General features: G+C 40.6%; 1 protein-coding gene across 3 annotated transcripts; it reads left to right on the top strand.

Moving 5' to 3' along the window:
• Positions 1-3,831: 3,831 nt before the first annotated feature.
• On the top strand, positions 3,832-109,437 carry LOC126353991 (uridine-cytidine kinase-like 1). 3 transcript variants are annotated; one of them, XM_050003296.1, is made up of 11 exons: positions 3,832-4,170; positions 5,047-5,180; positions 20,909-21,079; positions 38,183-38,289; positions 38,375-38,545; positions 63,996-64,067; positions 68,665-68,916; positions 87,872-88,081; positions 93,364-93,549; positions 101,974-102,139; positions 108,189-109,437. In XM_050003296.1, the coding sequence occupies exons 1-11, from the start codon at positions 4,148-4,150 to the stop codon at positions 108,338-108,340; spliced, it is 1,644 nt and encodes a 547-aa protein (XP_049859253.1). In that variant the 5' UTR covers positions 3,832-4,147; the 3' UTR covers positions 108,341-109,437. The 3 variants fall into 3 exon arrangements, with proteins under 3 accessions (XP_049859253.1, XP_049859251.1, XP_049859252.1); XM_050003294.1 differs by having other exon boundaries at positions 3,847-4,924; XM_050003295.1 differs by having other exon boundaries at positions 3,851-4,720.
• Positions 109,438-121,896: the final 12,459 nt, after the last annotated feature.

The following is a 121,896-nucleotide window of genomic DNA, read 5'->3' as shown; positions in this document are numbered from 1 at the left end:
ACGTGGTCTACTCACTATTATGGCTACAGCGTTGTGTATAAGCTATTGTACTGTGTTCTTTGTTGACATAGAGGCTCTTCTTTCCAGTGTTTCAAGATTTCTTCTTCAGTCCTAATGTCATGAGAGAATAATTTTTATCCTTCTCACTGACTTCACTATTGTTTAAAATTACATTGAACTGAAGTGAGCCAAATGCAGACCCTTGAGGTACACTGTACGCCATACCCCTTATTTTAGATCTGCATTCATATTCCGATTTTATACATCGCACTTAGTGTCGTGATATCTAGCTGAGACCTCTTTGGGATACTCTGAGATGAGGGTGTATAAATGAAGTAAAAATATAATTACTTTTTATTTAGAACACAAATACATTTAACTTGTTGCAGCAGAAGTAGTTGATGCACCGTATTTATCGGAAGATTTCGTCTTTTTCAGCACTTCTTTTTTTTCTCCTTTTACAAATCTATAAAACATCATGCAAGTCGGCTTGTAGCTAAACTCTCATTGTAAGACTGGTTCCACAGTCCCTGGCTCAAGTTGATTTCTGCAAAAACATTCTTTCCACAGTGGCTTTGTGTGGGGGAATAGAAAACAAAAACGCGTAATTTTAGCAGTTGGCATTTTTGTTCAGGATCTTCGGTTTCATTGTGAAAGCAAATCCACCTTTCTTCCACAAAGTGTTTCGACTCCCATTCGTCTGAGTCACACTTAGTTTCTAAACAGCTCTTCAGATACTTGTATTTCGAAAAACAATTGCCGTTTGAGATCTTCACGCCGCTTTTACCCAGGTAAATAATTGTGCTTTCTAGTCATCCAATCAAATACTTGATATTTATTAAATGAAATAGCCTGTTTCTCTAAGTAATCAAGTACTGTGGTATAGAAAGCTGTCATCTCTCCCTCATCTTTTGAAATCAAAATAATTATTTCTTGGTTAGGGTTCTCATTCTTTAATTTGTTCAAATTCATATTGGTTTGCATGCCAATAAAATTGGTAGTCTACCTTTCATTCAGACTGCCTATAAAATTGGCACTCTTTCTTTCAGTTGGATATCTTTGTGTGTCGCTTAATACATTTCCTATTTCAGTTATCGAGGTTTTGTTCTTCCCCACACTTTTTATTTATTTTTTTCAAGCAGAGCCAAGGTTGAGCACTGAAATATGAAGTAACTGATCGAACTACTGAAAAAATCTGATATTATTTGAAGAGGCCTGTGTTCGATACCAAAAAATTGTTTTAATGAAATCCAAAGCTTGAGTATTCTCTCAGCTGCAGGAATTAACGACAGCCATCTTGTTTTTGAATAAGACAGAAGAGTCTGATATTTGACATCAATGCATTTGCTGCACTCTTCCAGCTTCTCTGTCCTTACCATGTACATTGAAAAATAAGTAAATATTTTCATGATAATTTCAGTGTCGACAATTAAGTCCCCAACGATGCTTGATATAGTATTGGGGGAGAATATGGGCGGGGCAACGAACCATTCTACATATGTTCATAGTTTGTCTTTAATTTGATGGAAGATATTCCACTGGCCGCATTATTGAAGCACTCTGAAATTGGTATATCTACTCTCTCCACAAAAAGCGATTAATTTAGTTAATAAAATTTGCAGTAGTCATAAAGTGTCTGGACAAAACCTTGCAATGGTCTCTAATGTTTTGTTATTCAGCGAATCAAACTTGAACAATTTCTGCTGGATTCAGTTAGTTTCAGTAAAGTGTTGAAGTACTGAACAACAAAAGGAACCATCTTGTCAGCTTTGTGGTTGGATGCGTCGGAGTGTGGTAAGAGAATATTTTGAACAATCGCCGTAGCTTTGTTCCAGGTTGCAGACTGATTTTCGAAGACTTTAGAGTCAGTATACATTGCGGCATTCAGTTTGACAGTACAGTCAAGAGAACTGAGGGATTGATGATTTTTTACAAATTTATTAGCTGTTGATAGTTCTGCAGCAGCAACGAGAAATTCTTCCTGGGTATCTTCTTTAATCATTAATGTAGAAGTAAGCTTTGATTACGACGCTACTGCGACTCTATTTGTGTAACTCTTCGTAGAAATTTGGTGCCTTATGTCTGCCTTACCTCCATGAGTTACCGGGAAGAAACGTCTACAAATCTCACACAACGCTTCCTGATCTGTACGTCCTTTATTGACAAAAGACCACCTTTTTCGTGTGATCGTCCGAAAAGTGGCACTTTCTCTTTCGACGCTTAGACATTTTCGTAAGCTATGATACGCTTATTAAAACAGTCGACAATAACTCTACAGACTTCATGCCCTATATACCCTAAGTAAACACTTCAAACATTACTAACTTGCACTTGTTCGTGGAAATGAGCGTATGGCGTCAGTGGCAGCGAGTTCCCGATCGGGAAGTTAGGCCGCCAAGTCCAGGTCTTATTGAGTGCGACGCCTCATTGGGCGACCTGCGCGTCGACAATATCTCTATTCGAATGGAAACCGTCGGATTTTTGAATTTTTTTTAAATCAATTCCCCATCTGGGGCGAGCTGGCAGCAGCATAGGTGCTGCTCTTCAGCCGAGAGTCCGATTCTTCGTCGCGAAGCTGCTTAAAATAGTTCCATTCCTATACTACTATACTAATACTAGTATTTTCTCGAACGATGGCGCTAGATCTAGAAGGTGTTTACATCGTTGATACAGGACACGCAACATGCAACGCTATCTGTGAGACGACATCGCCAATATAAACTTGTTGACATGAATGAAACTAGGTGAGGCTGCATTCACATGCTGTACTAACAGATGGCATTACCTCGGTACTTGAGCCAAGCTCGTAACAGTATTTTGCAAAATCGGGACAATACTGGGTCTTGTTGGGTTGTCGAAACAAGAAAGTCCATAACGGTGACACTCCTTTCTATCGGGATGGATGACGATCGTAATTTTAATATCATTCCATTTTTCATTAGCCCTTTTAACCATTTGTTGTACAAGGTATACAATATGATATTGCACTGCATGTCCACATTTGCCACAGCTTTCAAGTTTTTAATCATTTGTTGTACAAGGTATACAATATGATATTGCATTGCATGTCCACATTTGCCACAGCTTTCAATATTTCTTCAGTTAGTGCTGAATAGCAGTTTGTGTCGAAAGATTTAGACATATCTAGAAACGTAGCAGACACAGAGTTTCTTATATCTAATTTACCTATAACAGATATTGTCAGGTAATTCCCATTTCTGGAAATCATGTTCTGCTGGAAGCAGAATACTAGGTTTCTCTTGTAATGTAGTAATTCTAGTATGCATGATCATCCATAGTATTTTTGTGAAACCGAAGATTAAAGATACTGGCCTGTAGTTATTTGTGTTACCTTTGTCACCTTGGGGGACTGATGACCTTAGCTGTTTAGTATCCCTTAAACATCCCAACAACCACCACCACCTTTGCACCTGCCTTATTATCGGTACTACTTCCCTTTTTTAAATTTTTTTCTGGAAACGCTCTTTCTCTTATTGAGTAGTACTGTCTTTTCTTACTCCATTAACTGAGTTGCAGCCTTTGTATTGAATGGCAGCTTCCATCGCAGGGTATTGTTTGACATCTGATGACCAGCCCAGGTATGTCTATGATTATACCTACTTGGTGAGTCTGGCCGTTTTTGTGGACAACCCCTGTTATGGTTGGTAATGCATAGCTCTACAACTCCCAAGTAGACATTAAACAAAGCACAAGAAGTAGGTCATGTCTACATGTATATAAGCTCTTCAGTATATAAAATACACTGTGAAGAGACACAGTTGTAAACATGAGCGGTCAAATCGATTTTGGTATTACTATAGATCGATGATCTTTCCTTCCAGTTTTAGTCACTCTGTGTTGGGAAATGAAGTTATGACATGAAATGAGAACGACTATATTTGAAACTGAATATAATAATAATGCACCCCATTAAAGTTTCTTGTAATGTTATAATTGTTTTTTTTTTTGTGTCAGTGACAACGTTAGTACGCTGTTTTATGGCGGATGTCAAATGTGCTCATAATGCAGCTCGACACTGGTGTTGTGCAATGCCCTCTATAAGCAGTTATTCAGATGGATCTTAATCGTCCGAATTTCTTTTCATAAAGTTACTGTGTATTGCCAACGGAAGTCTTTTCGTATATGAATGTGGAACCCCGTTGACATGTGGTGAGATGAGATGGCAGTTTAGTGAACCCTTACTTAAGGTGTACCTTTCTACGTAGGGGAGGGATGAATATACTTAAGATTGTGACATTGTGTACGTTAGAAATTTGAGCTAAACGTAAATCTTGCTTAGTGCAATTTGGTTTTTTTAAAATTTGTGCGGGTGCCATTTGTGGTAGGTGCTGCAACGTAGAGTATGCAAACGAATTATCACATAGGTATCGAAATGATTGGTTGGGGGTCGCAATTAGAAACAAATATCTCGATTTAATTAGTTATCACGAGTCAGAATTTCAACAAAATGTGACCATTCTGTTGGATTCAAAAGCCGAGGGAAAATATATAAGAATCAAATTTTGTATGCTGGTAATAACTTTGTTCCTCTGCGTTCTGCACAAAGCGTAGGCATCTCTTGCATGTCCTTGCTACAGCGTCGCCAACATAGGCCAGAAATATATCTTCTCTGTGGTTGCCAATGACGTTAATTCATAGTTGTAAACATGGCTGCAACTGTGCAAGTGTTTGATCCACCTAGCTCAGCGAGTTCGGAGAGGTAAACGTAAAACCGCGATGTGGAGTCTTTATTTTTCCACCCATTTCATTTTCTTCTAATGTAGCTTGGCAAAATGTTTAGCACGATGACGTCTAAAATTGTATCCCTTATTGTAAACGAAAATCCCGGTCAAGGGATGCAATTGACCACCCGGCAAAACCAATGCAGAACTTGCCGACTACTGCAAAATGTCAAGGATGCTAAGTAAGAGTATGTTAGAATAATTACACTGCAGCAGAAAGTTAGCATTTCTTTTATACATGTCATCGACTGTGTGCCTCTTGATTAGCCGTGGATTCGTAAATCAGTTCTCTTTTTTGTCTTAGTGATGATGGTGAAATTGATACAGTGGATCAGGTGTTCCTGCCAGACGATGCAGAGGAGGAAGAAGAGAGAGGTTGCGATTACTACCCTGTACCGAACACACCACCTCCACAGTCACCCAGGCCACCCTCGACAGGTACGTAATTAATAGCTTCACTAAAGATAAAGGCGCATTAGGGTTACAGTACGCATTAATGTCTGACCCAAATCTTATTGCCTTTATCCTATGGTAGTTAATCGATCTGGAAGCAGATAAAAATTTATAGTTGCGAAATCGGAAATATTGAAACTAGACAGTGCATTGGTGAGACGTGTTTACAACTGTCGGTTAATAACATGATACATCTTTGTATTGTGAATCAGTGTTCAGTTTTATGTCAACACTATAGAAATTTGATCTTGTTGGTGTGTCTGGACAGAAAGCAAGAAGGCCCGTAAGTGATGGTCCCAATGTATCGAGATGGATGGCAACCCTAATTTTAATTTCATTTCTGTGTTAGGTAGGGTATCCTGGTGCAGTATTTCCGTGGTTCTTTCAAATTGCTTGTGGCAAATGCTTGGATAGCTCCTTCTGGTTAGGCCCTAGTGTGGTAGTGTGTCTTGGACTCCTCGTTGTTGTGGTACATCGTTGTGATGTCCTACCAACTGATCCCTTCTTCTGGTCAAGTTGTGCCACAAACTTCTCTTCTCCCCAGTCCGATTCAATACTTCCTCATTAGTTATGTGATCTACCCATGAAATCTTCAGTATTCTTCTGTTGTACCACATTTAAAAAGCTTCTATTCTCTTCTTGTCCAAAGGATTTATCGTCCATGTTTCACTTCCATACATGGCTACACTCCATACAAATACTTTCAGAAATGACTTCCTGACAAGGCTGAATTAGTGGGGTTAATTGAGGAATATACAGAGCCAGTGTCCACAATAGTTTCTGATGTTTTCTTCTTATAGGAGGTTGGGTGAGAGGGGATTTAATCATTTTGTAGTGAACCATAGTTTAGAGTTTAAGAATTATGAAACAGGGGCTTGTACTAATACAATAGAAGGGATGTGGGGGGCGGTTAAGTCAGTTCTTGGGAGGGGGAAGATGCGCTCTTCCAACCTTCAGTCTCATTTAGATGAGTGCTGTTGACGGAAGTGTGTCCCAGAGGGCTATTGTATTGTTTGGGTTTTCTTAAGAGCTGTGGGTAAAATGTATAGGCCGAAAGTTGTTAGTTAGGGTAGGTGGGTGGGAGGCTGTGGCTCAGGATGGGGTGGGTGGTTTATTTTGTTGTATAGTATTTGTTAAGGTGGGGGGGGGGGAGGAGTGGGAGTGGTCTATTTTTTTGTGGAGTATCTATTTTGTTGAAGTTTTTGTGGAGTTGTAGTGTGTGATTGAGATTTTTTATGTTGCATTTGGTTTTTGTTTGTGTTTCTTATTTTGGGGTCAGGAAGAGGGGTTGGGCGGGGGGTTGAGGTGTGGGTGGGTTGGGTTTTTCTTTTGGTTTAGTACTTCATTGGTTTGTGTGTTTGCACGTGTGTGTGTGTGGGGGGGGGGGGGGGGCAGGCAATCTAGTTTGTGGGGCTGGAACTTTCTTGTGGTAAGTTCTCATTTTTTTGTTTTTGGTGTATGTGTTGTGTACTGGGGTATAGGGAAGTGTTTCATTGAAATTTGTGGCTGTGAAAGTTGGTATTGGGAGATGTTTTTGAGTTACGTAGGTCAAGGGTAGTGGTTGATCCTAATTTATGGGATCGGGAGCTGCTGTAGATCTGTGTAGGTCAAGGGAAGTCTTTGTTCGTAATGTTTGGTGGTGCATTTTGATTTTTGTATTGGGAGATGGGATCGGGAGCTGCTGTAGATCTATATAGGTCAAGGGAAGTGTCCGATTCCAGATAATATTGTTTTGTGGTATTTGGTGAGTTTTGTGATGTCGATTTTTTTTTCGTTGTTTTGCGTGGTTTTGTATGGGGGTGGGTGGCTAAATTTGTTTAGATTTAGTTTCTCCCCACCCAAAAACACCCAATTTCCCATGCTTGTCCCGTTAGTCATTAGGCTCTTTGTGAAGTGTGTGTGTGTGTGTGTGTGTGTTTTTCAATGTATTTTCGTCTTTATGATACGTATGCAACGATTTTATATCCGCCACATTGGAATTGTCGTTTATGGTCGTTTCCGCCATATTTGTGACGTCGTGGGTCAAAGTAGATGGGTGGGATCGAACGCTTCCGTATTTACATGTTACTTTTTTTTAGGGAAAAGAAACATTTCGCTTAAGGGGGTTGTGATTGTGCCAACAAACAAACAAAAATTCTGTGTTGTAGGCCACCTTGACTTGCTGAACAGTCTTGTGTGTTTAATTCACACTAAATATTGTTGACGTTTGGACATGGTGTTATGAATATGTAACTAATGAAGGTTTCTTTCTGACGTCTGGTGAAAAATTATCCTCAAAACAAATTTCTTATAATTATTAAGCTACTGCTTTCTATGAGTACAGCCTGTCCCTACATGTTCTTCAAAATTTCTGTCTAATTAAGCTGTTTGTGAGGGACCCAGGCAAATTGTTTTGTAAAAGGAGGAAAATGTGTTTGTGTGTGTGTGTGTTTGTGTGTGTGTTTGTGTGTGTGTTTGTGTGTGTGTTTGTGTGTGTGTTTGTGTGTGTGTTTGTGTGTGTGTTTGTGTGTTTGTGTGTGTGTTTGTGTACACTCACATACTTCATAGTATAATTAAAGAATGGGACAAGTGGACAGCTTAGCAGTAGAAACCATTTTGTCATTTGCCTTAGGTCGTTAGGGAAACCATGGAAAACCTAACTCAAGTTAGGTAGATGGAATTTAGAGCCTCCATCTTGTTTGTTGCAAGGGTAGTTTAAAGCTACATAACCTTATTTACTGCCTTATATATTCTTGCAAAGGAACTGTTTAATAATGAAACAAGCAAATCATTGAGTAAAACTGAAGTGATATCAGGTGTTCTCCAGGGAAGCGTCCTGGGACCTCTACTGTTCCTGATCTATATAAATGACCTAGGTGACAATCTGAGCAGTTCTCTTAGACTGTTCGCAGATGATGCTGTAATTTACCGTCTACTAAGGTCACCCGAAGACCAGTATCAATTGCAAAGCGATTTAGAAAAGATTGCTGTATGGTGTGTCAGGTGGCAGTTGACACTAAATAACGAAAAGTGTGAGATGATCCACATGAGTTCCAAAAGAAATCTGTTAGAATTCGATTACTCGATAAATAGTACAATTCTCAAGGCTGTCAATTCAACTAAGTACCTGGGTGTTAAAATTACGAACAACTTCAGTTGGAAGGACCACATAGATAATATTGTCGGGAAGGCGAGCCAAAGGTTGCGTTTCATTGGCACGACACTTAGAAGATGCAACAAGTCCACTAAAGAGACAGCTTACACTACACTAGTTCGTCCTCTGTTAGAATATTGCTGCGAGGTGTGGGATCCTTACCAGGTGGGATTGACGGAGGACATCGAAAGGGTGCGAAAAAGGGCAGCTCGTTTTGTATTATCACATTATAGGGGAGAGAGTGTGGCAGATATTATACACGAGTTGGGATGGAAGTCATTACAGCATAGACATTTTTCGTCGCAGCGAGACCTTTTTACGAAATTTCAGTCGGCAACTTTCTCTTCCGAATGCGAAAATATTTTGTTGAGCCCAACCTACATAGGTAGGAATGATCATCAAAATAAAATAAGAGAAATCAGAGCTCGAACAGAAAGGTTTAGTTGTTCGTTTTTCCCGCTCGCTGTTCGGTAGTGGAATAGTAGAGAGATAGTATGATTGTGGTTCGATGAACCCTCTGCCAAGCACTTAAATGTGAATTGCAGAGTAGTCATGTAGATGTAGAAGCTAGTGCTACAATCTTAATTTATGATTACTGCACCCAAATATGTACATTAGTTCATAATGTGACACACACACACACACACACACACACACACACACACACACACACACACACCTGATACCAGTATATGGTTTTCTCCCAGATATAAAACAAAGGCTGGAATTGAGACACTTGAATACCTCAGGAGCACAAGACATAAGTCTTAACCATTGTAAAGGGTTTTTATAAAGTGTTATAAAATGGAAGAAAAAAGAAACTGCAAAAGTGTTGTAAAGTGACGGATGTTTTAATGTTATTTACTTGTTACAGGTTTTACCAAACTCTTGCCATGTTCTCTTCCCCACACACTCACCTCTGAAGTGGGCTCAACTCTTTTTGTGAGTAAGAGTGAAGTTAGCCTGGGTCCCAAGTCAGTGCAGTACTTATTCATTTTCTGTGCTGCAGTTTTACTCTGCGACTATATTTTTTTTGTCTTATTATGTAGGACAGATTGCCTGCTGAAAACTTAGCTCGCTCTGGCTGGGTGGTGCTTATGTGCAGTGCCCTCATGTGTAGCAGGCAGCATGATGCTGGATGTTTGGCATCATGAAGTGACCAAAGTTGTCAGCCAGTGGCTGCAAGACCCTGGCAGTTGCTTAAGACAGCTCGTAATTCATTACTGATTGTTATGGCCGTAGGAACTTTCCCTTCTTGACCACCATGGAGGGAAAACGAAACCAAGTAGTTGCAGACTGCTTTTCCTTCAGTTTCTTGTTCACATCCAGAAAGATTGGAATCCTTTCTTTCTTCTAAACTAATGTTGTTTTGTGGAGAATATAGGTAATATATTTGGCAAACATTCTTCCTTTAGCAGATATGAAAGTGGTTCCATCTTAAAATGGGCATTACACGATGATCTGCCACAAATGAAACGGGTCTAGTATGAAACCATCTGGTGGTAGGATGTGTAGAACTAAGAGAATTCAGACACATTCTCCATACGCAGAAATACACCAGTTTTAAACTCCTGTGAATCCATGCGTGTGCTCTAGATTGTGATAATGTGTGCACAGGGAGAAAGGAGTATTCCAAGTTGTTTATGGTTAGCTATCATTGTTGTAATCTGTGGCCAGTGGCTAACTTTAGGTTTTCATGTTGGAGGTTTTGTGCATTTTTCATGGACTAAATCCTCATAGGAGCAGTAATTAAGCAAAAGCAAAAATTTTATCAGTGGACTTTCTTTTATACAACCCGCCAGGTTAGCCGAGAGTGCTAATGCACTGCTTCCTGGACTCGGGTGGGCGTGCCGGCCCCGGATCGAATCCACCCAGAGGATTACTGACTAGGGCCAGTGTGGATGTGATTTTTAGGTGGTTTTCTGCATCCCCTAGGTGAATACCAGGCTGGTCCCCACGTTCCGTCTCAGTTAAGACTCGCAGACATTTGGTACACGTTCGCACTACTTCGTGGTGTACACTAGACGCAGACAGTTGGGGTTCACTAATTCTTTCCATGGGGGGAGTGGGGGGGGGGGGGTCAGGGTGGCAGCAGCAGCAATGGCATCCGGCCACCCCTTCAAACTAACCATGCCAAATTCGATTGTAACAACCCTGACCCTGTCCCAATTGCGGGACAAAGGTGTCAGTGAAATATTATTTTCTTTTATACAGGTTGTTCACAAAAATGGAATGCAAGCATAGTGTTCTCTGATTCAGGCATTCAGCGAGGCAAGGTATCTATATGATCTTTGACATGCTGTATCATGTATGATTTAGATGTGTATATGTAGTGCTGTAATTGATCAAAGGTCAAGCTTGATTTGGTAGCATTTTTGGCTTTATTTCTTCAAGCTAGATACGAGAAATTTCAACAGTCAGCAAGAGTACCTAATCACAAAATGAATAAACAAATGAGTTTGATTCTAACTTCTGACTAGACGAAGTTACTTATTACATTATTTTGCCACTTTAGAGAATACCTTCCTGTATGACAGATAGTGGCTTGTCAAAATGAGCCACACCCATTCTCATGAATTTCTGAAATTCCTACAGATCTTCAAGCCTCAGTTCCTTTATTAACAGGGAATAAATGCCACTGCCTTTGCCCCTTCTTCCCAGCAAGGGCTAAAACCGGCAATGTCTGGCTTTTAATCCTCCTCCCCTCCTCCCCTCCTCTTCTAATCCTACTGACCTATGAGGGCAATAAGTCCAAAAATAACTGCATCCTCCATGTTCAGAAAGTGGTATAAATGTAAATTTAGGTAAATATATGCTTGTGCTACCAAGTATCACATTATAAAATAAATAGTTGAGCCCATAATTCAAAACACTAATAATGTAGTTTTTGATATTTACACAAAAGAACAATAATTACTGAATAAATAATATAATAGTAAAAACAACGAAATCAACGAAATAGTAGAAATTATGAAGACACTCAAAAACAATAGAGCCCCAGGAGAAGATGGAATTATTGCAGAACTATGGAAACTAAATGATGAAAGATTAACAGGAAAAATTCGCAAAATCATATTAAACATTTTGGAAACAGAACAGATCTCTTCTGAATGGAAATGCGTTCTCATCCATCCACTCCACAAAAAAGGGGACAAAACTGAACCAAATAATTACAGGGGTATCTCACTCGTACGGGTCACATATAAAATCCTATCAAAAGTTCTCATGAATAGATTAGAACAAGAAGCTGACCCACAAATGGGAGAATACCAGGCTGGTTTTCACAAGGGTCAATCATGCATAGAGCAGATCTGGAATCTGAAAATGATTCTCCACATGAGAAACACCCGAAACACAGTGGTTACTTTTGTAGATTTTAAAAAGGCGTACGACTCATTAGACAGTGTAGAGCTCTGCAAGATGCTGGAAGAGTTCATTATTGACAGAAAGACGAGCAATCACTCGGGAAACATTAACTAACACAGTCTCCAAGGTTAAATTTATGGGGATATCTCGGAACCATTTGAAATCCAAACTGGAGTGCGACAGGGTGACGGACTTTCACCATTACTCTTTAATAACATTCTTGAAAAAATTATCAGGACATGGGAAAAAGAAGTCAAAGGAATCCAAATTGGCATTAGAAAAGATAATAGATTCAATGTGAAGTGTTTAGCTTTTGCGGATGACCTTGCAATCCTCACAAATAATAGAAAAGAAGCCACTAATGCCATAGAGAAGTTATAAGAAATTGCACAAAGAACTGGCCTGCAAATCTCATATGAGAAAACCCAGTACATAGAAAGAGTGCCACAAGACAAATTGCCTATTGTGACAACCCATGGGAAAATCGTACAAGTACCACATTTTAAGTACCTGGTAGAAATCATCCAGCCATCAGGGATCAACGTAAAGGCCAATGAGGAAAGAATATAAAAAAACTACAGAAAGCATATAAACTCGCGTGGAACTATTATAAGAAAAAGTCCATATCCATTAAGGCAAAATTGAGGCACTACAACACTGTCGTACTTCCGGAGGCACTGTATGCATCTGAAACAACACAAATAGGTGGGCAAACTAAAATCAAAGAAATAGAGAAACAAGAAAGAAAAATTCTCAGGAAAATTTTTGGCCCGATAAAAGAGCAAGGAACCTGGAAGAAGAGACCAACATCAGAATTATATAAATACACAGACAAGATTACGGATACAATAAGGAAAAGAAGAATGCAGTTCTACGGACATATCCACAGGATGAATGAAAACAGAATTTCAAAGCGAATTCTTGGTCATAAACTCGGGCAGGGGGAAAACAAAATTGATAAAAGAAGTTGAAAAGGACCTCAGACAAGCACACATAACAGTAAACGATGCAGAAAATAGAACTGAATTCAGGAACATCGTCAGAAAACATAAATTTGACACCACAACACAGAAGAGACCAGGATGCAAATGGACAGCGGAGCGAAAGAAACAACACAGTGAACACATGAAGAAAATTTGGGCTCAGAAAAAACATAAACATTCATCATAAAGGAATTAAAGTTCAAATGCTCTCTTAAATGGGAATAATCGAAAATAATAATCCCCATGGAGGCCCGGGAAAAGAATAGGCCTCCAGTATGTTCTGCCAGTCGTAAAAGGCGACGAAAAGAACAAATCACTAATAGGGCTAACTCCCCTTTTAGTGTGGTCAGTTGGTTCAGGACACAACTAAAGAAGCCTCGGACAAGCGCCGTCGTGGTCGAGGACGACGCTTGAACCCATGCCCGCCCACAATGGTAACGACACTGCTAGCCAACTGGAAAATGATTTAAATCCAAATAGGTGTTTTGCAGGATATGCTTCCTGCAACCACCCTAGAAGGAAAACAGACAGAGGATGAGATGGTCAGATGAAGTTAAGCGACACCTCATGTTCTGTTATTACCAAGCAACAAACCTAGGAACCAACACAACTGGATACAGATCACAAGTATACACAACATTTATTACCAGGTACCCAGAATTAAAATTTTTAACAGAACGACTAGCTGATGAGATCCGTGTAATAATCAAAAGTAACAGGATACCCCAGTCAGAATTAGAAAACATCAAACAACAAGTACAACAAATACTGGAACAAAATAATGTGCAATCCGAAGAAGAAGAAGAAAATACAGTAATGGGCCCAAACATCCCAGAGCAAACAAACAAAGAACAACACGCATCAATTAAACAATCAGAGGAAAATGAAATCTTAAGACTGCCACCAGAACAAGTACAAATAGAACACGAAGTGACACATGTTAGATATAGAAGGAAAAATTTCAGCTGACATATATAGAATACAAAGACACAAATACAGACATTAGACCATTCTTGCATAGACCGCCAAATAACTCAAGTCAAAACAACAATAAAAACTATCAACACAATCATAGACAACAAAATAAATGAAAACACAACTATGGAAGAGTTGCAACTACTGGTTTATGTAGGAGCACTCACTACACTAAATATACACATCAGGCAGAGAGCAGAACCAACCAACACACAGAAGAAACCTACAAAACCAGCATGGCAACACAGGCTACAGATCAGAATAGAAAAACTGAGAAAAGACATTGGACAGCTAACACAATTTATAAGAAATGAAATATCCGACAAAAAACGAAAAAGGTTGGGTAAAATCTTACAAGAAGCGCTAGAGCAATTAGATGATAAGAAGCAGAAATTACAAGCATTGGCCAAACGACTTAGAAGATACAACAAAAGTGAAAATAGAAGGAAACAAAACCAAACATTCAACACACACATTAAAATAGACAATCCAACAAACATAGCAGACATGGAACACTTCTGGAGCAACATATGGTCAAACCTGGTACAACATAACAGGCATGCACGGTGGATAGAAGCAGAAACACACACATACAATATGATACCACAAATGCCTGAAGTGATAATTTTGCAACATGAAGTCACCAAAGCAATTACTTCTACTCACAATTGGAAAGCCCCTGGAAAAGATAAAGTAGCAAATTTCTGGCTAAAGAAGTTCATCTCAACACATTCACATCTAACTAAATTATTTAAGTTACATTGCAGACCCATACACATTCCCTGATACACTTACACATGGAATAACTTATATGAAACCTAAAGATCAAGCAGACACAGCAAACCCAGCTAAATACTGCCCCATAACATGCCTACCAACAATATACAAAATGTTAACTTCAGTCATTACACAGAAATTAATGACGCATACAACACAGAATAAAATTATAAATGAAGAACAAAAAGGCTGTTGCAAAGGAGCACGAGGATGTAAAGAGCAACTGATAATAGATGCAGAGGTAACATATCAAGCTAAAACTAAACAAAGGTCGCTACACTCTGCATACATTGATTACCGAAAAGCTTTTGATAGTGTACCCCACTCATGGTTACTACAAATATTGGAAATATACAAAGTAGATCCTAAATTGATACAGTTCCTAAACATAGTAATGAAAAATTGGAAAACCACACTTAAGATCCAAACAAATTAAAGTAATATCACATCACAGCCAATACAGATTAAGGGTGGAATATACCAAGGAGACTCATTAAGTCCTTTCTGGTTCTGCCTTGCTCTGAACCCACTATCCAAAATGCTAAATAATACTAATTATGGATATGATATTACTGGAACATACCAGCACAAAATCACACATTTTCTATACATGGATGATCTAAAACTACTGGCAGCAACAAATTAACATCTCAACCAATTACTAAAGATAACAGAAGTATTCATCAATGGTATCCTGTAAATATGACTTTTGGAACAGACAAATATAAGAAAAATAGCATAGTCAAGGGAAAATACACTAAACAAGAAGATTACATATTGGATAACCACAGCGACTGCATAGAAGCGATGGAAAATACAGATGCCTATAAATATCTAGGATACAGACAAAAAATAGGAATAGATAATACAAATATTAAAGAAGAACTAAAAGAAAAATATAGACAAAGACTAACATAAATACTGAAAACAGAATTGACAGTGAGAAACAAAAAGCTATAAATACTTATGCTATACCAATATTGACCTACTCATTTGGAGTAGTGAAATGGAGTAACACAGACCTAGAAGCACTCAACACTTACACGATCACAATGCCACAAATATAGAATAAATCACATACATTCAGCAACAGAAAGATTCACATTAAGCAGAAAGGAAGGAGGAAGGGGATTTATGGACATAGAAACCTACATTATGGACAGGTAGACAATTTAAGAAAATTCTTTCTAGAACGAGCAGAAACTAGCAAAATACACAAAGCAATCACTCATGTAAATACATCGGCTACACCACTGCAATTTCATAACCACTTCTACAACCCTTTAGATCACATAACATCAACAGATACGAAGAAAGTAAATTGGAAAAAGAAAACACTACATGGAAAGCACCCATATCATCTAACACAGCCACACATCAATCAAGACGCATCCAACACATGGCTAAGAAAAGGCAATATATACAGTGAGACGGAAGGATTCATGATTGCAGTACAGGATCAAACAATAAACACCAGATATTACAGCAAGCATATTATTAAAGATCCCAATACCACAACAGATAAATGCAGACTTTGCAAACAACAAATAGAAACAGTAGACCACATCAGAAGTGGATGTACAATACTAGCAAATACAAAATACCCCAGAAGACATGACAATGTAGCAAAAATAATACATCAACAGCTTGCCTTTCAACATAAATTTATAAAACAACACGTTCCCACATACAAGTATGCACCACAAAATGTACTGGAAAATGATTAATACAAATTACACTGGAACAGAACCATTATAACAGATAAACAACACCACATAACAAACCTGACATCATACCACTAAAAAGAAGAAATTAACACAACTAATCGAAATATCCATAGCCAATACAACAAATATTCAAAAGAAAACAGGAGAAAAAATTGAAAAATACATCTAACTGGCTGAGGAAGTCAAGGATATGTGGCATCAGGATAAAGTTGAGATTATACCTATTATACTATCAACACAGGAGTCATACCACACAATATCCACCAGTACATCAATGCAATACTGCTACATCCAAACTTATATATACAACTACAGAAATCCGTAATTATTGATACATGTTCAATTACCCGAAAGTTCCTAAATGCAATATAAGCTATACCGTACAGTTAAAAGGAAGTCACGCTTGATCAAGGTCCGCGTCACTTTCCACTTTTGACCAGACATAACATCTGAGATGATGATGATGATGAAAAAGGTGGAAACTGCTTGGTGCACAGTCTGGATTTATGATGGGTCAACATTGCTGCCAAGGCTGGACATAACATTTTGTTTGCTCCATATACCACCAGGATTGTATGGTGGTTCAGTGCCCAATTTTGACATTTTTTGCCTCCCCAAGAATCTCACAGTCCCACGAACTTCAAGTTTGGAGTGCATTTCCAATTGCTGCTGCACAATTTCAATCAACTCTAATGCACTGTTCATATATACTGCAGCAGAACTCTCTGCAGGAAACCGGAACATGTACTCTCTTCTGACAATGCGCCAGTGTTGTGCAATCATCTTAGTATGGGATGACATGTGTGACTTACTTTCAGAAGTCCCTACATACTTACAAGCTTCGGAGGACTTTCTAATATCTGCTGTTAACAATTTGTTTTTGTGGTACAGTGCTGCTGATAAACTCTCGCCAAAAGATATTTTGTTACTTTTTATTGTTGAGACTTTATTTAGAATTTCTGTAAATGGCATTGACACTACAGCTAGGTGATCTCATGATTAATTTCTCCAGAGTGTCAAGTCCTGTTAATTAAATAGCTGATACTGATTTAAATTGTGTTCCTTATGTTATATAACTACACATTCATCCCTCCTTCGAGGAAGCCTTGTGGTAAGTTTGCCCCAAAGTGCTCAGGGACAAAAACTACAGTAAAATCCAAAGATTGAGGTTCAACTTCAAATTGCTGTATTTAACTTCGGGTCTGTTGGACCTATCTCCTTAATTATGCGGTATAATGTCACACACACATAGGCATAAAGAGAACAGAATGCAAACAATATTTCTTTGCACCTATATTATTTTTATGGAATGAGTGGTCTGGTGACATACTAATCTATATATAGATATCATCAACCTGCAATCAAACTGTTGCATTTCCACCTATAAGTAACACTGGACATCTCACAAACTTAACATACTTTCATCAAAACATACTATGAACAAAAATAATTAAGGGTTAACCATATCTTCTATATAGATATTGTAGGCTTCAATTAACCTTGAGCTGGTGTTCCTTTATACAAAGTAAGCCAACCACAAATAACATTGTCTTGTACCATTCCATTGTTGCTTTAAAACTGCAAGTCCATACCTATGCATTCATTATTGCTTCAGCTAACCCAGTGCTAAGTTGTGCTGTTGTATGTCCATGTGAGCAGCAGTAATATAAAATAAAACAGCATGCTGTTGTTGTTGTGGTCTTCAGTCCTGAGACTGGTTTGATGCAGCTCTTCATGCTAATCTATCCTGTGCAAGCTTCATCATCTCCCAGTACCTACTGCAGCCTACATCCTTCTCAATCTGCTTAGTGTACTCATCTCTTGGTCTCCCTCTATGATTTTTACCCTCCATGCGGCCCTCCAGTACTAAATTTGTGATCCCGTGAAGCCTCAGAACATGTCCTACCAACCAATCCCTTCTTCTGGTCAAGTTGGGCCACAAACTTCTCTTCTTCCAATCCTATTCAATACCTCCTCATTAGTTATGTGATCTACCCATCTAATCTTCAGCATTCTTCTGTAGCACCACATTTCGAAAGCTTCTATTCTCTCCTTGTCCAAACTATTTATTGTCCATTTTTCACTTCCATACATGGCTACACTCCATACAAATACTTTCAGAAATGACTTCCTGACACTTAAACCTATACTCGATGTTAACAAATTTCTCTTCTTCAGAAACGCTTTCCTTGCCATTGCCAGTCTACATTTTATATCGTCTCTACTTCGACCATCATCAGTTATTTTGCTACCCAAATAGCAAAACTCCTTTACTACTTTAAGTGTCTCATTTCCTAATCTAATTCCCTCAGCATCACCAGACTTAATTCGACTAAATTCCATTGTCCTCGCTTTGCTTTTGTTGATGTTAATCATCTTATATCTTCCTTCTGTCTCTGACAGAATTACAATGTCATCGGCGAACCTCAAAGTTTTTATTTCTTCTCCATGGGTGCTAGGTGAGGAAAAAATGTACCATCTGTGCAAGAAAATGACCCATATTCCAAGCCAGCAGCACCTTTTTCACAATGTGTCAATTGTATTAGAGACAATCTGACACATGGTTGGCTATAATCTGAAGCAACTGCGCTGTTTAATGCTTAGTGTGTGTGATCACTGTGGAGTAAGACTTGTACATGGCATCGGAGAGGTATAATGAAAGTTTCTTTTACTAGTTTTTAATTAAACAGTGATTCATCTCCTTAATGAAAGTTTATTTTATTGTTTTTAAACTGTGATTTTGCTCATTCATATTTACCTTGCTAACATGAAGACAGCTGTTTAAATGTGTAAAAGTGTGCTATGTGCCTGCTTGTGTTACAAAAATCGGTGTGCAACAACTGCAGCCGTACTGTCAATAAATGCTGAAGATGCTGCTGTTAATCATGTACAGGGAACGTCTATGGATAGCAACACTAAGATGAAAGCACAGGAAATTGTAGTTGCTTTGTTTTTCTTGTGTTGCTGTGGTTTTTGTGAGATGCCCAGATTTTTAAGCACCAAATGGCATTGAAAGTCAAAGAATCTGAGAGTCTTAGGTGTGCAATACCATATTAATGTGGAAATCTTATTGTTCGTAAAGTAGAAGTTTTGAAAAATTTCTTGTAAGCTACTCGAAACAGTTTAGCACTACAAGCATATTTGTGACACATGTGGGTGTTGATTCAAGAGGTGCAGGATATAAAAGTACAACCTTTAAAAAAACTTCAGTGTAAAATTTGTCATCATTATTCTGGCTGCAATGTTACTGGGGTGATCGTGTTAAAGCTTGCCACAATCTGATGGTAGCCCTTGTGTAGTCACCCAGTAGGTGAGGAATGTTTGTGTAAAAATGTGCTGCAAGCATCAACATGCCCTAAGCACGCCAAATCAGATTCATGTTGGCAGGTACTGCAATCCAATCCAATCCAGTCCATTCCATTCCTTTCAGTTGATTCTGCCTGCTGGAGGAATCTGTTGAGAGATAGAGATGATGTGCTCTGCACTATTTTGAAAGAAGGATACACTGCCAAAATGTTGCAATAGGTTGGAAGATTGTCCCAATACTGCACAGCTCTCAAATTACCCTTAGTTGTTAAGAGGTGTCCAATGTCCACATATAATACAGGACGAAAAATTGGTTGACTGACCTTCCTGCCAAGAGCCTCAGACCAAATGTCATAAGATGTGCAGTGGTACTTGGTAGACTAAACACCATTCTATGAAGATCACCAAGCAGCAGACAGGTCCTGCACTCATCAGAGAAAAACTGATGTAGTTGATCCAGATTTCATTCCATGTATTCCCTCAGCCATTTTCTTCATGCACTTTGTTTGTGGCATGTGCCCAGAGGCCAAAATGATGTAGTGGAGACTGTTGCTTAATGTTTGGGTAAATACATTCCTGCCATTTGCCTTCAGAAAGGCAGTGTGCAGTTGTATAAAGTTCTACTTGGGGCACCTGTGGGCCTTAATTTGTAGGTAGCAATCATCAGCTGGTGTTGTTGACTGGGAGAGACCGCTAAAAGGCAGATTTACAGTGTTTTGTCTCACAGGATACTGGTAGAGTGTTTGAGTGATATTGTTGCGGTATAAGGGGAATTTCCCATGCTGACAATCCTTCTTATCATAATGTTACAGTGCGCACACAATCTAAGCTCATAGTGGTCCTTAGAGACATCTGGACAGACTGATGGTACATGAGGTGCATGATCTCTCACACAGTTGGAGAGACAGCACATACTGCTGAACTGCACTATGAGTACTGGTTCACTTTCACCTCCTTCCACAGTTGTCTGTATGTAGTGATTTGCTGTGGTCAACAGTGCTGAGAGAGAATTTCTGATCAGTAAAACACGAACTACACAAGTTGTGGAGGGTGCAAAACTTCCTACCAGTTTATTGTGATGATTATCTTATCAAAGAGGACAGCTTTCACTTTTTTTATATAAATATGGTAACTATGGAAATTTTATCAAAGTTGTGAAACTGACATTCAGTTGATGTTTGCAAATTTAACTGTTGAATATGAAAACTGTTGGATTTGGCAAGTTGCATGAGCTTTGTTGAAGTGAATTACCATTTACTATCTGGTGTAACCAATTTCTTGTTTGATATTTACATATGAAAATTAGGGTACATCTTATCCAGTTGCTGTCACTTATTTTTTCCTACTCTTTTAATTTAGTTCATACCTTCCTGGTTGTAAAACCAATCAGAACTGTAATGTAAAATATTACACATTATTACTTTACTTTCTTCTTGTTTGTTTTAGGCTCCCAGAAGTCGCCACGTTCAAAGCGGCAAAGAACTACTTCACTGTCTCAGTCGTCAAAGAAAACGGCATCTGAATCAATACTTCGCAGTCATAGGCGCACTATTTACACTGCAGGCCGGCCACCGTGGTACAACTCAGCTGGTCAGCAAGTAGAACCCTTTGTGATTGGTAAGAAATGATGATTGTTAGCACTTTGATTGTTTTGTGTGAATACATTTTAACAAGTACACTATCTGACAAAAAGTGTGTGGACACCTGTCAGTGGACATTAATATGGGATGTGTCTACATTTTGCATTTATGGTGGTTCAGATTCTGCTGGGGACATTTCCAATGAGGGGTCTGAATGTCTGTGGAGGAATGGTAGCTTATCCTTCCTCAAGAACCGAAAGCAGAAAAGATAATGATGTTGGATGCTGGGGCCTGGTATGAAGTAAACATTCGAACTCATCCCAGCAGTGTTCCACTGGGATCAGGTCAGGACTCAGAGCGGGCACACCATTTCAAAAAAGTTGTCCACAAACAATTAGCTCTCTTATGCTGCTTCAACAGTGTACATAGTCACACTAATACCGTCGTCATCTCTGAACTGTACCTCTAATGTATGTGGTAAACAATGTTGTAAAACATGTTCATATCCTTCCAGATACTGTATTTTCTTAAGTACAGTAAGAGAACCGTGCTCTAACTGAAAGAAACATCCCCTTACTGTAACACCACCACCTCCATATCACACGCAGCAGGTATGCTCTCCAGGCTTTTGTCAAACCCAAACCCTTTCATCAGATTGCCTCAGTGTATACTATGCTACATCACGCCAAGTCACTCATTTCCATCATCCACTGTGTAGTGCTGTTTACACATCTCAAGCATCACTTTGTGTTGGCTACAGAAACTTGTAGTTGGAGGGACTGCGCGAACATTGTACCCCATTCTTTTCTAACTCCCTATGTTACACAGTGACTGTGCTAGCTAGTCTACTGCTGCCACTTCGGTGGCACGAGCGATTCCTTCCACTGATTTCATGTGTTTTTAAATTTTTTATAACCATCCTTCACAATGCTCAATTGTGCCTGTCTGTCATTACACAGGGTGTGTACGACCCGGGACAAATAGGAGATCCAGGAAAAACATGGGGAATTTTTTCATCCGGGAGAAAACTGGGAAAAATCCAGGAATTTTTTAGAAATTTGGAAATTCTTCATTGCTTTAGTTTTCAGTTAAATTTTTGTAATTTTGACTGGTAAGAACTGTTACTCTAACATAGGATATTACTGTATCCTGCTATTGCAGAATAATACTGCAGCATTAAAACATCGAGAGAAAAAAATGAAAATTAAATTGCAAAGGAAATGCACCATATAAAATAACACAGTGCTCGTACAAGCGTCTGCCAACAGCAAAATGTGTCAAAGGCTTTCAGAAAACTATGCAATGCTTCATAACAACAGATTACCTTCGATGAGTGTTTACGTCACAACTGTTTACATTAGATTCATTTAATCAGTTACAAGCGGGCTCATGGACACGCGCAGTTGAGTCGCGTATGAGTAGTACCTTCTCCCGCTACTGTGTACAGAAATGTGGCTGTTGGCTGTGTAAGCAGCAGTAGCAGCAACCAGTCACATGGTGCCCGGAAAAATTGTAGTGGTGCGCCCAAGCTGCCAGATTCACACGTGTGCAGCAGGCCGGATCTAGTGGGGAGAGAGGGCAAACCAGGGTATCTGAACTGGGTGGCAATCTCAGGAGGAGGGGGCAAATTCATATTCTTGAGAAGGGGGGCGGGGAACCTTGTTTCACAAAGCACCTAGAATCCAGCGCAAGTCGGTCTATCTATTATTCATATGATTTTGAAATACACTCCTGCTGGTTTTTGAACACATTCTAAGTTGATTTCTGAATGAATTATAAGTTGCTTTTGGAATGTGTGCATAGTGTACGTGATGTCTCTGCCAGGGTAATCCTCATCACATCTAGAAACAAATTTTCCTGTAGACAAAACGGGATGTGGCTATAGAGCGGAGTAAAGCTGAACCAGTGAATGCCAAGTGCTGCTTGTTTGTGTGGTTGATTGTTTGGAATGTTCAGCATTGCTATAATTACTAGCGAAATCATAGATTTCGACTGCCAGAGTGGAAATAAACGACTAACAGGAGTAACAGGTAAAAAAGATTATGTATTATTGTCTCGGTGTAACCAAGAAAGTGAAATTCTGATAGAAATTTTTTGGTCAGATCACTACATGATACAGGGCCAGTTATAGTCCCTGGTTGCCAGCCGGTCAAGTTCCATTCTGGGAGTAGTGCGGAAAACGCATTGTACGAACATGTAATAACGCCTGACCGGAGAATAATCACTGGATAACTAAACTGGTGATTGTGGCAGGGTTAGTGAAGTTAACTGGAGAATGAGTTTTGACAGTGGTAGCAATAGTCACAGAATTAGTGATAAGACTGTTTGTTAGAATGAGGAAGGAGAAGAAACGGGGACATCACACAAATTATGGAAGAATATGACAATTCCTAATTTATACAAAAATTTCATTCTACTACTTTCAAGTCTCGTGCATGAGAAACTAGAGCGTATGAATGAAATGTGAAACTATTTCCTAACGTAAAGCTTTTAGCTTGTAGTAAACCAAATAGGTATTTCATATTGGTACTTCATGAATTATATTCTGATGTATTATAAAAATGATCATTATTGCCAAAACAGTCTCGCGTATTTGGTGTGTTACAATTGCTGAAATATTAGAAATGTCTATTTTGTTTTCTCCAGCACAGTGTGACAAAATAGACGTAATGAGACCGAGAAACCCCTCCAGTGTTGGGTACTATTTGTATTAACAGCTTTTTTTCAGTATTAGACAACGGCATTTCTATTTTTCATATAGTAAAATGTTTGACAAACTTTGATAAGGTAATAATCCTTTCGCAGAAAGGAAAGCAGACCATGTAAAGCTGTAGCAAGATTAGAGAGAAAAATCGCTAGGACCTAAGGATTGAAGAAATGTGTACTGTCTTGCCAGTCTCTTGTCTTTACTGGTTTTAGGTGTCCTAGATTTAATTTTATGTCACACAGAAGTGCAAGTTATTAAGTAATAGGCAATGAAGAGTTCAGTTTTTCTGAAGAGTTCTTGTTCTCCTGGTTACAAATAATCTTATCCAGTATTAATTGCGAGGGCTTTTTAACAAAAAAAAGGGGGTCAGGATGTCAAACCGGCTGACTGGGAGCAGGAGAGGCACTACAGGACATTTTGATTTCCACTGTCCTGAAATAGTTTGATGGCATCCATTACAAAGTATACATGTTTGAGCTCCACAGAGCAAAATACAGTGGTGTGCAGTATAACAATGTTGTTTGAAGATGCATGGCACCTCACTGCACACTTAAGACCAAATAACGTGTCTTAAATTTCCTCAAAGATATATCTTTTATGTATCAGACTCTTCAGAAAGATGTGTGCTACAAAATGAACTAATTCTTGAAAAGATTTTTTTATGTTCTGATGTGCAGAGCAGTCTGAGTTATAGTTGGGGGGGGGGAGTGTAGTCTCAGTGACATGTTTTTTACATTTAGTGAATTTTCTGTTTCCTCTTCGTTAACTGCTCTCACGTCAAATGAAAACAAGACAGATTTCTATGGCTGGGAGCTATCAAGTGAATTAAAATACATTCACATAATTATGGAAGGGTAAAATATGTTGTTAGTTTCAGATTTTATTTCCATCTTTCTGACAGTCAAGCATTAATCGCATTGCAGAACAATGAAGTTAGTTTTGTCGGTTTGATAAATAAATTTGGCTTTTATTAAGCTTTCCTGGTCAATTTATTCCACACTATTGGCTAGTTTCAACTCTTTGCTGCATTTCAGGTGCACGTTTTCATCTTCTAGCACGTATGGTATTATGCCATAATAAAGAACCAAGTACTGGTACTCCAAGAAAATTTGTCCCGAAAACCATACTGAAAAGCTTCATATCTGGTTGAGGTCTACATCATTGAGAATGTGGACATACGAATGTGCACTGTAAGGCGAACTATGTATTTTAGTATGGTTCATGAAATTCTGACACTCTTGGAGTATCCTCTAATGTCTTATTCCTTTTATAACTTAATGTAAGATCTTTTAATGTTTTACACGTATGAACATATGGGCTTCCTGCGTCACTGTAGCTGCGCAAGCATGGTGACACCTATTATCTGGAGCTCTCTGACAACTGCTGAAATGAATCTATTTCTAACAGGTCACGGGAAAATATTGCAAATTGTTGTTCGGAAAGCGTTATTTTCAAAGTAAATTTCCTTTTACGCAAGATCAACTTAAATCGTAGTGTTTGGTCTCTTTTAAAAATCAACTCTTTGATGACGAGCCATTTAGAAGAATTTCGAGCCCAGATGATCAGAGATTTACGTCGGTATTAAAAATTTGCTGGCGTATTTATGTGATGTATCTTAAAGTGTAATATGCGTTAAACAGATCAACATTATAAGTGAAAGCTTAGCTTCTCTTGTAGCTTATTAATCTTAGAGACAAATATTATATGCGAAAGCTTTGCTTTCTTATAGCAACACTGTGTATATTAATTTAAACCATTAACTTATCCTGTTGGTGGATTTTGAATTTATACTTTCTTAATACGAAAATATTCAGTGTACATGTTGCTGCACATCAAAGATCTTTCCAAAATGTGTTTCTTCCCCCTGATTATCATTTTCTAAAGTGCCAAGAAATTCTACGCTGCTGTATTTAACCATATCCTATCAAAGGATAAGTTTTACAGTTCTGAGGGAAAGTATACTGTCACTTAACATGGCAAAAGTGTATTTTCATGTGGGAGAAAATGTATTTTTAACTGGGAGAGCCAGGAAAAATCTGGGAATTTTTTCTCCTTGTGCATGTATTCACCCTGTTACAAGAGGTGTCCATAATCATAATTTGTTGTGACTGTTTCTTTGTGTTTCGCTTCAGACACAACAGTCAGCATGGGCAGCCTTGATGGATTTGTTACTCAGGCGACATTCAGTAACTAGTCCATGTTCAAAGTCAGTGAGCTCACCTGATCTACCCATTCTGTTGTTAATGCTTCTCTACTGACAATATTTGAAAACTGATATTTGTTTTGACCACTGTATTTACTTTATACTACCTTGTGTGTTCCAACATTACACCACTCTCTAAGGCAGTACAAGAGAAACAAATAAAGGGTATGGTGGAAAAAAAAGATTGGTACAGTTACCATAAAAATGGAAGAAGCAAGTGCTCAGTGAAAAACGTTAATATAATGCACAAAATGCCCATTGTAAAAAAGAGGTAGAACTCCCCAAAATATGTATAACACATTCTTAGGCAAAATGAATTCGTCTAACATGGATACAAGGTATCCAATCTATGTTGTTTGATGACATTTGAGTGCAAACTGACTGACTGTAAAAATTGAAGTATTAGGTATAGATATCTTCCAGATGGCAGTACAATATGGTGTTAATGAAAACTGTTTTGAAATGTAGAAGTACTGATACAGTTGGTTAATAAAACATCGTTTTGACTAACAAATAATGTTATATTGTCTGTTATATCACCCTGTTTATTATTTAACAAATACCCATCTGGTTAAAGGAGACTGGCAAAAAATATCACTGCAAGATTGCTTCAATGTTTAGTGTGTAGCTGTTGCTACAATAAGTTATTAGAGTCCAACAGATGGCGACTTGATATGGTATTTCCTGACATAACTTTTGTTTATAGTAATTTTGTGTTTGGTTAATTAGTGCCAAAAAATGTAACCTTTCTGTAGCTTTTCATCTTTTTTATTCATTATATGTTCTCAGTTTAGGTACTGCACAGTTTTATTGTATAACGCTTCTATGTATTCATAATATTTGCTTTCGTGAGAAGATACTTAAGCTGCTCCCGAGTTCCTGTGTACTTTGTCTATCAGGTGACAGATAGCAGTTTATTCTTACATATCAGTGATCAGTCATAATTCTGTAATGTTTTTGAAAGCACTTAAGTCATTACAGTGGTTTAATAGTTCACTTATCACACAGTGAGCATGTTTTTGGTATTGTACCTGTTGGAACAACCGCATTTTTGGGGTTAGATTCTCATAAGACAGTGACTAGATTATATATTATGTGATATGAACATTATTTTGGAAATATTAAAAATAAATTAAAAAAAAACAACACCTTCCATTGTGCAACATACTAGCCACAGCTTATTGTCGCTATATTTTATCTGTTGTATCCTACTTTTATGTACTGTTACCTTGGCTTTTTGTATTGCTACTTCTATTTCAAGAGAAATACAACATAATTGGATTGATAAAAAAACTTGCTCAACAAGCAGTGGCAGAGGAAAACACAAACAAAGGCTAGAGAAATGTGTAAGCTTTCTGAGCCAGTGGTCCCTTCTTCTGGTGGAAGGATTGAAGAGGAAGGAAAAGGGATGAAGGAAAAGGACTGGAGAGGTTTACGAAGTGAGGGGAGTTCAGAAAAGTCACCCAGAATCTCAGGTCAGGGACGGGATGAGGAGGAGACACTAACTGTTGGGAACTGCACTGGACGAGAGTTCAAAAACCTGATAGTTTAAATGTGAAAGATACAGTAATAAGCAAGACAGAGTTTCAGCCTGTTCCACCATACATGCCATCTGGATTCTTCCCGTAGACAAGAGTTTCTCAGAACTCCACAGATGGCGAAATGGCATTACAACATGTTCTTGGTTCTCACCACCCACCTGACCATAATTTATGTTAATTATTTTCATTAATTTCCTCAGTCCAGCATTTCTTCTCAATAACTAGTTCTTTCTTCAATCACTTTTAGTTTTCTCTCATTTATTTCCTGACCTGTGTCTGTTTTCTCCCATCCCACACCTCTACCACATACACCGATGGGGGGAAAAAAGTCCCAACACGAAGGAGGAGTGGTGCAACATAAGTGAAAGTTGTTAGGCATGTTTCTACATTTGAAAGATGATGATATTCAGATTTTGTACCTGTCTCATACCGGTGGCACTAGTAGTGCAACTACGAAGAAGTCGATAAAGTTCACTTTATAAATACAGGCTTTAAACGGTTGTGAGCGTAAGGTACCTTAGAGGCACAGTGTGCTGATGTCAGTCAGGAATGTCTTTAAGATGATGAATATGCCATTAACATCAACTCACTAAGTTTGACTGAGGTCCTGTAACAGAGCTGTGAGAAGCTGGATGTTCATTTCACAAACTTATTGCAGAGACTTGGCAGGATTTAGCCACTATACATGATTGTTGGCAGCAGTGGTCATGGGAAGATATGGTTCCCCCCAGGGGGCTTGCCACTCTTGGGCAGGTTCGTGCTCGGCTACCATGAGGCCCCAGCCTTTTGAGAATCTTTTCCCTCCTGTGCTGCATATCTGTCCTCTTGCTATTCTTTTTCCCCCTCCCTTGGGAACAGGTCTGGTGTGTTATAGGGAATGTTCCGCATTGTCCGTCACTGACATAAGGACAATCTCACCATTGTTTTTGTTCCTTTTTCCTCTCCTTGTTTACCTTCTCCTATCCTTCCTCCACTTCGGTGTTTGAGGTTCCTCTTTTTCTTTTCCTCGCTGTGCGCTCCTGAACGCTGGCCCATGCGTCTGACATGTAACAGGTGACTGGGTAATGAGTAATTCCCAGTCCCAGGTCGACACGTAGGGTTCACACATACCCCTGGTACAGGCCAGCCCAAGGCAGGGGTGATTGCCTGAGCAACTACCTTCTCAAATTTCCAATTGGTCCTTCTGTCGGGTGTCTGGGAGGTGTGAACTATCACCTAAGGCGGGTGTGCCCCCTTGTGAAGGGGGCTTCCAGTTGGAAGAATTGCACCATCGGAGATGCTGGCAGTCATGGAGATTTTCTTGCAATGAGCCAATCGTCTTCACAATCGGTGTCTACGGCACATAAACAGATTGAGGCTAATGGTTCAAAGACCCTTCCAGCTGCATCACAGTTCCTTGTGGTTTCACGTGTTGAAGATGGTCAGTCCTTCGCAATGGTAAATCCATCTATTATTAAGAAAGGTCTTGGTGCAATTGCCAGCCTTGTGAAATCCTGATCTTATTTACAGAATAGCACTTTGTTTTTGGAGAATACTTCTGATTCTCAAGCACAACTGCTTTCTGCTTTGTTTCTCCATGGCTATCCTGTTTGTGTCAAGGCCCATAGAACTTTGAATTCTTCTCGTGATGGTATTTACACTAGGCTGCTTGGCGGTCTAACTGAGGCCAAAATCCAAACATACCTCTCTGATCAGGGTGTCGGTGCCATCCATCGAGTGATGGAAAATGTAGATTCCTCCTTAGTGCCCACACACCACTCTTTTTCTCACTATTGATAGAGTGGTGCTTCTGTCAAAGATCAAAGCAGGCTATGTCTGACTGTACATTCTGACCCTGGTGCACTGCTACCCATGTCATAATTTCAACCAAACTCGAATGTCTTGTTGAAACACGGCAAAATGTGTAACCTGTGGTAGGGATGCACCCGAGGGCAATTGTCTGCCTCCTCCTCCGTGCTGTGTCAACTGCAATGGTGATCATGTTGCCTCCTCGAGATCGTCCAGTGTATCTTGATGTGCGGGATGTCCAGGAGATTTGGTCACTCACAAGTTCTTGGCTAGTCGCAAACCCTGCGTTCTACCATCTGGCACTTACAGTGCTGTTCTTGCTACATCTCACTCCACAAAGGACATGGCAACACAGACATGTGACCTCAAATTAAGCTCTGAGATTATGAAACTGCCCAGTGTCAAGGTAGCATCACTATCCCTTTGTCCAGCTGTGCAACAAGCCATAAAACTTTTGTCTCAAGGGGTGAAGTCACCAGCCACACAACTGGCAGGCCAGAAAGGATGGGAGTAGTACTCTCATGAAGACTTCCTACGTCCCACCAGCCAATCAACACCCGAGTCTTCCTCTGCTAACCAGAAAGGCTTGAGGAAGTCAAACAAAGGCAAACAGTCTTCTCCTTTGCTGACCCAAAGATCCTCTTTAGCAGCGTCGCCACGTGACACCTTCGCCTGGCCAGCCTCTATCTTGCTGATGTACGCCACCAACCGTTTTTTTTTTTTTTTTTTTTTTTTTTTTTTTTTTTTTTTTTTGTAGGAGTCCGCAGACCAACAGCACAAAAATCTGATGCTTCTGTGGGCCTCATGGAGCAGGATCCTCCTCCCCCTGTGCCCTCTGGCAGTGAGTCTTCACAGGCTGGCACTCGGAAGCTTCCGCGGTGACACCCCTTGAATTTTTTCCTGACCATGGGTTGTCTACTCTGGAGAGCAAGAGCAAAAGCACATTCTCAGAGAAAGTTCTAAAGCACATTCTCAGAGAAAGTTCTCAGTTTCATATGAATAAAAACTACGAACCACAATCTCTGATCCCCCTGTGGGACCGGGGGTCAGAATAGGCCCAAGGTATTCCTGCCTGTCCTAGGAGGTGACCAAAAGGAGTCTCACTTGTTTCGGCCTGTATGTGATGGTCGCCTATCGGGTTTGGCCTCAGTTTTTCTCAATTCTCCTGAAGATCGAGCCAATTGGGAAAGGGTGCCTTACATGGTGCATTGTGTTCATTATGTGCTGAGACCTCTTGCATCCTTCCTTGATGAGGATCTGCACTTTGGCTCACTCTCCAGCTGCTGGGCAAGGTCACCCCCCCTGGCTACGTTTTCATCTGTCCATTGTGCATTAATGTTTTCTGTGTTGACAATGATAATGGACCTGTTTGCTTGGTTACACCTGATGTCCAGTATGTTAGCCAGTCTGTTGTGGTGGGGCTGCCACGTACCCTGTTGGTTGTAGCTGCCTGAACACACAGGGATCGCTCTGAAGATGCCTGTGCCATTAACTCCCCACGTATGTCAAGGAGTAGATGCTTGTTGCCCTGGGGCATCGGTACTCTCGGCAATGGCCATTATGCCAGGTGGCCTTTGCTGTGGCTGGGTGGTGCCCATGGGGAAGGCCCCTGGTCGGAGTGGGTGGCATCAGGGCGGATGACGCACGATGAAGCATACCACATCATCACTTGCTGGTGATCACACTAGCAGTCTCTAAGTGTTCAAAGTCGCAGTACAACGCAAGGAAGTAGGACACTAAATCATTCCCCTTCCTGGCACACCATGGGAGGAACGCCAGTATAAGGATGGCAGCAAACCTTTTTGTGCCGGTACCTCATATGTATGAGAGCTAGTGGGTGCTCCTTTGTTTCAATGAAGCCTCAGTTTTTTCTTGAGCATTTAGAGGACAAGTTTGGGGAGGTGAAGGGCTTGTTCAAAATGCAGTCAGGGTCAGACTTGATAAAAACGGCATTCTCTGCCCAGTCACTGGCATTACTAGCTTCTGACAGGCTGGGGATGTATCCGTTACCATCATGCTGAATAAGAGCTTTCCACAGGGATCTTTTGCAGTCCGACGGCAAGCTGTGCGTCAACTTAGAGCGCCGAGGTGTTCATTGCGTCAGACACGTCAGTAGGGGTCCGAGGGATAATCAGGTTGCCACCAGTGCCTTCATCTTGGCCGTCAAGGGTGACACATTACCCCAGAAGATCAAGGTGATGGTCTACTGCTGTGGTGTTAAGCCATATATCCCTCAACCAATGTGGTGCTTTGTGCTGGAAGTTCGGCCATATGTCTTCTCACTGCACTTCGAGCATCACATGTTGAGATTGTGGACGCCCATTCCATCCCGATACTCCATGTGCTCCGCCTCCCATCTGTGTGAGAGCATCATTCCCCTTGCTCACCAGACCGCAGGATTTTGTAGCAAGAAAGGAACATCGTGGAATATAAGACCCTGAACTGACTGACCTACACTGAGGCTTAGAGGAAATTTGAGCGTCTACACCCTGTGGCTATGACTTCCTCCTACGCCATCGCTATGAGAACAGTTGTAGCCCCCCTCAGTTCCACGAATTCTAGTCAGCTCTAATAGCCGGAAGGCTACACCTGCCCCCTTGATTATGGGGGCACTTGCCTCCCTGTTTCTCCCGCACCACCTACCTCGGGAGCACTGCCCATGCCAACCATCGGGGACACCAGTCCCCACTTCTCAGCCAGAGAAGCATAAGTTGTCTTTGGCTCCTCTCTCTAGGAAGGGGTTCCTTGGGTCACTCCCTTCTCACTTTCTGCTTGTGGGAAAGATGACGCTCGCCAATGGCTGAAGTGTCCAAAAGCAGCTGGTCGCGGGGACGACTTGGATGGAGTTTTTGTTTGATGCGATGAATGACATGTTACTCTAAATGTAGAAAAATGTAAGTTAATGCAGATGAGTAGGAAAAGCAATCCTGTAATGCTGGAATACCGTTTGAGTGGTGTGCAGCAGGACAGCCATGATTATTGAATATCTAGGGGTAACATTGCAAAAGATTTGAAATGGAATGAGCACGTAAGGATGGTAGTAGGGAAGACTAACGGTTGACAGGTTTATTGGGAGAGTTTTAGGAAAATATAGCTCATCTATAAAGAAGACAGTGTGTAGAACACTAGTGTGACCCATTCTTGTGTGCTGCCAGTATGTTTGTGATCCCTATCAGGCTGGATTGAAGGAAGACATCAAAGCAATTGAGAAGTGTGATGCTACTTGTGTTACTGGTAGATTCAGTTAAAACACTGTTGTTATGGAGATGCTTTGTGAAGTCAAGTAGGGAAAACCTGGAGGGATGGTGGTGATTGAGAAAATTTAGAGAATGAGCATTTGCAGTTGACTGCAAGAAAAATTCTACTGCCACCAACGTACATTTTGTGTAAGGACTGCAAAGACAAGAAAATATAAATTGGACTCGCTTGGAGGCATGTAGACAGTCGTCCTGTCCCTCTCTCCATTTGTGAATGGAAAAGGAATGGAAATGACTAGTAGTAGTGGTACATGGTTCCCTCTTCCATAAACACATAAAGGGTGGTGGCTGCAGCAACAGAGGTCAAATGCAGAAGTGATTACTGTGAACTTATGGGAAATTCTCATCCAATGGTAGCAGTAGATAAGCCTCTGCCAGATGAATTTTTGAAAAAACATTTCCTCCTTCCATTTTTGTTCCCCAGGATGAAGAGTAATGCAAAAAAGTGGAGTGGCTGATGGATTTAATTCAATATGTGCCATGTATTTGGTTGCAGAATTGAGCCCAGGGTCAAAAAGAGGTGAAAACTCCTCACACACTTTGTTGGATTTTTAGTCATAACAATGTGTCTACAAAACGTGTGATTTGCGATGAAGGTAAAAGAAATTGTGCAAAAATAGAAAACCTGCCACTGATACCACCAAATTTACATTTCTGATGATCACATCTCGGGGGTTCTTAGTCTATTTACATTCATTCAACAATTTTGTAGCTTTAACATTAAGACAGTAGTGAAGCAGATATGTCAAAAGTGGCCAGTTTTTGTAGATACGTTGATGTCTCTAAACCCCTGCTGTCAAGATTATCTAAAGGGACCACAAGGGAAATCATGGTTACTAAATCAAGTGGCAAGCCATATGCATGAAAAACATTGAGACAAAAATATTTTTCTGTTGATGTTATTTGCTGTGAGCATGATACTTGTGGTGGAACAAGCATTGGTAAAATTTTCACCAGTGGTGGTTTAAAAATAACTCCACTATCAATTGTTTAATTGATTTTACATTTTCCTCTTGTAATGAATTTACCTATCTTACAACAAAAGTTAAAATATGTAGTCCACTACATCAACAATAAAAAGAAATTAAACCATGATAATCAGAAAATCAGTTCACAGATATAAAGAGTGAGATGTGAGACTTGAAAGATCATAAGGTAGTAGGTAATGTACATTTGCATACACTGTTATTGTTGGCATTTGAAACAAACAGCACAAATGATTAGTGAGTACAGCTGTAAGATATCATTGGTGAGTAGACAGCTAAAGTGAGGAAAATGAATTCTTGGGTAAAGAGCAATTCAGATCTCTCTGGCTGAAATATTTCATTTGTGATCATTCAGGAAACATAGTACACTGGCTTTACGTTTATTTTAATTTTTATGTACTCCCTAAGAAGTCTTCGTGTAACCCCAAGTGTATGAGTGCCCCAAGCTGAATTATCAGTCACAACATTGACATTGGTGTAATTTTTGTATCTTGTTGTGCTGTCTGCCCTTCCATAATGTCCCATATAATTTTAATCTTATCACCTGCATTATAAATTTCTGTTGTAACATGCATATTGCTGGACATTTTAATGATTTTTCCTAAAAAAATTACAGTATTTTTCCAGAATAAAATTAACAAAGGATCTTGACATATTCTGGTCTATATATAAATTTCTCCTTTCTTGTCATGATATTTTAATTCCTGTAGTTGTCCATTTTAATTCCTATAGTTGTCCATGGCTTCCTTGGTTACTTTTTTCATTGTGGACTTTCTAGATAAATTTTAGGAAAGTTATTTTCAAATATTGACACAAATTACTATGGAATATGTTGACTTAGACATTAACATCTATCTTTCTATACATGCCTCATCCTATACTACCTCTTTTAACTTACTGTTATAACATTTTACCTCACCTTCATTAATAAGGCTCCCTGCTTTTATGAACATGCTTCAGAGATGTAAGGTGTACTTTGTTTATTTCTATTAATTGTGCATCATGATCAGATAGTTTATTAACAATTAGGTACAATGTTACCAGTCATGGTCCTGCCATCTTACTGTGTGCGAGTTGTAGGAATCTGAAAACTGATTGAAACAGCCAAATAATTATTTTGCTTCATTTTTCTGTCAGAATTTTGTAAGAATCTACATCAAAATCTTCACAAACTAAATGTTTCTTCTTGTCTGACAGGTAGTTAAATAATGCATCAGGATTTCTCATAAATAGCTGAAAGTTGCCTAGTGATTATCTGATGACTGTTAAAAATAAAATAGAGGTAATTCTGCTGTAACTCAGAAGTACGTGCCTCTAGAAACTGATCTACACAAAAACAGCTTCTTTCAATAATTTTGACCTTCTGCACAACTTTTACATATGTTGCAACTCCTTGTCTTTTCACATTAACTGTACAAGAAAATGATGCTAGTCTATAATACTTGATATTTAACTTCTCTATCCCTGTGGTCACATATTCTGAGGGGCACAGAATATTTTTCACTTCAGAATTTTCAACATATTTTAGACATAAAAGCTGCTCATCTACCTTGTTCTCCAACTCTCTTCCCCCTCACCCAATAAGAACATTGTTCTTATTAAATAAATTAATTTTACTTCTCTCAAAACTTTTATGTGCCTCTTCTGTTTCAGTTTCTTTGAAGGCTATCTGTCTGTAACCTTTCTCTAATCTAAAAATGTGCCCCTTTGACTCCAGTAATCGTAGAGATGTTGCCTTGTGTGCTTGTGGCCCTGTTTCCACTTTGTGCAAGCTGTTCTGTCCTTCTCTCTCCGATTCAGTTCTAGGCCACATTTGTGTATCCCCATCTCTTTGTTCCACAGATGTGGAACTTCTTTAGCCACAGTAATCCACTCAACTCTTTACACAGTTGACAGCTATGTTAATCCTTGGCTAATGATGGTGCTGCTAGACCTTCGCAAACCCAACCCGGGTGTGTGCTGCTGCTGCTGCTGCTGCTGCTGCTGCTCCTGCTCCTATTTCCTTCAGGTCACCTTAAATACCACACTCAGAGTTGCTAGCCAGACTGTTTCCTGTTAATCCAACTATAGGTACCTGATCGTCTCCTTCAAAGTCTGTGCTAGAGGCTGTATGTCCTGTCACTGGGCTATGCTTGGTACTGGGTTTCATGATGACTTGGCCTTTCTCCTTTTCTAGGATTCATAGTGGAGTTTTGTACTCTGATGCGAAAGAATTAAACAAGTTTTTGTCTTAAGTAAAGCAGGACATTGGTAATACCTATCAGTTATAAAAAAAATCAAAAACAGCTCTGTAGCCACTGCTTCTGCAAATAATTTTATTTATATTCAAAACTGTATAGTTTCTGTAAGCCACATGAAAAGCTGAAATGTTCATTGTAGAGGTTGACTGTTGGTAATACAGGGTGATTATAGTCAACTTTCAAAGCACTGTAGAAATAACACCACTGTTCAGAATTACGTCAAATTGCAATGGAATATTATTGGAGAAGGGAAAAACGTACGGCAGAAGGAAAAAAATACTGTGAAAATTGATAATTGATCAGAATACGTAAATGAAAACACCTATCATGTGCACGATCCATTGAAGTTGGTATAAATATGCTGGGTACACAGCCTTTCCTCCTTTCACGTCTGCGGCATTTACCGCGACTGTCTCAATGCGGGATCACGCTGTGCTTGTAAAGCTGTATTACAAGAATGATGACTGTGCACATGTCGCTCTGCAGAAATTCTGGACACTGAAGGGTTTGAAATAAGGTGTTGGTCTGATGGGTCTGGAGAAAATGATGCGGAAATTCGAAAAGATGGGTTCTTTTGGTGTGCAACCTGGTAAAGGGAGGAAACTAATTGATTTGACGTCAGTGGGAGCAGTGGCCACAGCAATGCAGGAGGAGATGAGTGGTGGTCGGAATTACTAGAATTATCAGCTGCCATTTTGCTACAGCCTGGCTGTCCCAATCATCTGATCTTAATCCGTGTGGCTGCTGGCTGTAAGGCTATCTGAAAGATGTTTTGGCAGTGATCTGGTTGCAAACTTAGCTGCATTGAAAGCACACATTGTGCAACACATTCTGAACGTCACCCTGGAAACAGTTTGATCAGTTGTGGGACATGCTTTTTCTTGACTTGGCAACTTGTTCAGTATGCTGTCCGCCATTTTCTGCAACATGTTTTGCATCAGTCACGCAGAAATTAATAATCCAGTTTGAATTTGATTGATGCTTTTTATGTGCTTTGGACCTCCTAGGACAATTTTTCCCATCCGATGTGATATTACCTTGCCTTGGTGGATGAGCTTATGTAACTAGCAGCCTCACACCTGTACACCCATGCACACTGAGTAGTACAGTTTAATTTCAAACGTACACCTTAGCCATTGTTGTATGATTCATTTGTCATTTGTAGTCAACCACTATTAAATTAGGATACTTACAGCACCCTCTATTACAACATTTTGTAACTATTTATTTTTCTTCTGTCATATGTTTTCCCCCGTCTCCAATAATATTCCGTTGCAATTTGACATCATTCTGACCAGTGGTATTATTTCTACAGTGGTTTGAAAGTTTAACTTTAATTATAATCACCCCGTATCTTGTAAACAGGACACTGTATTTACAGATGTAGGTAACTGTTTGGTATGAAAAGTTTAATCAAACAAATATTAATCTACCACTAGGAGATAAACAGCAGTTATTTAAGACAATTCAGGAAGAATAACCTTTTTTAAAGTATTGGTATTCTGTGTAACTTAAAAGGTTAACTTTAGCTGGCAGTGGCACAGTTTGGAACAAATAGTATTAATCAACATAGTGATAATTTATTGTTAATGCAGGATGCGGACCAGAACGTGTGTTATAGAAACAATTTTTTTTTCTTACCTCACTCATAACAAGTCATTGTGCTCAGTGCTGAGTGTCGTGACCCCCTGAATCAAGTGTCTCCATCCCAAATGGTTACCAGCTTCTCATAGGGCCTCCTGAAGAGGTAGACTGGAGATCTTCTTGATTTGATACATCCAACTGCTTGCTTGTTACTCTTCGCCTCAGCCTCTTGTGCTCGATCTTCCCTTCCATGATTATTTTCTCTAGATTTTCTCCATCTCTTCTCGTAATACGGCCAAAGAATTGGATAATTTTTTGGCTGGCACAAAGAAAAGAAAGACACGTAGCGATATTGAGTTGCTCAATAATGGAGACATTTGTTCTTCTTTCGGTCCAGTTTGTGTGCAGCTTTCTGCACCACCACCAAAGCTTAAATGAAGCAATGCACTGCTTGTCTCTGGCCATCTTTCGTAACCATAAAAGATGAAAGAAAACATGAGTGTTTCAGTGAATCAGACTAAAATAGTAATAGTGAATTTCTGGATGCATCTCACCCTTCCCATTTAAGGCATCTACAGTGTATTTTTCTGTGATAGTATAGTTTTTACTCATATTACTTATAAATTTGAAACAGTTCCTTCCATAATTTTTACATAAATCAAATGTTAGAGCTACTTTCTACCCGTTCTAAGAATTTCCACATTTCTACTCATTTGGTCGTAGGCTAAGAGGTGCACTTCCATTTCACTTCAGAAGCTTTTCAGTTTTTTTATTTTTGTCACTTTTACATTATATTTTCTGCATGACTGATTAAAAGCTTCTAATTATTTTCAGGTATTTGTGGTGGGACTGCTTCAGGAAAAACAACTGTGGCAACAAAAATTATAGAGTCATTAGATATTCCTTGGGTCACACTACTTAGCATGGATTCTTTTTATAAAGTAAGTATTGTCAGTTGAAATTTATTTGTGCATTAAAAATGAAAAATTCTTAAACTTTTAAATTAACTTGTTTTATGTTTAATAGGTTTTAAATGAGAAACAGCATGAACAAGCAGCCAGAAATGAATATAATTTTGACCATCCTGATGCGTTTGACTTTGAGCTATTGATAAACACACTGCAACGATTAAAAGTGGGAAAGAAGGTGGAAGTTCCTATTTATAATTTCGTAACACATTCGAGAGAGAATAGAACGGTGAGTAAACTGAAATGAATAACACTATCTCTTTGTATGACAGTGGAGCTCAGAAATATGTAACAGAAAACCATGGTCACATTAGCTTTCAGAGCACTAGCTCGTATTCTATAAAAACTCAAATTACTTCAACAGCTGCTTCACTGCGCAGTCTGTTTGGATACTACCTTCCAGCACAAGTTTCTTTGAATCATCAGATGGGAACTCTTGAAGCACATCTTGTGCTCTCGCACTCCTCCTATCCTAACTTGTCCCCACTGCCTCACTGTACCTTCTCTCTTCTTTCCACACCATTCCTTCATCTGTATCATGCTCTGCCTTCTTCCAGCACCCCCCTTTCGCCCACTCCTCCCCCCTTTGTGGGCATTCTCCCCCCTCTTCTTCCATTCTCTTTCCTCATATTCACTTTTCTCTCTTCCCTCCCCCCTCTTATTCTCCTTCCCCCTCCCCCACCCATCTTCATACATCTCTTTTTGGCTCCCCTCTGTACTTCTTCCATCATATTGTGCAGCTGCTGAGTCACCTGGCATAAGACCTCATTCTTACTCACTACCCCCCTCCTTGCATCCTTCTGTTTCCTCCTCACCTCTGTCAACTTGGGTAGCAGCTTTCAATAACTGATATCAGTAATCAGTCTTTATGGTGTGTGTGTGTGTGTGTGTGTGTGTGTGTGTGTGTGTGTGTGTGTGTCTTTTCATGTTAGAAAGTGTTAAAAAGTGTATGTGGAAGCTATTCTTCTGTTGAGTGTTTCTGTGCTTCATAAATTAATCTGTTACAGGTGAGTGGTTGCCTATCCCTTATTTTACACACCACTAGATAAATGTGTGAGAAGAGTACATAGAATTGGTTTATTCCCCTATAAGCACTTAGTATTTATGGACACAGTTAACATGATGCTATTGACACAAGACCAGTTATGTTTGTGAAATGTCTTTGGGATGCCAGTAATAGCGATAATGATGCTAAAGTGCTAACTTCTCGTATTAAGGTGACAAGCAAAGTGGCAGAAAATTACAAGAATGTCCAATGGAACTGCACCCAATACATTTTCTTTTTAAGTTCACAAATATAATCTGTACTGTAGGATGCTCCAGTTTGAAAGATGTTTTCCATGATCTGACTTTGAAATCTGTATCTGAAACACTTGTTGAAGAACTCGTGAAAGGATAAGTGGATTAAAGGTCAAACGTTTCACAAATGTGTGAACATGTTGATGCAGCAGACTAGTAGGTATATGTAGAAGTTTGATGTATGTAAAGAATATGAAAAGAAGTCACTGATTTTCATTTTCAGTTGAATTTAAATTATAGTACATGGTGGGCATTGGATTTATGCAAAGGTTTGTAGTAATTTTTGGCCTTGATGAAAGCTCTTATCTGAGATTAAGGACCAGGAATTAATCATGAATAAATACTCACCTGCATTATGTATTACTCTGACAGTGCTGGAGGAGCTCCACGTTTTGTGTCTGAAGAAAATTTTTGGTTTGTAGTTGAATCTTTTCAATTCAAGATTGGAAATCATTTACAGTTTTAGAAGCACTTCAAAGTCATTGATTAGGAAAGGTGCAGATGTCCAATACTGTAAGATTAGAAGAATATCAAATAAACATTTAAATTCTTTTGCCATTTTAGCATATCCAGGAAACCCTACCTTAAGCTGCATACAAAGATTTTACAGAGGGGATGAAATTGCACATCAAAAATAATATGAAAAGTACAGATTACTACTCACCAAAAAGAGGAGATGCTGAATTGCAGAGTGCACAACGAAAAGACTGCTATAATTTAAGCATTTTGACCAAATTGCCTTCTTTGGAAATAAACAGACATTCTCACAAACATAACTGATACACATATGACCATCTCTGACTACTGTGGCCAGACTGCAGACTACAGCTGAGCCTGACAGGAACAGCAATCTGGTATGATTGGTGGGGGTCAGTAGTAGCCTGGGGGTGGGGAGTGGGGATAGCAGGGTAGGGGCACAGGAAGGCATAGTGTGTTTTTGGGAGTATGGAGGACTTAGTGTGCTTTTGGGAGCATGCAGACGTGTTGGGGGCAGGCTGGGGCTGTAGAGCTGCTAGGTGCAGTCAGTTGGGAGGTTTGGGGAATGGAAAAAGATAGGAGTAGAAAAGATAAGGACTACTGTGTATTGGCATAATGGAGGATATTGTGTAGCCCTTTAATGGGGGAGGGAAGGAGATAGGCAGATGGACGGGTTATGCGAAAGTGGGATATGTAAGTCTGCAGTCAAAGTGGGATATATTGCAGCAGTTCAAAGAAGCTAGTGTTGGTTGGAAGGATCCAGATGGTGTAAGCTGTGAAGTAGTCATTGAAGTGCGTCAGTGGCCAGTCAAGAAGAGAGACAGCCTGTTAGTTGTCATATTCACTTTAAGCAGCACAGTGGTTGTGACTTAGTTTGTACCTCACATGGTTGCCTTCACAGGTAGCCCTGCCCTTGATGGGATAGGAGATGCCTGTGATTAGACAACAATAGATAGTTGTAAGAGGCTGTACGGAACAGTTCATGCTTGCAGGGATATGAGAAATGAGGCAAGAGGTTGAGCACAGGTTACAGTAGGGATGGATGAAGACGTTGCCTTGGTTTGGTGGACAGCACAATACCACTGTGGGAGGTGTGTTGTAAGGATAGTGGGCAGGGTATTCCTCATTTCAGGACACAACGAGAGGTAGTTGAAACTCTGGCAAAAAATGTGGTTCAGTTGCTCCAGTCATTATTGCTACTGAGTTATGAGAGGAGTGCTCGTTTGTGGCCTGACAGTGGATATGTGGGAGGTGGTAAGTGTTAATGTATGAGTCTGAGAGGACAATTTTGTTCTGTGAAGGCCTCTGTGAGACCTTATAATTGGATAGGGACTGTTTGTCACAACAGATACAGTGACTGCAGATGTCAAGGCTGTATGGAAAGGACTTGATAGTATGGAGTGGATGGTAGCTGTCAAAGTGGAGATATTGGTTGTGGTTGGTAGGTTTCATATGCATGGAGGAACTGATCTAGCCATCTTTTAGAGGTCATCATCGAGGAGTTGGCTTGTTTGGACAAGGACATATAAAGCAAATGGAGAAAAAGTTGTTGTTCTGGAGGAATGTGGATACGGTGTCATTATCTTAATTGGGATGAGGATTTTATTGGTCACGGTGACCGGGAAGGATGTCTTAGGTTTGGAGGCAGTTGGTCAGGTAGCATAGTGTTAAATAGCGGCAACACCATGAGCGTTGAGGATGTTAATGTAGAGGAAGTGGCCTAAACAGTGATGATGGAGTGATTATCTGGTAAAGAAACAGAAAAATGTGGAGGAAATGGTTAGTGTCTCTTGTTTAGGAGGGTATGTTGTGGGTAACACGATGAAGATGTTTGTCAACGAGAGCAGAGATTGTCTCAGTGGAAGAACAGCAACTGGCCACAATGAGGCATCCTGGGTGTTTAGGTTTAAGGAAGCATGTAGAAGTGTGGGGAGTGGTAGGGGTGAGGAGGGAAAATCCAGCAACTAGAGCAGCATGCATAATTCAGAATGGAACTGTGACAGTTTTTGGTATGGCTTCAGTTTTCCATTTCCTGTATGTGATCTGTAAACCTCTTGTATATATCAGCAGCTTATTAAATAAAGATTTGTGAAAGTCCCCTTTTCACGATGTTTGCTGAGATGGACACAGCTGTGCTCCAGCAATCTTCACAGAACTTCATCTCCTTGTGCATGTATGGGTGCTGAAAGTGTGTTAATTGCCTTTTACTTGTGTGATGTACATAATTGAACTTTAAATTTTCTAAATATCAACATAATCTCCTATACTTATTGGGTTGACATATCATCTTAAACATAGCTTGAGCAAAAGCAAGAAAAAAATTTTTTTTAAATAAGCCAGCTTGGCAGTAATTTTTCTTGGCATCCATTGTAACAAAGACCTTTCCTTTTTTCTCATTTTCTTTTAAAACACCTTCAAAACATGATGCCAAGGGACAAGTAACCCCATACTGCAGACAGACTTGTGCAGTTAGAAGTGATAGATTCAAGCTGCCACCCCATCTGCACATATTGTTATAATATCCCCTGCAGAGGGTATTCCAACAAATCTTACATCATGGAGAAGGTTGAAAGTGGGACATTTTAAAAATATCATGTCACACTTCATATTCCTGCTGCTATGACAAAATATGCCATTTAATGCACCTTAAGGAACTACGTACAACTACTTGGAACATGGTGATTTTAACTCTTTGACTGCTGGAGACATAACATCTGCTTGACACAAGGTGTGGTCTACGGTGTAATGTTGCTACCTGGTAATGTTGCTACCTGCGCTAACTGTCTGTTCCGCGCTGCCTCGCTTGCCCTGTGCTGAATACGTCTGGAGTGACTGACTCCGGGCAAAGCACTTTTCCCTCTCGCAACTGATACGGAATAATGCTCTCACTACATAGTATGTTTTACTGGAGATGTATTACTGCACAATCAAACTGAATTGTTAACTTATTTTCCGTCACTAAGAATTATGACAACAGGTTGGCAGCTTTACATCAGATCCCTTTTTGTTCAATCATGGGCCACCTCTTGGGAGTCTAACCCCATGTCTGATAGACTTCATAAATCCAGGAGACTCCCACCAGGTGGTGGTCTTTCCTCTGCCTCTCCAAGTGGGAATCTGCCATCTTCATATTGACCATTTGTAGTTTGCAGGGAGGGGGGGGGGGGGGGGGGAGGGGCTGCTCCATGTTTTGCTGGACTGCCCCTACCTTCTGACTCTTCACACTAAATTTGCCCTCCCACCTTCCTTGTCCCTGGTGTTAGTGGACGGCCACTACATGGTTACTTCTGTTCTCGGTTTTCTTTGTAGAAGAAGATTTAAGCCCTTGAATTGGAGTCCCTCATTTAGTGTTTTGTCTGGTCTTTTGTGCAGTTTTGTTTCACCTTTTCTTGTCTCCTTCCTCTCCTGTTGTCCCCATTGTGTTGCGATCATAGATTTTTGCTTGGTGATTGGGATGGGCCAGTGGCTGTGCTGGTTTCCCAATGCCTAGTGTTTCTGGGGCACCCTCCATCCCTAATTTTTCTTTCCTCCTCCTGGTGCCCCGACATTCCTTTTACCTCTTTGTTTTCCTACTTTCCCTTCCTCTTGACTGGACTGCACTGTTTGTGTTCCCCCTCCCTCGGTTTCTGTCACCTTAGATTATGGAACTGATGACCTCGCTTTTTGGTCTCCCCCCCCCCCCCCCCCCCCCTCCCCAACGAACCATCTCGTACATTGACATCATTTTTATTTGTGTTGAGAGAGCTAGTAGACTGTGTTGTATGTCAAATTTAATATATATATATATATATATATATATATATATATATATATATATATATATATATATATATATAAAATTATCTCACTCATTTCTTGTAACTTGTTGCTCAATATTTTCCATGTGTGTGCCCCATGACTTGCCAGATACATGGTATGCAAGCTTCACTTCATTTAGGTGCAGGTGATCTGAATAATACTAGGTATTTTGTTCTTCAATCGTCTTATCTTTGTGTTCATTCACTTTTCTTTCTTCTGGACCTCCATTCTTCCAATTTATTTGTGCTTCTTTTAATTCTTTTCCTGTATCTATGTTATTACTTATCTCTGGTGTCTTCTTCGTCTCCTAGTGTTCTTTTTTTCACCTCCTTTACTCTACTTGTCATCTGTTTTTTGTTTTCTTCCACACTTTGTAATTGACTCAGTTTATTAGCTCTGGCATCAGGAATGAGATGTACATTGCTATTCCTTCTATTAACAATTTGTAATACATTGTTGGAAGGACTGTCCGAAGTGTTTGACACTCATAATTCTCAAGTCAACTGCAGCACATTTGGTCTAAGGAAAATATTATCTGATACAAAATAGTTCAATTAATCACCCACACTTGACATTTGTATATCTTAAGTATTCTCTGATCCTTTGGAAAGACAATGGAATGTTCTCGAAAATTCAGAAAGGCCACTGTCATACTTGCAGACTATGTTGTTCTTGTTAACGTATCTTCCAGGTTACTCAGAGTTTGTTGTCAAACCAATGCCTATTTCTCTTGCCCTATCATCTTCATTTGTAATAATAACTGAACATCTTCATCTCTCTCGTTCTACTCCACTTCACTGCCTGCCCATTAAAATGTGATTTCATCTCAATTATACATTTGCTTTAAACTATGCTCCTGGAACTCGATCTTGCCTTTGCTTTTAGTCATATCATCTGTTGAGGAACTATACTTTCAAACTAAAGTAAATCCTTGTGTATTTAATCACGGCTATTGTCTGATGTAGACTATGAAGTCTGGTTTCATCAGATTTCATGTCCTGTTCGGAGGTAGGTCATATTAAAAATTTCCTTCATTTCTTTCAACTGCTCTTCCATTAGTGTCTCCACCCTCCCACCGGTCACCCCCCCCCCCCACATTATGTATATGATGATGTAAATAAAATAGAAAGAAACTTCCACATGGGAAAAGTATATTAAAAACAAAGATTCCAAGACTTACCAAGCGGGAAAGCGCCGGTAGATAGGCACAATGAATAAAACGCACACACACAGAATTTCGAGCTTTCGCAACCGGCGGCTGCTTCGTCAGGAAAGAGGGAAGGAAAAGGAAAGATGAAAGGATGTGGGTTTTAAGGGAGAGGGTAAGGAGTCATTCGAATCCCGGGAGCGGAAAGACTTACCTTAGGGGGAAAAAAGGATAGGTATGCGCGCACCCACACCCACACCCACACATTGGTGTATATGTGTGTGTGGGTGTGTGTGTCTGTCCTTTTTTCCCCCTAAGGGAAGTCTTTCCACTCCCGGGATTCGAATGACTCCTTACCCTCTCCCTTAAAACCCACATCCTTTCGTCTTTCCCTCTCCTTCCCTCTTTCCTGATGAAGCAACCGTTGGTTGCAAAAGCTTGAATTTTGTGTGTATGTTTGTGTTTGTTTGTGTGTCTATCAACCTGCCAGCGCTTTCGTTTGGTAGGTCACACAAAACAGTAAACTTGTTTGCTTCCCCTTTTTCCATTATTTGTCATTGAGGCATTCACATTTGAAATGATTATATTCCCTATACCTACTTACTCCAGCATTTGGTGTGGAACTCTACCACTCATGACCAAGAGATTGGTTTATCTGGCAGTCAGTAAGTCTCTAATCTCTAGATAAAGCCATTGCCAGATTTTCTGACAGCTAAGACATTTGTGACGTCAAATACTTTCTCTGTTACTGGATCTTTCAGGTGTACATTATTGTCCTAATGATTCTAAAAATGTGTTGAACATGTTTTTGTGACATGAATATTGAGCTAAATTTTACATTTACATCACTCATATTGGTTAGTTCAAAACCACTTTCAAAGTCTTCATAGTTATTTTACTCTTTTGCAGCATTGACTCCACACACATTCTCATCTTCCCACAGGTACAAGTAAATCTTCATTTTCTAGGTCAGCAAATAACCGGAAGGCACTGTAAAGCTGCTTTACAATTACTACAGTCTGAATGTTATCGAGTGCCTTGGAAGCTTCGAAACAAGCACACATTAAAGTAATCTATATGAAGCATGTTCAGAATGTTTTTAGGAAAAGTGCATTTGAAAAAATTACAGGATGTTGTTGATGCACTTGTTGACTATTTTTCCACATAATCGACACCATTCAGTGCAGTTGATGAGCCATTGCACAAGATTTTTTTAATTCACTGTAAAGAACTCTCCTGCCAGCTCATTTGCCATTTCAGAACCTCTTCAGTATGTGCTAGTCAATTGAAAGTTTAATTCCACTCGTGTGTACATTCAGGGTGGTGAGAAGATTATAATCTGAAGATGCCAAGTCAGGGGAATATGGGGGTGGTTCAAAATATTCCAACCAAATCAGCTCAAGAGTATATTAATGGCTAAAGATGGGTGTTGTCGTGCAACAAGCACACTCCTCTCCTCTCCTCAGCATTCACCTCCTTTAGTTTTGAATTCTCCTTTTTTCCATTTTCTCACAACATTGCGGTCATTAATGGACTCCCCATGAGGAAGAAATTTGAACAAAGTGATGTCATTTCAGTACTCAAAACATTGATGCTTTGATTCTTTTGCCCGAAATTGTGGTTTGGAATTTTTTTGGCATCGGGGGAATTGGTGGGATGCCACGCTCAGATGTCTAATGAGCCACCTAAGTTTAATCTCCAGTTACATTCTGGCTCAGAAAATTGTTGACTTCCAACTCAAGTCACTCAAGGAACTCTTGGTTTTGTGTGTTAGTTGGTTATGTGTTCCATTGATAAATCGCACGGTATGGTAGCCATTATTATGTGGAATGTGTCAAGTGCACAAGAAATGCACATATGAAACAAGATTTTTTAATATGTGTATATTACAATACAGAGTTAAGGATTAATATTTATATTATTTACCCCATTACCCCTCCCATGAACCATGGACCTTGCCGTTGGTGGGGAGGCTTGCATGCCTCAGCGATACAGGTAGCCGTCCGTAGGTTCAACCACAACGGAGGGGTATCTGTTGAGAGGCCAGCCAAACGTGTGGTTCCTGAAGAGGGGCAGCAGCCTTTTCAGTAGTTGCAGGGGCAACAGTCTGGATGATTGATTTGATCTGGCCTTCTAACAATAACCAAAACAGCCTTGCTGTGCTGGTACTGCGAACACCTGAAAGCAAGGGGAAACTACAGCCATAATTTTTTCCTGGGGGCATGCAGCTTTACTGTATGATTAAATGATGATGGCTTCCTCTTGGGTAAAATATTCCGGAGGTAAAATAGTCCCCCATTCGGATCTCCGGGCGGGGACTACTCAAGAGGAAGTCGTTATCAGGAGAAAGAAAACTGGTGTTCTGTGGATGGGAGCAGGGAATGTCAGATCCCTTAATCGAGCAGGTAGGTTAGAAAATTTAAAAAGGGAAATGGATAGTTTAAAGTTAGATATAGTGGGAATTAGTGAAGTTCGGTGGCAGGAGGAACAAGACTTCTGGTCAGGTGACTACAGGGTTATAAACACAAAATCAAATAGAGGTAATGCAGGAGTAGGTATAAGAATTAATACGAAAATAGGAATGCGGGTAAGCTACTAGAAACAGCATAGTGAACGCATTATTGTGGCCAAGATAGATACGAAGCCCACACCTACTACAGTAGTACAAGTTTATATGCCAACTAGCTCTGCAGATGATGAAGAAATTGAAGAAATGTATGATCAAATAAAACAAGTTATTGAGATAGTGAAGGGAGATGAAAATTTAATAGTCGTGGGTGACTGGAATCCCGGCAGTAGGAAAAGGGAGAGAAGGAAACGTAGTAGGTGAATATGGACTGGGGCAAAGAAATGAAAGAGGAAGCCACCTGGTAGAATTTTGCACAGAGCACAACTTAATCATAGGTAACACTTGGTTCAAGATTCATAAAAGAAGGCTGTATACATGGAAGAAGCCTGGAGATACAGACAGGTTTCAGATAGATTATATAATGGTAAGACAGAGATTTAGGAACCAGGTTTTAAATTGTAAGACATTTCCAGGGGCAGATGTGGACTCTGATCACAATCTATTGGTTATGACCTGTAGATTAAAACTGAAGAAACTGCAAAAAGGTGGGAATTTAAGGAGATGGACATGGATAAACTGAAAGAACCAGAGGTTGTACAGAGTTTCAGGGAGAGCATAAGGGAGCAATTGACAGGAATGGGGGAAAGAAATACAGTAGAAGAAGAATGGGTAGCTTTGAGGGGTGAAATAGTGAAGACAGCAGAGGATCAAATAGGTAATAAGACGAGGGCTAGTAGAAATCCTTGGGTAATAGAAGAAATATTGAATTTAATTGATGAAAGGAGAAAATATAAAAATGCAGTAAATAAAGCAGGCAAAAAGGAATACAAACGTCTCAAAAATGAGATCGACAGGAAGTGCAAAATGGCTAAGCAGGGATGGCTAGAGGATAAATGTAAGGATGTAGAGGCTTATCTCACTAGGGGTAAGATAGATACTGCCTACAGGAAAATTAAAGAGACCTTTGGGGATAAGAGAACCACTTGTATGAACATAAAGAGCTCAGATGGAAACCCAGTTTCTAAGCAAAGAAGGGAAAGCAGAAAGGTGGAAGGAGTATATAGAGGGTCTATACAAAGGCGATGGCCTTGAGGACAATATTATGGAAATGGAAGAAGATGTAGATGAAGACGAAATGGGAGATACGATACTGCGTGTAGAGTTTGACAGAGCACTGAAAGACCTGAGTCGAAACAAGGCCCCCGGAGTAGACAACATTCCATTGGAACTACTGACGGCCTTGGGAGAGCCAGTCATGACAAAACTCTACCATCTGGTGAGCAAGATGTATGAAACAGGCGAAATACCCTCATACTTCAAGAAGAATATAATAATTCCAATCCCAAAGAAAGCAGGTGTTGACAGATGTGAAAATTACCGAACTATCAGTTTAATGAGCCACAGCTGCAAAATACTAACACGAATTATTTACAGATGAAAGGAAAAACTAGTAGAAGCCGACCTGGGGTAAGATCAGTTTGGATTGCGTAGAAATGTTGGAACACGTGAGGCAATACTGACCCTACGACTTAACTTAGAAGCTAGATTAAGGAAGGGCAAACATACGTTTCTAGCATTTGTAGACTTAGAGAAAGCTTTTGACAATTTTGACTGGAATACTCATTTTCAAATTCTGAAGGTGGCAGGGGTAAAATATAGGGAGCGAAAGGCTATTTACATTTTGTACAGAAACCAGATGGCAGTTATAAGAGTCGAGGGACATGAAAGGGAAGCAGTGGTTGGGAAGGGAGTGAGACAGGGTTGTAGTCTCTCCCCGATGTTATTCTATCTGTATATTGAGCAAGCAGTAAAGGAAACAAAAGAAAAATTTGGAGTAGGTATTAAAATCCATGGAGAAGAAATAAAAACTTTGAGGCTCGCCGATGACATTGTAATTCTGTCAGAGACAGCAAAGGACTTGGAAGAGCAGTTGAACGGAATGGATAGTGTCTTGATAGGAGAATATAAGATGAACATCAACAAAAGCAAAACGAGGATAATGGAATGTAGTCAAATTAAATCAGGTCATGCTGAGGGAATTAGATAAGGAAATAAAACACTTAAAGTTGTAAATAAGTTTTGCTTTTTGGGAAGCAAAATAACTGATGATGATAGAAATACAGAGGATATGAAATGTAGACTGGCAGTGTTAAAGAAAGTGTTTCTGAAGAAGAGAAATTTGCTAACATTGATTATAGATTTAAGTGTCAGGAAGCCTTTTCTGAAAATATTTGTATGGAGTGTAGCCATGTATGGAAGTGAAACATGGCCGATATATGGTTTAGACAAGAAGAGAATAGAAGCTTTCGAAATGTGGTGCTACAGAAGATTGCTGAAGATTAGATGGGTAGATCACATAACTAATGAGGAAGTATTGAATAGGATTGGGGAGGAGAGAAGTTTGTGGCACAACTTGACCAGAAGAAGGTATCGGTTGGTAGGACATGTTCTGAGGCATCAAGGAATCGCCAATTTAGTATTGGAGGGCAGCGTAGAGGGTAAAAATCGTAGAGGGAGACCAAGAGATGAGTACACTAAGCAGATTCAGACGGATGTGGGTTGCAGTGGGTTCTGGGGGTTTGAAGAAGCTTGCGCAGGACAGAGTAGCATGGAGAGCTGCATCAAACCAGTCTCAGGACTGAAGACCACAACAACACAACCTTAAATGGCACAAAATGCATATACTATATTTATAGATTTATTTATTCCTATTCAAGAATTCATCTGTAGTACAGAAGGAGTTGTCAAGGAGATGCGCTTTCAATTTATTTTTGAAGCTATTACTGCTGTCTGTCAGACATTTTATTTCATTCGGTAATTTGTTGAAAATTTTTATAACAGCATATTTTACCCTTTTCTGTGCCAAAGATAGGTTGAGTGAAGGATAGTGGTAGTCTTTCTTTTTTCTGGTATTAATCATGAATGTCACTGTTGTTTTTAAACTGGTCGATGTTGTTGAGAACAGATTTCATTGGACTGCTGTCAACTGTTTTGGGATTTACATTGTGTACAGTTTTCAGCAGCCCAGTATTTCTGTGAGTGTCTCATATGAGAGAGTCCAGAAGTGTTCTGGACAAATCACAGATATGTTGTGCACTGTCAATCAATGGTCTTCATCAACAGTTTCCTGTTTTTTTCCCCCCACCAAGTCGGCAGTCAAAATGGAAAATCTTCCACTTCTCTGTTAGTCATGAACATTTGTTCTGTCTTCACTAAACTCCCTGCTCCTCTTACACACACTCATTCTGCTGATAGTTTTGATTAGTGAAAAAATTTCATTGAGTGTTATTCCTTCCACATGTGGAAAGTGGATAACACCACTTGCCTCATGGTTCATGGGGTTTGTAATTGAAATCTTTCATCCAATGGAGATTGCTACGTGAGTTTATGTACTACCGTGTTGCTGCTATGCTTGCTGTGGTCAGGGAACCCTGTCTTCTACACAGTTTTGCCAGCCCTCTAAAAACAAAAAATCGCAGTCAGTTACGCTCACAATACTCTTACTTTCTGAACATACCTTGTAACTGTGCAACTGGTTGATGACATGGAGAGTGCAATGTCATGGTTTTCAGTAAGACCTTACTTTTCCAATGGCAAGTCCTTTCAGACATTGTGCAATGTGATGCTGCAAACTGTGGATGCTGCTGTGCTATATCTGTGACTTCAGAAATCTGACCCATTAGTATCTTCTAAAGCCCTCCATCTTTTTCCTACAGTTTCAGCAGCTTTTTATACAGATAGGGCCTGTTTATCATCTTGATTTTTCCAATTCTCTGTTTTTTCCATCAGGATATACTGCTGCAGCTCATTTTGAGGCGATCATTTATCCACCGTCCTCTGGTAACTTTGTTTTTGTTCTTGCATTTGCTGTTTTAAAGTTCTGCAATTCCTTGGCAGTCTCTTATGAATTCTTACTGATTCCCTTAGCTCCAGTTTCTGTTGCAAAATTTTAGCTCCTGATGGCTATCCTTATTCAGTTCCTCTAATTCCTATTTCTTTACAACTTTCTGCTGCTACTCTTCTTGTTTATGTTAGAATATGCCATTATTGCTTCCCTACAAATGTGCTATGTCCTTTGCATCTTATTGTTGTTTATAGTTTCTTTGTTGAGCTTGTTTCTTGGCTGCCCACCCCACTCATTGTGATAATTTTGTGCCCTTCTTCCAGTCTTAGACCAGACATAAATACGAAAAAAATTGTTTTTTCTGGATTTATTGTTATCTGGTTATTTTCACCTTTTTTTAACTCTGCTTTAATCTTCACTGCTTACTAATCTGCACCCTAATTGTCCTTGTGAAGATTTCCTACAAATCTTGGGGAATTGTACAATAGAAAGTTCTAGTCATAATGTGCTACAAGCATTACTGCCTCAATGTACTCCTAGTCATTGTGGTTACTATCCATAGATGTGCCAGTTTCAGGCATAAGTTGTCTGGTGACATTGACTGCTGGTAACATCTGTAATAGTATCACTCTAGATATACCCAGAGTAATTAGGGTATCTTGTTGGTTGGAACTGTAGAGGAAAATACTGTCTCAGTTAATGAAACACACCTGTTTCAAAGCTCCTGTGATCAACTAGCATAAACTGTAAGCTGTGGTGTACATGCATAGTTTCTCATCTCTGTCCCAACTATCTATCTGCTGTGGCTTTACAAGGGAGCGGAGTTGGTGTATGAAAGCAATAGATACCAGTGCCCAGGTTGATCCTGTGTTCTTTGATCTTCAGAAGGGATTCAGAACATTTCCCCAGTGCCACCTAGTGAACAAAATATGTGTATTGAATATCAGACCCATTGTGTGGCTAGATGGAAAGTTTGTAGCAAACAGAACACAGTGTGTTATTCTCAGTGGAGAGAACCTCCACCAGAACAGTGGCCATTCTGAACCAGCCATGTCTTCAGACAGGAATCAAAACTTCAGTGGGAACATTTACAGCCCTACTGTTTTATCTACCCTGGCTACTCTGTGGGAAGAGAGACAAGCCAGATGCTTGGGAGCAAAACAATTTATTCAATACTTTATATGTACTCGAACCGATCTGATACTTTCACTGCAATAAAGCCATAATTTTTTGTGGGGTGTATCGAATAAAAATTTGGAGGAATTGAGTCATTAGGAATATTGTCCTATAGATCACTGTTGATTAAAGCCTTGTCTGCTGCACAACCTACATCTCTTCACACATGTGACGGTCTGGGAGAAAAGATACTAGTGATAATTGCCTGTGGTCCAAGGAATCATATTCAACTGAGAGCTTATGTTCCAGATGAGAAGCTACAGGCTAATTCCGAGTGATGAGGCATACATTTTGTTAGGTGGATTCGAAAAGGTAGATAGACACTTTTATCTTAGCATTTGTCCTACTGTAAAAAGTTAGTCGTGGTGTACTGTTGTGACAAGAAACCTTGGGTCCCACTGCCCTTGAGGTACTTTTGACACGTGTGCGTAGGTCGTATGTCATCTCGTAGCACTGTGGACCCAAAAATGGGTAAGTGCAGACAACCACTTATTGTGAAGAACTACCTTTGTGTGTTAAGATTGCATGGAACAGCACCTCCATGTTCACCAGTTCGCCTAGCCTTAACATTTTTGAGCACCTGTCACCTACTGAGGCTGTAAAAACCTACATCCTGTTGATACGATGTCCAATTATGTGAAAATCACAGCCATCATTCCCACTACCTCAACTTTTATGAAACCAGTTCTCCCAACATCTTCCTCTTTTGAGCTTCCTGTGGCACTGTCTTTTGGAACCACTTCACACCTTGCCAGAGGAGCAACTTCCTCCTCCATTGTATACCAGTAACAGGGCTCCCTCTTGGGATCCCATAAACCCACAGGTCAGAGGCCCAATGCCAGACTATGGCTGAAGAACCTGTCTCACTCTTCGTCCATCCCCACACTCATCTCAAATAGGCCACTGCCAGAATGCTGGCCACCAAAGGCTGCAGAGGAGGAGGAGGAGGAGGAGGAGGAGAAGAAGAAGAAGAATTGGGATAAGGCTACTCAGAGGCACCAGGACACCCCACACCGTTGGATTCTGAAACAATGGTCATTAATGTACTTTCACTGCCACTGGTGGCAGATAGTGATCCTGGTGGACCACTCCTCCTGGTCCCTTTATGCTTAACCCAGACACCAATAACAGGATTATTCAGTGAAACTGTAATGCGTATTACCTTCACCTGCTAGAACTATAACACTTTATTTCCTCCTCTCAGCAATTTGCATTCCTCTACAAGAAATGTCTTCACTGATGACCATTCATCAACACTTTGTGGTTATTGTGCATTCTTTCGGAACCATGCTGGTCCTGAGAGGGCATGTGGATGGAACTGTGCATAGATTCACATAGATGGGGCTTTTAAGTGGATACTGTGTTGGAAGCAACAATGGTGTTAGTGCAGGTGACCTCAGCAGTGTTTGCACACCTCCAGGCAGGCAACTTACTTAACTTCAGTTGACCACCTTAATCCAAAAATACAATAATTTTGTCCCTATTTTCTCCTACATTTGGCTTTCAGTGCATCTACCCCTGTGGGGGCAATATCACTTTCTGGTTGGTGCCTTCTACAAGGATACAGGGTGCTTATAAATGGTGGAAAAATCGTATTTTTTGACTTCATTAAATTCTATGGTCTTTCCTGATTACATTGATATATACATTATAGGGTTTCAAATGGAAAAATTACCTATATATACCAAATTTTAAAGTTACGGTCATGTATGCCACCACACACCCCCCCCCCCCCCCCTTTATTTCTGTTACAGAGACCAGTAGTTCAAAAAGAACTGTGAACTTCCTGTTTCCAGTGATTATACGTGTGATACGTTGTATATGTTGGTCACAGTGCAGGTTTCTAGTGTCTGTAAATGATTATTTTTGCTAGTGTTTTTTTTTTCCTACTGAAGCAGTTTGTTCATGTGTTACTGAATGTATGTTGCCCAAGTGCTACATATATTTGTGGAAGTACATAGCCTTTAGTGTGCAACAAATACAAACTATGCCATGCTTCAAGAAATTCAATAAAAGGAAATTCTGTGGTAACCAGTTCACAAACAAAGCAAGCCATACTTTTGAAAGTAACCCATGTATCATGTCTTCAGGGAAGAAACTCCCACATGGTACGTCTCCTGGAGATTGAAATTTTTGTGTTAACAGTGACGCTGTTTGTAGTTGATTTGTTGTTGTTGTGGGCATCTTATCTTTGATAAAGGAAGTGGCGAAATGTAAACAATGTGATGGTGTAGGCTGTCTGGAAATGACTGAGAAACAAAGTAGCAGGAAGGGTTTAGCATCAAAATTAGCTGTTCTGTGTTGATCCTGCAGTAAATCTACCTCAAAAATGACTTCGAACATTGTGCATAATTCGTATGATGTGAATTTGAAGTCAATTTATGGAGTGCGTGCAATAGAAGAAGGAAAAATGGCTGCTCAAATGTTTTGTGGTTCGATGCACCTTCCTCCTCCTCCTCCTCCTCCTCCTCCTCCTCCTCCTCCTCCTCGCCCCCCCCCCCCCCTCCCCCCTTCCCCCCGCCCGTGCCTTGATGGTTGTGTCTAATGGGAACCAGGGACATTGCTGTTGCACTTGATGGGACATGGCAACATCGATGACATTGATTCTTGAATGGTGCTACTTCTCTGCAGAATGGAAAAGTTGTTGATGTTGAGTGCTTATCTAAGTACTGCCACACCTGCCATGGTAACACTGAAGGACGTATTGAACATAAGTGTTCTAAGAATTATGATTACAGTGGAGGTATGGAGTTTGATGGAGCTCTACAAATATTTCAGTTTATAACGTTAGATATAAGAATTACCTAGGCGATGGGGACTTTAAAGCTTTCAATAAAATTAATGAGATCAATGTTTATGGTGATACCTTGGTAACAAAACTGGAGTGTTGTGGACATGTGCAAAAGAGGATGGGTGCTAGATTGAGGAAGCTACGAAGAGAAATGAAAGGTGAAGCTATGAAGAGAATGATGGAAAATCTGCCTGGCTGAGGCAGATTGACAAACTGAAATAACCTCCTTCGGACTTATTATGGACAGACAAAGAGGAACTGCACCTCTGAATGATGATACAGCATTGAGAAAAGTTGTATGGGCCACCTACTTTCATAAGTTGTTCACAGATTACCACCCTGTTCACGGACTTCACCCTAAAAGAGAAAAAGAAAGTGGTCAAATATACTATCGTAAGCATTTTCTTCCCGAGCCTGTTGTGAATGAAATAAAACCAATTTTTAAAGACCTCAGTGACTCTGTTGTGAATGAAATAAAACCAATTTTTAAAGACCTCAGTGACTCTGTTTTGCTCATAAATGTCTTCATGCAGCCACTCAGAATAAAATAAAAGTTTCAACCACTACACATGGAGAAGATTACCCAAGAATGTTTTTGTAGTACTAAATACATTAAAAGCTGGTGTACTAGTTGCAGTGATATGTTTCAATGATGGAATGATAGGAGGGTTGGAAGTCCTGAGAAATTTAGGCATAAAATGGGGCTCTAATGTGGAAGATAAATTGCTTGCATGTGACAGACAACAGGTGCATGAAGCTGACAGATTTGCTCTTCAACATACTAAAGAAGCAAGAAGTGCTAAAAGGAATGCCAAGAGGAAGCTTGAAGATGAAGAAATTCTGCAGGATGAAGACTATGCTTCAGGAATGTTCCGAGGCACAGTTTAATTGGCCTCATATCTTCATTCACAATTTTGTGAGATATGAGATATGTATTTTTCAGAATTCAGACACAAATATTTCCTAAAGTTTATAAAGCATTGCTCTGATTTTATTTCTGTAACTTGAAATACACTCCTGGAAATTGAAATAAGAACACCGTGAATTCATTGTCCCAGGAAGGGGAAACTTTGACACATTCCTGGGGTCAGATACATCACATGATCATACTGACAGAACCACAGGCACATAGACACAGGCAACAGAGCATGCACAATGTCGGCACCAGTACAGTGTATATCCACCTTTCGCAGCAATGCAGGCTGCTATTCTCCCATGGAGACGATCGTAGAGATGCTGGATGTAGTCCTGTGGAATGGCTTGCCATGCCATTTCCACCTGGTGCCTCAGTTGGACCAGCGTTCGTGCTGGACGTGCAGACCGTGTGAGACAACGCTTCATCCAGTCCCAAACATGCTCAATGGGGGACAGATCCGGAGATCTTGCTGGCCAGGGTAGTTGACTTACACCTTCTAGAGCACGTTGGGTGCCACGGGATACATGCGGACGTGCATTGTCCTGTTGGAACAGAAAGTTCCCTTGCCGGTCTAGGAATGGTAGAACGATGGGTTCGATGACGGTTTGGATGTACCGTGCACTATTCAGTGTCCCCTTGACGATCACCAAAGGTGTACGGCCAGTGTAAGAGATCGCTCCCCACACCATGACGCCGGGTGTTGGCCCTGTGTGCCTCGGTTGTATGCAGTCCTGATTGTGGCGCTCACCTGCACGGCGCCAAACACTCATACGACCATCATTGGCACTAAGGCAGAAGCGACTCTCATCGCTGAAGACGACACGTCTCCATTCGTCCCTCCATTCACGCCTGTTGCGACCACACTGGAGGCGGGCTGCACGATGTTGGGGCGTGAGCGGAAGACGGCCTAATGGTGTGAGGGACCGTAGCCCAGCTTCATGGAGACGGTTGCGAATGGTCCTCGCCGATACCCCAGGAGCAACAGTGTCCCTAATTTGCTGGGAAGTGACGGTGCGGTCCCCTACGGCACTGCGTAGGATCCTATGGTCTTGGCGTGCATCCGTGCGTCGCTGCGGTCCAGTCCCAGGTCGACGGGCACGTGCACCTTCCGCCGACCACTGGCGACAACATCGATGTACTGTGGAGACCTCACGCCCCACGTGTTGAGCAATTCGGCGGTACGTCCACCCGGCCTCCCGCATGCCCAGTATATGCCCTCGCTCAAAGTCCGTCAACTGCACATACGGTTCACGTCCACGCTGTCGCGGCATGCTACCAGTGATAAAGACTGCGATGGAGCTCCGTATGCTACGGCAAACTGGCTGACACTGACGGCGGCGGTGCACAAAAGCTGCGCAGTTAGCGCCATTCGACGGCCAACACCGCGGTTCCTGGTGTGTCCGCTGTGCCGTGCGTGTGATCATTGCTTGTACAGCCCTCTCGCAGTGTCCGGAGCAAGTATGGTGGGTCTGACACACCGGTGTCAATGTGTTCTTTTTTCCATTTCCAGGAGTGTAGTCCATACCTATGTAGTAGACCTATTCTTTATTGCAGAATCAACTAAATTATAGAAAAAATAAAATTTTTACTAGAAAAAAATTATAAAAATTAAAATGTAAGATGTGATTTTTTGTTATTTTAATGTACACTATAGGTGGAATTAAATACGTCAAGTATCTCAGCCATCGTGTCATGCATATCAGGTAAAAATTTGGTCTCTTTCAAATGTATAACATTGGAATAAATGGTACCTCAATTTGAGGAAGCATTTTGGAAAAATGATTGCATCAATTTCTTTGTAAATTATCAACCCTAAGCAGGTTCAAAAATATTCAAAATACTTGTAATTTGTTTAGAAAGTGTGCTGCATTACCTGATATAAACAGAAAATCTGTGAAATATTTGCATTAATAACATATACATTATAAACAGTGCCTGAAAGAAATAGGTGTTGATTTTTGTATAACATTGAGCCAGAAAAGTACCCTGTATCTGTAACTGACTTCTTACTGCCCATAATCTGTATTTCCTGAGGAACATGTGTTCTAGAGCTATTAACCTTGCAGCTGCACCTAACATCGCTATCCTAACTGTGTAGTATTAGATTGGTGTAGATATTCAGCCTTGCAAATCTTGTGATTTACCTCAAGGCCCAGCTATGCTGTGCCCCATTCTTCATTGGCATCGGACTTCTTTCTTCCATGTAGATTTCTGTAAGTGAAGTGGCTAAAAAACAAAACATTGCTTTTCTACTTAATTGAAGTGTAGCACTTAACTTTATGTATTGTCACAAACTTTCATAAAAGATTGCATGTTAAATGGGAACCAACTAATATTACTGTCTCAGGCTTCTTGTTAATGTTCTGTGAATAGTGTGTAACAACAATTGCTTATGTACAGCATATTTGTCTTCCTCTGTGCTGGAAATCTGCCATGGTACCAGATCTCCTGTTTTGTGCTCCATGGATGTTGCAAATGCTTTCCAGCAGGTAGACTCCGTACCTGTTGAGTAATACGTTCCTGTAGTATGTGATTCGATGTTTACAAACTAATTGCGCATTGAAGGCTCTCTTTCCAGGGATCCAGTACTCTTTTCCTCTTATTTTGAAGGTGCACTTGGTGTGATATACCTCTCCTTTCCTCTAAAGTGGTGGGGGTCCTCCCTTCCTTGGTTTCACCTGGACCTGACATAAGATCCCTTCTTTATGGATTACCTACCCTCCTTTTCTTCCTCCTGACCATTTCCTGAAGTATGTGAAGTCTTCTGAAATTTTTGATCTAACAGTGCTGATAAATTTGTCCCCAAACCTCAATGTATATCATGCAAAGATATGGAATCTCTTGTCACTTCTCTGTTCTAAGATGTCTATGCGCATTTGTGTATCTGACATCTGATCTTTTACCAACTTACATTCTGTTTCTGCAAAGTTACGTAAACTATCTAAGTTTGTATGTAAATCTTTAGTACGTTCATGTGTCTCATCCCAAACGAAGTCACATTGTTTCAAGACTTTGGTGTGTGTTTCTTCTCTTTAACATGTTGAGGCTTTGATATAGCTTATGTCCTAAACGCACCTCTAATGCTTCATTAGTCTCTAATCTGAGTTTCTAATTCTTTCTGTTATGTGCTTGTGAGTGTCTTTAATCTGAGTTCCTAATTCTTGTCTGTCTATTTTGGTTTTCCTTGACTTGCTCATCATTGTCCTTAATCTGATTTTCTAAGAGTGAAAACTTTTTGGCCAGTCTTTGTAGTAACATTTCTATATTAACTTCTGTTGGCATTTTCCTGGTTGTCACCGGCATAAACAAACACTTAAATATTACCGTATTACCATATTACTGCACTACACCCACAAAAACAATTTTGAAATGATATATTGGTGTAGCTCAATGTAATCATACTGTATGCTGGCAATGGTCTGGTCATCGATGATTATGTGATGACACAGTGGTTTAGAGCACATGCTGAGGTCGCTGTGGTGCAGACAGCATGATGGTGTCATGATGGTGTAGACTACACTCTGGCAGTGGATCAGTCGTCGATGGCTGCTTGCTGGCTGGATGTCGCTGCTTGTGTGCTCGCTTTTGATGGATCATGTAAGGCTGCATGTGTTGTCAACTTAGATGGATGCTCTTAGCCTAGCATAGATGGCGCTGTTTAAGCTTGCTGTTGCACTTGGAAACACTTCTTCTCTTTGCTGATTTGTTATGGAATTATGTCCTTTCAGTCTGTTATTTGTCACTTTCCACTTACAACCGTATGGTTGCCATGTGGAGTGTTTATTAGTGGCTGATGACTGCTGTATTTAGCTAGTATGGCGATGTTTTGAATGCTTGACTAGTGTTTATTATAGACCTATTACTTTATGCAGCTACACCTAACACTACTGCCTTATCACTCCCTTATTAGATTGGTGTAGATATTCAACCTTGCAACTCTTGTGAGTCACCTCAGAGTCCAGCTATACTGTGTTCCTCGGCATCGAACTTCTTTCTTCTGTGCAGTTCTCTGTAAGTGAAATGGCTAAAAAACAAAACACTGCTTCTCTACTTAAATAAAGTGTAGTTTGGTTCCAATTAACTCTGTATATTGCCACAAACTTTCACAAAAGGTTACATTCTACATGCAAACAAACTAATATTACTGTCTCAAAGACTTGTCGTTAAAATTTTTTAAGCAGTAGATAATAACAATTGCTTATGTAGGTCATATTTGTTGCCCTTGGTGCTGGTAAATCTTCCACGATACTAGGGCTGCTTCATTCATCTGTGCTCCATGGAGTTTATAAATGCTCTCCAGCAGGTAGACTCCACACCTATTGAGTAATACTTTCCTGTAGCGCGTGGCCCAATGCTTACAAACTAATTGTGATCATGCATATCTTTTCTCTGATCTCTATATTTTATGTAAGTGATGCATGCCCTTCTGTGAATGGAATGGATCACTAAAATACTACTACCCACATCAGCGCAGCCCATGATGCCTTTACAGCTATCAATCTAATGATCTCTTACCCAATCTTGTGGCTTCACTGCATTGGTTGCTACCTGACCATCTTCGCAGTCTGACAGTGACCATTTTCGGGTGATCGTGTCACTTCCTTACCATCGCCAGATGGACCAACTAGTGCATTGGTTGCTTCGAACAGCCAACTGGCAATTTTGTGTCTCTGCTGTTACCGGTGTCCCCCTGTCAGATTGTGTCAAGTTGTGCAAGACATCTCCAATGCAGTCATCCATGCCGCTGGAACAGCTGTTCCCCTTTCTACAGGTCCCCTCCGCTGCTGGAAAGTTCTGTGTGGGGACCAAGACCTTGCAATAGCTGTTCAGGATCACCGAACAGCCCTGCAATGTTTTAAGTGCCGTTCTTCACAGACAAACCTTCTCACTTTCAAGTGACTTCATTCTAAGAATTGCTGTCTAATTAAGCACAGTAAGAAATAACACTGGGAATGGTACGTTTCCTCCCTGGAAACGTATGCCTATTCATTGCTGGTGTGGCCCAAGTTCTGTAGTCTCCTGGGCCTCTAACTATCCACAACTGTTGGGGGTCTTCTCCTTCAGAGTGGTCTTTGTGCTGCTTTGTGTGTCATTTCTTGCTGAACATGTTGTGACCCTCTTGGCAACCACATTGCCCCCCCCCCCTTTTCATTGACCACTATGGCAAATCATATAATACATCTTTCACTGACTAGGAATTGTTTCAGGCTCTTGCCTTGTCTCATGGTACGACCTCTAATTTAATTCATAATATAATGATTCAACACCTGAATACAACTCCAAGGTTACACCAATTGAATGTCCTCAACCGTATTTGGCTTGAAAATGTCTTGCTTTCACAGTGCTGAGATAATATCGTTGTCCCAATCCTTAAGCCAGGAAAAAACTCCGCATCTCTCAACAGCTACTTAGCAGTTAGCCTCACCAATGTTGTCTGCAAACTTCTTGAAAGGATGGTTGCCTGCTGACTATGTTGACTTATTGAGTTGAGAGGCCTTTTGTCACCCGATCATTGTGGTTTCTGGGAGTGACAATCCATAGCTGACCATCTAGCTTGGTTGGAAAAAGCAATCCGACAGGCTTTTTCTAAATGTCAACACCTTATTGCTCTCTTTTGACCTACATAACACATATGACTCTGCTTCACACCATCACATTTTACCTACCCTCCAGGACTGATTCTTTCAAGGCTCCCTTTTTTATTCATCAGTTTTTTTAGCCCACTGTTTGTTGTGGATTCAATCTCGTACTTCACTCAGCTCTCGACAGGTCTGAGAGGATTCTGTCTTGAGTCACTCTCTTCATTACCATCAGTGGGCTAGTGTCTCTGTTGGACTGTTGGTAACCCCTGCACTATATCCCAATGATTTTTGCATTTGGTACAACTCCCACTCTTTAACCTCAGCTAAACACCACCTCCAAGGTGCCCTCTGACAGACCTCTGTATGGACCCTTTCCCACGGTTCCCTGCAAAATTGCATGTCATGCATTTCTGGCATTTGACCACCATCCATCTTGACCCAGACTTGTACATGGGTACCCAGCACTTGGAAGGAAAATTGTTGCAGAATCTCACTTTTGGGCCTTCTTTTCAACAAAATGCTCCATTAGTTGCCCCATATTTGTCAGCTAAAGACTAGTTGCCTGTGGAAGCTTAGTACCCTTTTGTTCCACTCTCAAACCTCTCGGGGTGCAGATTGTGCTGCTCTTCTCCTTATTCACCGGGTCCTGGTCTCATCATGGCTTTAGTATGGTTGCCAGGTTTGTGTCTCAGTAGCATCCTCAACTCGGAAGTAGTTAGTCCCACTCCATCTTTGTAGCATGAGACTGACCACTGGTGCTTTCTGGGCTTGTACTATGCATATCATCCTTGCTGAAGCTGGAATCTTCCCTTTCAGTTCCAGTGGCACCAACTGTTAGTCTCCTATTCAGTTGCCATTTGACAATTTCCTGATCATCCAATGTATCTCCTTTTTACATATGTGGTACCTCTGCCAATATCTCCACCTCTCCTCCTGGGAATGTTCTCCCCATGTTTCCTTGTGCAACCCCCCTACCCCTTCTCCCACCAAGGTTGTTGCCGTAGCCATGAATTAGACACTTTATATCAAGGTCTTGAAGTCTGTTGCCCTCAATTATGTTTTGGAATTTGTAACCAACAATTCTTCAGGAATTTCAGTATGCTACCACCAAAAACACATGGATCAAAAACCACGAATGAGACAGGATATGCTTTTACATCCCCTGTTTGTCAGTGACACCGTCAGTTGCCAGAGTCTTGCTGGTTCAGTGAGCACTCTTCAGGCTGTTGGCTGGTGAAAATGTTATTCCCCAGGGGTATCTGCTATTCAAGACCTTCTTGCAGAACTTAGTCATGACTATTCACTTGTCTCCATGGGCACGGAGTCATGTCGGTATTGCAGGGAATGAATTGGCTGACCATTTGAATGGAGGAGTGATTACTCACACCACATGTGCTTTACTGGTACGAGGTGCAGATGGATGGTGCAATAAAAGACCTCTGCTCACTTGGAGATGAAATGGCATGTTGTTGGCTAATGCCCCCTTTAACTAACTCTGTGCTATCAAGGAGACTACTGCTGCATGTGCTCATCCTTCTGTTCCTCCTGGAAGGAATTCATTGACCTATGTCACCTCTACATTGTTCTTATCAGGCTAACCCACAGTTATATTTTACATAATGTTTTACGTAACGGGCCATCTCCACATTGTAGTTGTGGAGCTGTACAGGTAGTAGCTCAAATTCTGGTGGAGTGCCCACTTCTTGTGGCCCTCCATGCAGAGCTTGGCCTTCAGACTACTTAGCCTCAAATACTAACATTCAGTTCATGGTCAGTTGAGCTGGACATCAGTTTTCATGTAAAAGTGTTTTTTATTTTTGGATATAATTTAAGCTAAATCTGGGGCAGTGGTGAGATATTTGGAATAAGGGTGTCTCAAGCTGCATGCTGTGTCTGGGGACCCTCGCCTCCTACCATCTTGACCAGGTGACTCAGCCCTCTATTACTGTTTTAATTGCTTTTCAGTGTGGTTGGTCTCATTTTCTGCTGCACCCAATTTCCTATTTTAAGGGTAACCATTTTGATTTAGCAGTAGAATAGCAATATTCATGTTTTCAATTCTTTTTTGCTTTTTTTGCAGAAAACAATGTATGGTGCAAATGTGATCATATTTGAAGGAATTTTAACATTCTACAATGCAGAAGTTTTGAAGGTTAGTGTTTTGCATTGCTATTGTATTTCATATTTTTTGTTCCGCTTTTGTCATCTGAGAGATTTTGAATAATGCAAATAGTAATAAATTACCATATGAACTATCTGTGCACTTCATTATTTAGTAATTTTGTAGGGTTAAAAGGAGGACAAATTTCTCTTTTATATGTATGTTATGTGAATTTACCACAGAAAAATTTGTAGAATTTTGATGTTGTATGTACTTTTGATGCATTCTGTGTTTTTATGATTGAAGAGACAGATATACCAATACTAAACTGCATTGTGATTTTATGTCATTGCATTGGGGGCATAACAATGGGAATAATTTAACTGGAAGTATGATGTCCGTAATATTACTTATTGTTAGTTCTGTTCAGTTCCTCCTCCCTTCTGTACAGTGGGCAGTTGTGGATGATCTCTAGTTCATGAGGTACATTTGTACTTTTGAATTTTATGCTATTACAGTGAAAGCCCACATTTGCACTTTTCAAGATATGAGAAAAATGGTGTAAAGTGCGGGTAAATGTAAAATGTGTGAAATAATGTTGTATCTATTAAAAGTTACATATAGAATCTCCCTTGCATTTTCGTACTTTATGTAACATATATGTACATAAGAACCAAAATATTTATCAAATACTTGTCTATTATCTAACAATAATTTAGTATCTAATAAAAACCTCCAATGTAACTGGAACTGATAACTGTCTGGCAAGTAGAAACATTTCACTTAATACATCAAAATTTTGGAAAGCCTGCAACTGTCATTCAGTAAGCAGATAATGAAATATTGCATCAGTTGTGTACTTTTTCATGCTTGGCATGACATTTTTTAGAGAATTTGTTCTTGTCAGATGCAAATATTTACATGAGTATTTTATGTGGTGGTTGCTTATGTGTTGTTCTGTGTCATTGTGGTACTGTAATCATTATTTTGAGGTTTTCAGGTGCTATGCCCCTGAATTATATAGAAAACCACATACGCAAAATATCACTCAGTTTGTGAAACATAGTGAAAAAATGCTTAAGTATTTGTACTCGGCAATGATTAAATTTTCAGAATGCATGTTGCTAAGCGTGAAGAAATACGTAACTGGTGCAGTGTTTAAGCCAAAAACATATGTCTCAGAGTGAGCAAATGTGTTGATAGCGCTTAAAGTGGCCAGACAATGAAACACATTAAATATGGTTTAAATAACATATTGTTGTGATCACAATAATTACGAAGGTGCGCAGGCACAATGGAGACAGTTGGAAAATGGTTGAGATTCGTTGTGATACCTCTATTCGAATGTACGTAATTACTCCCATCAGCCACCACCCTGAATAGCACTTGGTGGTGGCGGCAGCAGCAGCAGGAGATAAAGCATGAGTGTTTCGTGTTTTTACCTATTTACCGGTTCAGTTCTGCTGGGTAGAGTGCCGTGGTAACAATTGTAAATACTATTTGATGCCTAGCACCATTCACTGAAATTTTACGTCAGTTACGTAAGTTGTTTTTTCCATGAAAATGTATTCATGAAGTGTAAATTGCGGGAAGATATAAGTGTGGTGACGCAAAATTGGGTGCAAATTAACATTGTGAAGATAGGAAATTGATGGAACTGTAAATGTCATTAGCCACAGGAAAACATTAATTCTATGAATGTAAAAATGGGGTTTTACTGTACTTGAAGGCCTCCTCATATATTTGGTTCTTGACAAATGTAAACTTTCTTATGCAAAATGTGACTTTTTATCTTTCAAAGTAATCCATATATGTTAAAAATGCCATGACACATTCTGGTTTGGATTCAGAGTTAAGCTGTAGGTTCATCTGTGACTGTTAACAGGAAAGCTAGAGTATCCCACATTCTATAGGAGTTAGCTTGCGAAGCAATTTCATAATATCTATGATACATAGCTATTGGATAATCCATTCAGCTGTTTTCTTGATAGGATTTAACTTATTTGCCTGATTCCAAATTATACGACTTCATCTTCACATGTGCTTTTGGCAGTGATCTTGTGCTGAAAGTCTGAAGTACCTAAAGTGATTCAAAAAGTTATTTTTTTTAAACTTCGGTTGCTGTGTGTTTGCCCTTCATATTGGGTACTCACAAAAATGACCAATTTTATGCTTACAGTAGCGTGGTGGTGGTGATTAGTGTTTAACGTCCTGTCGACAACGAGGTCATTAGAGACGGAGCGCAAGCTCGGGTGAGGGAAGGATGGGGAAGGAAAGCAGCCGTGCGCTTTCAAAGGAACCATCCCGGCATTTGCCTGAAACGATTTAGGGAAATCACGGAAAACCTAAATCAGGATGGCTGGAGACGGGATTGAACCGTCGTCCTCTCGAATGCGAGTCCAGTGTGCTAACCACTGCGCCACCTTGCTTGGTTTTATGCTTACAGTAGCGTATTGATTATCCTTGTGATTGCTTTTGGATCACTTTATATACTCACTTTATTGGTTAAGTGTGACTGCCAGAAGTATGTGGAAAGATGAAATTGATCATGTGAATTAAATACCATCAATAAAATTACTGAATGGATTATCTAAAAACGGCATGTTAATGAAATGTCTGAAAACCCCTATGTTTTATCCATGAATGTGAATCTCGCGAAGATAATAGCTCCCTCCCCCCCTCTCCCCCTCCCCATGAAGGCAAAGAGGTGGTAGATTTTTGTGACTGGTTGAATGTTTCACTGTTCGGATTTCCCAATGAAACAATCCTCTGCCCATCCTGCCATCCACATCTGTATACATTGTGTTATTTCACATGTCGTGCCATAATACTGTACCTGAGAGTCACACTATGTGATCAAAAGTATCCAGACACCTGGCTGAAAATGACTTAAAAGTTTGTGCGCCCTCCATCGGTAATGCCGGAATTCAGTATGGTGTTGGCACACCCTTAGCCTTGATGACAGCTTCCACTCTTGCAGGCATACGTTCAGTCAGGTGCTGGAAATTTTCTTGGGGAATGGCAGCCCATTTTTCATGGAGTGCTGCACTGAGGAGAGGTACCGATGAATGTCAGTGAGGCTGGCACGAAGTCGGCGTTCCAAAGCATTCCAAAGGTGTTCTACAAGATTCAGGTCAGGACACTGTGCAGGCCAGTCCATTACACGGATGTTACTGTTGTGTAACCACTGCGCCACAGGCCGTGCATTATGAACAGGTGTTTGTGTTGAAATATACAATCGCCATACCCGAATTGCTCTTCAACAGTGGGAAGCAAGAAGGTGCTTAAAACGTCAATGTAGGCTTGTGCTGTGATAGCACCATGTAAAACAACGAGGAGTGCAAGCCCCCCCTCCATGAAAAACATGACCACACCTTAATACCACCACCACCTTCAAATTTTACTGTTGGCACTACAAATGCTGGCAGATGACATTCACCAGGCATTTTCCATGTCCACACCCTGGCATCGGATCGCCGCATTGTGTACTGTGATTAGTCAGTCCACACTAAATTTTTCCACTGTTCAGTTGTCCAATGTTTATGCTCCTTACACCAAGTGAGTCATCATTTAGCATTTACTGACATGACGTGTGGCTTATAAGCAGCTGCTCAACCATAAAATAGTTTTCTCACTTCCCACGTAACTGTCATAGTACTTGCAATGGATCCTGATGCAGTTTGGAATTCCTGTGTGAGCGTCTGGATAAATGTCTGCCTATTACACATTACGACCCTCTTCAACCGTCAGTGGTCTCTGTCAGTCATCATATGAGGTTGGCTTGTACACTTTTGTGCTTCATGTTTCCACTTCACTATCACATTGGAAACAGTGGATCTAGGGATGTTTAGGAATGTGCAAATCTCACGTACAGAAGCATGACACTAGTGACACCCAATCACCTGACCACATTTGAAGTTCGTGACCTCTGAGGAGGACCCCATTCTGCTCTCTCATGTCTAATGACTACTGAGGTCGCTGATATGGAGTACCTGGTAGTAGGTGGCAGCACAATGCAGCTAATATGAAAAACATGTTTTTGGAGGTGTCCAGATACTTTTGATGCTTTCTGAAGGTAAAATTTGTCACTTCAAAAATGTGGAATAATTCAAAGATATAAGAACTGTGATCAGTGAAACAAACAACTGTCACAAAACAAGCTGTTGTATGGTTTATATTGAATTCAGCTGACTGTTTTTTTTGTTGTTTGGCCTGGTATTAGTTGATGCAGGGCTTGCCTTGTTATTCCTGTGATTACTCATTGCAAGCAAATGTGCTGTGGTGATAAAAAAAAAAAAATGTTGAATGTTTTATTACTAGCTTCTGATTAGCATTTCTTATGACCAAATAATGAATGTTCAACTTGATCAAAACTCTACTTACTTCAACCTGTTCAAAATTTGAGCTACTTCTGATCTACAATAGCATGCAAAACTTTCTTGGCCAGAATTGCTTTTCCATGTCTGCTAGGACCATAATTTACTGTTCATTAAAATGCTAAGAATTTTTAGTTCTTTTAGTGAACATGCTGCTATAAAAAAGACAAAATAAGGAAAGGAACTGTAAAGTATGTCCAAATTCATGAAGTATAATGTATTATCATAGTCTTATGAATTATTGTTCTCATTTAACATGATCTCTTTTACAGTTGCTCGACATGAAAATTTTTGTGGATACTGATGCTGATGTTCGGTTAGCGCGACGATTACGCCGTGATATTTCACAAAGGGGCCGTGACCTTGAAGGTGTTCTTAAGCAGTACTGCAACCTTGTGCAGCCTGCATTCTTCCATTACATAGCACCTTCCATGGTGCATGCAGATATTATTGTTCCTCGTGGTGGTGACAACCAAGTAGCAATTGAGCTCATAGTCCAACATGTCCATACTCAGCTTCAGCTTGTAAGTAGAACATATTTGTGTACTGGTATTCACACTACTACTTACTGTCAAATTTTCTGTTGTTACAATGTTGCAGAAAGGAGTGAGAACCATACCTAAGTACAGTTATTGAAGTTAGGCAGAATGTTCGACTAGCTTTAGTGCACAGATAACTTGTCCTCTTAGTAAGAATTAATTTTCTCTCTGTCTGTGTCTCTGTGCGTGAGTGCATGTGTGATATCAAATCGTAAAAGAAGCAATTGTAAATCAATGCATCGACAATAGTATCACATACGCTCAGGAATTATCTGATTGTGGATGTACATAAACATTAAGGAGACCTTTTACATTTTGAAAACGAATTGCATTGAAGGAAAGGCTGAATTTTGCTAATGTGACAAATCATCACTTTGAAAGTTTTTTAAATATGGGCAACCGTGCAACATTTGAAACTAAGGCTGATGTGAAGACTGTGAAAAGGTTGTGTATGGTGTAACATAAATTGCTGATGCTTACTTTTCACATGCAGGTATCTGTAGAATTGTATTCTGTCAAACAGCAGCAACTGTATTGCACTCAAAGTAACAGTCAAGAAGTTCATGAACTTTTATGCTGGAATCTTACCTAATGGTACAGCTCATTATGCTTCCTATTGTAGCTAATCACAGTAAGGGCCACTCCTCATCATGAGGGTGCCAGATCAAGTTAGTTAAGTGAGCAAAATCTGCTCTGTTGTCAGTGATTGTCGTTTGTCAGCGCTGTGCTAATGAGGAGAGCAGAAACTTTTGAAATGTGCAAGGGAACAACGTGGAAAACCAACACTGAGCATTACTGGCATATGGAGAGCTATGTTACAATAATTCTACAAATTTGTGTGTTGAGAAAATATTGAACTCTTAAAGAGTTGTAGGTACCCACATAGTGGTAGCCCCTGACTAATCAGGGACTACACTATTGCTGCCTGAGCTGGTACCTCCCACAGCACCCTGAGGATTAGGTGCCTGGTTTAATGCCCTTTCTCTTAGTAGATTCAGAAGTTACTCAAATTTTCAGTTATAAATTGGAGTCTTCTCAATTAATAAATAAGATTGTTGCAAGCCTTATGGGCTTTAGAGCAGGAAACAAAACATTAATTGTAGAACTTCAAGGATAAATAAAATAAGGGAATGGCAACAGCAACAACTCGTCTATTGCGCGCAAAATGCAGAAATAGACAATGGAAAATAGTATTCACTGTTGTCTTGCTTAAGGCTACTATGAGTGAGTGGTTTACCTTTCCCTTATTTTTGTATTTTTTCCATCCATTTTATAACTTGAAGAATCAACGTTGATGACAGTAACTGATGGCAATTGTCATTCTTCTTCATTGAGAAAGTGCTAACCCAACTTTTTGGACTATTTTATTTTTTTATGTGAAAGTGGTGTATTTAAAACTAATTTTGGACACCCAAGATTCATATTTTTCATTTATTAATAATTTTCCATTCCAACATGCCACCAAGTGTTGGTACTTAAATGCTTACTGAAACCACCACCAATGTAATGCGAAGCAACTGCTTCATAGCAACACTCATTGGTGCAGTACCCATTCTTATGATTATTGACAATGGCAACTTCTTACAATGTTGTAATTATAATTTCGTATGATTTACAATGGAGATTTAAATAAAACAGAAAGAGACTTCCACATGGGAAAAATATATTAAAAACAAAGATTCCAAGACTTACCAAGCGGGAAAGCGCCGGCAGACAGGCACATTTTCTACTGTAGATTATATGTTGCTACAAATGTTTCTGAACAATGTTTAGTGAAAATTGAAACCACACATGATTGTAAATATGCAGCTAAGAAAGTAAAATTATAGTGTATTGTGTCCCTCACCTAAAGCATGTATCAAAAATTTCTATTTGAAACTCTAGTTCTTCATATTATACTGTCAGTTTGGGGGCTCTGGGACACCTAGCAGTAGCCATCAAACCAGGTGATCATTGCTCCAGCTGGATTGTGCCCATTGGGATAGCATCCATCTGGAGTAGTGTTATCATCATGCATATCTGGCACAGTGGAAAATACGTAGATAATCAGCTAGTGGCCAGAGGCTCTGGAAGTCTTCAGAAAGACCAAAATTTCTTCAGTGCAAATCCATTATCTTTCCTTCATTGGTCACACTATGAGATAAAAGCAAAACTGGATGAACAGCTGAAATGTACACCACTCACTTCCTGGTTTGCACCCGCACAGCAGGCGGCTCATTTCTATCTACTGAGCCAGTGTTTTTTGTTGAGAATATTGAAAATTTGTGTGGATTAATCTCTTCGCTTAACAAATCATGAAATAGTTCTCTTAATTAAAACACTGTATCTTACCTATCCCAGGTGCTGCTCACTTCTAAGAGAATTGGTGGTGCATTTGTTACTGTCACACACTGTCACACCCCATAAGAACCTAAACATACTAAAAGATTTAACTTTTCACTGCACTTAATTCTGCAGATGGATGAAGAACCATGAGAACCCACAGAGATATGCGAGAAACATAGATTCACTCTGGAACGTCCAGTGTCTGTGTCTAGGGGATTAACTCCCTGAGAAAGTTAAGATTGTGGTCTCCCACTGTGAGGTGATGCTGTATTTCCCACTCTCGGTGTGATGCTTCACATGCTAACACATTGGGTGTATGTCTTTTTGTTGTATGTGTGACACAATTTGTGAACACTATGGTCAGCAATGTGACGTAAATGCACTACCACCTGTTCATGTCAGGTGGTGGAAGTGACCACCATCCCCAAGTCCTGAAGCGTGATACCCTAATTATGAAATACTAAAATCCATAAATGTAAGGTCTCTGATTGTCACTTGAATTTTGAAGCTATGAAAAAGTACCATTGTTTCTATCATGCTCGGTGATACTGACTGCTGCAGCTACAATGGTCATGCCAGTGGCAGTACCTAGATGTCAACCTGTGGTAGTCATGCAACTATATTGGACCCTAGGGGAATACACACTCCCCTCTTGTGGTTCCTGCAGCACCAACTTTTGGGACCTCGACTCCTCGCACCTAGTAGAAGTGACATCCTCCTCCAGTTTCTGATGACAGGTTTCCCTTTCAGGAAACCTTTCCCAAGAAATTGATACCATTGACATGATACCAGCTGGGAAGCAGGAGGAGTCACAAACTGCCTGTCTTAGGTCTGCCTACTTCTGTTCAGTTCCTCCTATCGCAGCAGATATATCCTTGCAAGAGTCTGACCATAGTAAGTACTCAAGGAGAAAAAGAAGAAAACTCAGGAGGAGGCTATTCTGGATGCACTAGATCTCCCCCATGCTGCAGGTATCTGAACTGATGTTCCTTGATATTATTCCACCTCCAACGGTGACAAAGAATGATGCTGGGGCATGCATGAAGTGTCATCTTGGACACCTCGCACCTAACCGGGGCAACCTTACATGCTATTTCAATGGGACTGCAGTGGATATCACTGTCATCCCCCAACACTATAACTTATAATGTTTTCTTCCGTGACCTGTGTTGCTGCCAAAAGAAATACATTTCACTGATCGTTCAGTCTCTGAGATTACTGTGTTAACTGTACTGGCACTGGCACTGAGAGTGTGTGGAGAGATCAGTACATTGGTTCACACAGATGTCATCAGTGAATGGATTCCCCTCTGTATCGCATTGAAAGCAATAGCAGTGAAAGCACAAACGACCCCAGCAGATGACAATTGTAGCTTTTATTTACCCCCAGGAAGGGCATTTATTTACCTTGAGATGTCCACCTTGACCCAACAACTCCTACTTTGGGATTTCAGTGCACACCATTCCATGGCGGAGTGCCATATCGCCTGTTAGGGGCCTTCCAGTTGACAAATTTCTTTACAGTCCTGATCTGTCCCTCTGTGGGGGCAACCTCCTTAGTTCTGTGGGGGCAACCTCCTTAGTTCTGTGGGGGCAACCTCCTTAGTCTGCTGGGACATCAAGCTCAATTACTGTACCAGGTTTTCTTCTTCGCAGTGCTATTTTTATTAGTGTGTTAGTTATTGCTAAACACCTCATGACCGCTTTGCATCGGTGTTGGTATCTTCTTCTTGTCCGTCTATCGGACTATCTTTTGAGCGCATAAAAGAAAAGTTGGACATACCCTATTCTTTTCCCCATCCCTGTAGTCCTCAAATAATTATAAACATATATCACTGGAAGCTGCTTCAGGCTATTGACTTGTTGCATAAGGTTCCTGGCCCTGCATTTAGTCATAATCAGATTATCCAACATCTGACTGTTACTCAGCAGCTCTATCTACTGATCTCCAATTATATTTGGCTCAAAGACATTTTCCCTTCACAAAGGAGAGATAGTGTCATTATCTCAATCCTTAAGCTAGACAAAAGTCCAACAACACACACACATTAGCCTCACCAACTTGCTTTACAAACTACTTGAAAGGATGGTAGCAAGAGAGCTATGCTGGGTTCAAGAAACATTACACCTCCCTTCCCCATTATCAGTGTAGTTTTTTAGGAGGGGGGGGGGACGCTCTACATCTAGCAATTTAAAAATGTCGTGATTGCTACCGTGAACTGCTGATACAATCTTTATTTATATAACCAGTTCTGGTCAACTGACAATCAGGTTCTTGTATACTGATCTTAACTATGCCTACATACTGTGGGGCATCATCTCATGAAAATATATTGGCATCTTGCTATGTTGAGAATAATAATCACACAGGATTTTGCTAAATTTCAACAACATCACAGTTTTGATCTACACAAGTCATAGGACACCACTTGGCACAGTCACTTCTTACCTATCCTCCATGACTGGGACGTTTGAGGCTCCCTACAAAATTTTGTTCATCTGTTTTTATCACATCTATTATTTAGTGCCAGAGTTCATATATTGCTCAGCTCCCATGGATCCAGGAGAATGACATTTCTTGAGACTCCATGCTGAATGTAAAGTTTTCTAATTGTTATCAACAAACTAATGATCTTTGTCAGAATAGTAGTTACTCTCGTGCTATATGTGTTTGGTATAGCTTCAAATCTGTAGCGTTTGCTGAACACCACCTTCAAGGAGCCATCCAAAGAGACTGCCTGGACCCTTTCCCATGGCTTCCACTTCTCTTCCAGGAAACCATGAGTTGCACATTTCTGTTGTAGTAACATAGTTCATCCTGACCCAACTTGGCTACCCAAATCTTGGATGTTGTTGCACAGTCCTGATTTATGGTACTTGCCTTCTATAAAAATGTACCATGGCTGCCCCATGTTCCTCGACTAAACACCAGCTGCATGTGAAAGCTCAACTCTTTCTGCTTCCTCGCCCACACATCTCGAAGGGGCTCGTGCTACTGTGCTCCATATTGAATGGAGCCTGGTCCCATCCAGACTGGACTATAGTTGCCAGTTTTATGGCTGAGTGACACCTGTGGCTTTGAAATTTTTGGACCTAATACATGGCTGTGTAATAAGATTGGCTCAGCATCTATTGGACTAGTCCTGTGGACAATGTCCTTGCTGAAGTGAGGATCATATCACTTCATTTCAGATGCTGTCAGCTCATGCTCTTTTATGCAAGTACCATACAACAATTTTGTAATCATCCAACTTAAAAATATTTTTTTGCGCAAGGGCATAGACCCCAATACTAATCCTGTGGTTGGATTAGTTGTTGGAATGTGCCACAAGGCCATCTGCCAAGGACCCCCACCCCTTCCTTTTTCTCTCCTTCATTATGACCCAGACCATGAATTAGGACCAATATATTTCAAGGCTCTAAAAGTTTCAGTTGCCCCCATTGCCTTTTGCATCTTGCTCTGTAAATTCATCTGGAGTATTAGGGTGCTGCTGTCATTTGCAATGATGACCCTAAAACCAATCAATTGGATGGGATATACTTTTCAATCTCCTCCCAGTCAAGAACAACGTTCACTGCTAGGAACATGTGGTGTTTTTATAGCGGGGCTGATTGTCATTAAGAGCCCTCAACCACATACTAATTTGTAGTGACTCAATGAGTAGTCTCCAGGCTGTTAATCAATGTTACAATTGTCATTTCAGCCTGTGATATTTGCAAATAATAATCTTTTTCTGATTTCCGTCTTATTACCTGCTCAACTGTCTTCCTCTGGGTCCGAAGTCATGTGGGTATCTCAGTGAATGAACTGTCCAAACATTTGGCTAGAGAAGAAATTACTCGCCCAAAATTCACTTTGACGATTCCAAGTACAGATTTGCTGGTGCAGAAAAGACCTACACTCATACAGAAATAGAAAATTTGGTGCATAACTGCCCTCTATTAAATACTGCCCTCAGAGGCTCATCATTTGTTTGCTGAGTAAGGATTGGTGACACCGGGTTTCCTGACTTGGGGACTGCTAAGTGCTGCCAGTCTTCTGTTACCATAAGCTCTGTGCATGCATCAGCGACCACTGTATGGTGCGGCAGTGGAACATTGTGTGCCACAGGGAATGGGGATCTTGGCTTGACTGCCTAGATAACAAGGATGGTAAAAACCTTTATAAAAACCCTTCAATCTCAAGGTGTGCTGATGAGATGCATGGCTGTTGAGTTGGAACATTTGTTAGTGGGCAATCTCAGGGGAACCTGCTGCACCTCAGTTGTATAAGGCTTACTCTCAGGCATGCAGGACTCAGTCTGAGTGGACCCTTGTTTCCCTAGCTGCTTGTGGGACTGAGATGGAACCTTCGAAATCATCTCCTCCTCTTCCCAGTGGGCACCGTGTATCGCCTGGGAGAATTCGCACCCAACCCTCCAGACAAATGAGGGAGGCTAGCCCTCTTGGTAACATGCATCTGTTGAATTATAGTAACAGGGCTCAAGGAGTCATAAATCAAATTGTATTTTTGGCTGTGAGAGGAAGGAGGGGACGTTCAAAAAAAGTATATCCATAAAGGCGTGGAAGGACTTGCTGGAACCCTGAAGTCTATTAAGCGGCTGCGAAATGGTTCCCTACTGGTTGAGACTAACAAGGCAAAGCAGGTGCAACTACTTATGAAGACAGAAAAATTTGAGGGAATATGATGTAACTGTTGAACTGCATAACTCCCTTAACTCTAGAAGGGTGTGGTCACATACCGTGACATTGCGGAGATTCACATAGGGGAACTTAAATAGGAATGGGTATTACAGAGGGTAGTGGATGTAGAGCAAAGGATGCATAGGAATAATGGAGAAATTGAGACCACCTTCATTGTGACTTTTAATTGTCCTACGTTGCATGACCACATCACGGCAGGTTTCCTCCGACTTAGGGTTAGGTCTTACGTACTTATCCCTAAGTGGTGCTGCAAATGCCAGAGTTTTGGTCACACAACGCTGAGTTGCGGGGGTGAAGGGACCGGTGAGAAATGTGGAAAGGTAGCCCATGAAGCTGGGATTAACTGTCCATCTCCAGCAGTCTGCGTTAACCGCTCTGGGAGCCGCCCGGTCTGGAGCTGAGACTGCCCTGTTCTTGCAGAGGAATAAAAAATTCAGGACCTAAGTCACCCAGCTGATCTCCTAGGCTGAAGCCAAAAAGGAATATAAGGTGACGAAACTTCCCGTCTTTACCACTTCTTATGCTTCCATGGTGCAGAAGCCTGTTCCTGCCTCAACACAGACATCGTCCAGTGTACCACCATCTATTCCAGGACCTGTGTACTTGGATTTGTGGGGTCACTTCAATCCCTGGTTGCTCCCTCACCACCTAGCTCAGGAGCACTGTCCCCCCCCCAACCATCGGGGACACCAGTCCCCACTTCTCAGCCAGAGAAGCATAAGTCTTCTTTGGCTCCTCTCGCTAGGAAGGGGTCCCTTGGGTCACTACCTTCCCAGGTGTCTTGCTAGTGGGAAAGATGACACCTGCCAGTGGCTGATGTGCCGTAAAGCAGCTGGTTGTAGGGATTACGATCATCCTCAATCCTGGAGACTGAATCAGTGAAGCCCTCGCAGCTAGAGAAACCCAAAGATCAGCGAGAGAAATCGGAAAGAAGACCTCAAAGACCAAGGGAGTTATGGTGGCACACACACCACCCCTACCTACAAGCTCTGCGTCTGAGGATGAGGTGAAGATTCTGGCGTCCATTGAGGACCTAGATCTTGGCAGACCCTCGGACATAATGGATATAGCCTGTTCAGGAGATAAGTCAGTGGCAGCGGGTGAACCTGACTGTTTAATGCCGTCCCAGTCTCACAATCATGTCATCCTCCAGTGGAATTGCGGCAGTTTTTTCCACCACCTGGCTGAGCTACGGCAACTGTTAAGTTTACACCTGCTTTCTACATTGCCCTCCAGGAAACCTGGTTCCCAGCAATGTGAACCCCTGCCCTTCACGGCTACAAGGGATATCACAAGAAATGTAGCAAATATAATAGTGTCAGGTGGAGTTTGCGTTTGAGCTGAACTCGGTATGTAGTGAACCTGTGCGTAGTGAACCTGTGCCCCTTCAAACTCCTCTTGAAGCTGTGGCTGCCAGGATACAGACGACACAGAAAATAACTGTCTGCAACGTTTACCTCCCTCCAGATGGAGTGGTACCCCTGAATGTATTGGCTGCACTGATTGATCAACTCCCTAAACCTCTCCTACATTGAGGAGATTTTAGCTCGAGCTCTGCCTCTTTAATACTCGAGCTGCCACACTTCAGTGTGGCTCATGATAGGTACTCAGCCATTGATTTACCAATTTGCAGCCCAGGACTGCTTCCATCTGTCCACTGGAAAGCACATGACAGCCTGTGTGGTAGTGACCACTTCTCCATCTTCCTGTCACTCCCCTGGCTTCATGCCAATGGATGGCTACCGGGATTTCAACAAGGCAGACTGGGTAGCGTTCATCTCTGCTGTCACCATTTAATTTCCTCCACCTGGTGCCATCGATGTTGTGATTGAGCAGCTCACTACAACGATAATTTCTGTGGCGATCCCTCATTCTCTAGAGTGCCCTGACGAAAGACAGTCTCTTGGTGGTGGCTGCAAGTTGCTAAGGCAATTAAAAAGTGATGGCAAGCTCTACAGCAACATAAGTGGCACCCTTCTGTAGAGCACCTAATAACCTTTAAGTGGCTCTGTGCCCGCGTTCACCTGCTTATAAAACGAAGGAAACAGGAGTGTGGGGAGAGATACATGTTGACCATTGGGTGCCATACTTCACCTCCCCAAGTCTGGACAGAGATCAGATGTCTTTTTGGGTACCAGATCCCAACAAGTGTCTCTGGAGTTAACATCAATGGCGTGCTCTCTACCGACGCAAATACGATTGCTTTGCTAAGCACTGCGCTTGAGCCTCTGCATTGGGGAACTACCCCCCCACCCCCGGCCTTTTGCGCCCTCAAATGGCGGATGGATAGTCCTCTTTCACTAGAAGCCACAGAGAACACCTCATTTACAGAGCGGGAGCTCCTCAGCGCCCTTGCGCATTTCCACAACACAGCCCATGGGCTGTATCGGATCCACAGTCTGATGATTAAACATCTCTTGTCTGACTACAAGTGATATCTCCTCGTTATCTTCAACCAGATCTGGTGCTATAGCATCTTTCCATCGCAATGGTGGGAGAGACCATCATTCCGGTGCTAAAACCCAGTAAAAATCCGTGTGATATGATAGCTATCAGCCCATCAGCCTCACCAACATTCTCTGTAAGCTGCTGGAATGTATGGTGTGTTGGCGGTTGGGTTGGGACTCGAAGTCATGTGGCCTACTGACTCCATGTCAGTGCGGCTTCCGCCAGGATCGCTCTACCACTGATAATCTGGTGTCCCTCGAGTCTGCCATCCGAACAGATGCCAACACCTGGTTGCCATCTTTTTTGACTTGCGTAAAGCATCCGACACGACCTGGTGACATCGTGTTCTTGCCACATTCTATGAGCGAAGTCTCCGGACCCCGCTGTAGATTTTTATCCAAAACTTGCTTTCGCTGCGTACTTTTTGTGTCAAAGTTGGTGCCTTCCATATTTCCCAGTATTCAGGAGAATGGCATCCCGCAGGGCTCCGTATTGAGTGTTTCTCTATTTTTAGTGGCCATTAGCAGCCTAGCAGCAGCTGTAGGGCCGTCGGTCATCGCTTCTCTGTCTGTATGCGGATGACTTCTGCATTTTGTATTGCTCCTCCAGTACTGGAGATGCTGAGTGGCACCTACAGGGAGCTGTCCACAAGGTGCAGTCATGGGCTCTAGCCCGCAGCCTCCAGTTTTCAGCCTCGAAGTCGTGTGTCATGCACTTCTGTAGGAAGTGATGATAAACTCACTGTAGTGAGACATATTAATTCTTAGGACTGGCTTTTGACTCCCCATTGACTTGGCCTCCTCTCCTTCATCTGCTTAAGCGGGAGTGCTGGCAGATCCTCAGTGCTCTCCACTGCCTGAGCAACAGCAACTGGGGTGCAGGTCGCTCTAAGCTGCTGTAGCTCTACAGAACCCTTGTTCAATCCCACCTTGACTATGGGAATCTGGTTTACGGTTCAGCAGCGCCCTCAGTGTTGTGTTTTCTTGACACAGTACAACACTGTGACATTCGCCTAGCGATGGTAGCCTTTAGAAAGAGTCCGGTGACCAGTGTCCTGGTGGAGGCCGGAGTCCCTCCATTGCCAATCTGACGTGTACAACTGCTCGCCAGTTACTTTGCATACATTCGTAGTTCTCCTGAGCATCCGAATTACTGTCTCCTTTTGCCACCTGTGGCAGTTGATTTCTTGCATTGGCGTCCTGGATCAGGGTTCATGATTGCAGTTCGCGTGCGATCCCTTCTCTCCGAACTCTGTTACCATCTCTACTTTAGGTCCCTTCACATACACCTTGGCCGAAGCTTCATCTGGAAGTTTTGCATTGCCCTAAGGACTCCGTTAACCCCACCACTCTCCACTGTCATTTCCTCACAGGGAATCAGTTGTCCTTTGTTGGCTCCGCATTGGCCATACGTGGTGAACGCATGGTCACCTCCTTCGTCACGAGGACCAACCTCAGTGTTACTGTGGCTCCCAGCTGACAGTCGTCCACCTCTTGGTGGACTGCCCACTTTTAGCCGCTCTGTGGCAGACTTTTAACTTTCCCAGCACTCTACCTTTGGTGTTGGATGGCAATGCTTCAACAGCAGCTTCAGTTTTATTTGTGAGGTTGGGTTTTACCATTTGATCTGAGTTTTAGCGCATGTCCTTTGTCCCTCTGTGTCCTCCACCCTAGTGTTTTTAGAATGGAAGTTTTAATGTGTTGCGGAGTGGCTGGCTTCTCCTTTTTATTTTCGTGATCGGCCAGCCATGGTCATCTGCTCTCTTGTTTCAATCCCTGTTTCTTGCATCTATCTGTAGTTTTCTTGTCCTGTTTTGTCCATTGTAGTGTTTGTTGTCCTTCTGTCATTCTTCTGGTTCTTCCTTTCTTCTGTTATTGTGCCGTACTTTGTCTTGTTTTCTTCTTTTCCTTAGGTAATTGTTCTACTGGGAACAAGGGACCAATGACCTCTGTTTGATCCCTTCCCCCTTTTAAACTGAACCAACCCACCACCTCTGACGATTACAACTGTCCATTTTCCATATGGGTGCTGCTGGATTCTGCATTGTTTGGGGCTCAGGACACATCCCCTGGTCAAGACAGGATCCATTACAGTATGCTGTGGCACCTCACAAAGCGAAACAAAGATATCCTCCTCGCAATTTTTAATGCCATTTGGGCGTGAGGTCACTTAACGAACTCGTGGTGTGATGCAGTTTTAATTCCTCTTTTAAAATCTGGGGAAGACTGTACATGCAAAACTAGTTACTGTAGTGTTGTCCTCACTAGCTGCATGGGGAAGACCTTGGAGCAGATGGTCAACTGCCACCTCGCCTGGATCTTAGAATTCAGGCAACTCAGGCTTTCAGTGTGGGTTCAGGAGGTATTGCTCGACCTTTGATAACCTTGCTCTCCTGGAGGCAGCTATACAACATGTTTTCCTATGCTGACATCACCTTCTAGGAATTTTTTTTACATTGAGAAGGCCTGGGATACTACATGGAGGCACCATATTCTGGAGCAGCTTCATGAATGGGGTTTTCGTGGTTGTCATCCCATTTTTATGAAGTCCTTCCTCTCACCACGATATTTGATACTGTCAGTGATGTCCTGTCTGATGCTTTTAGTGGGAGTGCGGTGTTCCTCAAGGTAGTGTCCTGAGTGTGACTGTCTTTGCTGTAGAGCATTAAATCTGCAGTGAAAAGTCCTGTCTGTGTTTTGCTGTTCAAGCCTCACAATGACAGCACACGAGTTACAAGTAACTCTTTAATATTTGGATTAGTGGTTGCAGAAGAGTGGTTTTTAAGTTTTCAACCATGTTCTTTTCAACCATTCTCGTTACATTTTTAAACTGAGTTGAGGATGAGAGACACTGTCCTTACTTTGAAAGACACAGTGAGGTTTCTGGGCCTCATATTTGACTCTAAGCTTATGTGGTTACCACCTGAAAAAAAGGTCACTTTAGGCTTTAAGTATTTTAAAATGTCTTAGCCACAGTACATGGGGAGCAGACAGGACTTGTCTGCTCTGGTTTCACAGGTCATTTGGGCAATATCAGCTCTATTATGAGTGCATGGTGTATGGGTCTGCAAGACCCTCTTATTCAAAGATGTTGGATGTGGTGCACCATGAAGGGATTTGGTTGGCCACTGTGTCATTCAGAACATGTCCCATGGCAAGCCTCTGTGCAGAGACTGGTGAACCGCCACATCACTTCAGGCAATGAATACATATGGTGCACCAGGCGTATAAACACTGTCCACACCATACACACCCACCTACCATACAGTTGCTCGGCCTCCACTGGAAAGGCTTTTTCATAACCAGCAACAAGCAATGAGGCCCTATGTGATTGGTGCACAGGATTGCCTTCTAGAGATGGGTGGGGCTGGTCTCCATGTTTTACATAGAGGTGGGAGCAGATTTCCACCTTGGCTTCTCCGGCACCCAGGCTTACTTTAGACTTGACAAATTTTAAGAAAGATCGTACGTCAGATTTTACATTTCAATCTCCGTTTTTTAATACTGTTAGATATACATCACAGTTTCACAATAGTGTCCACCGATGGCTCCAAGCAAGGAAATTCCTGTGGCTGCTCTTTCGTGTTCCTCGAACATGTCACCAGGATTTGCCTTCACGATAAGCCTACTGTTTTCTCAGCAGAGCTCCAAGCGATCCTGAAGGCACTGGAGCAGATGTTTCATATTCAGGGCAAATGGTTACTCATTTGTTCCAATTCCCTTAGTGTCTTACCATCATTACAGAACTTGTACCCAGCTGAGGAGTTTGTCCGGCTGATATATGACCAACTGTACTTACTCCAACAGCAGAGTAAGCAGGTGTTGTTCAGCTGGGTGCCAGGTCATGTAGGGATGTGGGGAAATGAACAGTTCGATCGGGCTGCCAAGGAGGCCTGCGGAGGACAGGATGTAGCACAGTGTCCTATTCCCTTGCAAGTTGTCATTTCTGCACTACACAGAAAGTACCTGCAGTTGTGAAATGAGGAATGGCTGGCAGTGATGGGGCATTGCCCTCTCACTCTTAGATTTGTACTATGGCAAGGGGATCCCCCGTTTTTTTTATGCTTGTGGTGTGCATATAATATATTTTAATGGAATGCATTTTATATCGTGTTGCAAGGGCAGAAGCAAATATTGGTGGGGATCTGCTCTCTATTTTAGCTGATGATGTGATGAGTGCGAATAAGGCTTTAATGTTTTGTGATATATCTAGACTCTGGCCAAAACTTTCAGGCTGGAGATTGTAGTGTGTTGCAGAGTAGCTGTCTTCTCAATTTTTTTTTATTCTTGTGGTCAGCCAGCTATGTCCATCTGCTATATTGTTTTAGCTCCTTACAGCACTTTCTTCCTATGTCGTCTTTTCCCAGGTCCACAACTCTATTGTGGTATGTGTGTGGTAAGCACGGTGCCCTGAACTAGTGCAGCTCTTTTTCCTATCCAGGCTGCATACCTTCCTTTTGCACATCTGTCTCTGTCCCTGTCCCTTCCCGCCCGTCTTCCCCTTCTCTCTCTCTCTCTCTCTCTCTCTCTCTCTCTCTCTGTCTCTCTCTTTGGGAGTACGTTTTGTGCCTACGTCTGGAGACAGATGCTTGTGACTGTTAGATGTGGTTTCTCTTGTTTTATCTCTCTACTGGAAAGTCTCTATCCTTACTTTGTCCTTCTCTTTTCCGTGATTCTTCTCTTTACCTTTTTCTCCACTGTGGCATTTGAGAATTCTTCTCTTCTTTCCATTTTTTGTTCATCCCTTTTCCTTTTCTTTCCTCCTGTGTGTGTCTGAAGGCTGACCCATGCGTTACCACACATAGCTGGTGGTGGGATAATGTGTAAGTCCCCGCCCGGGGTAGACAAATAGGACACGTATGTACCCCCTGGTAAAGGCCAGGTCCAGGGAGGGGTGATGACCTGAGCTAGTACCTTCCAAATGTGCCGATTGGTCCCTCCATCCATTTCTCAGGTGGTGTCACCTGAGGTGTGGACAGTTACCTAAGTTGGGAGTGCCCTCAGAGAGGGCCCCCACTAGGAAGGAGTGCACCATCGGATATGCTGGTAATCTTGGGGATACTTTCACAATTGTTTCTTCAAATTCTACAACTTCTGCCCACAAGAGAAAGCTAGACGAGTCTCAGCCATGGACAATTCTTCTGTCAGTGCCAAAGTTCCTAGTTGTTTCTTGGTCTGACGAAGGTAAAGACTTCTCCACAGTCAACCCTTTCATTATTTAGAAAGGTGTCAATGCAATTGCTGGTCCTGTAAATTCTTGTTCCTGGTTACGAAATGGCACCTCGTTAAAAACACAGTGCCCTTCAGGCACACAAATTGCTTCGAACTACACTTCTACACACCTTCCCTGTCCGGGTGGAAGTGCACCGTACTTTAAATTCATTGTGCAGGATGGTTTATACGAGATCACTTGGTGGATTATCCTAGAGGATATTCAAAATTACCTGTCTGATCAGGACGTCATGGCCGTTCATAGTCATGAAAAAGTTTGAAAAGAATTGGTACCGATCCACTCTCTCTTCTTGACGTTTGACAGAGTTCAACTTCCATTGAACATTGAAGTGGGATATGATATAATTTCAGTTCGTCTTTTCATTCCCAACCCTACACGTTGCTATCGGTGTCAGCATTTTAATTGTACCAGCAAGTTGTGTTCCAATACAGCCAAATTCGTTACCTGTGGCAGGGATGCCCATGAGGATGACTGTCCACTTCCCTCCCCTTATTGCATCAACTGTATGGGCGGCCACGCTGCTTCCTCTAGAGATTGCTCTATTTTTAAAGATGAATGCACCATTCAAGAAATCAAAGTGAAGGAAAAGGTGTCTACCTTTGCTGCTCGCAAATTATTCACAAGCAGAAAGCCCACTGTGCTCCCACTGGGTAAATGTAGCACTCTCCTTGCCTCTCCCTACCTACTAAGGAAGTAGCCATGCAGACTTGTGATCTCACCCTTAGTGCCACAGTTGTCAGATCGGCCAGCCCAAAAATTGCCTGTTCAACCTCCCCACTATCATCTGCTCACTCTTAGGCTCAACCTTCATCGGCTTGTGCTAAATCATGGGCTCCAAAATCGAACGCCTGGACTTCCAAAAAATAGCTTACTCGTGAAAATTTTTTACATATCCAGACCTCTCAACCATCGACTCCTCCCTCATCTCAACGTCCTGCTTACAAGAAGGCTCATAAGAAACAAAGTTCCTCTCCTTCTCCTCCATGGTGTGTCACTTCTACAGCATCACACAGTGGTAGCCACCCCTGGCTGTCTTTCGTGTCACCGAGACACATCGATGGCGGCCGATCAACCAGCCAATCACTGGTGGTAGGACATGCTCCCGAACAGCCTATGGATCAGGATCTTCTGCCTTTGGCTGAAGGCCATTCCATGCCATCAGCCACCACCTCTCAGTGGTCATTGAGTTGATGGTGGCCGTGGTGAGATTATCTATCGGAATAGCCGTGGAACTTGCTCCAATTGGGGTGAATTGTCGATCCTCTTAAGATCCTTCTCCCCGGTCGTCTTCTGTCTTCAGGAAACAAAGCTACATCCCCACGATTGCTTTGTCTTCCCTCATTTCCAATCAGTCTGTTTTGACCTCCCCTCTGTTGATGGAGCTCCGGCACTTGGGAACTTACGATTCTTCTTCATGATAATATCCATCATCACCTAATCCCCTTAAACAGTTCCTTCCAAGCTGTTGCTGTAAGTCTTTCTCCTTCTGGATACAACTTCTCTCTCTGTACCATATACATTCGTCATCCACAACATTGGCAAGAGCCAATCTCCTTCATCTCCTTGGTCAGCACCTACTCCCCTATTTGCTTGTTGGGGACTTCAACACCCACCAGCAGCTTTGGGGATCTCCACGTCCTTGTCTGAGAGGTCCCCTATTGATTGACATCTTCCACCAAGCAGATCTTGTTTGCCTCAACACTAGGGAACCTAGTTTTTTGTCTGGCTTCATGACAACCTACTCGCATTTGGACCTTCTGGTCAGTGCTGTTCAGCTAGTTCGGTACTTTTAATGGTTAGCTCTTGCTGACAAACACTCGAGTGACGATTTTACATGTGTCCTTAGATTAGAGCCACAACTACCATATATGTGCCCAAGACACTGGCAGTTTGCCCAAGCTGATTGAACACTTTTGTCTTCTCTAGCAACATTTGATGACAGTTAGTTCCCTAGCATAAACGATCAGGTCAATCTTGTTACGGAAATTATTCTTACAGTCACAGAATGTTAAATACCTCGTACCTGCTCTTTGTCCCAGAACCCACCAGTTCCTTGATGGAATGAGGTGTGCCATGACGCAATATCTGAGTAGACGTGTCCATAGTGTTTCCCACCACCATCTTACATTGCCCAATTGTATCTACTATAAGCAGTCACATGTGTGTTGCTGTTGCATCATCCGCGATAGCAAGAAGGCAGCCTGGGACTTCTTTACCAGCTCCTTTAGCACCTTCACTCCCTCGTCTGTAGGTTGGAGTCGAACTCTGTGGTTATCAGGTGCATCTAGTTTCTCCCCTGATCTCTGGGCTTACTGTCACGCTACATACCTTAGTGGATCCAGTTGCAATTTAGAAGTCATTGGGTTAACACTTTGCTGACATTTTGAGATCTTCAACTTGCTCACGAGTCTTTCACCTGCAGAAACAAGCAGCAGAAGTGAGACCTCTTGCTTTCTCCTCTCAAAATTGTCAAAGATATAGTACTGTTTTTTTCCATGCGATAACTCCAACACGCACTCCCTTCCTCTCACTCTTCTGCCCCAGGACGGGATGCCATCCGCATCCAAATGTTGCTGCATTTATCATATCGTAATGTGCAATACCTCCTTCACCTTTATAATCGAATTTGGACCGACAGTACCTTTCCCAGAAGATAGGGAACCTGAAAAGGACAAATGTCTCCCCTCTAGCTATCACCCCATCTCTCTCATGGGTAATGTATGTAAGGTTTTGGAGTGCATGATAAGTTGCTATTTAGGCTGGTGGCTGGAGTCCCAAAACCTTTAAACTCCTGCCCAATGCGTATTCCAAAAGCATCGTTCTGCATTTGACCATCTTGTTGCTCTCTCCACTTATATCATGAACAATTTTCTCAGGAAACGCCAAACGGTAGCTATGTTTTTTGATCTGGAGAGGGCATACGATACCTGTTGGACAGGCATCCACCGCACACTGTTCTATTGGGGCTTTCGAGGTCGGCTAACCCTTTTCAGCCATGAATTTATGATATAGCATACACTTAAGGTGTGGGTGAACGCTACTTTCTCCCATACTTTCACTCAAGAAAACGGGGTGCCCCAGGTTTCCATGGTAAGTGTTGTACTGTTTGCCATTGCCGTAAATCCAATTATGAATTGTCTCCTTCCTGATGTCTCAGGCCCCCTCTTTGTAAAATCATTGACAATCTACTGCAGATCCCAAAGGACCAGTCTTCTTGAATGATGTCTTCAAGGATGTCTCGATCGCCTCGACTCATGGAGCATCGAAACCAGCTTCAGATTTTCTTCCAGTACAACCGTCTGTATAAATTTTTTGCGTTGTAGGCAGTTTTATCCAGCTTGCCTACTTTTAAACCCTCTTGACCTTCCATTCATGGATGCTGCCAAATTCTTGTGACTTATGTTTGACTGAAAACTGTTCTGGTCTTCCCATGTTTCATATCTTTCAGCTCACTGTCTGCAATCCCTCAACACCCTGTGTGTTCTGAGTGGTGCCTCCTGGGAAGCGGACCGAATGGTCCTCCTCTGCATATATCTCTCCGTAGTCTACTAGGAATTGGACTATGGAAGCATAGTCTACTCCTCTACATGGCCATCTATTCTTCGGCGTCTAGACCCTGTCCACCACTATGGATTGTGTTGAGAGTCTGGAGCTTTTAGCACCAGACCTGTGGAGAGCCTTTATGCTGAGACTGCTGAAGCCCCACTGTCCAATTGGCGAGCTGTCCTTTTTGAGTTGTTACGCTAGTCATCTGTCTTCCTAGCCTGCTCATCCAACCCGTGCCCTTTTTTCAATGCCGCCTTGAATTTAGGGTATGCAGGCTGCCCTTCCTCTCTACTACCACCGGGAGGCTGCTTGGGGGGAAATAAATAAAAATGCAGGCTGCCCTTCCTCTCTACTACCACCGGGAGGCTGCTTGGGGGGAAATAAATAAAAATGGTCTGTGATGTTATCATGATGAAATCCTGACCTACATTGTTTTGATTAATTCAGACCATTTTATGTAGGTGATGCAATTTTAACAATGGTCAGTGTACTCTAGCATAAGGAATGTTGCAGCATTGCGCCACAGTGCATTCTCTTCTCCAAGATTAAGGGGAAAATGTGTAGTATGTTGAACAACTCCAACATAGTATATGAGTAAACATTTAGTCTTCCTGCTTGTAGACAAAAAGTTTCTACATTTTGTGATTCAATCTTTTCAAATGTAATTATATTCTAATATGTTTCAGAGAGGATTCAAAGTAAGAGAACAGCTGGCACATTCATACATTGGACAGCCACTTCCAGAATCTGTTTTCTTGCTTCCTTCAACACCACAGGTGAAAGGATTGCATACATTTATTCGTAATAAAGATACACCAAGGGATGAATTTATATTTTATTCAAAGAGGCTCATTCGTCTTGTCATCGAATTTGCATTGTCACTGCTACCATTTAAGGTAAGAAAATGAGAGTTGTGAAATAACATCTTATAATGTGATGTTAAACAGAGGACTTCTGTTTTCACTCTAAATGTGTAAAATTTTATTTTTTTATGTAGTCTATGACATGCAGTCACAAACAATATGAGAGGATTCTTTTACAAGAAGTCTTGTGCTGTGGTGAATATTTCACTTGATATTGGACACATCAGAACAAACTAAGATCTGTTGTTTGTCTAGTTTTCTAGAGCATACATTCTGAGTAACTAGAAAATAATGTGGGAGAAGGTAGCAAAACTTTGTTGATCTATATAATATGTCAACTGGGAATAAGTATAATGGGTTAATTAAACATGCTTATTGGCATGTGTAGAATAAACTGTAAACAAAGAGAAGTTGTGTGTGATATTGTGGTGACTGTTATTGGTGCGTGTGAAGGAAATTGTGTGGGATTTATTTTAACTGGTGAGCATAGTGCTACCTTACACAGGAGGCAAGGAGATAATTACCCACATCACAGAGGGCAAGAATACTTGCCTGTCACTAACTGTTGTGCAAATAGGGGGGTGCGAACACTTAAATCTTTCCATGTGAGCTCTTATTTTGTTATGATGATCATTTTTGCCTACGTAGTGGGATGTAAACAAAATATGTTGATCGAAATTTCGTGAAAAGATCTCATCACAATGAAAGAGACATTGTTTTAATGACTGCCACCCCAATTCATATATCATTTGTTACTCCCCCCCACCATATACACTAATACAAAATGAGCTGTCCTTCTTTGAACTTTTTCAGTGTCCTCCATCAATCAAGGGTCCTATACCATGCAGCAATATTTCAGAAGAGGACAGACAAGCATAATGTAGGTAGTATGTTTAGTAGACCTGTTGCCTCTGTGTTCTGCCAATAAAATTGCCTTAGATTTGTCTTCCCCACAACATTATCTGTGTGATAATTCCAATTGCAGCTCTTCGTAATTGTAATCCGTAGTATCCAGTTGAACTGATAATCTTTAGGTTTGTGTCGTTTATTGTGTAATCAAAATTTAATGGAATCCTTTCAGTAATCATGTGGATGACTTCAAATTTTTCATTATTTAGAGTCATTTGCTGTTTTGTGCACCATATAGATATCTTGTCCAAATCATTTTGCAATTGATTTTGATCTTCTGACGACTTTACTAGACAGTAAATGACAGCATCTCCAAAAAATCTGAGGGCTGCTCATAATGTCTGCTAACTCATTTATATTGATTAGGAGTAGCAGAGGGCCTATAACACTTCCTTGGGAACACCAGATATCATTTCTGTTTTACTCAATGATCTTACATTGGTTTCTATGAACTCTGACCCCTCTGACAGGAAATCGCAAATCTGAGACAGTACTCCATAGAGATGCAATTTGATTAGTTGCTTGTGAGGAACTGTCACAAAGCACCTTGAAATCTAAAAATATGGAGTCAATTTCAGATCTCTTGTCCATAGCACTCATTACATGGTGTAAATAAATAGCTTTCGTTGTGCTTCACAAGAAAGATATTTTCTGAATCTGCATTGACTATTTGTTAATAAATCATTTTCTTCAAGGTAATTCATAATGTTTGAACACAGTATACATATTCCAAAATCCTACTGCAAATTGACATCAGTGATATGGGCCTGTAATTAAATGGATTACCACCATTTCTTTTCTTGAGTGTTCGTATGAGGTGTGTAACTTTCCACTCTTGAAGCATGGATCTTTCATCACTTTAGTTGTTCTCTTGGCAGTTAAGTAAGGAGCTCTTCCATTGCCGTACTCTGAAAGGAACATAATTGGTATAAAATCTGGACCAGAAGACTTACCTTCATTAAGTGATTTCAGTTGCTTCACAACACAAAGGATATCTAGTTCTAAGTTACTTGTGTTGGCAACTGTTTTTAATTTGAATTCTGGAATATTTAGCTATAATGACAAATTATTGGTAATATAATATAAGGAGCCAATAAAAGAATCAACAAACCAAGTGGCAGCAGTGGAACACACACACACACACACACACACACACACACACACACACACACACACACACACACACAAATTGATTTAACTTTTAAAAGCTTTTGGAACCAGTGGCTCCTTCTGTCAAAAGAGTTGAAGGGAAAGGAAGAGAGGTTTAGAGAAAGGGGTACAGTTCAGAAAAGTCACCCAGAACCCTGGGTAAGGGAGACTTATTGGATGGGATGAGAAAGAAAGATGTTGTGTATATACCACAAGCTTCCACCCATACAAAGTAGTGACCACATTTACAAAAATGGTAACAAGAGGAAAAGTTTCCATTTCACAAGAACAACATGTTTTTAAAATTAAACATTGATGATTATTTGATCTCACACTCACAAGACAGCAGCTAAGCAGCAAGATCTAAAAGACAAGTGATAACAAAAAGATAACATGGCTTTTTTGTTTATATGGTAGTTCCTGGAATCTTAATGTGTCTCCGAGAAATCTAAAGTTTCAGTACACTACTTGCAATAAATATTCTTTGTTAAGTGTTTATTACTTTTACCACTAATTAGGGATGTGAAAGCGAAAACTGTTGGGTGGAGGATGTGGGGACAGTAGGAGAGTATGAGTATGAGTATGAGTATGCACGCGTGCACCCTAAATTCTATGTGCACAAAAGTTATTACTCTGTTAAAGCAAATTTACTAGAAAAGCGTTAAATTTGGCCTGGTATAAGTGTTTCGTTTATCTTATAGGCTCCTGAATTATTTGGAAGTTTTCTTGTAGTGTTAGATGGTTTCTATTACTATATATGACAATTTTCTTTTCTGTTCCTGTAGTGGTAGAGTGCAGGGAAAGTTCCCAATTCAAAAGGCAATCACAAAGAACAAACACACACTGCATGCAAACAAACATTAGCTGTGGAAGGATATTTAAACTAATGAAGCATGTAGTTAAGTAGCAACTGCTCTAGTGCCATGTAAACAGTGCCTCATTAAACAACCAATATACAGCCAGTCACCACAGTACTAGTTTGTGCCAATTTTCCATTACATCACTCATTTTGAACATGTACTGTAGGTGAAAGTTAAACAATGTGGCCATAAGCATGCTGACATATTGTGCAAGTCATTCTATCAGAATAGTGACTGTTACGCTACAAAATGTATCCTGATGCACATTTTAATGACCTTTTGGCTGCTAGAATTGTATTATCGTACAGAGAGATAGAAAAAAAAAAAACTGCAAACAAGACAGAAAATAAGGGCATAAGTCAGTTCCATACATCTTATTCATCTGTGTGAGACTTCTACATCTACTAAATTTACATATATACTCCACAAGTCACTGCACAGTGCATAACAAAAGGGTACTTCAAGCAAATTTAGCAAGTTGTCATACTTCAGTTATGTATGGAGAAGGGAAACTGATCGTCTATATGCTCTCATTCCAATGTTCCTGTGGGATACATGAGGGTGGTTTCAAAATTTATTGGAATGGAATAGAAGAGAGTACTTACATCACTGAATTTGTTTTATTTTTCAATGTAGGCTCATTGTAGATTAATGCACTTAGTCCAACGATGTTCCAGTCCCTTGATCCCATCTTGAAAATGAGTTTCCTCCAGGCCTGCAAAGTAGTCGTCAACTCCGTCTATCAATTCTTTGCTTGAAGTTAATCTTCATCCACCATGAAAAATTTTCAGTTTTGGGAAGAGATGGAAGTCTGATGGAGTCATATCAGGTGAATAATGTGGGTGTGGTGGCAACAATTCATACCTTAGTTTGTGTAATTTGCCATGGAGATGGCACATGTGTACAGGCGCACATTGTGTTGATGGAAGATGACCTTTTTCCTAGCTAAACCTGGCCTTTTTTCGTGTATCTTTTGTTGCAATTTTTCCAGGAGGTTAGGATAGTATATTCCAGTAATTTTTTGCCCAGTGGGGAGATAATCTTCAAACAGAACCCTTTGACATCCCAGAACACCAGAACATTGTTGCCATGACCTTTCCAGCCAAAGGCATTGTCTTTGCTTTCTTTGGTGGCGGAGAATCACCATGTTCCCACTACTTTGACTGTTATTTTGTCTCTGGGGTATAGTAGTGTACCAAAGTTTCATCTGTGGTCACTAAGTGGTGCAAAAAATCTTGTTCCTTTCTGCTAAAATGGGCCAAACATTGTTCTGATATGTCAATTCGCATGTGTTTTTGATCCAGCATCAAGAGTCGCAGCACCCATCTTACAGATAATTTTTTTTTTCATTTCTAATTCTTCAGTTAAAATTTGATACCGTTTCAGATGATATCGGGCAAGCCTGAGGAATTTCACACATTTTCAATCAGCGATCCTACATGATCATTTTGTGCACTTTTGTAATGATATCTGGAGTAGCAACACATCTTGGCCGACCACTGCGCAGATCACCATCTAAGCTCTCCTGACCAAATTTAAATTCATTTGTCCACTTGGCAACAGATGAATATGAATGAACAGAGTCCCCAGTGTATTCTGGAAAATTCGCATAAATGTCCTTTGCTTTCATACCTTTCTTTACGAAGTACTTAATCAATACTAGAATCTAGATTCCCCCCATCTTCTCAAATCACTATGTGGGAACAACAGAGCCACATCACCGCCACAGCTCTCTCCCAAGGGCACTGACGTGGCACGTGTTTCCAGGCAACAGACCAATGAATTCAAGTTGAACAACTTGTTGCGCTAATGCTGACCCCTCGTGGTGATTCCAAGAACTTTTCAAAGCACCGTGAGATATATATATATATATATATATATATCATATTTAATCATATTTGCTGGTTATAAACACCCAGAGTGGTGGAACATTACTGAATGTAGTCAGGAGTGTGTTATAGGAACTCTAGTGCTGCTATCTTCAATTTTTCAATGGGTTTTTGTTTCAGGCCCCTTATAATGCTGTTTCATCAAAGACGAACTATAACAACTTGCATTTATACTGAACTTTACCACTTGGGATTTAATCCTTTCTTTTTTTTTAAGGGTGGAGATGCCTGAATGTTCTTTCGGGGACAGTAGTGGAAGAAATTGAAACTAGTGTTCTGCTGCTAGTTAGAAAAAATAGCCAATTGTGATTGGGTATCCCATCACACATTAATTTGCTGCTGATAATATATACATAGGTTTATTAGTTTTAGAATTTTGTATGAATTCTGAGAGCAACTTTAAGTGATTATAGAGAAATATACTCTAAATAGAGGTTGGTGAGTTTAATTGATTTGACTTAATTCAAAATCTGGTAGTGAAATTAAAATTTTACTCTTTGCATTTCAGGAGCATATAGTTGAGACACCACAAGGAACACAATATACTGGTAAAAAGAGTGCTACTGAAAAGATATGTGGAGTATCAATTTTGAGAGCTGGTGAAACGATGGAACAAGCTGTCTGTGATGTTTGTAAAGACATCCGAATAGGAAAAATACTGATCCAGACAAATCTGAACACAGGAGAACCTGAGGTTTGTGTTAAAATTACATGTGTTGGTTTCTTAAAAATATGTTGTTTAATGAAATGCATGTTCTTGGGATAACATTACATCGCATGCTATTATATACACTATGTGATCAAAAGTATCCGGACACCTGGCTGAAAATGACTTAAAAGTTCGTGATGCCCTCCATCGGTAATGCTGGAATTTAGTATGGTGTTCGCTCACTCTTAGCCTTGATGAGAGCTTCCACTCTCACAGGCATATGTTCAATCAGGTGCTGGGAGGTTTCTTGGGGAATGGCAGCCCATTCTTCAGAGAGCTGCACTGAAGAGAGGTATCAATGTCGGTCGCTGATGCCTGGTGTAAAGTCAGCATCCCAAAACATCCCAAAGGTATTCTGTAGGATTCTGGTCAGGACTCTGTGGGATTCTGGTCAGGACTCTGTGGAGGGATGTTATTGTCATATGACAACTCCGCCACAGGCCGTGCATTATGAACAGGTGCTCGATCATGTCGAGAGATGCAATCACCATCCCCGAATTGCTCTTCAACAGTGGTAAGCAAGAAGGTGCATAAAACATCAATGTAGGCCTGTGCTGTGATAGTGTCACACAAAACAACAAGGGGTGCAAGTCCCCTCCATGAAAAACACGACCACACTTTAATACCACCACAGCCTCCGAATTATACTGTTGGCACTACACACATTGCCAGATGACATTCACTGGGCATTCGCCATACCCACACCCTGCCATCGGATCACCACATTGTGTACTGTGATTTGTCACTTCACACAACAGTTTTTCCACTGTTCAATTGTCCAATGTTTACGCTCCTTACACCAAGCGAGGCATCATTTTGCATTTACCAACGTGATGTGTGGCTTACGAGCAACAGCTCGACCATAAAATCAAAGTTCTCTCACCTCCCGCCTAACTAGTCGTAGTACGTGCAATGGATCCTGATGCAGTTTGGAATTCCTGTGTGATGTTCTGGATAGATGTCTGCCTATTATACACTACGCCCCTCTTAAACTGTCAGCGGTCGATCAGTCAACAGATGAGGTCGACCTGTAAGCTTTTGTGCTGTACATGTCCCCCTCACATTTCCACTTCACTATCACATAGGGATGTTTAGGAGTGTGGAAATCTCATGTACAGACGTATGACACAAGTGAAACCAAGTTACCTGATTACGTTTGAAGTCCGTGAGTTCCGCAGTGCGCCCCATCTGCTCTCTCATGATGTCTAATGGCTACTGAGGTCGCTGATATGGAGTACCTGGCAGTAGGTGGCAGCATGATGCAACAAATATGAAAAACTTATGTTTTTGGGGGTGTCTGGATATTTTGCATCACATAGTGTATATTGTTCTTTTTACTTTCATTTGATTCACATCCAAATGCATTTCATAGTGGAACATAGATTGTGAATTTACTGTTGCCATTTGTCATTGCTGGTGGTTTGAACATGTTGCTCATAGTTTCTGTTACCACCTTCTGGACTTCCAAAATGATATTAACACTATGCCATCCGGTGACACCACAGTGGTGTCGTGCGTGAAATAGCCGTAAACCGCCGACTACACAACAGTGGTGTCGTCTGCATAGTATCACGCAGTGGCTGGTGGCAGCACGTTAACATATTTGGCATTTTGTTGGTGTTTTGTTTAGGTAACAATAAGTTACCCACATCAACAATTGTTTTCTTTTTGTAAGTGCTTGTGCCCTTTCATCATGGCAGACGAAAGAGACAATAGGATTATTTATGACGAATGCGCGGACGTCTTGTCTGATGTTCCGGACGACTTGGACAATTGGGAAGAAGACATTGGATATATATATATAAAATAAAAGTGAAGCAGAATCGTAGGAAGATAGTGAAATACATCCAAGAAGAATTTGGCGAACGCTAAGATTGCCAACTGATTCGGCTGAATCAGACTAAGAAGACAGTGCACAGTAGTCAGACTTTGATTTACTGTGAACAATAATAAATTTGAAGGATCCCCAAGTCCAAACATATTTCCCAAAGATACACAGTGTGTCAAGGGTATATTGTATGATTATATATTGGGAACGATCTCATTGAATATATTAGCAACGAAACCAAAAAGTACTACAGTCAAAATTGCAGTAGAAGGAAACTGGATTAAAAAAACGCCAATTTCCCAGTGTTACTGGACCCAAACTTAGAAAATGGTTTGGGTTTTGCTATCCTTGTGCGAACTGGGGGGGGGTGGGGGGGGGGGGGGGGAAACAATGCTTATTGGTCAACGAATCCGTTGATAGACACAGTGATATTTGGCAAAATGATGTCCTGCAACAAATTCATATAGTATCATTTTTACATTTTTCTGACAGCAACAATAAACTGGATAGTGCTGACTTGCTTGTCAAAGTGCAATTCATAATTGATTATTTTTCCAAAAAGTTTAAAGAAACATTTAATTATATTCAAAATATCTCAATTGATGAAGGAATGATACTGTGGCATGGATGGTTAAATTTTAAAGTTCACAATCTGTTGAAAATTGCGAAATATGGAATACTGATTCGGATGCTGTGTGATTAGAGTACGGGATAAATTTCCTCATTCAAGATATATTCTGGCACTGGACAGCCTTCAGCAAAAACGGTGACGGAACTATTAACATCATCTGATGGAAAGTGGCATCACCTCTGCATGGATAATTGTTAAAACAGTGTAGAACTCTTAGAGAAGTTACTTGAAAAGAAAATTAGAGTTTGTGGAATGATACTGCAAAATGTAGGATTTCCGGAAAATTAAAGTGTGCAAAAGTCAATGTGTTTGAAGCTTGTCATCAACAAAAAGGTGAAAAGTGGCCGGTGACAAGACAAGTAATCTGACTTAGCACTGCTGGCGCCAAGCGAATAAATTTGTATGAGATGTTTTTTTGGTGACAAGGCGTTAATAAAAGTTTCCTTTTATTTTTGACAGCCAGTTCCAGACTGTACAGCAGGTGAGGAAACACCTACTTGAAAGCATCAAGTACTTCCTGAATGTGATTTATTGGTGGTCAAGCATTGACATGCAAGAACAAAATTTTGAAGCTCAGTTTTCCTGTAGGCATATTCTGAATTCTGAACATTTCCAAAGTTTGACAATACCTCACAGTTTATTTTTGTGCCAAACTCAAGAAAATCTACAAGAAGCACACATTTCCTGTCCCAAAGGCAGTCACCACAGTCTTTCTTGGAGGCAACATTTGCATGCATTTGCATGCATTTTCATGGGTTATGTTGGCAATTTGTGTCCTCCTTCCCCCTCCCCCTCACCCTTTCTCCCTGCCCCCCCCCCCCCCCCCCCCCTGTTTGACCAAAGTCTTGTCTCCAGTTAAGATTCGATCACATAAAGAGTCACTATCTTTTTTGTGAGAATCCAGAAATGTCAATGACACATCCATTTGCTGGTTCTTGAGTCAAGATTTTTGGTACCTATGTTGCACAAAATTTGTCATGGTCTAGCTTTTGTGCAGTGATCTGATGCAACATGAAATTTGTTTAAAATTAAACAAGAATTCTGCAATTGTTTATCTTGAAACATCTTGTAGACTTTCGCAACCAGTTTATCAGTCACAGTGCTTGGTCATCCACCTTCGTCTTCATTGTGAACGTTACCTCAGCCACTTTAAACCTAATGCACCATTGGTACATTCCACCTTCAGTGATTACATTGTTTCTGCACACTTCAGAGTTACCATTAAATTTCATTTGGTTTATGGTTTTTTGCCAACAAAAGCCTTATTACTGGCTGCACTTCACAACTTGCGGTATTTTCAATTGTGGCCAGCATTTAAAACCTTTTTTTAAATTTGTTTTATTTTTTATTTTATTTCTTATTTTTTTGTGAAATAGTGGGAACAACACGGACTTCATACTGGCATGGCATTATGCCAACTGAACAGACAAATGCCCGGACAACAATATGGCTATGCTAGTTGTGCCCAGTGTTGTTTCAGATGTTTGTATAAATCACTTTCCAGGATAAATAATTGATAATTGGATCTTAGATAATAAAGTAATATCACAATAGTATTGTCTTGTGGAAAAAGTCCAGCAACATACGTTTCTGCACGTAGTTCATTCTCCAGTCTTACATGTTGCTATAGAGCAAATGTGAGGTGCTGTGGGAAGGCAAGTTGCTGCACATAAACCCCCTGTTTCACAAAGCACTTAGCATCCAGCCCATGTTGGTCTATAGATTACTCATATGATTTTGATGCACATCCCTGTTGATTTTTGAACACACTCTGTAAGTTGATTTCTGAATGAATAATAAGCCACACGGGGTAGTAGCCTTATGGGGTCTGAGGCGACTTGCCACCGTTCGCGCGGCTCCCCCTGTCGGAGGTTCAGATCCTTCCTCTGACATCGGTGTATGTGTTGTACTTAGTGTAAGTTAGTTTAAGTTAGATTAAAGTAGTGTGTAAGTCTAGAAACTGATGACATGAGCAACTTGGTCCCATAGGGGCGGGGAAAAAAAAATCATAAGTTGATTTTTGAAGCGTCCATAATGTACGTGATGTCTGTCAGGGGAATCCTCGTTGCATCTAAAAATAAACTTTCTGCAGGCAAAAGGGGACTGGGCTATAGAAGATGAGTGGAGTAAGCCGAACAAGTGAACCCAATCGTTGTCTGATTATGTTGTTTGGGTTTTCGAATGATCAGCATTCTTATAATTACTAGGGAAATCCATAGTCAGACTACCAGAGTGGAAATAAATGACTAACAGGAATAAGAGATAAGAAAGATTACCTATTATCTTCTCGGTGTATCCAGGAAAATGAAATTTTGTCAGAAAATTTTTGGGCAGATCGCTACACTAGTAAGTGCCAATTGTACAGTCCCCTTCTAGCAGCCGCATAAGTTATGTTCTGGAAGTAGTGCTGAAAATGGTTTGAACAAACATAACAACGCCTAACCAGAGAATAATCGGGGATAACTAAACCGGTGATTCTGGCAAGGTTAGTGGAGTTAACTGGCAAATAAGTTTTGACAAATTCAGAAATAGTTCCAGAATTAGTGATGACAACACTGTTTATTAGAACGAGGATGGAGAGGAAACGGGGACATCACACAAATTATGGAAGAGTATGACGATTCTAAATTTATATAAAAATCTCGTACTACTACTTTTCGATCTCGTGCTTGAGAAACTGGAGCATATGAATGAAATGTAAAACTATTTCCGAACATAAAGCTTTTTGGTTGTAGTAGGCCCAATAGGCATTTTACGTTGGTCTTCGTGAATTATATTCTGTCGTGTTATAAAAATGACCATTTGTGCCAAAATAGTCTGTTATTTTGTGTGTGTTAAAATTTCTGCAGTGTTAGAAAGGCCTATTTTGTTTTATCCAGCACACAGTGACAAAATGGACATAATCAGATCGAGAAACCATACCAGTCTTGGGTACTATTTGTATTAACAACTTACGCAGTATTAGACAACGATATTTCGATTTTTCATGTAGCAAAATGTTTGATGAACTTCGATGAGGTAATAGATTCTTTCGCAGAAGAAACTGGGAGCAGGAGAGGCAGCACAGGACATTTTAATTTCCTCTGTCGTGAATATAGTTTGATGGCATCCAGTACAAAATACACACGTTTCAATTCCATGGAGCGAAATACAGTGACGTCGATAGAAGAATACTGTGTGAAGTGGGGCGGCATTGCACTCAGGCACACTTAAGACCAAATAACATGTCTTACATTTCCTCATACATATATGTTTTATGTATCAGACTCTTCAGAAAGGTGTGCATTACAAAATGAACATAGTTCTGAAAATTCGTTTTTTGAAAATTTTTGAAGTATCTCAAACTCACGATGGAGGAGGGGGGGGGGGGGGGGCTGGGAGGGGGTTGCCACTATCTAAGTATTCCACCGGTTCGGAAATATCGTAGATCAGAGTCTGATGCGCAGAGCAATCTGAGTTGTAGTGGGGAAGTGTGTAGTCTCCGCGTACCTGTGTTTACGTTTAGTGATTTTGCTGTTTCCTCTTCGTTTACTGCTCTCATGACAAATGAAAACAAAATGGATTTCTGTGGCCGGGAATTAAAATATGTTCAGATCATTACCGAAGGGTAGTATACGTTATTAGTTCCAGATTTTATTTTATTTCCACTTTTCTGACAGCCATGCATTAATCACCTTGTAGAACGATGTAATTATTTTTGTCGGTTTTCTAAAGAAATTTGGTTTTTATTATTCTCTTACTCTGAGGCAGTCAATGTGTTTGAAACAGTGTTTAGTTCCACACTATTGGCTAATTTCAACTGCTTGCTGCATTTCAAGTGCACGTTTTCATCTTTTAGCATGTATGGCATTATGCCATAATAAATAATCAAAAAGAAATTAATACAGAACTGGTACTGAAAGAAAATAGGTAGAGGCCTACTTCATTGGGAATCTGGACATACAAATGTGCTCTTGAAGTATGCACTTTACATGTGCCATTTTAGAATGGTTCACAAAATTCTGATGCTCTTGGAATATCCTCTGATGTCTCTCTTCTTTTATGACATAATGTAAGATCTTTTAATGTTTTACACATATGAACATATGGTCTTCCTGCATCATAGCAACTGCCAAAGCATGGTGGCGCCTGTTATCTGGTGGTGTGACTACTACTGAAATGAACCTATTTCTAACAGGTCACCGGAAAATATAGTGAATGTTGGTTTGAAAAGCATTATTTTCAAAGTAAATTTCCTTTTACGCAAGTTGAACTGTGTTCCAGAATGTACGATGAATTTCTTAAATCACAGTGCATTTGATGACTAGCCATTTAGAAGCATTTCGAGCCCAGAAGATCAGACATTCATGTCGTTATTACGAGCAAATTGATGTAGTGCCACGGGAAGCTCTCTCTCCTCTGCAGTAGCTAAGTTATTTATGGGAAACTTTGAGGACAAGTCACTGGACTCGGCTAAAAATTTTACTGGCACATTTGTGTGATAGATCCTAAAGTGTAACATTCGCGAAAAATATCAACTATATATGTGAAAGCTTAGCTTCTCTTGCAGCTTATGAACCTTAGAGACCAATATTATATGTGAAAGCTTTGCTTTTTCTTGTAGCAACACTATGCAAATTAATTTAAAACATTAACATTTCCTGTTTGTGTATCACTGCTACTATTAGCTGACTAGATCATGTGTTTAGTGGTCTGAATAACCGCTGTCATTGGCTGGCGCAATCACGTGTCATGGGCTATGACTGGCTTACAAAAGCGCATCGCAATCTTGATTACAATGGTTCGGAAAGTAACATGCAGTGTTTGGTGGAAATCAAATTTATACTTTCGTAATATGAAAATATGCAGCGTACATGTTGCTGCACATCAAAAATCTTTCCAAGGAGATGCCCAATGCATATCTTTTTATAAAATCCTAGAAATGGCAGCAATAAAGGTATGAATATTCGGCAGTCAAATAACCAAGAATAAGCTGCAGGGAAGTGTTCATTCTTCATCTAGTAAATGAACTCATAAATGGAAAGCAACAAAGAGCAAGAGGACAACAAGAAAGCTAATCAAATGAAGGAGCAACTGTAGAACTGAACAAATCAGTGAAGCAACAGAAGTGCCAGAGCAAATGTGTGCAAAGAATAAAGATGGACGACGACATTGAGAAATGGAAAAAGTTGCCTGCAGAAAATGAGTATGAAAAGTGTTAATAATCTGCACAAAGTTAGATTTCAGTGTTCAGAAAAAGCATCTGAAGTAAATAAATTAATGTTGGGGGACTTCAGAACTTGGTCACACATCTGAGTGGTCATGCGAAGTTTTGTATGCAAAGCAGCAATCTAAAAATGTTAGAACTTTCCAGACGTAAAGCTTTATTGAAATGTGTACTTATCATACAGATGAATGGAAAAAATGCGTGTATTATTTTAATCATGTTATAGACTTTTAATGCAAATATCATTAGGGCTCAAACGAGCCCTTCCCCTCTGTTAGAGGTCTACCACATTTTCCACTGTTCTGCTGTTAACTACAGTAATGTTTTCTACCTGTTCCAGACTACAAATTTGAATACATATTTTACATTGGTATGTGTATTGTTTCTGATGTAGTTGAGAAACATGTATGTGTATTTCTGAATTTGGAAAACATGGTTAAGAAATGAGAATCAGAACCCATGTTTTTGTTTGATTTTTCTATATGTAGCTGTTTGAAAATGTGTAATTAAACAGGGGAAACATCATCTTTAACAGTTTGCGTGAAAGTGGAAAATGTTGCATCATGTGCACCAATGTACTGTGTGTTACATATTTGGAAGAAGTCACTCAGATTAATAAATCTGCTTGCAGTTTGATGATAGGTTTGATGTGAATGCATTATTTCCAATGTGCCTTATCTATTTGACCAGCTCGTTTCCATTCATCTTAGCACCAATTTATGCAGAGTTCTCTCTTTTTACCAGTTGTACTATCTGAGACTTCCAAAGGACATAAAGGATTACAAAGTAATATTAATGGATGCCACAGTAGCTACAGGTGCAGCAGCTATGATGGCGATCAGAGTTCTTCTGGATCATGATGTTCCTGAAGAAAATATACTCCTGGTGTCATTGCTGATGGCAGAATCAGGTAGCATTTACAGTAACCATTGAAGTATTTTAGCGAAATGATTAGGCTGTATTTATTACATTTTCAGTAAGTTCAGTTAAATTAAACACTGGTGTACACCACCAAGAAGTTTGCATTTAAGGTAGTCCAATAGTTGATGTAAAATTTTCTTTCAGAAATATTGGCTGAAAATTAATGTCTCTGTAGAAGTCAATTTAATAACACAAAAAAATGCATGGATATTTAGCTTGTGACTGTTATGTAGTAAAGGTGTACTAGTAATTATAGTGTCTTTTAATCATGCCTGTCTGCAACTTGACATGCCTTCTTTATGGTAAGTAGCGATCTATCTTTTCCTACATTGTTGGTATAGTAGTAATTATTTATTTTCGTCGTCTCTTAAGTAGCATGCTTTACTTTTTGATTCTGCTGCCAAACGATTCGTCTCTGTTCTTTGTTAGAAGAATACTCAAATGAAGCAAACAATGTGTGCAGAAGAAAAGTGTCTTTGACCTTCGTAACTGTCAAAGAGAGAGACTTCCACACTGTACTAGTTTCATGATGCAGTGCATGTCCTAACTTATTTGTTTATCTGGTTTTGAAGATTATATAAGGCAGTGTCCCTTACTCCATCTTTTGTATATGCTGTAGCTGACATGGTTTATTTACTGAGATCTAATTTATCCTTAGCATCCTAAACACAGGAGAAGAAGTAAATGTAAAGCTGTCTTAAAGATGATCTTTTGACAGTCCTTAGGAACTCCAAAATTTTAACAGCAGAAATTTTGTTCTGATTTTTGGAATGGTCAAAGTTCCAGAACCATATGGCAGTGTTGAAAATGCTGTAACTTATTAAAAATTAATTTGCGTGTTTCTGATTTTGTGCTATAATGTTTCTATTGTTCTATGTTCTATTATTGTTCAAATAGTGAAGAGTCCAGAATGTAATAATAATATGGAAAGAATAGATTGCTCCATACCACATAGAGGGGATGCTGAATCACAAAAAGGCACAATGAAAAGGCCTGCTAAACATTTAAGCTTTCAAAAACAAAAGGCTCTGTGAAGTGGTAAACAAATTCGTACAAGCACAACTTACACACACACGACCTCTGTCTCCAGATGTTGGACCCAACTGCGAACTGCTGTGTTGCCTGATGAGGGTGGTGGTGGTGGTAAGGAGGCAGCATTTTGCAGGCAGGGAGAGGTGCAGCAGGATAAGGATAGGGATGACTGAAGAGACTGTGCTACTTTTAAGGTCATGTTGGGACACAGTGGAGACAGGATGGGCTGTTAGTTGCAGAGTTGTGGGGCTATGCACTCACTCTATGCCCTGCAAATCTCCATCATATTTGAGCATTCTGCAGTGTTTCACATGTGGAAAACTGAGTGATACCTGTGGTATTCTGTGAGTTCTGTCTTAATAGCTGAAACCCCTAGACAACACTGTGTGTTTCACAAACAGACGAGAAACCTTATTTTCAAAGTGCTGCTGTTCTTAAAATGTGCAGCTGATTCAGATGAGTTGGTCTGCAGAGGCAGGAATGCAGTGCAGTGGTCTGTAGTGATATTGATTTACGAGCTGTCGGGCACATTGTGCAGGAGGCCAAATTGTCTCGGCAGGCAATTGGAAAAGAGGAGTTTGTCTCCAGGAAAGAAACATTGCATGCCTAGGTGGGTAATAGGAATCAGCGACTTCAGTTGAGAGGGGAGTTCACTATGGCAGTGAAATTGCTCGTTGTTATGCCTGTAGCAGCTGGTTTGAAGGCAGTGCAATATCAGTGCAGAAAATATTGGAAAACATCAATTTAAACATGTAAAATCCAGTGACTGATGCTGCTCCTGGGATGACATTTCTAAGAATAATGAGTGAAGTATTATTAGGGTGAGACTTGGGAAAATTAAATCCACACTAAAAATTGTCTTTGGCATACAACAGATGGACAAGACAGCTTGAAATTCTTGTGGAAAGAAAGTAAACTAATATTCAGAGCAAAATCAAAAACAATCTCTACCATGCCAAAATGAATGGGGAAGAAACATGTTGAGAATGGTTTCAGAATCAGCTGTTGCCTTATTTGGATCCAGGCTGTGTCATTATGGTCAGTGCAAGCTATCACTCTGTTGTTCTTGCCAGGCCGCCCACTACAAAAATAAGAAAAGGTGATATAATTTCATGACAGGGCCGTTATGACATATCGAATATTGAAACACAAACAAGAGCAGAGCTGCTGGACCTCGTGAAGATTTCAAAAGGCAATGGTAAACGATACAAAATTGATTTCATAGCTCTGCAACATGGTCACAAAATGAGAGGAGTACCTCCTCATTATTGCCATTATAATCATGCACACCATTGAAGAGGTACATGACATATAGAAATTCTACGTTTAAAGTAGCTGACACTGTAAAACTGATCCATGAGGCAGTAGACAAAATCCCCATTGCTAGTTGGGAAGCTTGAGTACATACGTGACAATCAACAGGAAGATTATTGAAAAGAAGTTGTTCCAGAGAAATAATGCAATTGATAATCATTAGTCTGGCACCCACATGTGACGATTCCAGTTCTAAAAGCAGTGACTATGAAAGATCGGAATAAAAAGATATGTGAGTAAACTAAATTTATTTTCTAATTTCCATGGAACATTAATGTTCTTGATTAAATTAAATAATTTATGATATAGGCCACAGTTAGACACTGAAATGAATTCAGTGATGGAGTGAAAATTTGTTCCAGACCGGGACTTAAACCTGGATTTCCCACTTCACACTAGTGGTCGCCTAACTCCTTCAGCTATCCAAGCACACTTTACTCCCAAATTCCCAACCTGTTGCACACTACTTATGGAGCACCCCCCCCCCCCCCCCCCTCATACAGTCATACTCATTGCTCACTGCATCATGCCGGATTCCCGCAAGAGTTCAGAAGAGTGTGTGCATCCACACTGAAGTGATCTGAATAGCTGTGTCCCACTTTCGAAAGAACAGACACCACTCTTGATCACTCAGCTGTATGTATACAGAACACACACCACACATGCGTAAATATATATGGCTCGATGGCCATTAAGATTGTTCCGGTGCAGATGCACTCTTTTGCTTGAACTGTTGCGAGAATCCAGCATGACACAGCAAGTACTGTTTATATTGGAGAGGGCACACTATGTAAATAATGTGTGACAATTTGGGAATTTGGGTGATATGGAAAGCATGCTCAGTGGTTGAAATGACTGCAGCCTCAAAGTGGGAAATCCGAGTGAGAGGCCAGGTCTGGCACAAATTTTCACTTGTCACCATTGAATTTACTACAGTGCCCAATTGTGGGGGATGTCAGAATTTATTCCATTTCATCATGTATACATATGGCTGAGGGATCAGTAATAGTGTCTGTTCTTACAGACATGTCTGAAAGAACATACCAATTAATCTGTGCAGTAGAGAAGTTCAGTGCATGATATGTTTTGTAACAGGGATTTTATTTTACTTCTCACTATTCTGTCTGCCAATATAATGCTGTTTGTTGTGCTGTGGATATTTTAAAATATTTTCTCATTTTGGTAATAAAATAAGGGGCAAGAGATGATGTGATTCAGCCCATAAGGTGCAGTTTATTATAGAATCCATTCTGTAGTGCAAGACTGTATCGCTGGTTTTTCTTCATGTCTTCATGGCTGGGAAAGATTAAATATGTGTACTGCTGGAGTGGGAGCAGAGAAGAGGTGACACACATTAGTGAACATTGAGGCCAGATGGTTTTAGGGAAATAAAAGATATGTTGCAGGGAGAGTTGCTGCCTGCACAGTTCAGAAAAGCTGGTTTTGGTAGGAAGAATACAGATGGTGGGTGCTGTGAACTAGCCATTGAAGTGCAGCACATGTATTGGGGTGGTATGTTCAGCAACTGCATGGTCCATTTGTCTCTAGGCCTCAGTTTCCTGTGCACAGACAGCTCGTTATGCATTGTGCCCCTGTAGAAAGCGACACAATTGTTGCAACTTAGTTTGTAGATCACGTGTCTACTTTCACAAATAGTTCTGCCTTTGATAGGGTAGGAGAGGCTTGTGATAGGACTTCAGTAGGTGGTAGTGGAAGGGCGTATGGGACAGGTCCTGCATCTAAGTTTATTGCAGAGCCATGGACCAAGGGGCTGGATGCAGGGATTAATAAGGATATTTGGTAGGTTCATTGGGCGATAGTATATTACCAGGTGTACCGTCATGAAATGAGCGTTTTTTGTTGTGAAAATGAAACACTAATTTTGAATTGAAAAGTAAAAACATTTTATTCAAAGTACTGACCATTGCTTTCTATACCTTTTACCACCTTTCTGGCAATTTGTGGACACTATGCCAATAGAAATGTTAGTCTTTTGAAGCAAACCAATCAGACACGCAATTTTAGACTTCTTCATAGGAATCGAAGTGTTCCTCAGCCAATGCGTGTCCCATTGATGAAAACAAATGGTAGTTGGAAGGGGCCAAGTCTGGTGAATATGGCGGGTGGAGTAGTGTCTCCCAGCCAAGTGTTTTGATTGTATTCTGAACCAGTTTTGCTTAGTGTGCAGGTGCATTGTCATGTAAAAAAAAAAAAAAAAAAAATTACTTTGCCATGTCTTCTGGCTCATTCTGGTCTTTCTTCGATCAATGCATAGTTCAAATTGATAATTTGCTGCCTGTTGTGATTAGTATTCAGTTTCACCAGGTTTTAGAAGCTCATGATACCACACCTTTCTGATAGCACCAAACACAGAGCATTGTCTTCTCACTGAATCGATCTGGTTTTGCAGTTGATGTTGATAGTCGTCCTGGATTAACCCATGATTTTTCCCGTTTAGGATTCTCAAAATAAATCCTTTTTTCATCACCAGTTACAATTCTATGCAAAGTTGATTTTCTTTCAGGTCTTTGAAACAAAATTTGACAAATGATCTTTCGGTTTTCCATCTGTCTTTCATTGAACACATGTGGCACCCATTTTCCACACTTTTGTATCTTTCCTGTAGCTTTCAAATGGTCAGAAATTGTTTGTTGTGCAACACTTAGTATTGCTGCCGTTTGCTTCTGACTCAAAGTATCATCTTCATCCAATATTGCTTGCAATTCGGCATCTTCGAACTTTTTCAGTGGTCTTCAAAGTTTCTTAATTTCTTACACCAAAATCAGTATTTCTGAACCGTTGAATCCATCTTTTGCATGTTGCTTCTGATAGAACATGATCACCATATGCCTTGACAAGCATTCGATGCAATGCTGCAGCACTTTTTTTCAAATGAAAACAAAAAAATTAATGCTTTCCACAAATCATCACTTTCTGGTACAAAATTTGACATTGTTAACACAATGAAAATATATGATGTTAATTGTTCCTTGACTTGATGTATACTAAATATCTTTTACAGATGTCATACAATAAAAAAAGGCTGGTTCACAACAAATGTTCCCTATCGACTCATGTATCTTAATGCTCATTTCATACTGGTGCACCTGGTATATTAAGAGGGGTGGAAAGGATAGTGGACAGGATATTCCTCATTTCAGGGCATGACAAGAGGTAGTCAAAACCCTGGCAGAGAATGTGATTCAGTTTCTGCAGGTATGATTGGCACTGTCTTGAGAAGAGTGCTCTTTCATGGTTGGACAGTGGGTATGTTGGATGTGGTAGGTGACCGGAAAGACAAGGCATAGCAGCCCTGTTTTTAGACAAGCTTGGGAGGACAATTTTGGCCTATGAAGACCTCAGGGGGTTCTTGGCATATTTGGAGAGGGACTACTTGTCACTACGAAAGTGACAGCCTTGAGTGACTAAGCGGCATGGAAGTACAGAGACAGTGGTCGCGGGTCCGTGTACGTGTGCGTGCGTAATGTAGAAATGTTTGTGGATTGTCTTCTGAATACTTAAAAAAAAAAACCTAGCCGTCACCGTGCTTCATCAAGATTACTTTGACACAGATTTCACATTGTTGTTCTCAGTGTAAATTATTTACAGCTTAAATGTGATGTTAAAACAGATGACATAAACATCTTAAAGTGTATATTGTAACAGTTTTAATGTTTTATTTGTTGTTACAGGTGTTCATTCTATAGCATATGCGTTCCCCCATGTCCGTATAGTCACATCTGCTTTGGATAAAGAAATTAATGAAAAATTTTATGTTGTTCCTGGTATTGGCAATTTTGGTGACCGTTATTTTGGAACTGAGCCATCAGAGGAGGCCTTCTGATATTGTGCATGAAATTGTTGCAGTTTGAAATAAACAGTATTTCTGTAACATCAGTGACAGATAGTTAACTGCAACAAAAGAAAACGTGCTCTCCAGAATTGTTCAGTGGAGCAGTGTTTAATGATACAGGGTTTTTATAATTGTTTTCAGTACTTAATTATGCTTTTATCACGGAAGTGAGAAGCTGTGTGTGTGTGTGTGTGTGTGTGTGTGTGTGTGTGTGTGTGTGTGTGTGTAATTAGATGTTATGTTACTGGTTATTTTGTCCCTCACCGTGCTTTCACCTGTGTATAATATCATTATTTATTTATTTACTTTTTAAAAGAAAATGGAATGAATTTTGCAATGTCAATTTGTTGTTGAAATGTGTACAAGTATGCAATGCAGTGTTGCCAAGTGAATTGTGTGCCTGTTGAGGGGAACACAGTGCCATGTTATGCTGTGGTATGAAATATTGGAAGCTATTTTGGTACTTGGCATAAAGCAGAAATATAATAGTGACAATAATCTTTAGTAGTTGGCATTTTTTCTGCTTCCCTATAAAGAATTCCAATGTGTAAGAAACACAGACAGCTTGGGATTAAATACTGAACACCTCAATTTATTTGAAAAAGCAAAATCTTTATTTGCAATACTACTGTACAAGCAGTTACTTTACTGTTCAATCACTCTTTATTGTGTTGGATACGTACATTTCTAGTTTGTCACAACTAGCTGTATATACTCTGCAGAAATGTTTGATCACTTATTCCAGGCACACTCTTTGCTTGATGGGGCTGGCACTGCATCTTTTTGACACTGAGTCAAATCCTAAAAATGTGAAAAGTGGTATTTTATTAAGGGCAGTGTTTCTGTTGAATAAAGAAGTATTGTTACTACAATTTCCAATTTAAAATTTATTTAACATGTACAAAGAATTTTATTTCCTTTTCATTATAGAGGAAACTTAACTTCTAGTAAGATAACTTTTTGTTCAATATTAATTGATGTATTTTGTCTGACAGATAAAGTGAACCGTGTTTTTTTTAAATGTATGATTGCATCAAGAATAGAGCCATCCTTAAAGAACATCGAAGACATAAAGGAGTTGAACATTACATTCAGTTCTGTTAGTGATACCACCACCTCCTCCTCCTCCTTCCCTTGTTGTTGTTGTCTTCAGTCCTGAGACTGGTTTGATGCAGCTCTCCATGCTACTCTATCCTGTGCAAGCTGCTTCATCTCCCAGTACCTACTGCAACCTACATCCTTCTGAATCTGCTTAGTGTACTCATCTCTCGGTCTCCCTCTACGATTTTTACCCTCCACGCTGCCCTCCAATGCTAAATTTGTGATCCCTTGATGCCTCAAAACATGTCCTACCAACCGATCCCTTCTTCTAGTCAAGTTGTGCCACAAACTTCTCTTCTCCCCAATCCTATTCAATACCTCCTCATTAGTTACGTGATCTATCCACCTTATCTTCAGTATTCTTCTGTAGCACCACATTTCGAAAGCTTCTATTCTCTTCTTGTCCAAACTAGTTATCGTCCATGTTTCACTTCCATACATGGCTACACTCCAAACAAATACTTTCAGAAACGACTTCCTGATACATAAATCTATATTCGATGTTAACAAATTTCTCTTCTTCAGAAACGCTTTCCTTGCCATTGCCAGTCTACATTTTATATCCTCTCTACTTCGACCATCATCAGTTATTTTACTTCCTAAATAGCAAAACTCCTTTACTACTTTAAGTGTCTCATTTCCTAATCTAATTCCCTCAGCATCACCCGATTTAATTTGACTACATTCCATAAGCCTCGTTTTGCTTTTGTTAATGTTCATCTTATATCCTCCTTTCAAGACACTGTCCATTCCGTTCAACTGCTCTTCCAAGTCCTTTGCCGTCTCTGACAGAATTACAATGTCATCGGCGAACCTCAAAGTTTTTACTTCGTCTCCATGAATTTTAATACCTACTCCAAATTTTTCTTTTGTTTCCTGTACTGCTTGCTCAATATACAGATTGAATAACATCGGGGAGAGGCTACAACCCTGTTTCACTCCCCTCCCAACCACTGCTTCCCTTTCATGCCCCTCGACTCTTATGACTGCCATCTGGTTTCTGTACAAATTATAAATAGCCTTTCGCTCCCTGTATTTTACCCCTGCCACCTTTAGAATTTGAAAAAGAGTATTCCAGTCAACATTGTCAAAAGCTTTCTCTAAGTCTACAAATGCTAGAAACGTAGGTTTGCCTTTTCTTAATCTTTCTTCTAAGATAAGTCGTAAGGTCAGTATTGCCTCACGTGTTCCAACATTTCGACGGAATCCAAACTGATCCTCCCCGAGGTCTGCATCTACCAGTTTTTCCATTCGTCTGTAAAGAATTCGCGTTAGTATTTTGCAGCCGTGGCTTATTAAACTGATAGTTCGGTAATTTTCACATCTGTCAGCACCTGCTTTCTTTGGGATTGGAATTATTATATTCTTCTTGAAGTCTGAGGGTATTTCGCCTGTCTCATACATCTTGCTCACCAGCTGGTAGAGTTTTGTCATGACTGGCTCTCCCAAGGCCGTCAGTAGTTCTAATGGAATGTGGTCTACTCCGGGGGCCTTGTTTCGACTCAGGTCTTTCAGTGCTCTGTCAAACTCTTCACGCAGTATCGTATCTCCCATTTCGTCTTCATCTACATCCTCTTCTATTTCCATAATATTGTCCTCAAGTACATCGCCCTTGTATAAGCCTTCTATATACTCCTTCCACCTTTCTGCCTTCCCTTCTTTGCTTAGAACTGGGCTGCCATCTGAGCTCTTGATATTCATACACGTGGTTCTCTTCTCTCCAAAGGTCTCTTTAATTTTCCTGTAGGCAGTATCTATCTTACCCTTAGTGAGATAAGCTTCTACATCCTTACATTTGTCCTCTAGCCATCCCTGTTTAGCCATTTTGCACTTCCTGTCGATCTCATTTTTGAGACGTTTGTATTCCTTTTTGCCTGCTTCATTTACTGCATTTTTATATTTTCTCCTTTCATCAATTAAATTCAATATTTCTTCTGTTACCCAAGGATTTCTAGCAGCCCTCGTATTTTTACCTACTTTATCCTCTGCTGCCTTCACCACTTCATCCCTCAGAGCTACCCATTCATCTTCTACTGTATTTCTTTCCCCTATTCCTTTCAATTGTTCCCTTATGCTCTCCCTGAAACTCTGTACAACCTCTGGTTCTTTCAGTTTATCCAGGTCCCATCTCCTTAAATTCCCACCTTTTTGCAGTTTCTTCAGTTTTAATCTACAGGTCATAACCAATAGATTGTGGTCAGAGTCCACATCTGCCCCTGGAAATGTCTTACAACTTAAAACCTGGTTCCTAAATCTCTGTCTTACCATTATATAATCTATCTGATACCTTTTAGTATCTCCAGGGTTCTTCCACGTATACAACCTTCTTTCATGATTCTTAAACCAAGTGTTAGCTATGATTAAGTTGTGCTCTGTGCAAAATTCTACTAGGCGGCTTCCTCTTTCATTTCTTAGCCCCAATCCATATTCACCTACTATGTTTCCTTCTCTCCCTTTTCCTACACTCGAATTCCAGTCACCCATTACTATTAAATTTTCGTCTCCCTTCACTATCTGAATAATTTCTTTTATTTCATCGTACATTTCTTCAATTTCTTCATCATCTGCAGAGCTAGTTGGCATATAAACTTGTACTACTGTAGTAGGTGTGGGCTTCGTATCTATCTTGGCCTCCTCCCTTATCACTAGGAATTTGCCCTCCCCCCCCCCCCCCCCCACCTTCTCAGCGCAAAAAAATAATTATATATATATATATTTGCGTGTAATACTGTTGATTCCGTATCACATGAAATTTCTATTTGTACGTACTTTACTGACCTGAATACTTTGCTGCTTTCGTGAACAACAGTTCTATCACGGTTGATATTAAATTCAAACAATGTGAAAGATGTAATTGCTTGTATATGCAATTACCACATATAAATAAAATAGAAAGAAACTTCCACATGGGAAAAATATACTGTGGTGAAAATGTCTGCTTGTGTCTGTGTATGTGCGGATGAATGAATGAGTGTGTGTGTGTGTGTGTGTGTGTGTGTGTGTGTGTGTGTGTGTGTGTGTGTGTGTGTGTACACCTGTCCTTTTTTCCCCCTACGGTAAGTCTTTCCTCTCCCGGGATTGGAATGACTCCTTACCCTCTCCCTTAAAACCCATATCCTTTCGTCTTTCCCTCTCCTTCCCTCTTTCCTGAAGAAGCAACCGTTGGTAGCGAAAGCTAGAAATTTGGTGTGTGTGTTTGTGTGTCATTTTATTGTGCCTGTCTACCGGCGCTTTCCCACTTGGTAAGTCTTAATACAATTACCACATATTTTATACTCAGTTATTCTATCATTATAAAACAGCCAAAAGGCAACTACCCCCTATAGCAGAATGACGTGGCACATGGACATGTGGCACATGGATATGTAGGAGAACTGTGTTCAGTAGCTTTTGAGCTGTAGCTCATTTTATAGTGGAAAGTGTGTACACACACACGCACGCAAAACCACCCTAGCTGCGGCGACACTCAATGACATAGTGTCACTGCAGCTGTGGTAGTGTGCATTTAGATGTCAGTGTGGTAGTTGGTTTGAGTGTGTGCACTTTCTACAAGAAAAAGAGCCAGAGCTCGAAAGCTAGTGAACACTTTGTCTGTACGTGTGTACCACATCAATCTGCTGCATATGAGTAGTTGCCTTTCTTTCCCTTATTTTATGTATTATTCCATCCAGCAGTTTCCAGTATTGCTATTCTGTCATTGTTTTAAGTATAGCATTTGTTTAAATGTCATTGCCATGGCCCTCACTAGTTCCTCAAGATAATGGGTTTTACTACAATTATGTAAAATGCTAATATCAGACATTTTTGCTACTGTTTCCTAGTTTTATAAAATGTTATTGTAAAAACTGCTGAGTGTAGTAGAGGTCTGCAAATTGGACATTTTGCTCACTCTTACCCGCTTATGTGCACTGCGCTCATGCATGGCGTGTGCAAGTAGGAATGCTTGGACCAAGCAGGCTATGGTTGAACAAGGCACAATGGGAAGGAGAAGGCAGAAGCCCCCCTGGTCTGGTGCACTCACAGATTTGCGTGTCTGGATGTTGGTGTTGCTTCCGACATACTGCCACCAGATGATGGAATTAAACTCGCATTAACTTGGCGATGCAGTAGACGTGTACTGCTGCATAGTAGTGTCTAATCATGACATTGGTCCATAAGAGAAAATAGCATGTTTTGAAGAATAATAAAAATTTGGAAAGAGTTTAAAGTTTCACAAGACAACTGAGTAAATATCAACTTGTGTAATCGTGGTCACACTCGGAATGAAAAATCATATTGCTGACTTTCACGACGATGTCTGCTTTATCGATTCAAAATTACGTATGTGAATTTTATCACCTAATCATTTTAAAATCTAGCAGGAACAAAATTGTTTCCTAATTATATTCTGTTAGTGTTGCAGTTTCAAAGAACTGTCTGGATGTCATCTACACTCCTGGAAATTGAAATAAGAACACCGTGAATTCATTGTCCCAGGAAGGGTAAACTTTATTGACACATTCCTGGGGTCAGATACATCACATGATCACACTGACAGAACCACAGGCACCTAGACACAGGCAACAGAGCATGCACAATGTCGGCACTAGTACAGTGTATATCCACCTTTAGCAGCAATGCAGGCTGCTATTCTCCCATGGAGACAATCGTAGAGATGCTGGATGTAGTCCTGTGGAACGGCTTGCCATGCCATTTCCACCTGGCGCCTCAGTTGGACCAGCTTTCGTACTGGACGTGCAGACCGCGTGAGACGACGCTTCATCCAGTCCCAAACATGCTCAATGGGGGACAGATCCGGAGATCTTGCTGGCCAGGGTAGTTGACTTACACCTTCTAGAGCACGTTGGGTGCCACGGGATACATGTGGACGTGCATTGTCCTGTTGGAAAAGCAAGTTCCCTTGCCGGTCTAGGAATGGTAGAACGATGGGTTCGATGACGGTTTGGATGTACCGTGCACTATTCAGTGTCCCCTCGACGATCACCAGAGGTGTACGGCCAGTGTAGGAGATCGCTCCCCACACCATGATGCCGGGTGTTGGCCCTGTGTGCCTCGGTCGTATGCAGTCCTGATTGTGGCGCTCACCTGCACGGCGCCAAACACGCATATGACCATCATTGGCACCAAGGCAGAAGCGACTCTCATCGCTGAAGACGACACGTCTCCATTCGTCCCTCCATTCACGCCTGTCGCGACACCACTGGAGGCGGGCTGCACGATGTTGGGGCGTGAGCGGAAGACGGCCTAATGGTGTGAGGGACCGTAGCCCAGCTTCATGGAGACGGTTGCGAATGGTCCTCGCCGATACCCCAGGAGCAACAGTGTCCCTAATTTGCTGGGAAGTGGCGGTGCGGTCCCCTACGGCACTGCGTAGGATCCTACGGTCTTGGCGTGCATCCGTGCGTCGCTGCAGTCCGGTCCCAAGTCGACGGGCATGTGCACCTTCCGCCGACCACTGGCGACAACATCGATGTACTTTGGAGACCTCACGCCCCATGTGTTGAGCAATTCGGCGGTACGTCCACCTGGCCTCCCGCATGCCCACTATACGCCCTCGCTCAAAAGTCCGTCAACTGCACATACGGTTCACGGTCACGCTGTCGCAGCATGCTACCAGTGTTAAAGACTGCGATGGAGCTCCGTATGCCACGGCAAACTGGCTGACACTGACGGCGGCGGTGCACAAATGCTGCGCAGCTAGCGCCATTCGACGGCCAACACCGCGGTTCCTGGTGTGTCCGCTGTGCCGTGCGTGTGATCATTGCTTGCACAGCCCTCTCGCAGTGTCCGGAGCAAGTATGGTGGGTCTGACACACCGGTGTCAATGTGTTCTGTTTTCCATTTCCAGGAGTGTATTTGTTTCCAGTCAAGTCTGCTTTGTCTGTCTGAGATATATATTTACAGATATCACACAGACAGAGTAAGATTACTGTCATATTATAATTTCGTTCGAGCTTACCTGAGTTAATATTTAATCACAAATTTGACACTCTTATCTTTCAAAGGTGTTTTAATTTATTTAAATTTGGTTATTAATGCTTTTATTGTTAATTGGTTGAGGCCTGTTTAGTAGAAGGTAGGTTTGGGATGGTCTTGCAGAGATATTCTTTATCAGATAAACTACAGTTATCTGAGCTTCTGTATTTAATCGTATTCTATAAGTCCACAAATAATCCAGCTAGTTTTTTCAAGATAATCTCAGGGCTTGGAAAAACTCAGACACAAATGATGTTGTTGTTGTTCATAAAATTTCTTAACATGCCTCAAGCATGGTTGTAATTGAAATTATTTGCATGATGTGTAAGCAAATGGGATACTCAGTCCAGCTAAAATTAAAGTATTGTTATGCACCTTATTGAGGTACACTCCTTTCTGTCAGGACTACACTTTAGCTGAAACGAAAGGAAATAAATAAATGTGGCAGTGCTCCTCTGCAACGTGATGATGTGAAAGAAAATCTGTAAATTGAAATCCTCTTATTGCGGCTGTTAGCCACAGAAACGGGTCAAGATTGTTTTTCTTCTCTGCAGTGCTTAAAGCTGAAATCTTAAAGGATTTGACACGGGAAGTGCTAATCTTATAGATAACATGTGCTATCATTTAACATAATAATATATATTCTGAAAATGACTGAGTGAAACATTAGTACTTTAACAACCATCAAATGGTGGTCACAAAAGAAGGAAGAGGGAGAATATTATCTTTATACCAAGGAGGACAAAGATTATACCCTAGGCTAGGACATCACATATATTATTTTTTTTTACATTATCCTTTTTTCTCCACACAAATAATTAAAGAAATAATTTTCTAATAAAATTATGGAAAACACAACACACACAATTTAACATCCCGTCTCTGCCAGAAATGGACACAATTTTTAATAATCTGAAGAGCCACCAGAGAAATGTTGCTATTCTGTGCATCATCCAATTTAGACTTTCTCCTGTGTGAGAAGAAGATAGAACACTTTCAGCACTTGTAGTTTCCATAGTTATCAGATGATAATATGGCAGTTCTATTGTACTGCCAGAATACCAATGACATGGGAACTAGTGTTCTGCAATTAAGTGAAAATTTCATTTTATGCACATGCAGTGTGTATTGTACAAGGAAATTGGGTATACACCTGTAATAAAACAAACTTAATTGTTGGATACCTCTTGCCTTCAAACCATAATCGTGTAGCAGGCAACTTAGTGGTGATCAGGTAACTAGTGGAAATCGTGGAATTCTCAAACAGGTATGAAGAAAGTAGAATGTAATAATATTATGAAAAGGATAGTTGCTATTCACTATATAGTGGAGATGCCGAGTCAAAGAGAGGAATGACAAAAAGACTGTCACAAAACAAGCTTTTGGCCAACAAGGCCTTTCTCCAAAAACACATACGCACGTAAATGCAACTCTCTCACACACATGACTGCAGTCTTTGTCAGCTGAAGCCATTTGTTGTGCCTATCTGTGCCTCATTATCTCCGCTGTATGGTGAATAGCAACTATCCTTTTCATAATTGTTACATTCCATCTTGGAGTTTCACAGAACTATGTGCACCAAGCAATGAGACTGAGCATAAATGCCCCATGCAAACCTCAAGTGTATAGCAGTCTAGACATTAAAATGAGAAAAATAATTATTGCTAGCCAGTAAAACTGACTGAGTCAAGGCAGATTTAAATCATTGAAATAGAGTATTGATTTTTTGGAATGTATAGTTTGCCATCTTCATTTATGTCAACCAAGGAGAGCGTTTAAAGCTATATTATACTAGGTATAATTGGAAAGGGATGCGTCAGGTGAGAGTAAATCTTCTTAATGTTAGGAACAGTAGTGGGTGCACATTTTAAATTTGTACAAGATCCTACCATTTTGTTGTTATTTTGCATCAATCATTAAGGAAGAGTGAAACTTTATTCATTTAAAGGACACAAGAAAGAAAGAAATATCAGATGCCTTTGAATCAGTGGATAACACTTTAACTATTTAGTTTCATGGACACCATCTTTGAGAAAAGGGCTTTGAATTTTCATCCACATCCTGCATCTCTTGACATGAAGTGACAGTGTCATCTATCAGTTACTATAATATAGTTATTCAGTGGAAGAGAGCAACTAATTAGTTCTGCAAGGTGAGGATAAAACTTTTTTCATTTTGCTGGGTGTGTGCTGTAATAGAATTACGGAGCTGTTATTGTTCAACCTTATTCCAACATTTGACATCTCCCATGTTGCTTCAAATTAATCTGTGAAAAAGAAGTATTTTAATGTATAGAAGGAAACGGAACCACTCACTTGCCGCTCTTTAATGTGTGGCTCATAGATTTTTGTAACTGATAGGTTATTGTTGTCTTTAGTCCGGAGACTGGTTTGATGCAGCTCTCCATGCTACTCTATCTTGTGCAAGCCCCTTCATTGCTGAATAAGTAATGTGACCTACATCTTTCTGAATCTGCTTACTGTATTCATGTTTTGTCTCTCTCTGGTTTTTACCATCCACACTTCCCTCCAGTACTAAATTTGTGGTCCCTTGATATCTCAAAGTTTCCTATCAACCAGTCCCTTCTTTTGTCAGGTTGTGCCATAAATTCCTTGTCTCCCCACTTCTATTTAGTAGCTCCTCATTAGTTGCGTGATTGAACATCTAATCTTCAGCATTCTTTTGTAATCTTTAACACCATATTTCGAAAGCTTCTATTCTCTCTTTAGATAAACTGTTGATCGGCCATGTTTCACTTCCATACGTAGCTACACTCAAGACACAAATCTTCAGAAAAGGCTTAAAACTACAAGACATTCATCTGAAAATCGTTGTGTGTGTGTGTGTGTGTGTGTGTGTGTGTGTGTGTGTGTGTGTGTGTGTCTTGTTGTACACAGGAAGCCGCACTTCAACAGTATTAATTCACCAGACTAGTATTCAGGCATATACCCAATCCTCAGTAGCATACGATACAGGGAAGAAACAGACAAATGTGTGTATGTATCGCTGTTGATAACACTGGAACGTTCTTGTGCATTGGAGCATAAACATAGTACTTGCATACTGTGTGCATTTACATTCATTTGGTTCATGTGTTCATTTCAGTTGTTTCTCTTGCATTCTTATTATGTTTTCAGCACATATTGTTACAGAAGTATTTAGATTTCTCCTTTTTCATAAAGCAAATATCCTTTTGACCTGATAGAAAATGATTATAGTGATTTTCCATTTTTGCAACTGGCTTGTTGCTATCAAAATGAGAAATTTAGTTTCATCAGCAGCACTCCCGAGGGGGGGAAAAGTAGACCATTGTCTTTCCTTTTGGCGTTATATGCTACAGTGAAACATACATGTTTGTAGCAAAATGATATTCTCATGGAAAACATGTGTATGTGGAACTTAGCTAAAGATTCGTTTTTTTTTTTTTTTTTTTAATTTGAACAAGGCTTTGTCAGTGTGGATGAGCAAGAAACTCTTTTAAGTGCTTGTCCTGGGAACAACTTTTGATATTTCACTAAATGTTGATTGTGACAATAATAGTACACACACACACTGGGTAGGATTAGTAAAATGCACTTTAATTCAGTTGACTCCAGTGAAAGTGTAGTATATGCTACTCTTTCAGTTGGGGAAGACGGAGGAGCCTGATTTCACTTTTTCTTGTTCAGAAGTCATCTGTTCATGTATTGATATGTTAAGATGTTTGTTTTATCGACTGTTGACTTTTTATTATTGTAATTAAACTATACGGACATGGGAAAAATTTTAATACATTTGTAAGATAAGTGCATTCTACCAGTCAGTAAAATTCAGTATGTGACAGCTGTCACATGTAAATGAACTTTTAATAAACCATTATGAATATTTCATACTTCCATGATTAATATTAGAATTGAGCTATAAGGTTAATCTTTACAACAAACTGTGATATTTTTTCTGCAAGAGATGTAATTTAAAATTTATGTAAGAGGTATTTGATACTGCATATAGCTCATAGACTTGAGAGGTCAGCAGCATTAGTGGATCGCGGAGAACTAAAACACAGAGATTTTCATGAGATAGCCCATTATGCTAGTAAGTTCATTATAGGATATACTGTTTTGTCAATATTGTTCAGATAAAAGTAGCAATTATTGGTACATTTGTTTCAGAAAATTACTGTTGGTTTAGTTATAAACATTGTATGGCAGCCACAGTTGCTTCTGATTAGTGAGCACCATTACCTGTGCTAAACTATTAAGTGTTATATATTGTATCAATGCATTTTCCCTAATTCCCATGGCTCCATGCACTATCAAACAAACGGCAGTGGTCATACCATTCAGCTTGCTACTGTAAACTTTTACCCTTATGGCCAAAGAAAGACCACCAAAACTTTGCAACAATTTATGCACGAGTTGCTTTGTGAATTACCATTTGTATTCTACTACATAAATGACATTCTAGTAGTCTCCACTTCAGTAGAACAGCAGGTCAGACACCTGTGACAATTTTTATGCTGCCGATAAGAATATGGCATAATCGTTATCACAAATTGCAAATTGGGGAAGCATTACCAACATCACTAACATCACTTCCCTAATTTAGGACTGACTGCATCACGTGTCGATTAAAAAGCAAGTCTCTGGGATCCCTTAACCATGATTAAAGCTTAATTGTGATTTCTGTTCTGCTCTCTCTCTCCCCCCCCCCCCCCTCCCACCCACCCCCTCTCCCTTGCCCCCACCCCATTAGCAGAATGCATTCAGCTGGCTGGGAATTTGACTGTGGTAAACTTGGTGTGTTACAAAGGAAGGCACCCATTAGACATGTAGAGTTAATGGTGAGTGCTGTCTGTGGTACATACCTCTAACCACATTGGTATTTATATTAAAAACAAAGATTCCAAGACTTACCAAGCAGGAAAGCGCCGGCAGACAGGCACATGAACAAAACACACAAACACACACACAGAATTACTAGCTTTCGCAACCGATGGTTGCTTCTTCAGGAAGGAGAGGGAAAGACGAAAGGATGTGGGTTTTAAGGGAGAGGGTAAGGAGTCATTCCAATCCCGGGAGCGGAAAGACTTCCCTTAGGGGGAAAAAAAGCACAGGTGTACACTCGCGCGCACACACACACACACACACACACACACACACACACACACACACACACACACACACACACACACACACATATCCATCCGCACATCTGGATGTGTGTGTGTGTGTGTGTGTGTGTGTGTGTGTGTGTGTGTGTGTGTGTGTGTGTGTGTGTGAGTGTGCGCGAGTGTACACCTGTCCTTTTTTTCCCCCTAAGGGAAGTCTTTCCGCTCCCGGGATTGGAATGACTCCTTACCCTCTCCCTTAAAACCCACATCCTTTCGTCTTTCCCTCTCCTTCCTGAAGAAGCAACCATCGGTTGCGAAAGCTAGTAATTCTGTGTGTGTGTGTGTGTGTGTGTGTGTGTGTGTGTGTGTTTGTGTGTTTTGTTCATGTGCCTGTCTGCCGGCGCTTTCCCGCTTGGTAAGTCTTGAAATCTTTGTTTTTAATATATTTTTCCCATGTGGAAGTTTCTTTCTATTTTATTTACACATTGGTATTTACACGCACTTTTCAGTTTATAATAAGTATGGAAAGCAAGAAAGAGACCGAATTTCTCAAATTTTGAAATTGATATCTTTTTAGAGATTTGTTGTTTTTAAAAAAGATGGATGTAGGGTTGGGGAGAAACTGGAGCTGTCGTAAAATACAGTAATACAGTTTAATTCCCTTCCAGGCCACCCAGTAGCAATGTTCTGTATTTTAAAATTTTGATCACTGATGGTTTGGCAGGTAAATGGAAAAATATGATTTTCTTTTGCGGATAAGATCTGCATTGTGTCTCAGAGGAGAGTGAATCCTTAGGTCAATATAATCCCCTGTACCAATGACTCCAGGAAATCCACCCAGTATGCAGAAACCATCATTCCTGAAGTTGAATGCAGGCATTGTGTATATGACCCTCGAAATATCACAGGTAAATCTTTGCACTGTTGTACATTGTACATTAGCACTGTCACCAATAACTGTGTTAAATGTTTTAGTTGCCTGTGCTCTTAATGTCATCAGGAGTCAGATCTTGTGTGAGACAGGGTTCTACCAATAACTACGAAATTCCAACCTCTCATTGATGTGGTCTAATAAACACCATGGAATCTCTCTTCAAATTTTGTGTCCCAATATTCTTTGAAAGGATTTCCCCTTTCCACAAGTACACCAATATGGTTGTCATTTTAACCACGATCAGTTAAAAGTTAATGAACTTCTGACGTTGGTCAGCTCTAACCTTGCTTAACTCCCTCATTTAACCAAGGTTGGTGTAGTTGAATTTGGTGTTTACCAAGGTCGAATGCCAACTTAACTGCAGTCAACTTTTGATTAACATTGGTGTAGTCAGCCTTTAGGTGGTGTCCAGGAGCCACTCATTACACTACTTACCAGTAAATA

Source organism: Schistocerca gregaria, chromosome 3 (genome assembly GCF_023897955.1).
Source record: "Schistocerca gregaria isolate iqSchGreg1 chromosome 3, iqSchGreg1.2, whole genome shotgun sequence".
Lineage (NCBI taxonomy): Eukaryota > Metazoa > Arthropoda > Insecta > Orthoptera > Acrididae > Schistocerca > Schistocerca gregaria.
Note: the sequence above shows the minus strand (reverse complement) of the source record. Positions and strands in the feature narration are given on the sequence as shown.

Bases quoted from the DNA above. Each gene is read 5' to 3' on its own strand.
- LOC126353991 (XM_050003294.1), top strand. From the start codon at position 4,794: ATGTTTAGCACGATGACGTCTAAAATTGTATCCCTTATTGTAAACGAA. The intron at 38,290-38,374 runs GTAAGTATTGTC...TATGTTTAATAG, and splicing joins GCATGGATTCTTTTTATAAA to GTTTTAAATGAGAAACAGCA. The intron at 64,068-68,664 runs GTTAGTGTTTTG...TCTCTTTTACAG, and splicing joins ACAATGCAGAAGTTTTGAAG to TTGCTCGACATGAAAATTTT.